Below are 144,179 nucleotides of genomic sequence, written 5' to 3' on the forward strand. Positions count from 1 at the left end.
TCTTGTGCTTAATTGAGTGGATTTATCGATTTTTCATACACTTATTCATACTAAATGCATGGGTTTACATTCTCCTTCCTGATTTTGTGCTATGATTGAAAACATGCTTCTTTGGCCTTATATTTGCTAATATTAATCCTCTCTTGTTACCATTAGATGCCATGATATGTGTTAAGTGATTTCAGGGATTACAGGGCATGAATGGCTCAGAGGATGGAAAGGAAGCATGCAAAAGTGGAAGGAATACAAGAAGTTGAAGGAACTGCAAAGCTGTCAGCCTGACCCTCCCGCACTAAAATGATCATAACTTGAGCTACAGAGGTGCAAACGATGTGGTTCTACTTGCGTTGGAAAGCTAACATCCGGGGCTTCGATTTGATACATAATTCGTCATAGTGACCATACAGAGAGGCGATGCTAACGCGCGCTCCACGCGGACGTATCGCATCTGCGAATCTCATTCTACGCAAATGCGTGGACGACGCTTTCGCGTCACTTTTCCGCGACCTGTACGTACCAGATTTCGAAATTAGTGATTTCTGGGTTGTTTTTGACCCAGTTTTCGGCCCCGAAAGCACATATTAGAGGCTATAAAGTGGGGGAATGCATCCATTCATAATGATTCATTCATAATAGACTTTTTATAGTTTTAGATGTAGTTTTTTCGAGAGAGAAGTTCTCTCCTCTTTCTTAGGATTTAGGATTAGGATTAGGATTAGGATTTCAACTTCTTCATCACAGGTTCAATGTTCCTTTAATTTATTTTCTACTTTTATTTATTACTTTAGTTGATTATTTGATGTTGCCAATTTGGCTTATGGATTTCTATGTTCAATCTAACTTTCTATTTAATATAATTCGAGGTATTTCAGATTTATGATTGCTTTCCTTTTTATAGAAAATTTAGATTTTCTACCTTTTGGCTCTGGTTGATTAATTGGTGACTCTTGAGTTATCAAACTCATTGTTGACTGAAAATTGGAATTCTTCAAGAATTAATTCGAGTTCCAATAACTCTAGCCTTTCCCAAGGAAAGACTAGGACCTGAGGAATCAAAATTAATTCATCCACTTAACTTACCTTCATAGTTAGAGATTAACAAGGTGGGAGAAAAATCCAATTCTCATCACAATTGATAAGGATAACTAGGATAGGACTTCCAGTTCTCATACCTTGCCAAGAGCTTTACTATTTATTATTTTAACGACTTGTTATTTTACATTACTTGTTCAACCCTTTTAAAAAACCCCAAAAAATACCTTTGCATAACCAATAATAAGAACACCTCCCTGCAATTCCTTGAGAAGACGACCCGAGGTTTAAATACTTCGGTTATCAATTCCAAAGGGGTTTGTTAATTGTGACAACCAAAACTTTTGTAAGAAAGGTTGATTGCTTGGTTTAGAAACTATACTTGCAACGAGAATTTATTATAACTTCTAAACCATCAATCTCCAGTTCTTCAAAATGGCGCCCTTGCCGGGGAATTGCAAACGTGTGCCTTATTATTGGTTATTGTAAATATTTTTCAAAAAAAAATTCAGATTTTAAAAATTTTTATCTTATCTTATCCTTTTTAAAAAAATCATATCTTTTTCAAAATCCTATCTTACTTTTTTTTCAAAAATTATATCTTTTTCAAAATATTTTCTTCTTGTTAGTTTTTGTTTTTATTTTATTCTACTACTATGAACTCTCACCCCTTTGGCTATGAGTCTGGTTACAACTATGTTGTAGGAAGAGGAAGTTATAACAGGAATATGCATCAAGGTCAAGGCAATCAAAGATGGACGGAGCCAAGAGGATCTGATCAACCCTTTAGGCAACAATACCCTCCTAGATATCACAGACAAAGACCATTCTACAATGCATACCAAGCTGATAGATATGGTGGACCACCTAGTAGCTACCAACAAGCCCCACCGTATGCTCAGAGACCATCCTCACAACATAACTTTGAACCACCACACTTACAAGCCCCTTTCCGCCACTCACCTCCATATGACCCTAACCCATATCCACCATACCAACCACCCTATGAACCGTATGAACCATATGTAGAACCACCCTAATCCCACCCCAATTACTCCCAAGAACCACCACTGCCAATTTTTGGATCGACCCAAGAATCACAGGCTCGCCTCAAGGAATCAGTAGATCAATTTCATACAATCCTTCATCAACTGGAGCAAGCAATAAATCAATTAGCTTCCAGATGTTCGGACACTCAAGGAACCCCCATGGCTTCATGTGGACAATCTAATGAAGAACGTAGCATGAAGGAGACATTAGAAACTCCGGTGGACAGTAAGGAGCATGAATTTGTACTGGAACAAGTGGAGGAAGCCGGAATTATTAAAGAGTAAGAGGAAGCAGTGGTTGAAGACTTAGGAGATGCTGAACCTCCATGGGAAAGTCAAGTTATACAACCTCCTTCAAAGACGTTTGAAACTGATGTTGAGGAGGGTGTACAACCTCCAAGGCATCTCATGATTGAAGACTTTGAAAGGGATGGTCAAGAGATGGATTCGATCATTGATGAATTCTTATCTACATTTGTGCCCTCTCCCATTGGACTTGACATGGAGATGAAAGAAGAAGAAGCACAACCTCCTATGCCCTTGGTGAACAATGAAGAAGAGATTGAATTGGAAGAAATCCACCAAGAGGAAGAGGTTGATATTGAAGAAGATTGCAAAGAGGTGGAAGATGTCGAAGAAGAGCACAAGGGAGTGGAACTTGCACGTTCATTAGAAACACCTCCCCCTAAGTTGCCGTCATCCTTCACAACATTCAAGTGGGTAAAATTCATATCCCTTAGCTTTCTAATTCCACTTGAATACGGGCTACTGGAGACGGATGGTTGGTGCACGAAATTGTGATCATCAATGGCGCCATCAACATGGTACGCTCAATTGCAATCTCAACTCTTTATCACAACTTCACACAACTAACCAGCAAGTGTACTGGGTCGTCCAAGTAATAAACCTTACGCGAGTAAGGGTCGATCCCACGGAGATTGTTGTATGAAGCAAGCTATGGTCATCTTGTAAATCTCAATCAGGCAGATTCAAATGGTTATGGATGATTTATGAATAAAGCATAAATATAAAATAAGGATAGAGATACTTATGTAATTCATTGGTGAGAATTTCAAATAAGCGTATGGAGATGCTTTGTCCCTTCCGTCTCTCTACTTTCCTACTGTCTTCATCCAATCCTTCTTACTCCTTTCCATGGCAAGCTGTATGTTGGGCATCACCGTTGTCAGTGGCTACAGTCCCATCCTCTCAGTGAAAATGTTCAACGTGCTCTGTCACAGCACGGCTAATCATCTGTCAGTTCTCAATCAGGTTGGAATAGAATCTAGTGATTCTTTTGCGTCTGTCACTAACGCCCAACCTTCAGGAGTTTGAAGCTCGTCACAGTTATTCAATCCTTGAATCCTACTCAGAATACCACAGACAAGGTTTAGACCTTCCGAATTCTCATGAATGCCGCCATCAATTCTAGCTTATACCACGAAGATTCTGATTAAGGAATCCAAGAGATAAACATTCAAGCCTTGTTTGCTTGTAGAACAGAAGTGGTTGTCAGGCACGCTTTCATAAGTGAGAATGATGATGAGCGTCACATAATCATCACATTCATCATGTTCTTGGGTGCAAATGAATATCTTAGAACAAGAATAAGCTGAATTGAATAGAAGAACAATAGTAATTGCATTAATACTTGAGGTACAGCAAAGCTCCACACCTTAATCTATGGTGTGTAGAAACTCCACCGTTGAAAATACATAAGAACAAGGTCTAGGCATGGCCGAATGGCCAGCCTTCCAATGATCTAAGAACTAAACATCCGAAGATGATCCTAAGATCTAAAGTGATCAAAAGATCTAAAGTGATCAAAAGATGAAAATACAATAGCAAAAGGTCCTATTTGTAGAGAACTAGTAGCCTAGGGTTTTCAGAGATGAGTAAATGACATAAAAATCCACTTCCTGGCCCACTTGGTGTGTGCTTGGGCTGAGCATTGAAGCTTCTATGTGTAGAGACTTTTCTTGGAGTTAAACGTCAGCTTTTGTGCCAGTTTGGGCGTTTAACTCCCATTCTTGTGCCAGTTCTGGCATTTAACGCCGGGCAGTTTTGAGCTGATTTGGAACGCCGGTTTGGGCCATCAAATCTCGGGAAAAGTATGGACTATTCATTGTTGGAAAGCCCAGGATGTCTACTTTCCAACGCAGTAGAGAGCGCGCCAATTGGGCTTCTGTAGCTCCAGAAAATCCACTTCGAGTGCAGGGAGGTCAGAATCCAACAGCATCTGCAGTCCTTTTCAGCCTTTGTATCAGATTTTTGCTCAGGTCCCTCAATTTCAGCCAGAAAATACCTGAAATCACAGAAAAACACACAAACTCATAGTAAAGTACAGAAAAGTGAATTTTAACTAAAAACTAATAAAAATATAATAAAAACTAACTGAAACATACTAAAAACATACTAAAAATAATGCCAAAAAGCGTATAAATTATCCGCTCATCAATGGTCAACTCAGAGCTCTTTGTGGCATTAAGAGTAAGATAAAGATGGTCAGTGGTAAGAATTGTCCAGTAAGGTTCATTATGGTTGGAAGCTCAAAGTTTAAACGCAAAGGTTGGTGTAAAGCTCAACTGAATGGGTCTAGGAAGTTGTTTGGCCGCTTTAGTGAGAATTCAGATTGCTTGCTACCCGGATGGAATCATAATGATCAACAAGAAGACGGGTGCAAAAGCAAGGTTTGGGACCCCGGAATTCAATCTAGAAATCAATACTCATGGGGCCTTGTCACTTGCTTTAACTTACTTGAAGGCTTTCTGCGCCTAGTTTGGGATCCCGGAGGCTATTGGAAGTACAAACATTGGTGGGGATTCCTGGATCAGTACAAGCATAAGCCACCATAACAGGGAGCTCACCAAATGTCCAACTTAAGGACTTTAACTAAAAGTGCTAGGTAGGAGACAACCCACCATGGTATGATCGTTCCCTTTTCAGTATTAATTCTAGTCTGTTTTGTTTGTTTTTGAGTTTTATTTTATTGTATTGAACCTAGAGTTTTGCATAACATTCATATTAGCATTGGATTCTGCATATAAAAAAAGGGGGGAAGCCGCGACGTGACAGCGTCGTAGGTGGCTCAGAGAGAATGAGAAATCGAACAGAGAGTCACGCAAGAGCGTGGCTGGAGGCATGCCCGTGGCACAAATCGCCCCACGTGAACGCGTCGCTGACGCGTCCGCGTCACATGCGAAACATGCCTCCCACGCGTCCGCGTCACCCACAAGGCCGCGTGACCTGGTAATCGACGTAAAAAGAGTGCATAGCCGAAAGTTATGCTGGAGTGGTGCTGGATTAGTGCTAGATGCACAATCCCTACCACGCGAACGTGTGCCCCACGCGTCCGCGTCATATCCCAATATTAGCCACTCACGCGATCGCATGACCCACGCGATCGCGTCACCCATATTTTGGCAAAATAAGATTTTTGAACAGAGAGTTGTGCAGGCGTGAGGCTGCCCTCGCGCCAGTCGCATAAAACGAGTCACGTGTCCGCGTGATCGACGCGACCGCGTCGATTAACTTAAAGGGCAAGTTGCTCGAACGCGTCCCCCACTCGTCCGCGTCGCTTGCGCCGCACAGCTTATCCTGATCCGTGCCAAAATTTTATCTTTTCTCCCCCAATCCTAATTTTTCCTTACCTCTTTCTTACTTACCTCTTCTTCCTTTCTTTCACTTCTCATTCTTCTTTTCTTTCATTTTATTTAATTTATTTGCATACTTTCATTCATTGCATTATTTTCATTGGTGTTAGAAATTTATTTGGGTCATTATTTTCTATATTTTTGTGAATTGTTTGACAATTATATATTACTTTTTAAAGGATTGCTTGCATGTTCAATTTAATGCATTCAATAACTTATTTACCATGCATGCTAAGTGTTTGTGAAAACACCCGTATGGCATTATACACTGTTTTTCAGTATCTTCTATCCTTCTACTCTAATGCCTGCTTTTCACAAAACCCTTTCCAATATTTTATTAATTGAATATAATTGTCAATACAAACGTTATTGTTAGTTTCTCACGACTAATAATACATTATGGCTTTTAATGCTTGATTTATGCTACTCATGCCTTTGCCAGCATGCCAATAAACATCTTGCATCTAAATGCCTTAATTTAACATGCCCTATATTTCCATTGATGAACTGATTACATGGAATCGCGACCATGTCTTTCATTCACTATTTTCCTTACTTGGCATGATTATCACTCGTACCACCCTGCTCTTTGCTCTATCCATTTGACTTCATGTCCCTTTCTCTTCTCCCTTTTCAGGATGGCCACCAGGACGGGTAAAGAGAAAGCTTCTACAACGAGCAACAGCTGAGGAACCACAACACCCGCCCACCTGCACATCTTTGCATGCACCGAGGACGGTGCAATCTTTAAGTGTGGGGAGGTCGATACCGATCTCCACGGGTCAGTTAGTCCCTTCTCAACACCAATTTTTATTTTTCATTGTTGCATTTGCATGTTTGATTGCATATCTATTTGATTTTATGCATATTTTACCACTTGGTTGAAGTAATATTTTCTTTTTCAAGAAAATTTTTATAACATTTCACTAATTTGAATTAAACTGTTTGAAAAACTTGTTTGGAAGTTTTATTTGGAACATAGGTAAAAGCTAGAACACACAACCTGTAAGATTTGAGCTTAATTGTATGGTTACATTATTTAACCATAATATTTTATTCTTATGTGTTTTTTTCTCTATGATTGCAATCTTTGCTTTGTTCCATTCTATATGTCCATTATTTAGTATATTTACATACTTGCATATGATTGAGGCCATTGTTTGATTCTAGCTCACCATTCCCAAATTAGCCTACCTTTTACATCACCCTTGTTAGCCCCCTTGAGCCTTTAAATCCCCTCTTGTTTTCTAACCACATTACTAGCCTTAAGCAGAAAAACAAAATAAAAATTTCAAGTTGAAATCTTGGTTAGCTTAAGATAAATATTGTGCAAAATTTAAGTGTAGGGAATTTTATGGGAACATGGGATGATAGAAAAAAAAAGTAGGAAATTAATTTGAATAAGTTATTTGAAAAGTTGGGAAGCATGCTCATATGATATCAAAATAATTAAATTACCATGTGCATTGAAAAAAAAATTATTAAGTAATTGAATAAGGGGATACAAAAAAAATAATAATAAAATAAAAAAATGTTACCCCAAATAAAAAAAAAGAATCAATGCACACGGGACAAAATTCAAAAATAAGTTTGATACATGAGCATGTAATACAAAAGTGGAAAAAATTTGGGTAGCTAGGTAAAGCATTTTAAATTGTATAAAGTATGTATATGTTAGGTGAGATCTTAGACTAATCAAGGATTCAATTATTTAGCTCACTTAGCCTTATATATATACCCTTACCCTTACCTTAACCCCATTACAACCTTGAAAAAAACCTCATGATGTTTGTATGTATACATTAAATATTTGTTGATTGATTATATGAAGAACAAAGTTTAGAAAGTATGACTAGGAAAGAGTAGAGTGGATTACTGGTGGACGAAATTGTGATCCATGTTCTAATTATTTTGAGATGAAGGCTTCTAAGGGGCAGCACCTGAATTCACAACTCCGTTCAACTAACCAGCAAGTGTACTGGGTCGTCCAAGTAATAACCTTACGTGAGTAAGGGTCGAATCCACAGAGATTGTTGGTATGAAGCAAGCTATGGTCACCTTGTAAATCTCAGTCAGGCAGATTAAATTGGTTTATGGGTTTCGAAAATTAATAATAAGAAAATAGATAATAAATAATAAAAAAGGATAGAGATACTTATGTAGATTCATTGGTAGGAATTTCAGATAAGTGTATGGAGGTGCTGTATGACTCACGTACGCCTGCCTTCCCACTGCTTCTACTCAATCCTTCTTACTCCTTTCCATGGCAAGCTGTGTATAGGGGTTCACCATCAGCGGTGGCTACTTTCAATCCTCTCGGGAAAATGATCCTATGCGGTTGTCAATCGCACGGCTAATCGTCTGGAGGCATCACCCATGGTTGATGGCTACATCCCATCCTCGCAGTGAAAACTAATGCTCACGCACTCTGTCACAGTACGGCTAATCACTGGTTGGTTCCCGCTCCTACTGGAATAGAATCCCTTGATTCTTTTGCGTCTGTCACTAACGCCCAGCACTTGCAAGTTTGAAGCACGTCACAGTCATTCATTACCGGAATCCTACTCGGAATACCACAGACAAGGTCAGACTTTCCGGATTCCCAGGATCCTACTCGGAACACCACAGACAAGGTTGGACTTTCCGGATCCTCATAAATGCCGCCATCTATCTAGCTTATACCACGAAGATTCTGTTGGGGAATCTAAGAGATACACATTCAAGCTCTGTTGCATGTAGAACGGAAGTGGTTGTCAATCACGCGCGTTCATAAGTGAGAATGATAAAGAGGGTTATCTAACTCATCACATTCATCATGTTCTTGGGTACGAATGAATATCTTGGAATAAGAATAAGATAGAGACCGAATAAAAGAAGATAGAATTGCATTGATACTTGAGGTACAGCAGAGCTCCACACCCTTAATCTATGGTGTGCAGAAACTCCACCGTTGAAAATACATAAGTGAAATAAGTTCAGGCATGGCCGAATGGCCAGCCCTCTCCATGATCAAGTGACCGAATGATTAAAGACTTAAAGTGGTCAAAAGATGTCTAATACAATAGATAAATGTTCTATTTATAATAAACTAGCTCCTAGGGTTTACATGAGTAAGTAATTGATGCATAAATTCACTTCCGGGGCCCACTTGGTGTATGCTTGGGCTGAGCTTGATTAATCCACGAGCTGAGGCTTCTCTTGGAGTTGAACTCCGAGTTATGACGTGTTTTGGGCGTTCAACTCCGGATCATGACGTTTTTCTGGCGTTTAACTCCAGACAGCAGCATGTACTTGGCGTTCAACGCCAAGTTACGTCGTCATTCTTCGAATAAAGTATGAACTATTATATATTGCTGGAAAGCCCTGGATGTCTACTTTCCAACGCCGTTGAGAGCGCGCCATTTAGAGTTCTGTAGCTCCAGAAAATCCATTTTGAGTGCAAGGAGGTCAGAATCCAATAGCATCAGCAGTCCTTTTGTCAGCCTTTTTCAGAGTTTTGCTCAAATCCCTCAATTTCAGTCAGAATTTACCTGAAATCACAGAAAAACACACAAACTCATAGTAAAGTCCAGAAATGTGAATTTAACATAAAAACTAATGAAAACATCCCTAAAAGTAGCTCAATCCTACTAAAAACTATCTAAAAGCAATGCCAAAAAGCGTATAAATTATCCGCTCATCACAACACCAAACTTAAACTGTTGCTTGTCCCCAAGCAACTGAAAATCAAATAGGATAAAAAGAAGAGAATATACTATAAATTCAGAAATATCAATGAATATTAATTATAATTAAATGAGCGGGACTTGTAGCTTTTTGCTTCTGAACAGTTTTGGCATCTCACTTTTTCCTTTGTAGTTTAGAGGGATTGGCGTCTCTGGAGAACTTAGAATTTGGGATAGTGTTATTGACTTTCTTAGTTAAGCATGTTGATTCTTGAACACAGCTACTTATGAGTCTTGGCCGTGGCCCTAAGCACTTTGTTTTCCAGTATTACCACCGGATACATAAATGCCACAGACACATAACTGGGTGAACCTTTTCAGATTGTGACTTAGCTTTGCTAAAGTCCCCAATTAGTGGTGTCCAGAGCTCTTAAGCACACTCTTTTGCCTTGGATCACGACTTTAACCACTTAGTCTCAAGCTTTTTGCTTGGACCTTCATGACACAAGCACATGGTTAGGGACAGCTTGATTTAGCCGCTTAGGCCTGGATTTTGTTTCCTTGGGCCCTCCTATCCATTGATGCTCAAAGCCTTGGATCCTTTTTACCCTTGCCTTTTGGTTTTAAGGGCTATTGGCTTTTTCTACTGCTCCTTCTTTTTCTATATACTCTTTTTAGCCATTTTTTTTTCACTGCTTTTTCTTGCTTCAAGAATCAATTTCATGAATTTTTCAGATCATCAATAACATTTCTCTTTGTTCATCATTCTTTCAAGAACCAACAATTTTAACACTCATAAACAACAATCTCAAAAGACATATGCACTGTTCAATCATTCATTCAGAAAACAAAAATTATTGTCACCACATCAAAATAATTAAACTAAATTCAAGAGCTATTTTCGAAATTTATGTACTTCTTGTTCTTTTGAATTAAAACATTTTTCTTTTAAGAGAAGTGAAGGATTAATGGAATTTATTCATAGCTTTAAGGCATGGTTACATACTAATGATCATGAAATAAAGACACAAAACATAGATAAACACAATACTAAAAACCGAAAACAGAAAGAAATAAAGAACAAGGAATGAATCCACCTGAGTGAGGGTGGCGCCTTCTTGAAGGTCCAATGGTGCTCTTTGAGCTCCTCTATATCTCTTCCTTGCTTTTGTTGAATGATTCCTAGTAATTTTTGTGTTCCTCCCCTTTAGTTGCTTCCAATATTTGTGTGGAGGACAACTTATCCCCTGAGGTATCTCAGGGATCTCTTGATTTGTAGCCACATGTTCTACCCAACTGAGCTATTCCAGCTTATATGAGTCTTTCCATCTCCCATGACTCAGAGGTGGAAGCTTTTGTCTTCCCTTTGAGGTTTCTCTGGCCTTAGGTGCCATTAATGGTAATGGAAAAGCAAAAGCTATGCTTTTACCACACCAAACTTAAAATATTGCTCGCCCTCGAGCAAGAGAAGAAAGAAGAGAAGAAGAAGAAGAAGAAGAAAAATGGAGGTGAGTGAGGGGAGATGGATTCGGCTATATGGGTGGGATTGGGTGGTAAAGAGAAGTTGAATTGTAAAGGTAGGTGGGGTGTATGGGGAAGAGTGGATAGATGTAGGTGGCGAACAATGTTGGGAATTGTGACATGGGGAATAGTCATCACAAAAACTAGGATTAGGAGGTAAGGTGGGAATATGGTAGGTGGGGATCCTGTGGGGTCCACAGATCCTGAGGTGGGGATCCTGTGGGGTCCACAGATCCTGAGGTGTCAAGGAATTCCATCCTTGCACCAAATAGGCATGTAAAATGCCTTCATGCATCATTCTGGCGTTCAAACGCCCATTGGTGCATGTTCTGGGCGTTCAACGCCCATGTAATGCATGTTTCTGGCGTTGAACGCCAGTTTCATGCTTGTTTCTGGCGTTCAGCGCCAGTTTGTCCTCTCTGTGCACGTTCCTGGCGTTTAACGCCAGGTTGTTGCTTGTTTCTGGCGTTCAGCGCCAGAATGGTGCTCTGTTCTGGCGTTGAACGCCAGCCAGATGCATCTTGTTGGCGTTGAACGCCAGCCCGTGCTTCCTCCAGGGTGAAAATTTTTTTCTTCTGTTTTTGACTCTGTTTTTAATTTTTTTTATTTTTTTCGTGACTCCTCATGATCATGTACCTAATTAAACACAAAAATAACAAAGAAACAAAATAAAATAAAATTAGATAAATAAAATTGGGTTGCCTCCCAACAAGCGCTTCTTTAATGTCAATAGCTTGACAGTGGCTCTCATGGAGCCGCAAGATGATCAGGTCAATTTAAGTGTGGTCCCAACACCAAACTTAGAGTTTGGATATGGAGTTTGAACACCAAACTTAGAGTTTGGTTGTGGCCTCACAACACCAAACTTAGAGTTTGACTGTGTGGGCTCTTCTTGACTCTGAACTGAGAGAAGCTCTTCATGCTTACTCTCTTTTGTCACAGAGGGATGGCCATGTGCCTTAAACACAAGGTAGTCCCCATTCAATTGAAGGACTAATTCTCCTCTGTTGACATCTATCACAGCTCCTGCTGTGGCTAGGAAAGGTCTTCCAAGGATGATGCAATCATCCTCTTCCTTCCTAGTGTCTAAGATTATGAAATCAGCAGGGATGTAAAGGCCTTCAACCTTTACTAGCACGTCCTCTACTAATCCATAGGCTTGTCTCAATGACTTGTCTGCCAGTTGTAATGAGAACAAGGCAGGTTGTACCTCAATGATCCCCAGCTTCTCCATTACAGAGAGTGGCATAAGATTTATCCCTGACCCCAGATCACACAGAGCTTTTTCAAAGATCATGGTGCCTATGGTACAAGGTATTAAGAACTTGCCAGGATCTTGTTTCTTTTGAGGTAGAATTTTCTAAATCCAAGTATCCAGTTCATTAATGAGCAAGGGAGGTTCACTTTCCAAGGTCTCATTACCAAACAACTTGGCATTCAGCTTCATAATAGCTCCTAAGTATTGAGCAACTTGCTCTCCAGTTACATCTTCATCCTCTTCAGAGGATGAATAGTCCTCAGAGCTCATGAATGGCAGAAGGAGGTTCAATGGAATCTCTATGATCTCTGTATGAGCCTCAGATTCCTTTTGATCCTTAACAGGAGATTCCTTCTTGCTTGAGGGACGTCCCAGGAGGTTTTTCTCACTAGGATTTTCGTCCTCCTCCTCCCTTGTGCATTCGGTCACATTGACTATGTCAATGGCCTTGCACTCTCCTTTTGGATTTTCTTCTGTATTACTTGGGAGAATACTGGAAGGAGTTTCAATAACTTTCTTACTCAGCTGGCCCACTTGTGCCTCCAAATTTCTAATGGAGGATCTTGTTTCATTCATGAAACTGAAAGTGGCCTTTGACAGATCAGAGACTATATTGGCTAAATTAGAAGTATTTTGTTCAGAATTCTCTGTCTGTTGCTGAGAAGATGATGGATATGGCTTGCTATTGCCCAGCCTAGTACGTCCACCATTGTTAAAACCTTGTTGAGGTTTTTGTTGATCCTTCCATGAGAAATTTGGATGATTTCTCCATGATGAGTTATAGGTGTTTCCATAAGGTTCACCCATGTAATTAACCTCTGCCATGGCAGGGTTCTCAGGATCATAAGCTTCTTTAGAAGCTGCCTCTCTAGTACTGTTGGATGCATGTTGCAATCCATTCAGATTTTGAGAGATCAGGTTGACCTGTTGAGTCAACACCTTGTTCTGAGCCAATATGGCATTCAGAGCATCAATTTCAAGAACTCCTTTCTTCTGAGGTACCCCATTATTCACGGAATTCCTCTCAGAAGTATACATGAACTGGTTGTTTGCAACCATGTCAATGAGTTCTTGAGCCTCTTCAGGTGTTTTCTTCAGGTGAATAGATCCACCTGCAGAATGGTCCAATGACATTTTCGAAAATTCAGAGAGACCATAATAGAATATATCTAATATGGTCCATTCTGAAAACATGTCAGATGGATATTTCTTGGTCAGCTGCTTATATCTTTCCCAAGCTTCATAGAGGGATTCACCATCTTTTTGTTTGAAGGTTTGAACATCTACTCTCAGCTTGCTCAGCTTTTGAGGAGGAAAGAATTTATCCAAGAATGCAGTGACAAGCTTATCCCATGAGTCCAGGCTATCCTTGGGTTGTGAATCCAACCATACTCTAGCTCTGTCTCTTACAGCAAAAGGGAAAAGCATGAGTCTGTAGACTTCAGGATCAACTCCATTCGTCTTTACAGTCTCACAGATCTGCAAGAACTCAGTTAAAAACTGATAAGGATCTTCAGATGGAAGTCCATAAAACTTGCAGTTTTGTTGCATTAAAGCAACTAGTTGAGGCTTAAGCTCAAAGTTATTGGCTCTAATGGCAGGAACGGAGATGCTTCTTCCATCAAACTTGGACGTTGGTTTTGTGAAGTCACCAAGCATTCTCCTTGCATTATTATCATTATTTTCGTCTGCCATTTCTTTCTCTTGTTCTAATGTTTCTGAAAGGTTACCTTTAGAATAATTTAATTTAGCTTCTCTTAATTTTCTCTTCAGAGTCCTTTCAGGTTCTGGATCAATTTCAACAAGAGTGCCTTTATCCTTGTTCCTGCTCATATGAAAGAGAAGAAAACAAGAAAAGAAAAGGAATCCTCTATGTCACAGTATAGAGATTCCTTTATGTTAGTAGAAAGAGAAAGGGGTAGAAGAATGAAGAGGGGGATTCGGATTCTTGGAGGAAGAGAGGTGGAGAGAAGTGTTAGTAATTAAATAATTAAATAGAAGAAGAAAAGAGAAGAGGGATTTCGAAAATAATTTTGAAAAGGGGTTAGTGATTTTCGAAAATTAGAGATAAAATGTAATTAAAATTAAACATGAAACAATTAATTAATTAAAAAGAATTTTTGAAAAAGGGATGAGATATTTTCGAAAATTAGAAGAGGGAAAAGTAGTTAGGTGGTTTTGAAAAAGATAATAAACAAACAAAAAGTTAGTTAGTTGATTGAAAAAGATTTGAAATCAAATTGAAAAAGATAAGAAGATAGCAAATTAGATAAGATATTTTGAAATCAAATTTTGAAAAATATAAAATTTTTTTGAAAAATATAAAATAAAAGATAAAAAGATTTAATTCAAAAATTTTGAAATTACTTACTTCACTAACAAGAAACTACAAGATAAGATTCTAGAACTTAAAGATTGAACCTTTCTTAACAAGAAAGTAACAAACTTCAAATTTTTGAACCAATCACATTAATTATTAGTGAATTTTCCAAAATTATATATAAAGATAAGAAAAAGATTTTTGAAAAATAATTTTTAAAATTTTCGAAAATAATAAAAAAAATGAAAAAGGTATGATTTTTGAAAAAGATTTTGAAAAAGATAAGATTTTTAAAATTGAAATTTTGACTTGACTTGTAAGAAACAACTAATTTTGAAAATTTTTGACCAAGTCAACCCAAAATTTCGAAAATTTGGAGGAAAATAAGGAAAAGATATTTTTTTTTATTTTTGAATTTTTAATTATGAGAGAGAAAAACAACAAAAATACTCAATGCATGAAATTTTTGGATCAAAACAATGAATGCATGCAAGAATGCTATGAATGTCAAGATGAACACCAAGAACACTTTGAAGATCATGATGAACATCAAGAACATAATTTTGAAAAATTTTTGATGCAAAGAAAACATGCAAGACACCAAACTTAGAAATCTTTAATGCATGGAAAATATGAATGCAAAAATGCACATGAAAAACAAGAAAAGACACAAAACAAGAATATGAAGATCAAACAAGAAAGTTCATCAAGAACAACTTGAAGATCATGATGAACACTATGAATGCATGAATTTTTCGAAAAAATGCAAGAAAAATTTTTAAAGCATGCAATTGACACCAAACTTAAAAATTGACTCAAGATTCAAACAAGAAACACAAAATATTTTTGATTTTTATGATTTTCTAATTTTTTTTTTATTTTTTTTTTATTTTATTTTATTTTTTTTCGAAAAACATGGTTGTAAAAACGAAAAAAAGAAAAGAAAAATTTTGAAAAATATTTTTTGAAAAGAAAATTACCTAATCTGAGCAACAATATGAACCGTCAGTTGTCCATACTCGAACAATCCCCGGCAACGGCGCCAAAAACTTGGTGGACGAAATTGTGATCCATGTTCTAATTATTTTGAGATGAAGGCTTCTAAGGGGCAGCACCTGAATTCACAACTCCGTTCAACTAACCAGCAAGTGTACTGGGTCGTCCAAGTAATAACCTTACGTGAGTAAGGGTCGAATCCACAGAGATTGTTGGTATGAAGCAAGCTATGGTCACCTTGTAAATCTCAGTCAGGCAGATTAAATTGGTTTATGGGTTTCAAAAATTAATAATAAGAAAATAGATAATAAATAATAAAAAAGGATAGAGATACTTATGTAGATTCATTGGTAGGAATTTCAGATAAGTGTATGGAGGTGCTGTATGACTCACGTACGCCTGCCTTCCCACTGCTTCTACTCAATCCTTCTTACTCCTTTCCATGGCAAGCTGTGTATAGGGGTTCACCATCAGCGGTGGCTACTTTCAATCCTCTCGGGAAAATGATCCTATGCGGTTGTCAATCGCACGGCTAATCGTCTGGAGGCATCACCATGGTTGATGGCTACATCCCATCCTCGCAGTGAAAACTAATGCTCACGCACTCTGTCACAGTACGGCTAATCACTGGTTGGTTCCCGCTCCTACTGGAATAGAATCCCTTGATTCTTTTGCGTCTGTCACTAACGCCCAGCACTTGCAAGTTTGAAGCACGTCACAGTCATTCATTACCGGAATCCTACTCGGAATACCACAGACAAGGTCAGACTTTCCGGATTCCCAGGATCCTACTCGGAACACCACAGACAAGGTTGGACTTTCCGGATCCTCATAAATGCCGCCATCTATCTAGCTTATACCACGAAGATTCTGTTGGGGAATCTAAGAGATACACATTCAAGCTCTGTTGCATGTAGAACGGAAGTGGTTGTCAATCACGCGCGTTCATAAGTGAGAATGATAAAGAGGGTTATCTAACTCATCACATTCATCATGTTCTTGGGTACGAATGAATATCTTGGAATAAGAATAAGATAGAGACCGAATAAAAGAAGATAGAATTGCATTGATACTTGAGGTACAGCAGAGCTCCACACCCTTAATCTATGGTGTGCAGAAACTCCACCGTTGAAAATACATAAGTGAAATAGGTTCAGGCATGGCCGAATGGCCAGCCCTCTCCATGATCAAGTGACCGAATGATTAAAGACTTAAAGTGGTCAAAAGATGTCTAATACAATAGATAAATGTTCTATTTATAATAAACTAGCTCCTAGGGTTTACATGAGTAAGTAATTGATGCATAAATTCACTTCCGGGGCCCACTTGGTGTATGCTTGGGCTGAGCTTGATTAATCCACGAGCTGAGGCTTCTCTTGGAGTTGAACTCCGAGTTATGACGTGTTTTGGGCGTTCAACTCCGGATCATGACGTTTTTCTGGCGTTTAACTCCAGACAGCAGCATGTACTTGGCGTTCAACGCCAAGTTACGTCGTCATTCTTCGAATAAAGTATGGACTATTATATATTGCTGGAAAGCCCTGGATGTCTACTTTCCAACGCCGTTGAGAGCGTGCCATTTAGAGTTCTGTAGCTCTAGAAAATCCATTTTGAGTGCAGGGAGGTCAGAATCCAACAGGATCAGCAGTCCTTTTGTCAGCCTTTTTCAGAGTTTTGCTCAAATCCCTCAATTTCAGTCAGAATTTACCGGAAATCACAGAAAAACACACAAACTCATAGTAAAGTCCAGAAATGTGAATTTAACATAAAAACTAATGAAAACATCCCTAAAAGTAGCTCAATCCTACTAAAAACTATCTAAAAACAATGCCAAAAAGCGTATAAATTATCCGCTCATCAATTACCCTATACACTTGAGAGACTAGAGTGATATACACTATCAGTGAGGGTTCAATGCTTGATTCTATGTTCCCTACTTTCATTAGCTATCTTCTTACAAGTTTACTTGCTTTTTATTGTATAATTTGAATTAATGGAATTTGATTCATATTTGTCTTGAAGAACTTATTCACTTTTAACCAAGTAGGTAGAAACATTTTGTATGTAGTTGCATTCACATAGATAGGTTGCATTGCATACTCTCTATCATTCCTCTTCACTCCTTTATAGCTTCTCATGAGCTTAGCATGAGGACATGCTAATGTTTAAGTGTGGGGAGGTTGATAAACCACTATTTTATGGTTTATCTTGTGCTTAATTGAGTGGATTTATCGATCTTTTATACACTTATTCATACTAAATGCATGGGTTTACATTCTCCTTCCTGATTTTGTGCTATGATTGAAAAATGCTTCTTTGGCCTTATATTTGCTAATATTAATCCTCTCTTGTTACCATTAGATGCCTAATATGTGTGTTAAGTGATTTCAGGGATTACAGGACATGAATGGCTCAGAGGATGGAAAGGAAGCATGCAAAAGTGGAAGGAATACAAGAAGTTGAAGGAACTGCAAAGCTGTCAGCCTGACCCTCTCGCACTAAAACGATCATAACTTGAGCTACAGAGGTCCAAACGATGCGGTTCTACTTGCGTTGGAAAGCTAACGTCCGAGGCTTCGATATGATATATAATTCGCCATAGTGGCCATACCGATAGGCGACGCGAATTCGCGCTCCACGCGGACACGTCGCATCTGCGAATCTCATTCCGCGTTACTTTTCCGCGACCTGTACGTACCAGATTTCGAAATTAGCGATTTTTGGGTTGTTTCTGACCCAGTTTTCAGTGCGGAAAGCACAGATTAGAGGTTATAAAGTGGGGGAATGTATCCATTCATAATGATTCATTCATAATACACTTTTTTTAGTTTTAGATGTAGTTTTTCGAGAGAGAGGTTCTCTCCTCTCTCTTAGGATTTAGGATTAGGATTAGGATTAGGATTTCAACTTCTTCATCACAGGTTCAATGTTCTTTTAATTTATTTTCTACTTTTATTTATTACTTTAGTTGATTATTTGATGTTGCCAATTTGGCTTATGGATTTCTATGTTCAATCTAACTTTCTATTTAATATAATTCGAGGTATTTCAGATTTATGATTGCTTTCCTTTATATAGATAATTTAGATTTTCTACCTTTTGGCTCTGGTTGATTAATTGGTGACTCTTGAGTTATCAAACTCATTGTTGACTGAAAATTGGAATTCTTCAAGAATTAATTCGAGTTCCAATAACTCTAGCCTTTCCCAAGGAAAGACTAGGACCTGAGGAATCAAAATTAATTCATCCAATTAACTTACCTTCATAGTTAGAGATTAACAAGGTGGGAGAAAAATCCAATTCTCATCACAATTGATAAGGATAACTAGGATAGGACTTCCAGTTCTCATACCTTGCCAAGAGCTTTACTATTTATTATTTTAACGACTTGTTATTTTACATTACTTGTTCAACCCTTTTAAAAACCCCAAAAAAATACCTTTGCATAACCAATAATAAGAACACCTCCCTGCAATTCCTTGAGAAGACGACCCGAGGTTTAAATACTTCGGTTATCAATTCCAAAGGGGTTTGTTAATTGTGACAACCAAAACTTTTGTAAGAAAGGTTGATTGCTTGGATTAGAAACTATACTTGCAATGAGAATTTATTATAACTTCTAAACCATCAATCTCCAGTTCTTCAATGCTTCTTTGGTCTTAATTTAGCTAATCTTAATCCTCTCTTATTACCGTTCGTTGTCTTGATCTGTGTGTTAAGTGTTTCAGGCTTCATAGGGTATGAATGGCTTAGAGAATGAAGAGGAAGTGTGCAAAAATGGAAGGAACACAAGGAATTGAGGAGATGACCAGCGAGAAGTCACACGGTCGCATGACTCATGCGACCACGCGAAATGGAAGAAATCAGAGTGACGCGTTCGCATGCCTGACGCGACCACACGGACTGGAAGCTGCACGAACGACGCAAATGCGTGGACGACGCGCACGCATGGTACAAAAAAACACTGAGTGACGCGATCGCGTGGACGACGCGGCCGCGTGACGTGCGCGATCTGCAGAATTACAAAAGTCACTGGCATAGATTCTGGGCCGCATTTCAACCCAGTTTTTGACCCAGAAACACAAATTAAAGTCAAGGAACATGCAGAGACTCAAGACATGACTTCATATCTCCAGTTATACACTTTTCATAATTTTAGATGTAGTTTTTAGAGAGAGAGGTTCTCTCCTCTCTCTTAGGATTAGGATTAGGATTTTTATTAGGATTAGGAATATTTCTTCTTCATCGTGATTGATAATTATTATTCTTGCTGATTTATTTAGATTCCTATAACTCTAGTCTTTCCTAAGGAGTTTACTAGGACTTTAGGTATTAAATTAATTTGTCCATTTAACTAACCTTCACAGTTAGAGGTTGACTTAGTAGGAGCAACAGTATAATTCTCATCACCATTGATAAGAATAACTAGGATAGGACTTCCAGTTATCATACCTTGCCAAGAGTTTTATTAGTTATTAATTTATTAATTCCTGCAATTTATTTCTCTTGTTCAAAACCTTTTCAAAATCCAAAAACACTGTTTTGCATAACCAATAATAATAATTCATACTTCCCTGCAATTCCTTGAGAAAATGACCCGAGGTTTGAATACTTCGGTTTATAAATTATATTGGGTTTGTTACTTGTGACAACCAAATGTTTGTAAGAAAGGTTGATTGCTTGGTTTAGAAACTATACTTGCAACAAGAATTTATTATAACTTCTCAACCAACAATCTTCCGTTCTTCAAATTGGCGCCGTTGCCGGGGAATTGCAAACGTGTAACTTATTATTGGTTATTGTAAATATTTTTCAAAAAAAAAATTCAGATTTTTATTTTAAAATTTTTTTTATCTTATCTTATCTTATTTTTCAAAATTCAAATCTTTATTTTTCAAAAATTATATCTTTTTCAAAATCTTATCTTATCCTTTTTCAAAAATCATATCTTTTTCAAAATCCTATCTTATCTTTTTCAAAATATTTTCTTTTTGTTAGTTTTAGTTTCTACTTTTTCCTACTACTATGAACTCTCACCCCTTTGGCTATGAGTCTGGTTACAACTATGTTGCAGGAAGAGGAGATTACAATGAGAACATGCATCAAGGTTGGGATGCTCAAAGATGGGAGGAGCCACAAGGATTTGATCAACCCTCATGGCAACAACCACCTCCAATGGACTATCAACAACTATTCTATGATGCATACCAAGATAACGGCTATGGTGAGCAATCTTTTGATTATCAACAACCACCACTATACGCCTATGAACCCCCTCATCAACATAGCCTTGGACCACCATACTCACAAGCCCCCTACAACCATTCACCTCCATATACACCATCTCCATATCCATCAATCCAAGAGCACTATGATCCTACTTATGACAGCCGAGTGCAACAAGAATAAAAGGATCGTCTCAAGGAAACAGTGGAAAAATTTCATACAACCCTTCGCCAACTGGATCAAGTGATAAATTGATTACCTTTCCGACGTTCGAACATTCAAGGAACCCCCATGGCTTCATGTGGATAATCTACTGAAGAACGTGGCATGAAGGAGAAGTTAGAAACTCCGGTGGACAGTGAGCAGCACGATTTTGTATTGGAACAGTTGGAAGAAGCTACGCCTGCCATTGAAGAGGAAAAAGTGGTTGAAGACTTAGGAGATGCAGAACCTCCATGGGAAACTCAAGTCACAAAGCCCCCTTCTAAGGAGTTTGAATTTGATGTTGAGGAGGGTATACAACCTCCAAGGCATCTCATGATTGAAGACTTTGAATGGGACGATCAAGAGATGGATTCAATCATTAATGAATTCTTATCTACATTTGAATCCTCTCCCATTGGACTTGACATGGAGATTAAAGAAGAAGAAGCACAGCCTCCCATGCCCTTGGTAAGCAATGAAGAAAAGATTGAATTGGAAGAAAGCTACCAAGAGGAAGAGGTTGAAATTGAAGAAGTTTGCAAAGAGGTGGAAGATGTCAAAGAAGAACATAAAGAAGTGGAGCTTGCATGTTCATTAGAAACACCTCCCCCTAAGTTGCCATCATCCTTCACAACATTCAAGCGGGTAAAATTCATATCCCTTAGCTTTCTAATTCCACTTGAATAAGGGCTACTGGAGACGGATGGTCAACTTAGAGCTCTTTGTGGTATTAAGAGTAAGAGGAAGATGGTCAGTGGTAAGAATTGTCCTGCAAGGTTCATTATGGTTGGAAGATTTAAGTTTAAACGTAAGGGTTGGTATAGAGCTCAATTGAATGGGTCTAGGAAGTTGTTTGGACGCTTCAGTAAGAATTCTACAGCTGAACCACTGATGTGCAGAAAACGATCCGACACAAAACTCACCGGCAAGTGTACCGGGTCGCATCAAGTAATAATAACTCACATGAGTGAGGTCGATCCCACAGGGATTGAAGGATTGAGCAACTTTAGTTTAATGGTTGAATTATTCAAGCAAACAAGTGTTGATTGTGTGAGATTGTGTTGACAGGAATTAAATTGTAGAAAATGTAAAGGGGAGTGGGTGAATTGCAGGAAATTAAAGGGAACAAAAAGAAAAAGAGCTGAATCTTAAAGTGCAAGTAATGTAAATTGCAGAAACTTAAAGTGCAAGAAATATAAATGACGTGAAAAATAAAAGGGAAGTGGGATGTGGGAATTGCAGAAATTAGATAAGGAAAGTAAAATTAAACAAGCAAAAGAGTAGATGATGGATTCAATTCAACCAGATTTCAGATTAAAAGGAAAAATAAGCTTGATGTAGCAATTAAACAAGGAAATTAAAATGGAAATCAATAGATCTCAGGACCCAAGAGACTAGATAGCCAAGTCTAGATCTCACTGCCTTCCTAGATCCAAGTTCTGAAAACAGTTGCAAGAGAATTAAAGATCAAGCAGTGGAATAAAGGAATTCAAATATCAATTTCTCAAATGTGCAGTAGCTCAAAACAGAGAGAGATCTCAAGGTGAGATTGAGACAGAATTTCCTCAATTCTCAACACCCAAGACTCAAGTAAAGCTTTGCAGAAACGAAAACAATAAAACCCAGAGGAAGAGAATTCAATTCTCCTCCCAGAAACTCTCTAAAATGCAAAGTAAGCTCTCAAAACTACTCAGCAAAACTAATAATTGAAAAAGCTCTCCTAAAACTTCAAATCCTAAGCTATTTATACACTTTCTTCAATTGATCATTAAGCCTTGATTTGGGCCTTGGCCTTGATGGAATTGGGTTGAATCAGGCCTCTGTTGCTTGCTCTTGGTGTTGGGAAGAAATCAATTCTTGAACCGGGCCATGTAGCTTTCACGTTTGAGCCAACGTTTGAGGCAAACGTTGACTCAAACGTGCCATGTGAACAATTATGCAGCTAGGCCCAAAATGCTGTCATCCACGTTTGGCTCAACATTTGAGGTCAAACGTGAGCTCAAACGTGGATCTTCCCAAGCTCTCTTTTTGGCCAACGTTTGGCCCAACGTTTGAGGCAAACGTTGGCGCAAACGTGGCTCATCTCAATCATCAATCAGGGGTGCTTTGCCATGCTCTTCCTTGCCAAAATGTAGCCAACATTTGACCTCACATTTGAGGCAAACGTTGGCTCAAATGTTGCCGTGCCCAGAGCTCCAATTTCCTTCAATTTGGCACCAACGTTTGACCTCACGTTTGAGGCAAACGTTGGCGCAAACGTTGCCTTCCCCTGCTTTTTTTCTTAGCCAACGTTTGCCTCAACGTTTGAGGCAAACGTTGGCGCAAATGTTGCTTCTCCCAGGGGCTTGTTCTCAGCCAACGTTTGCCTCAACGTTTGAGGTCAAACGTTGGCGCAAACGTTGGCTTCTTCCAGGGCATTCTTCATCTTCTTTTCACGTTTGAGTTAACATTTTCCTCAAACGTTGGCTCAAACGTAAATCTCTCTTTCCAAGCCCCTTCTTGCGACCTCCTTCCAAGCTTTGTTTCACCTATCATCAATCAATCAAAAACATCAAAGCTATGCTTCAAATCATGAGATTGTTTCTCTTCCATAATATATGACAATTATAGCATAAAATCTCATGAAAATGCATCATTTTATACATGATTGATTGAGTCAAAGATAACATGAATTTCAACCCAATTGGCTTACTTATGGCTTAAGAAAGTGCATAAACTAAATGAAAACAAAGAAAAAGACTAGTAAAACTAGGCTAAGATGACTTGTCATCACAACACCAAACTTAAAACTTGCTTGTCCCCAAGCAAGAAGAGAATTATTGAGAAGAAAGAGTTAAAGAAGAAGAGATGCTCATGTTAGTAGAGTATTATTGGTAGCTGATGAGCGGATATTTTATACGCTTTTTGGGGGTAATTTCATGTAGACTTTAGTATGTTTTAATTAGTTTTTAATAGAATTTTATTAGTTTTTAATCAAAAATCATATTTCTGGACTTTACTATGAGTGTGTGTATTTTTCTGTGATTTCAGGTATTTTCTGGCTGAAATTGAGGGAGCTGAGCAAAAATCTGACTTTGGCTGAAAAAGGACTGCTGATGCTGTTGGATCCTGACCTCCCTGCACTCGAAATGGATTTTCTGGAGCTACAGGAGTTTAATTGGCGCGCTCTCAACGGCGTTGGAAAGTAGACATCCAGGGCTTTCCAGAAATATATAATAGTCCATACTTTGCGCGAAGATAGACGACGTAACTTGGCATTGAACGCCAAGTACATGCTGCTGTCTGGAGTTAAACGCCAGAAAAACGTCATGATCCGGAGTTGAACGCCCAAAACACGTCATAACTTGGAGTTTAACTCCAAGAAAAGCCTCTACTCGTGGATAGCTTTAGTCTCAGCCCCAGCACACACCAAGTGGGCCCCAGAAGTGGATTTCTGCACCAATTATCTTAGTTTACTCATATTCTGTAAACCTAGGATACTAGTTTACTATTTAAACAACTTTTAGAGAATTATTCTGTACCTCATGACATTTTCAGATCTGAATTACATACTTTTTGACGGCATGAGTCTCTAAACTCCATTGTTGGGGGTGAGGAGCTCTGCAGCGTCTCGATGAACTAATACAATTCCGTTATTTTCCATTCAAACACGCTTGTTCTTATCTAAGATGTTCATTCGCGCTTAATTGTGGAGAAGGTGATGATCCGTGACACTCATCACCTTCCCCAAACCATGAACGTGTGCCTGACAACCACCTCCGTTCTACATCAGACTGAATGAGTATCTCTTAGATTCATTACGCAGAATCTTCGTGGTATAAGCCGGATTGATGGCGGCATTCATGAGAATCCGGAAGGTCTAAACCTTGTCTGTGGTATTCCGAGTAGGATTCTGGGATTGAATGACTGTGACGAGCTTCAAACTCCTGAAGCTGGGCGTTAGTGACAGACGCAAAAGAATCAATGGATTCTATTCCAACCCGATTGAGAACCGACAGATGATTAGCCGTGCTGTGACAGAGCATAGGAACGTTTTCACTGAGAGGATGGGGGGTAGCCATTGACAACGGTGACACCCTACATAGAGCTTGCCATGGAAGGGACTTTTCGTGTGTTGAAGGAATTCAAGGAAGAGTTGAAGTTCAAAGGACAAAGCATCTCCAAAACTCCAACATATTTCTCATTACTGCACAACAAGTAACACTGTTATTCTCTTTTATTTTTATAATCAAATCTAGTAATTTCACTTTTAATCCTATTGGCCTCCTGACTAAGAATAATAAAATAAATATAGCTTGCTTCAAACCAATAGTCTCCGTGGGATCGACCCTTACTCACGTAAGGTATTACTTGGACGACCCAGTGCACTTGCTGGTTAGTTGTGCGGATTACAAATTCGTGCACCAAGTTTTTGGCGCCGTTGCCGGGGATTATTCGAGTTTGAACAACTAAAAGTTTATTTTATTTCTTAGATTAGGAATAATTTATTTTTATTTTTATTGTTATAGAGTCATATCTTGATAGGATAGTTTCTTTTCAAAAATTTCTTTTCAAAATTTATTATTTTTCTTTTAATTAATTGCTAATTTTCGTGAGTTTAGTGTCTTGTTCCAAGTTTGGTGTCAATTGCATATCTCATATTTTTCTTTAAAATTTTCGACTTGTGTTCTTTGTTCTTCATTGATCTTCAAGTTGTTCTTGCTTAATTTTCTTGTTTGATCTTGAGTTTTTCTTGCTTTGTGTCTTTTCTTGTTTCACTTGTGTTCTTTTTAAAGCATTAATTGGAATATCTAGAACAAGTGTTACATTTATTCCCAATTGGCTAGAGTATTGGTTTATATTCTTGATAATTGGGTATACGCTTTGGAACCTTTTTCAAAAATAATTTTTCTTGATTTAATCTTGTGCCAAACTTTAAGTTTGGTGTTTTCTTGTTAATCTTTCATAATTTTCGAAAATTTTATTAAAGTTTTCTAAAAATTTTAAGTTTGGTGTTCTTCCTTTTGTTCTTGGTGTTCTTGTGAATCTTCAAGGTGTCTTGAGTTTTTCTTGTGTCTTGATCTTAAAATTTTTAAGTTTGGTGTTCCTTGGTGTTTTCCCTCCAAAAATTTTCGAAAATAAGGAGCATTGGATCTAAAATTTTAAGTCTTGTGTCTTTTGTGTGTTTTTCTCTTTCATCATAAAATTCAAATTCAAAAAAAAAAATTTATTTTCTAACTAATTTTGAACTACATTTTCGAAAATCTTATATAAAAATTCAATTTTCAATTTCAAAATATTTCCACTTTCTTTTATTTATTTCGTTTTATTTTATTTTATAAAAATTAATTTTTATAAAATAAATAATATCAACATATATACCATTTCTTTATTCCAACATGGAATTAAGTGGGAATGAACAGTCCAAGAGGACTCTGGGGTCATATGCTAACCCCACTACTGCTTCATATGGGAGTAGTATCTGTATACCCTCCATTGGAGTTAGTAGCTTTGAGTTGAATCCTCAGCTCATTATCATGGTACAGCAAAACTGTCAGTATTCTGGTCTTCCACATGAAGAACCTACAGAGTTTTTGGCACAATTTTTGCAAATTGCTGACACAGTACATGATAAGGAAGTGGATCAGGATGTCTACAGATTATTACTGTTTCCATTTGCTGTAAAAGATCAAGCTAAGAGGTGGTTAAATAACCAGCCTAAGACAGCATAAAACATGGAAGCAGCTGTCAGAAAAATTCCTGAATCACTATTTCCCTCCAAAATGGATGACACAGCTAAGGCTAAGCATCCAAGGCTTCAAACAAGGAGATAATGAATCCCTTTATGATGCCTGGGAAAGATACAGAGAGATGCTAAGAAAATGCCCCTCTGAAATGTTTTCAGAATGGGTGCAATTAGACATCTTCTACTATGGGTTTACAGAAAAAGCTCAGATTTCTCTAGACCACTCAGCTGGTGGATCTATACATATGAGAAAAACAATTGAAGAGGCTCAATAGCTTATTGATACAGTTGCTAGAAATCAACATCTGTACCTAAGCAGTGAATCTTCCATGAAAGAAGAAGTTAAAACAGTAACTGCAGCACTCAGTCCAGTGGATCAGGCTAATGAATTCAATCAGCAATTAGACTTTCTAACTCAGCAGCTAGCTGAATTCAAGGAAATATTACAAGAAACAAGAATGGCTAACAGGAACATGGAAGTACAATTAAAGCAGACAGAAAAGCAACTGTCAAAACAAATAACAGAAGAATGCCAAGCAGTTCAATTAAGAAGTGGGAAAACATTAAATACCTCACTTCAAAGCAGCAGGAAACCAAGAAATGAACAGGTGGCTACTCAAAATCCCTCTGAGGACAATCAGAGCCCAGAGAGGAATAAAGCTGGCGTTGAACGCCCAGACCATGCTCATTCCTGGCGTTCAACGCCAGAAACAAGCATGAATCCGGCATTGAACGCCCAAAGGGAGCATGGTTTTGGCGTTCAAACGCCAGTGACAAACAAGGAAGTGGCGTCTAACGCCACTCCAGCTCCCACCACTGGCATTCAAATGCCAGTGGGGAATCAGTCACATACAAGTGCTGATAACAACCTTTCTAAGAAGGCTTCCCAACCCACTTCTGTAGGTAATAAACCTGCAGCAACTAAGGTTGAGGAATACAAAGCCAAAATGCCTTATCCTCAAAAACTCCGCCAAGCGGAACAAGATAAGCAATTTGCCCGCTTTGCAGACTATCTCAGGACTCTTGAAATAAAGATTCCGTTTGCAGAAGCACTTGAGCAAATACCCTCTTATGCTAAGTTCATGAAAGAGATCTTAAGTCATAAGAAGGATTGGAGGGAAACTGAAAAAGTTTACCTCACTGAAGAATGCAGTGCAGTCATTCTGAAAAGCTTGCCTGAGAAGCTTAAAGATCCTGGGAGCTTTATGATACCATGCACATTAGAGGGCACTTGCACCAAGCAAGCTTTATGTGATCTTGGGGCAAGTATCAATCTAATACCTGCATCTACTATCAGAAAGCTTGGTTTAACTGAAGAAATCAAACCAACCAGGATATGTCTTCAACTTGCTGATGGCTCCATTAAATACCCATCAGGCGTGATTGAGGACATGATTGTTGGTGCACGAAATTGTGATCACTACAACTCAAATAATCCCCGGTAATGAATCCAAAAACTTGGTGCTCAATACCATGGCATAAACACAACTTCGCACAACTAACCAGCAAGTGCACTGGGTCGTCCAAGTAATACCTTACGTGAGTAAGGGTCGATCCCACGGAGATTGTTGGTATGAAGCAAGCTATGGTCACCTTGTAAATCTCAGTCAGGCAGACTCAAATGGGTATAGATGATGAATAAAGCATAAAGATAAAGATAGAGATACTTATGTAATTCATTGGTGAGAGCTTCAGATAAGCGTATGAAGATGCCTTCCCTTCCGTCTCTCTGCTTTCCTACTGTCTTCATCCAATCCTTCTTACTCCTTTCCATGGCAAGCTTATGCAAGGGTTTCACCGTTGTCAGTGGCTACCTCCCATCCTCTCAGTGAAAATGTTCCTATGCTCTGTCACAGCATATGGCTAATCAGCTGTCGGTTCTCGGTCAGGCCGGAATAGAATCCAGCGATTCTTTTGCGTCTGTCACTAACGCCCTGCCTGCTAGGAGTTTGAAGCACGTCACAGTCATTCAATCATTGAATCCTACTCAGAATACCACAGACAAGGTTAGACCTTCCGGATTCTCTTGAATGCCGCCATCAGTTCTCGCCTATACCACGAAGACTCTGATCTCACGGAATGGCTGGCTCGTTTGTCAGGCGAGCACTCGGTTGTCAGGCGATCAACCATGCATCGTGTATCAGGAATCCAAGAGATAAACACTAGAGCCTCATATGCTTGTAGAACAAGAGTGGTTGTCAGTCACCTTGTTCATGAGTGAGAATGATGATGAGTGTCACGGATCATCACATTCATCAAGTTGAAGAATAAGTGATATCTTGGACAAAGAACAAGCGGAATTGAATAGAAGAACAACAGTAATTGCATTAATACTCGAGGTACAGCAGAGCTCCACACCTTAATCTATGGTGTGTAGAAACTCCACCGTTGAAAATACATAAGAACAAGGTCTAGGCATGGTCGTGAGGCCAGCCTCCCAGTGATCAAAAGATTCAAAGATCTCAAGATTGCTAATACAATAGTAAAAGGTCCTACTTATAGAAAACTAGTAGCCTAAGGTGTACAAAGATGAGCAAATGACATAAAAATCCACTTCCGGGCCCACTGGTGTGTGCTTGGGCTGAGCAATGAAGCATTTTCGTGTAGAGACTCTTCTTGGAGTTAAACGCCAGCTTTTATGCCAGTTTGGGCGTTTAACTCCCATTTAGGTGCCCCGGCGTTTAACGCTGGAATTCCTGAGGGTGACTTTGAACGCCGGTTTGGGCCATCAAATCTTGGGCAAAGTATGGACTATCATATATTGCTGGAAAGCCCAGGATGTCTACTTTCCAACGCCGTTGAGAGCGCGCCAATTGGACTTCTGTAGCTCCAGAAAATCCACTTCGAGTGCAGGGAGGTCAGAATCCAACAGCATCTGCAGTCCTTTTCAGTCTCTGAATTAGATTTTTGCTCAGATCCCTCAATTTCAGCCAGAAAATACCTGAAATCACAGAAAAACACACAAACTCATAGTGAAGTCCAGAAAAGTGAATTTTAACTAAAAACTAATAAAAATATACTAAAAACTAACTAGATCATACTAAAAACATACTAAAAACAATGCCAAAAAGGGTACAAATTATCCGCTCATCAATTGTCAAGGTTGGGCCATTTGCCTTTCCTACTGACTTTGTGGTGCTGGAAATGGAGGAGCACAAGAGTGCAACTCTCATTCTAGGAAGACCTTTCTTAGCAACTAGCCGAACCCTCATTGACGTCCAAAAAGGGGAAGTAACCTTGAGAGTCAATGAGGAGGAGTTCAAGTTGAATGTTGTCAAAGCCATGCAACATCCAGACACCCCAAATGACTGCATGAGTGTTGATATTATTGACTCTCTGGTAAGAGAGGTCAATATGGCTGAGAGTCCCGAATCAGAGCTAGAGGACATCCTTAAAGACGTCCAGCCTGATCTGGAGGAGTCAGAGAAAATAGTAGAACCTCTGAAAATCCCTCAGGAAGAGGAGAAACCTCCTAAACCCGAGCTCAAACCATTACCACCTTCCCTAAAATATGCATTCTTGGGAGAAGGTGATACCTTTCCTGTAATCATAAGCTCTACCTTAGAGCCACAGGAAGAGGAAGCATTGATTCAAGTGCTAAGGACACACAAGACAGCTCTTGGGTGGTCCATCAGTGATCTTAAGGGCATTAGCCCAGCTAGATGCATGCACAAGATCCTACTGGAGGGTGACGCCAAGCCAGTGGTTCAACCACAAAGGCGGCTGAACCCAGCCATGAAGGAAGTAGTGCAGAAAGAGGTCACTAAATTACTAGAGGTTGGGATTATTTATCCTATTTCTGACAGCCCCTGGGTGAGCCCTGTCCAAGTCGTCCCTAAGAAAGGTGGCATGACAGTGGTTCATAATGAAAAAAATGAACTGGTTCCTACAAGAACAGTTACAGGGTGGCGTATGTGTATTGATTACAGAAGGCTCAATACAGCCACCAGAAAGGATCACTTTCCTTTACCATTCATAGACCAGATGCTAGAAAGACTAGCAGGTCATGAATACTATTGCTTCCTGGATGGATATTCAGGTTATAATCAAATTGCAGTAGATCCCCAAGATCAGGAGAAAACGGCATTCACATGCCCATCAGGAGTATTTGCATACAGAAGGATGCCATTTGGCCTGTGCAATGCACCTGCAACCTTTCAGAGGTGCATGCTCTCAATTTTCTCTGATATGGTGGAAAAATTTCTGGAAGTCTTCATGGATGACTTTTCAGTGTTTGGAGACTCATTCAGCTCCTGCCTTAACCATTTAGCACTTGTTCTAAAGAGATGCCAAGAGACTAACCTGGTTTTAAACTGAGAGAAGTGTCACTTTATGGTGACTGAAGGAATTGTCCTTGGGCACAAAATCTCGAACAAGGGGATAGAGGTGGATCAAGCTAAAGTAGAGGTAATTGAAAAATTACCACCACCTGCCAATGTTAAGGCAATCAGAAGTTTTCTGGGGCATGCAGGATTCTACAGGAGGTTTATAAAAGATTTTTCAAAAATTGCCAAACCTCTGAGCAACCTGTTAGCTGCTGACACTCCATTTATCTTTGATAAAGAGTGTCTGCAAGCATTTGAGACTCTGAAAGCTAAATTGGTTACAGCACCAATCATCTCTGCACCAGACTGGACATTACCATTTGAATTAATGTGTGATGCCAGTGACCATGCTATTGGTGCAGTGTTGGGACAAAGGCATGACAAGCTTCTGCACGTCATTTACTATGCCAAGCGTGTTTTAAATGACGCACAGAAGAATTACACAACCACAGAAAAAGAGCTACTTGTAGTGGTTTACGCCATTGACAAATTCAGATCCTATTTAGTAGGATCAAAAGTGATTGTGTACACTGATCATGCTGCTCTTAAATATCTACTCACAAAGCAGGATTCAAAACCCAGACTTATAAGGTGGGTGTTGCTTCTGCAAGAGTTTGATATAGAAATAAGAGACAGAAAAGGGACAGAGAATCAGGTAGCAGACCACCTGTCCCGAATAGAACCAGTAGAAGGGGCGTCCCTCCCTCTCACTGAGATATCTGAAACCTTTCCGGATGAGCAACTCTTTGCCATCCAGGAAGTGCCATGGTTTGCAGACATTGCAAACTACAAGGCAATGAGATTTATACCCAAGGAGTACAGTAGACAGTAAATAAAGAAGCTGATCACGGACGCAAAGTATTATCTTTGGGATGAGCCATATTTCTTTAAGAGATGTGCAGACGGAGTAATCCGTAGATGTGTGCCTAAGGAAGAAGCACAGAAGATCCTATGGCACTGCCATGGATCACAGTATGGAGGACATTTTGGAAGTGAGCGAACAGCCACAAGAGTCCTCCAAAGTGGCTTCTACTGGCCTACTCTCTATAAAGACTCCCGAGTGTATGTACTTAATTGTGACAATTGCCAAAGATCTGGCAATCTACCTCACAGTTACGCCATGCCTCAGCAAGGGATCTTAGAGATTGAGTTGTTTGATGTATGGGGCATTGACTTCATGGGACCCTTCCCACCATCATACTCAAACACTTATATTCTGGTGGCAGTGGATTATGTATCCAAATGGGTAGAGGCTATTGCAACACCCACCAATGACACTAAGACAGTGTTAAAATTCCTCCAGAAACACATCTTCAGCAGATTTGGTATCCCTAGAGTGCTAATTAGTGATGGGGGCACTCATTTCTGCAATAAATAGCTTTATGCTGCTCTGGTTCGTTATGGAGTTAGCCACAGGGTAGCTACTCCATATCATCCACAAACTAATGGGCAAGCTGAAGTCTCAAATAGAGAGCTCAAAAGAATCCTGGAATGGACTGTAATTAACCGTAGAAGGGATTGGGCAAGAAGCTTGGATGATGCTCTGTGGGCATACAGAACAGCATTCAAGACCACCATAGGGACCTCTCCATACCAGCTTGTGTATGGAAAGGCATGTCACTTGCCAGTAGAACTGGAACACAAGGCCTATTGGGCAACCAGATTCCTAAACCTTGATGCCAAGTTAGCCAGAGAAAAACGATTGCTCCAGTTAAATGAGCTAAAGGAATTTAGACTCAATGCTTTCGAAAATGCAAAATTTACAAAGAGAAAGCGAAAAGATGGCATGATAAGAAATTGTCATCCAGAGTCTTTGAGCCGGGGCAGAAAGTTCTGCTATTTAATTCTAGGCTCAAATTATTCCCCAGGAAATTAAAATCCCGGTGGAGAGGTCCATATGTAATTACCAATGTATCACCATATGGATACATAGAGCTTCAGGATAATGACTCTAACAAAAAGTTCATTGTTAATGGACAAAGAGTCAAACACTATCTTGAAGGAAATTTTGAGCAAGAATGCTCAAAACTGAGACTTAATTAAAACTCAGTAATAGTCCAGCTAATGACATTAAAGAAGCGCTTGCTGGGAGGCAACCCAGCCAATCACAAAATTTAATTTTATTCGTATTAATTAATTAATTGATTTCTTTTTCAGGTATATGTCAAAGTATCTTCAAGGTAAAATAGCAATTGGTTGGATTCACAGAGTTATAAAGGAAATTGGAAGCTCACTGGCGTGAAAAAGCCAGTAAGAAACATTTTGGGCGTTGAACGCCCAAAAGAAGCACCCACTGGGCGTTCAACGCCAATAAGGGTAGCCTTCTGGGCGTTAAACGCCAGAAAGGAGCATCTTCTGGGCGTTAAACGCCAGAAAGAAGCACCTTCTGGGCGTTTAACGCCAGATTGACAGCATCCTGGGCGTTTAGAAAAACGCCCAGTAACAAAGGACTTCCTGGCGTTCAACGCCAGAAAGATGCATCAGCTGGGCGTTGAACGCCCAGGAGAAGCAACATTTGGGCGTTAAACGCCCAAACCATGCAGCAGTTGGGCGTTTAACGCCAGGATGGTGGGGAGGAGGTAAATTTCGTTTCTCTTTACAAATTTTCTAATTTTTTATGTTCCAATTCATGGTTTCTTGCATAAACATATTTTAAATTATCATCCCTCAATTCAAATTAGTGTTCTAAAAATCCTAATTTCTAAAATCCCTTTTTCAATAATATCAAATGTATCTTAATCCATAAAGACAAATTATTTTCAATCCAATCAAACTCTTTTAAAATTTGTTTTCAAAACTCAATTATCTCTTTAAAAAAATATCTTTTTCAAAATTAAAAATTCAAATCTATTTTTTTAAATATGATTCATATCTTTCTCTTTTTAAACTATATCTTTTTCTTATCATATCTATCTTTTATAAATCATATCTTCTATCTTATCTTTTTCTTATTTTCGAAAATTTCCCACCCCCCCTCCCCATATATTGTGTTCGGCGTCCCACTCTTCATCACCTTGCCACACTTGCTCTCTTCCTATCCCTCTTCTTTCTTCTCTTTTGCTTGAGGACAAGCAAAGCTCTAAGTTTGGTGTGGTTATCCGTGATCACAAAAACATACTCATCAAATTCATGGCCCCTAGAGGAAAGCAACCCACCCAAAGGGGCAAGAAAGAAAGTGCTCCAAAGCCCCTTTGGAATCAAGGGAAGTTCTTAACTAAAGAACATTCAGATCATTATTACAAAATAATGAGTCACAGATCAGTGATCCCAGAAGTCAAATTTGATCTGAAAGAAGATGAATATCAAGAGATTCAAGAGCAAATTCGAATCAGGAATTGGGAAATTCTGACCAATCCTGAAACGAAAGTGGGAAGAAACATGGTTCAGGAGTTCTATGCCAATTTATGGCAGACAGACAGGCAGAGAATAATTGGAGCTGCTCTCTATGACCATCGGACCTTAGTCAGAGGAAAGATTGTTCATACTCATCCTGACAAGATCAGGAAAATTTTTAAGATTCCTCCACTGAAAGATGATCCAGACTCCTTTAACAGGAGAATGATGAGGGTAAACAAAGGTCTAGACAAGATTCTAGAGGACATATGCATCCCTGAAGCCAGGTGGACTACCAGCACCACTGGCACCCCAATTCAACTCAAAAGAGAAGATCTAAAACCAGTAGCCAGAGGCTGGCTGGATTTCATTGGGCGTTCCATATTGCCCACCAGCAACCGTTCTGAAGTAACAATCAAAAGAGCTATCATGATTCACTGCATCATGTTGGGAAAAGAGGTAGAAGTCCATCAACTGATCTCATGTGAGCTATATAAAATAGCAAACAGGAATTCCAAGGACGCCAAATTGGCCTATCCAAGCTTAATTTCTATGCTCTGCAAAGATGCCGGAGTGAAGATGGGAATAACAGAGTATATTTCAGTTGAGAGGCCAATCACTGGAATATCAATGGTCAGACAACAGCAACAAGATGATTCTACCAAGAGGAGAGCACAGGAAGCCCACCCAGAACAGCCTCAATTCGAATATTGGGAACATCTTGAGGCTTCTATTTCCAATTTGCAAGAAGCTATGGACCAAATAAAGGAAGAACAGAACAATCAAAGTAGCATGCTTTGCAAACTGCTTAAGGAACAGGAAGAGCAGGGGTGTGATCTAAGGGAGCTAAAGCACCAAAAATTAATCCTTGAAAAGCACCCCACAGATTAGAGGGACATCTATTCCTCAAAACAACAGGTTGCTGAGTTCCAATTTTTCTGCTTTAACTTAGTAATAGTAGTATTATAGAAATTTACCTTAGGAGATATTTAGTAGTAGTAATTAGTATGTCTATTTTGATTTTATTTCCAATTAAGCTATAATTTATTTTTCTCATCATCATCAGGCATAAATAAAGTAGTAGAATTTTTTTTTAGAATAAAGAAGTAATCTATATTTTTTGAGTTCTTAGTAATAAAAACTATAATTAATTATGTGTGGTGGCAATACTTTTTGTTCTCTGAATGAATGCTTGAACAGTGCATGACTTGTACTTTGAAATTGATGAATATTGGCTCCTGAAAGAATGAGGAACACGAAAAATATTATTGGTGATCTGAAAAATCATGAAATTGATTCTTGAAGCAAGAACAAGCATTAAAAAAAAAAAAAAGAGAGAAGGAGCAATAGAAAAAGTCACGAACCCTTAAAACCAAAAGGCAAGGGTAAAAAGGATCCAAGGCTTTGAGCATCAATGGATAGGAGGGCCCAAGGAAATAAAATCCAGGCCTAAGCGGCTAACCAAGCTGTCCCTAACCATGTGCTTGTGGCATGCAGGTCCAAGTTACAAACTTGAGACTGAGTGGTTAAAGTCGTGATCCAAGGCAAACAGAGTGTGCTTAAGAGCTCTGGACACCTCTGACTGGGGACTCTAGCAAAGCTGAGTCACAATCTGAACAAGGTTCACCTAGTCATGTGTCTGTGGCATTTATGTATCTGGTGGTAATACTGGAAAACAAAGTGCTTAGGGCCACGGCCAAGACTCATAAAATAACTGTGTTCAAGAATCAACATACTACACTAGGAGCATCAATAATACTATCTGAATTCTGAGTTCCTATGGATGCCAATCATTCTGAAATTCAAGGGATAAAGGGAGATGCCAAAACTGTTCAGAAACAAAAAGCTACAAGCCCCGCTCATCTAATAAGAATCTGAGCTTCATTTAAAACTCTGAGATATTATTACTTCTTAATTTCTATTAAAACCTATTTTATTTATCTAGTTGCTTGAGGACAAGCAACAGTTTAAGTTTGGTGTTGTGATGAGCGGATATTTTATACGCTTTTTGGGGGTAATTTCATGTAGACTTTAGTATGTTTTAATTAGTTTTTAATAGAATTTTATTAGTTTTTAATCAAAAATCATATTTCTGGACTTTACTATGAGTGTGTGTATTTTTCTGTGATTTCAGGTATTTTCTGGCTGAAATTGAGGGAGCTGAGCAAAAATCTGACTTAGGCTGAAAAAGGACTGCTGATGCTGTTGGATCCTGACCTCCCTGCACTCGAAATGGATTTTCTGGAGCTACAGGAATCCAATTGGCGCGCTCTCAACGGCGTTGGAAAGTAGACATCCAGGGCTTTCCAGCAATATATAATAGTGCATACTTTGCGCGAAGATAGACGACGTAACTTGGCGTTGAACGCCAAGTACATGCTGCTGTCTGGAGTTAAACGCCAGAAAAACGTCATGATCCGGAGTTGAACGCCCAAAACACGTCATAACTTGGAGTTTAACTCCAAGAAAAGCCTCTACTCGTGGATAGCTTTAGTCTCAGCCCCAGCACACACCAAGTGGGCCCCAGAAGTGGATTTCTGCACCAATTATCTTAGTTTACTCATATTCTGTAAACCTAGGATACTAGTTTACTATTTAAACAACTTTTAGAGAATTATTCTGTACCTCATGACATTTTCAAATCTGAATTACATACTTTTTGATGGCATGAGTCTCTAAACTCCATTGTTGGGGGTGAGGAGCTCTGCAGCGTCTCGATGAACAAATACAATTCCGTTATTTTCCATTCAAACACGCTTGTTCTTATCTAAGATGTTCATTCGCGCTTAATTGTGGAGAAGGTGATGATCCGTGACACTCATCACCTTCCCCAAACCATGAACGTGTGCCTGACAACCACCTCCGTTCTACATCAGACTGAATGAGTATCTCTTAGATTCATTACGCAGAATCTTCGTGGTATAAGCCGGATTGATGGCGGCATTCATGAGAATCCGGAAGGTCTAAACCTTGTCTGTGGTATTCCGAGTAGGATTCTGGGATTGAATGACTGTGACGAGCTTCAAACTCCTGAAGGCTGGGCGTTAGTGACAGACGCAAAAGAATCAATGGATTCTATTCCAACCCGATTGAGAACCCACAGATGATTAGCCGTGCTGTGACAGAGCATAGGAACGTTTTCACTGAGAGGATGGGAGGTAGCCATTGACAACGGTGACACCCTACATAGAGCTTGCCATGGAAGGGACTTTTCGTGTGTTGAAGGAATTCAAGGAAGAGTTGAAGTTCAAAGGACAAAGCATCTCCAAAACTCCAACATATTTCTCATTACTGCACAACAAGTAACACTGTTATTCTCTTTTATTTTTATAATCAAATCTAGTAATTTCACTTTTAATCCTATTGGCCTCCTGACTAAGAATAATAAAATAAATATAGCTTGCTTCAAACCAATAGTCTCCGTGGGATCGACCCTTACTCACGTAAGGTATTACTTGGACGACCCAGTGCACTTGCTGGTTAGTTGTGCGGATTACAAATTCGTGCACCAGTAGCTCATGGGGTTTTATGCAGATATGTAACTACTCACTTATTATTGACTTGTAGGTCTAGAAATTTTCCTCTAAGCATCAAGCAACACACTGCTATGACCTCTCATTATTCTTTTGTCCTTGTTTACTAAAAATTTTTCTTTATAAGCTTTAATTCAGTGTCATGTGTAACAAGCTTCTTTTCATTACTTGTGCTTGACACATTATTCACTTTAGACACTTGGCTTACATTCCTTCTTAGAGCATTGATGCCCAGCACCTCTTTGGGTCACTAAATGCCTTGTAGTTAGGTTGCTCTTGATGGTGGATTTTCAGTTGATAATCCCGGGTTAGTTAACCCAAGTTACCAAGTGTTAATGCACTCCAAAGAACTTAATAATCCAAGCAGATCCTAGTACAAAGACACCACAGGCATATACTCTAAGGTTCAAGCTATTGGTGTCTAGCTTTATTTCTTATTTCTTTTGTTCTTGTTGCTGCCATTTTTGGCTTTTCTCATTCCATTTTTCTTTTCTTTTCAGCCAACGACTTTTTATTTATTTAAGATTCATAGACAGTGAGCTACTTTCTACTTAAAAAGAAAACATTCTATTCCTTTTATTCACTAAAAGTGAGTCACCACACAATCACACATACATACCTCCACTTACTATTATTTGACTCCTAGCTAACAATGAACCATTCTACTTCATGTTTCAAACTTTTCTTTTATTGAATTGAAAAGGCTTAGGGAACAGAGCATGCATTAGTTAAGTGAAAGTAAACACACAAGCACACACTTAGACTAGCTTACTTATTGCAGAGACTAATTCCTCTTGTATTAAAAGAACACATTAGCAAGACATACCAGAACTCCTAAATTAAAGTATTTCTCAATGGCAAGAATCAAGTGTAAATATAACCTGTTGGTTTGCAGCTTTTTTGTTCTTCCTTCTGTTGTGCCCCTTTTGAGTCATAATGCACAATGTCTTCAAACGGTGGCTAATTTCCTGCATACTCATCAAAAGTTGCTTGCCTCTCAAGCCCTTAGGTAGCTAGTTAGTATGCAAAGATTGGTTATGGCCTCTTGAACTTACTTTGGTGTGTGAACACCAAACTTAGTCCCTTGCCACTATTTCCCATGCATCAGAAACCATATGTGGAATCCTTTTTGTCTTTGCTAAAAGTAATAAAACCAAAGACTATAAAACAGATAATGGCTGAATAGTTTATCTGATTGCTTGGAGCTAGCAAATCTTTATGCAGGGAGTTAGAATGTGCTTTTAAATGAGATTTTAGTGGGACACCAAACTTAAAATCTTTCATTCTCACTTAAATTGTTTTGGTGTGCAATACCAAACTTAGCTCCTTGCAATACATATAAAACTACTCAACCATTTTATTGAAATAGTTAGGAAAGAAAACTACCTCAGGTTGGGTTGCCTCCCAACAAGCGCTCTTTTAATGTCACTAGCTTGACATTGGTCCCCTTAGGGTGGTTGATGACTGAAATGGCACAGCTTATCTCCCCTCACTGTAAATCTTCTCTGTGTGCCATTATGCTCAATTTCAATATGCTCAAGGGAAAGCACTTTGTTCACTGTGTAGTAATCTTGTGCTTCTTGCTGTTGGTATACTAATTGTACCTTGTCATCCTTAAAGAACCCTTCAGTTGGGATCTTCTTATTCTTCCACCCTTTGTAAGCCTTCTTGTTTTTCTTTCTCTTTCTTGTTAGTCTTTCTTTCTTGACAGTGGCCTTTGTTGAAGAGTCTTCCTCTTTGGTTGTCACTTCAAGCTTTCTTTGATTTCCCTTTTTACTTTGCATATTATCAGTCTTTTGCTCTATTGTGATGTTGGTTTCTTGCTTCGGAATATAGTTACCAATTGCCTTGCTAGTTTCTTCCTTGCTATGCATGCTTCCCTTGTCAATTTCTAGACAATGGTTTCCCTCATCACATATTTGTGTTTCTGAAAACACTTTCAGGGTGATGCTTTCCTCATGCATTCTGAGAGTTAGCTCTCCCTGTTCTACATCAATGATGGCTCTAGCAGTGGCTAAAAATGGTCGCCCGAGTATTATGGAGTCACCCTCATTCTCGGTTGAGTCCAGGACCACAAAGTCTGCAGGGAAGATGAACTTGTCAACCTTAACTAACAGGTTTTTAATCACTCCCCTGGGATGTACCACTGATTGGTCCACCAATTCTAAGGACATCTGTATTGGTTTCACCTTCCCTATGCCAAGCTTTTTTACTAAGGATGATGGAATTAGATTTATGCTTGCTCCTAAGTCACACATCCCCTTGTTGATAAATAGACTTCCAATGGTGCAAGGTAGGAAGAAATTTCCAAGGTCTTCCAGCTTGGGAGGGAGTCCTTTTTTGATGAGTGCACTGCATTCTTCAGTGAGAAGCACAATCTCTTTTTCTTGCCAACTTCTCTTCTTGTTGATAAGCTCTTTCAAGAACTTTGCATACAGAGGTATTTGTTCCAATGCTTCAGCCAGTGGAATGTTTATCTCCAATTTCTTGAAGACTTCAAGAAATTTAGGGAAGTGTTGGTCCTTAGTCTCTTTGCTGAACCTTTGAGGATAAGGCAATGGAGGTGTGAAGTTCACTCCCTGCCTGTGATCCTTGGTTGATTCTTTCATTGCTTCCTTTGAGTTGTGTGGTTGCTTATCTTTCTCGTGAGTCTGATTGCGAGTTTGCTTGCTTGCTGTTACATCCTTATTATTGGTTTCCTCTTCTTCAGCTTGTGTCTTGTCACCTTCCTCCTCTATTGGCCTCTTGATGTTCTCCACTTGCTTCTTTGTAGTGTCATTGTTGCTTACCAATGTTCTCCCACTCCTTAACTGAATCGTCTTACACTCTTCCTTATGATTTGGAATTGTGTCACTTGGCAGGGAACTTGATGGCCTCTCTGTTGCAAAGTGTTTAGAGAGCTGGCCTATTTGTCTTTCCATGTTCTTGATGGAAGCTTCTTGATTTTTGGCCGTCATTTCTTGATGTTTAATTTCCACAACTTGTCTATCAGGGTTTCCAGGTTAGTGATTCTTTGAGATTCTGGAGGTGCTTGTGGTTGGTTGTGAGATGTGGGTGGTTGGTGATAGGTATTTTGGTTGATGGATTGGTTATGGGTTGGATAATGGTTAGAGTTGGGGTAAGTGTTTTGTGGTTTTCTGAATGAATTTTGGTTGTTGTTTTGCTGGTTGTTCCTTGGGTTATTTTGGGTTGTGTTTCTTTGCCATGACTGTTGGTTATGGTTATCTCCCCATCTAAGGTTGGGGTGGTTCTTCCAGGAAGGGTTGTAGGTCTCACCATAAACTTCATTCTGTCCAGAATTTTGGTTATGCATGTGTTGCACTTGCTCCTGTTGTTGCTCTTCTTGGCTTTCTTCATTCTGCATCCATACAGTTGATGGTTGGCTTGTGTTCACAGCTGCTACTTGAAGGCTGTCAATTCTTTTGGCCATTTGTTCAAACTGTTGTTGAATTTGTTGTTGCATCATCTTGTTTTGAGCCAAAATGGAGTCCACTCCTTCCAGTTCTAGTACCCCCTTTCTCTGTGATGGTTGGCGGGTTCTTTGATGAGCAAAGAAGTATTGATTGTTGGCCACCATGTCCACAAGATTCTGGGCTTCTTCAGCAGTTTTCATCAGTTGTAATGAACCTCCAGCAGAGTGATCTAATGCCTCTTGAGATTTCAACGTCAAGCCTTCATAGAAATTCTGCAGCACATCCCATTCATTGAACATTTCTGGGGGACACTTTCTGATTAGAGCTTTGTACCTCTCCCATGCTTCATACAAGGATTCAGCATCTAATTGGGTGAATGTTTGCACCTCAATTTTCAGCCTGACGATCCTTTGGGGTGGGTAAAATTTGGCTAAAAATTTAGTCACCAAATCGTCCCAACTAGTGATACTTCCTTTGGGAAAAGTTTCAAGCCACTGTGCAGCCTTATCCCTTAATGAGAATGGGAATAACAAAAGCTTGTATGTCTCAGGATTCACGCCATTGGATTTGACAGTGTCACAAATCCTTAAGAAGGTAGATAAATGCTGGTTAGGATCTTCCAATGGGCTTCCTCCATAGGAACAATTGTTCTGGACAAGTGTAATGAGTTGTGGTTTTAGCTCAAAGTTGTTTGCATTGACATTAGGAGTGAGGATGCTACTCCCACAGTGTCTTGGATTTGCAAATGTGTATGAGGCCAAAACTCTCCTCTGTGGTGGATTGTTGTTGTTGTTAGCTGCTCCCCCTGGTGGATTGGGATTAGATGAATCTCTTTCCATCTCGTGATATTCTTCCTCAGATTCTTCCTCTCCAACGATACCTTTCCCTCTTTCAGCTCTTCTTATTCTCCTGAGAGTCCTCTGGTCAGCTTCAGATAAAATAGGAATAGCTCTCCCTATACCTGACATACAAACAAAACAAGAGAAACACACAACCAGTGATACTTCACTCTATTGCTAGAATGAAGTTTTAGTTAGCTTAAGCAAAAATTCAAACAGTTAGTGGGTTAGTCAAAATTAAAGAAAAAGTGCTTGATCTAAACTACCACCTCACGTAATCATTGTCAATCTATTCAATCCCCGGCAATGGCGCCAAAAACTTGATGTGCGGAAAACGATCCGACACAAAACTCACCGGCAAGTGTACCGGGTCGCATCAAGTAATAATAACTCACATGAGTGAGGTCGATCCCACAGGGATTGAAGGATTGAGCAACTTTAGTTTAGTGGTTGAATTAGTCAAGCAAACAAGTGTTGATTGTGTGAGATTGTGTTGACAGGAATTAAACTGCAGAAAATGTAAAGGGGAGTGGGTGAATTACAGGAAATTAAAGGGAACAAAAAGAAAAAGAGCTGAATCTTAAAGTGCAAGTAATGTAAATTGCAGAAACTTAAAGTGCAAGAAATATAAATGACGTGAAAAATAAAAGGGAAGTGGGATGTGGGAATTGTAGAAATTAGATAAGGAAAGTAAAATTAAACAAGCAGAAGAGTAGATGATGGATTCAATTCAACCAGATTTCAGATTAGAAGGAAAAATAAGCTTGATGTAGCAATTAAACAAGGAAATTAAAATGGAAATCAATAGATCTCAGGACCCAAGAGACTAGATAGCCAAGTCTAGATCTCACTGCCTTCCTAGATGCAAGTTCTGAAAACAGTTGCAAGAGAATTAAAGATCAAGCAGTGGAATAAAGGAATTCAAATATCAATTTCTCAAATGTGCAGTAGTTCAAAACAGAGAGAGATCTCAAGGTGAGATTGAGACAGAATTTCCTCAATTCTCAACACCCAAGACTCAAGTAAAGCTTTGCAGAAAAGAAAACAATAAAACCCAGAGGAAGAGAATTCAATTCTCCTCCCAGAAACTCTCTAAAATGCAAAGTAAGCTCTCAAAACTACTCAGCAAAACTAATAATTGAAAAAGCTCTCCTAAAACTTCAAATCCTAAGCTATTTATACACTTTCTTCAATTGATCATTAAGCCTTGATTTGGGCCTTGGCCTTGATGGAATTGGGTTGAATCAGGCCTCTGTTGCTTGCTCTTGGTGTTGGGAAGAAATCAATTCTTGAACCGGGCCATGTAGCTTTCACGTTTAAGCCAACGTTTGAGGCAAACGTTGACTCAAACGTGCCATGTGAACAATTATGCAGCTAGGCCCAAAATGCTGTCATCCACGTTTGGCTCAACGTTTGAGGTCAAACGTGAGCTCAAACGTGGATCTTCCCAAGCTCTCTTTTTGGCCAACGTTTGGCCCAACGTTTGAGGCAAACGTTGGCAGAAACGTGGCTCATCTCAACCATCAATCAGGGGTGCTTTGCCATGCTCTTTCTTGCCAAAATGTAGCCAACGTTTGACCTCACGTTTGAGGCAAACGTTGGCTCAAACATTGCCGTGGCCAGAGCTCCAATTTCCTTCAATTTGGCACCAACGTTTGACCTCACGTTTGAGGCAAACGTTGGCACAAACATTGCCTTCCCCTGCTTCTATTCTTAGCCAACGTTTTCCTCAACGTTTGAGGCAAACGTTGGCGCAAACGTTGCTTCTCCCAGGGGCTTGTTCTCAGCCAACGTTTGCCTCAACGTTTGAGGTCAAACGTTGGCTCAAACGTAAATCTCTCTTTCCAAGCCCCTTCTTGCGACCTCCTTCCAAGCTTTGTTTCACCTATCATCAATCAATCAAAAACATCAAAGCTATGCTTCAAATCATGAGATTGTTTCTCTTCCATAATATATGACAATTATAGCATAAAATCTCATGAAAATGCATCATTTTATACATGATTGATTGAGTCAAAGATAACATGAATTTCAACCCAATTGGCTTACTTATGGCTTAAGAAAGTGCATAAAACTAAATGAAAACAAAGAAAAAGACTAGTAAAACTAGGCTAAGATGACTTGTCATCAACCACCCGGATGGAATCATGATAATCAACCTGAAGACGGGTGTAGAAATAAGATTTGGGATCCGGGAATATATGAGGATCAACTTTGGGAGCTCAAAACTTGTGAAGAACCCCATCAAAGCTTGAGAAATTTATTTGGTATTGATAGAGCTTATTGGAAGACCAAGCATTGGTGGAAATTTCAAGATGAGTTCAAGCACAAGCCGCCATGACAAGAAGCTCACCAGAATGTCCAACTTAAGGACTTTAACTAAAAGTGCTAGGTGGGAGACAACCCACCATGGTATGATCGTTCCATCTCCCTTTTACTCTGTTTTTTAGTTCTGATTGAACCTGGAATTTTGCATAAAATTCATTGCATTCTGCATAATGCATAATAAAACACGCACGCGACGCGTAAGCGTCGCTGACGCATCCGCGTCACAAGTGCGTTGGGAAGAAAATAAGATTGAACAGAGAGTCACGCGAGAGTGTGGCTGGAGGCGTGCCTTTGGCACAAATTGATCCACGCGACCGCATCGCTGACGCGTCCGCGTCATGTGGGCAAAAACGCCTCCCACGCGTCCGCGTCACCCACGCGAACGCCTGCCTCAAAGTCGACGTAAAAAGGGTGTATGGCCGAAAGTTGAGCTAGAATTGGGCTGGACTCGTGCTAGAAGCACAAGCCCTGCCACGCGTACGCGTGCCCTACGCATCCGCGCCGTTTTCAAATTTAGGCCATCCACGAGATCGCGTCAACCACGCGTTCGCGTCACCCAAAGTTTTGGCAAAATAAGTTTTGCACCGGAGAGTTGTGCGGCTGCGAGGCTGCACTCGCACTTAAGGCACGAATCAATTCATGCGAACGCGTGACCCACGTGTTCGCGTCACTTCATCGAAGCGCGTGCCCCATGCGCTCGCGTCGCCTGCGCCACACAGCTTATCCAAAACAGTCAAATATCTTATCTTTTCTTCCCCAATTCTAAATCTTTTCTTTCCCTTCTTATTTCTTTCTTCCCCCTTCCTCCTTCTTCCTACTTTCTTCTTTCTTCATTCTCCTTTCTTTTTTTATTTTCATGCATTTTTATGTTGGTGTTGGAGCTTTATTTGGATTTTACTTTATTATAACTGAGCTTGTGGATATTATAAGGATTGGTTTGACAATTGACATTTTAAATTTGGATCTCAAATATATTTGGATTTATTACTTTCATTCCTCTTTTAACTCACAATACTTGTAATCCACCTGTATTTGAGATTATCATTCACAATTGTCATCATACAAGTGCTCTCTAATCCAACTTACTTTCACAATTGATGCTTGACCTATGCTTCTCATGCCTTTGCTTGCATGCTTTTACACATCTTGCATCTGAATGATTTAATATGCCTTGCAATATTTTCATTGATGTCCTAATTGCAAGCAGTCGCGACCATGTATTTAAGACATTATCCCTTACCTTGGCATTGATTATCACTTGAACCTTCATCCTCCTGGTTCTAGCTATTTGAATTACATGTCCCTTTCCATTCTCCCTTTTTCAGGATGGCCACCAAAAAGGGTAACGAGAAAGCCTCTAACAAGCCACCGGCAAAGAGCGGAACAAAAAGAGCACTAGCCGAGGAACTACAACCCCCATCCACCTACACATCTTAGCATGCACCGAGGACGGTAAAATCTTTAAGTGTGGGGAGGTCGATACCGATCTCCATGGATTAGCTATTTCTATCTTAACACCAATGTTTAATTTTCTTTGTTTGATCGTTGTTGCATTTGTATATTTGATTGCATGTTTGTTTGATTTTATGCATTTAGTCACTACTTGGTTGAAGTAATATTTTCTTTTTCAAGAAACTTTTTATAGTATTTCACTAATTTAAATTAAAAACTTTTTGAAAAACTTGTTTGAAGAAATATTATTTTAGAACATGATTTAGAGCTCAAACACACAAAACCAGTGAGATCCAGTTAGTGATTTGAATTAGTGAAATCCAGTTCATATCTGTTCTTGAAAGATTTATTTACTTTTTCACCAAGTAGGTATAATCATTTTAGCATGTAGTTGCATTCACATTCATAGGTTGCATTGCATGAGTCCTGCTTTTCCCTACTCATTTATTTTGTCTCCTTGAGCTTAGCATGAGGACATGCTAATAATTGAGTGTGGGGAGGTTGATAAACCACTATTTTATGGTTTATATTGTATTTAATCAACTGGTTTTATCAAGCTTTTCACCCACTTATACATATGATTTGCATGATTTTACAATTCCTTCCTAGTTTAGTTCTATGATTGGAAACATGCTTCTTTGGTCTTAATTTAGCTAATCTTAATCCTTTCTTATTACCATTCGATGCCTTGATCTATGTGTTAAGTGTTTCAGGCTTCATAGGGCAGGAATGGCTTAGAGAATGAAGAGGAAGCGTGCAAAAATGGAAGGAACACAAGGAACTGAGGAGATGACCAGCGAGAAGTCACGTGGTCGCATGACTCACGCGACCGCGTAAAATGGAAGAAATCAGAGTGACGCGTTCGCGTTCCTGATGCGACCACGCAGACTGAAAGCTACACGAACGACGCGAATGCGTGGACGACGCGCACGTGTGGTATGAAAAAAAACACTGAGTGACGCAATCGCGTGGATGACGCGGCCACGTGACGTGCGCGATCTGCAGAATTACAAAAGTCGCTGGCAGAGATTCTAGGCCGCATTTCAACCCAGTTTTCAGCCCAGAAACACAGATTAAAGTCAAGGAACATGCAGAGACTCAAGACATGACTTCAAATCTCCAATTATTTATTTAATGACCATTCATGTTATGATTTTCTTAAATAATATAATTTGAGGTATTTCAGACTCATGATTGCTTTTCCTTATTTTTAATTTATATTATTTACTATTGGCTTTGGTTGATTAATTGGTAACTCTTGAGTTATCAAACTCATCGTGATTGATAATTATTATTCTTGCTGATTAATTTAGATTCCTATAACTCTAGTCTTTCCTTAAGGAGTTGACTAGGACTTTAGGTATTAAATTAATTTGTCCACTTAACTAACCTTCATAGTTAGAGGTTGACTTAGTGGGAGCAACATTATAATTCTCATCACCATTGATAAGAATAACTAGGATAGGACTTCTAGTTATCATACCTTGCCAAGAGTTTTATTAGTTATTAATTTATTAATTCCTGCAATTTATTTCTCTTGTTCAAAACCTTTTCAAAACCCAAAAACACTGTTTTGCATAACTAATAATAATTCATACTTCCCTGCAATTCCTTGAGAAGACGACTCGAGGTTTGAATACTTCGGTTTATAAATTATATTGGGTTTGTTACTTGTGACAACCAAACGTTTGTAAGAAAGGTTGATTGCTTGATTTAGAAACTATACTTGCAATGAGAATTTATTATAACTTCTCAACCAACAATCTTCCGTTCTTCAACTGTGCCTCGATGCCTTAATGCAATTACTACTGTTTCTATTCAATCACGCTTGTTTCTGTCATAAGATATTCACTCGTACTTCACCATGTTGAATGTGATGATTCGTGACACTCATCATCATTCTCAAAATTATGAACGCGTGCCTAACAACCACTTCTGTTCTATCTGAGCTCAACATAGTCATTAGGTGATAGCTTGAGTGTGTATCTCTTGGACTCCTGACTCACGAGTTTGATGACCTCTCCTGACAACAGAGCATTCGAATCCGGGAGACCAGAATCTTCGTGGTAGAGGCTAGAATCAATTGGCGACATTCTTGAGATCCGAAAAGTCTAAACCTTGTCTGTGGTATTCCGAGTAGGATCTATGAAGGGATGACTGTGACGAGCTTCAAAATCACGACTGTTGGGCGCAGTGACAGTGTGCAAAAAGATCAATGGATCTTATTCCAACACAAGTGAGAACCAACAGATGATTAGCCATGCGGGAAACCATAGCGGATATATTTTCACTGAGAGGACAGATGGTAGCCATTGACAACGGTGATCCACCAACATAAAGCTTGCCATAGAAGGAGCCAGGCATGTTTGAAAAAGAAGGCAGTAGGAAAGTAGAAACTCAGAGGGTAGAGCATCTCCAAAACCTCAACCTATTCTCCATTACTGCATAACAAGTATTATTTATTTCATGTTCTTTTACTTTTTACAAGTAAAACTAAGAATTATTATTGATATCCTGACTAAGAGTTAAGAGATAAACATAGCTTGCTTCAAGTCGACAATCTCAGTGGATTCGACCCTTACTCACGTAAGGTATTACTTTGACGACCCAGTGCACTTGCTGGTTAGTGGCACCAAAATTTTGAAAAGTGTAAATCACAATTCTGTGCACCAAGTTTTTGGCGCCGTTGCTGGGGATTGTTTGAGTTTGGACAACTGACGGTTCATCTTGTTGCTTAGATTAGGAATAATTTATTTTTGTTGGTTTAGAGTCACTAAGTTTGAGTCTTTTATTTTTCTTTTTAAAAATCTTTCAAAAATCTTATTTTTCTTTATTAATCTTTAAATTTTTCTTTGAGTTTAGTTTCATCTTTTAAGTCTAGTGTCCTTTGTGTTTTTCTTTTCTTAAAAATTTCCAAAATTTGTTCTTGGGGTTCATCTTGATCTTCAAAGTATTCTTGGTGTTCATCTTGACATTCAAAATTTTCTTATTTGTTTTCTTTGTTTTATCTAAAAATTCTAAGTTTGGGTCATTTTATTGTTTTTCTCTTTCCTCATTCAATTCAAAAATAAAAAAATATATTTTCCTTTAATTCCTCATAAAATTTCAAATCCCTTGGGTTGACTTGGTCAAAATTTTTAAAATCATATTGATAAACCACTATTTTATGGTTTATCTTGTGCTCAATTGAGTGGTTTTTCTCAACTCTTTACCCACTTATTCATACGATTTGCATGGTTTTACATTCTCCTTCCTGATTTTGTGCTAAGATTGAAAACATGCTTCTTTGGCTTTTATTTTCTTTTATTTGAATCCTCTCTTATTATCATTCGATGCCTTGATATGTGTGTTAAGTGATTTCAGGGATTACAGGACATGAATGGCTCAGAGGATGGAAAGGAAGCATGCAAAAGTGGAAGGAATACAAGAAGTTGAAGAAACTGCTAAGCTGTCCAGCCTGAGCTCTTCGGACTCAAATGGTTATAACTTAAGCTACAGAGGTCCAAATGACACGGTTTCAGTTGCGTTGGAAAGCTAACATCCAAGGCTTCGCAACGATATATAATTTTCTATAGTTTTCATGAAGTTAAGCGACGCGAATGAGTGAATGACGCGTCCACATGCATCTGCGAATCTCATTCCACGCAAACACATAGATGACGCCTCCACGTCACTTTCCCGCAACCTGTACATACCAGATTTTGAAATTAGTGATTTCTGGGTTGTTTCTGACCCAGTTTTCGGCCCAGAAAGCACATATTAGAGGCTATAAAGTGGGGGAATGCATCCATTCAAATTAATTCATTCATAATTCACACTTTTCACAATTTAAATGTAGGTTTTAGAGAGAGAGGTTCTCTCCTCTCTCTTAGGATTTAGGATTAGTATTTCTCTTAAAGGATTTAGGATTTCAACTCTTCATCAGGTTCAATATTCCTTTTTACTTTATATTCCTCTTTTACTTTCAGATACTTTAATGCTTGTATTAGTTATGTTGCCTATTTGGCTTATGAACTTTTCATGTTAGGATTTATCTCAATTAATATAATTTGAGGTATTTCAAACTTATGACTGTTTTCTCTAATTTATGTTATTGATGCTTGGGCTCTATCCAAATTATTTTCATTCAAGTAGATTTTATTCCCTTTTGGCTTTGGTTGATTAATTGGTAACTCTTGAGTTATTGATGAGCGGATAATTTGTACGCTTTTTGGCATTGTTTTTAGTATGCTTTTAGTAGTTTTAGTTGAGTTCTTAGTATATTTTTATTAGTTTTTAGTTAAAATTCACTTTTCTAGACTTTACTATGAGTTTGTGTGTTTTTCTGTGATTTCTGGTATTTTCTGGCTGAAATTGAGGGACCTGAGCAAAAATCTGATTCAGAGACTGAAAAGGACTGCAGATGCTGTTGGATTCTGACCTCCCTGCACTCGAAGTGGATTTTCTGGAGCTACAGAAGCCCAATTGGCGCGCTCTCAACGGCGTTGGAAAGTAGACATCCTGGGCTTTCCAGCAATATATGATAGTCCATACTTTGCCCAAGATTTGATGGCCCAAACCGGCGTTCAAAGTCACCTACAGAAATTCCAGCGTTAAACGCCGGAACTGGCACCTAATTGGGAGTTAAACGCCCAAACTGGCATAAAAGCTGGCGTTTAACTCCAAGACAAGTCTCTACACGAAAATGCTTCATTGCTCAGCCCAAGCACACACCAAGTGGGCCCGGAAGTGGATTTCTATGTCATTTACTCATCTTTGTACACCTTAGGCTACTAGTTTTCTATAAGTAGGACCTTTTACTATTGTATTTGACATCTTCGAATCTTTGGATTATTTTCAGATCCTTTGATCATCTTTGGACATCTAGTTCTTAGATCATTGAGAGGCTGGCCTCACGGCCATGCCTAGACCTTGTTCTTATGTATTTTCAACGGTGGAGTTTCTACACACCATAGATTAAGGTGTGGAGCTCTGCTGTACCTCGAGTATTAATGCAATTACTATTGTTCTTCTATTCAATTCCGCTTGTTCTTTGTCCAAGATATCACTTGTTCTTCAACTTGATGAATGTGATGATCTGTGACACTCATCATCATTCTCACCTATGAACAAGGTGATTGACAACCATTCTTGTTCTACAAGCATCCGAGGCTTAGTGACTATCTCTTGGATTCTTTAAAAGGAATCTTCGTGGTAAAGGCAGGACCTGATGGCGGCATTCAAGAGAATCCGGAAGGTCTAAACCTTGTCTGTGGTATTCTGAGTAGGATTCAATGATTGAATGACTGTGACGTGCTTCAAACTCCTAACCTGCTGGGCGTTAGTGACAGACGCAAAAGAGGGATTCTATTCCAGTAGGGGCGGGAACCAACCGGTGATTGGCCGTACTGTGACAGAGTGCGTGAGCATTAGCTTTCACTACGAGGATGGGAGGTAGCCACTGACAACGGTGAAACCCTACACGAGCTTGCCATGGACAGGAGTAAGAAGGATTGGATGAAGACTGTAGGAAAGCAGAGAGACGGAAGGGAAGGCATCTTCATACGCTTGTCTGAAGCTCTCACCAATGATATACATAAGTATCTCTATCTTTATCTTTATGTTATTTTCGTTCATCACCATTATACATTTGAGTCTGCCTGACTGAGATTTAAAAGATGACCATAGCTTGCTTCATACCACCAATCTCCGTGGGATCGACCCTTACTCGCGTAAGGTTTATTACTTGGACGACCCAGTGCACTTGCTGGTTAGTTGTGCGAAGTTGTGTTTATGCCATGGTAGTGAGCACCAAGTCTTTGGAGCCATTACTAGGGATTGTTTATGTTTTGAAAAGTATTGATCACAATTTCGTGCACCAAGTTTTTGGCGCCGTTGCCGGGGATTGTTCTTGTGTATGGACAACTGACGGTTCATCTTGTTGCTTAGATTAGGCATTTATTTTTTTCGAAATTCTTGAAGATGAATTCTAGAGTTTCATGATGATTTGCTGAAATCTGGCTGGCTGTAAAGCCATGTCTAATTTCATTGGACCGAGGTTTCAACTTATCATCACAAGAGCTTGTTGATCTTGCTTTTGGAGCAGTGATCTGCTAAGGCTTGGCTGGCCTTTGGCCATGTCTAGTGTTTTGGACCGAAGCTTTCTTTGAAAGCTTGGCTGGCTGTGAAGCCATGTCTAATTCCTGGACCGGAGTCTTAGACTAGCATTGCACTGATTCCTGGAATTCTCATTAAGAATTTTGATGTTTTCACTTAATTTTCGAAAAACACAAAAAAATTAGAAAATCATAAAAACCAAAAATATTTCTTGCTTGAGTCTAATGTCTCATCTTAAGTTTGGTGTCAATTGCATGCATTCAATCTTGTGTCTTAAGGATCTTCAAGTAATTCTTGATGATTTCTTACTCTGATCTTTGAATTCTCTTGACTTGAGTGTTTTTGTGTCTCATGTAGTGTCAGTAGTATACAAACTGCTAAGTTTGGTGTCTTGCATGCATTGTTATTTGATTCTTGTTGCATTTTGATTATTAAAAATCCAAAAATATTTTTTATTTGTGTCTTTTCAAGTCAATAATACAGAGAATTGAAGATTCAGAACATACTGCAGAGGAATTATACAGAAAAAGCTGGGCATTCAAAAATTCCCAGTGAAGAAGGCAGACTGGCGTTTAAACGCCAGCCAGGGTACCTGGTTGGGCGTTTAACGCCCAAAAAGGGTGCATTTTGGGCGTTAAACGCCAGAATGGATACCATTCTGGGCGTTTAACGCCAGGATGGTGCTAGGGGGAAGATTTTGTTTTCAAAATCAATTTTTTTTTAAGTTTTCAAAGTTTTTCAAAATCAAATCTTTTTCAAATCATATCTTTTCAATCAAATGTTTTCAAAATTAATTTCTTTCCTTTTTCAAAGATACTTACTAATAATTAATGATTTGATTGAACATTTTTTGCCTTTTCTGTTGAGGAAGGTTTCATGTTTGAATCATATCTTTTCTTGTTAGGCAAGTCATTAATTTTTAAAATCAAATCTTTTTTTTTTAATTGTTTTCAAATCATATCTTTTTAAATTTGTTTTCAAATCATATCTTTTCAATCACATCTTTTTAAAACCAATCATATCTTCTTAACCACATCTTTTTCAAAATAGTTTTCAATCAAATCTTTTTGATTTCTAATTTCAAAATCTTTTTCAAAAATCACTTGATTTCTTTTCCACTTTTATTTTTCGAAAATCAATTAGTGTTTTTCAAAAATGTTTTCAAAATATTTTAATTAATTTTCGAAAAATTACTTCCCTCCTTCTCACATCCTTCTATTTATGGAGTACCACTCCTTCTCAATGCACAATTCGAACCTTATCTAAGTAAAGTTCGAATTCTTCTTCTCCTTCTTCTTTCTATTTCTCTTTTCCTCTGACACCTCAAGGAATCTCTATACTGTGACATAGAGGATTCCACATTTTCTTGTTCTCTTCTCTTTCATATGAGCAGGAGCAGAGACAAAGGCATTCTTGTTGAAGCTGACCCTGAACCCGAAAGGACCTTGAAGAGAAAGCTAAGAGAAGCCAAAGCACAACTCTCTTTTGAGGACCTGACCGAATTCTTCAAAGAAGAAGAAGACATGGCAGCCGAAAACAACAATAATGCAAACAATGCAAGGAAGGTGCTGGGTGACTTTACTGCACCTACTCTTGATTTTTATGGGAGAAGCATCTCTATCCCTGCCATTGGAGCAAACAACTTTGAGCTTAAGCCTCAATTAGTTTCTCTAATGCAACAGAATTGCAAGTTCCATGGACTTCCAATGGAAGATCCTCATCAGTTTTTAGCTGAATTCTTGCAAATCTGTGACACAGTCAAGACTAATGGGGTTGACCCTGAGGTCTATAGACTGATGCTATTCCCTTTTGCTGTAAGAGACAGAGCTAGAATATGGTTGGACTCTCAACCTAAAGAAAGCCTGGACTCTTGGGAAAAGCTAGTGAATGCCTTCTTGGCAAAGTTCTTTCCACCACAAAGATGGAGTAAGCTTAGAGTGGAAGTCCAAACCTTCAGACAGAAGGATGGAGAATCCCTTTATGAAGCTTGGGAAAGGTACAAACAATTGATCAGAAAATGTCCTTCTGACATGCTTTCTGAATGAAGCATCATAGGTATTTTCTATGATGGTCTCTCTGAACTATCTAAGATGTCCTTGGATAGCTCTGCTGGAGGATCTCTTCATCTGAAGAAGACGCCTACAGAAGCTCAAGAGCTCATTGAAATGGTTGCAAATAACCAATTCATGTACACTTCTGAGAGAAATCCTGTGAACAATGGGACAAGTCAGAAGAAAGGAGTTCTTGAGATTGATGCTCTGAACGCCATTTTGGCTCAGAATAAAATATTGACTCAACAAGTCAATTTGATTTCTCAAAGTCTGTCTGGAATGCAAAATGCACCAAGCAGTACTAAGGAGGCTTCATCTGAGGAAGAAGCTTATGATCCTGAGAACCCTTCAATGGAAGAGGTGAATTACCTAGGAGAACCCTATGGTAACACCTATAATTCTTCATGGAGAAATCATCCAAATCTCTCATGGAAGAATCAAGAGAGACCTCAACAAGGTTTCAATAATAATGGTGGAAGAAACAGGTTTAACAATGGCAAACCTTTTCCATCATCTTCTCAGCAACAGACAGAGAATCCTAAGCAGAACCCCTCTGACTTAGCAACCATGGTCTCTGATCTAATTAAAACCACTCAAAGTTTCATGAATGAAACAAGGTCCTCCATTAGGAATTTGGAAGGACAAGTGGGACAGCTGAGCAAGAAAGTTACTGAACTCCCTCCAAGTACTCTTCCAAGCAACACAGAAGAAAATCCAAAAGGAGAGTGCAAAGCCATCAATATGGCCGAATCTGGAGAGGAAGGGGAGGAAGTGAATGCCACTGAGGAAGACCTCAATGGGCGTGCACTAGCCTCCAATGAGTTCCCCAATGAGGAACCATGGGAATCTGGGACTCACAATGAGACCATAGAGATTCCATTGGACTTACTTCTGCCTTTCATGAGCTCTGATGAGTATTCTTCCTCTGAAGAGGATAAGTATGTCACTGAAGAGCAAGTTGCTAAATACCTTGGAGCAATCATGAAGCTAAATGACAAGTTATTTGGAAATGAGACTTGGGAGGATGAACCTCCTTTGCTCACCAAAGAACTGGATGACTTGTCTAGGCAGAAATTACCTCAAAAGAGACAAGACCCTGGGAAGTTTTCCATACCTTGTACCATAGGCACCATGACCTTCAAGAAGGCTCTGTGTGACTTAGGGTCAAGTGTAAACCTCATGCCTCTCTCAGTAATGGAGAAGCTAGGGATCTTTGAGGTACAAGCTGCAAGAATCTCATTAGAGATGGCAGACAACTCAAGAAAACAAGCTCATGGACTTGTAGAGAATGTTTTGGTAGAGGTTGAAGACCATTACATTCTTGCTGATTTCATAGTCCTAGAGACTGGGAAGTGCATGGATGAAACCATCATCCTTGGCAGACCCTTCCTAGCCACAGCAAAGGCTGTGATTGATGTTGATAGAGGTGAACTGATCATTCAAGTGAATGGAGAATCCTTTGTGTTTAAGGCTCAAGGATATCCCTCTGTCACCATAGAGATGAAGCATAAAGAGCTTCTCTCAAATCAGAGTCAAGAAGAGCCCCCACAGTCAAACTCTAAGTTTGGTGTTGGGAGGCCACAACCAAACTCTAAGTTTGGTGTTGAACCCCCACATTCAAACTCTAAGTTTGGTGTTGGGAGGTTCCAACATTGCTCTGAGTATCTGTGAGGCTCCATGAGAGCTCTCTGTCAAGCTACTGACATTAAAGAAGCGCTTGTTGGGAGGCAACCCAATGATTATAATTTATATAGTTTCTTTTGTTATTTTATGTTTTTTGTAGGTTGATGATCATAAGAAGTCACAAAATCCATTGAAAAAGCAAAAACAAAATGAAAAACAGGAAGAAAAACAGCACACCCTGGAGGAAGATGCTGCTGGCGTTTAAACGCCAGTAAGCCTAGCAGTTGGGCGTTTAACGCCCAGTCTGGCACCATTCTGGGCGTTTAACGCCAGAAAGGGGCACCAGACTGGTGTTAAACGCCAGAAAAGGGCAAGAACCTGGCGTTAAACGCCAGGAATGGGCACCAGCCCGGCGTTTAACGCCAGAAATGGCTCAAAACGTGATTTTGAGCAACATTTGGTGCAGGGATGACTTTTCCTTGACACCACAGGATCTGTGGACCCCTCAGGACCCCCACCAACCCCACCACCACTCTCTCTCTTCTTCCCCCATTCACCAATCACCTCCACACCTCTTCCCCAAAAACCCTTTACCTATCAAATCCCATCTTTCTCTTCATCACTCACATCCATCCTTCATAAAACCCCACCAACCTCACCCTTCAAATTCAAACCACTTTCCCTCCCAAACCCACCCAATATGGCCGAACCCCATCTCCCCTCTCTCCTATAAATACCCTTCTTCACTCCTTCATTTTCACACAACCAAAACACCACTTCTCCCCCCCTTGGCCGAATACACCACCATCTCCCTCTTCCTCATTTCTTCTTCATCTACTCTCTTCTTTCTTCTTTTGCTCGAGGACGAGCAAACCTTTTAAGTTTGGTGTGGTAAAAGCGTTGCTTTTTCGTTTTTCCATAACCATTATGGCATCCAAGGCCGGAGAAACCTCTAGAAAGAGGAAAGGGAAGGCAAAAGCTTCCACCTCCGAGTCATGGGAGAAGGATAGGTTCATCTCAAGGGTGCATCAAGACCACTTCTATGAAGTTGTGGCCTTGAAGAAGGTGATCCCCGAGGTCCCCTTTTCACTCAAAAAGGGTGAATATCCGGAGATCTGCCATGAGATCCAAAGAAGAGGTTGGGAAGTACTTACCAACCCCATTCAACAAGTTGGAATCTTGATGGTTCAAGAGTTCTATGCCAATGCATGGATCACCAAGAGCCATGATCAAAGTATGAACCCGGATCCAAAGAATTATCTTACTATGGTTCGGGGGAAATACTTGGATTTTAGTCCGGAAAGTGTGAGGGTGGCGTTCAACTTGCCTATGATGCAAGGAGATGAACATCCTTACACAAGAAGGGTCAACTTTGATCAAAGGTTGGACCAAGTCCTCACAGTCATATGTGAAGAGGGCGCACAATGGAAGAGAGATTCAAGAGGCAAGCCGGTTCAATTGAGAAGGCATGACCTCAAACCCGTGGCTAGAGGATGGTTGGAGTTTATCCAACGCTCAATCATTCCCACTAGCAACCGGTCCGAAGTTACTTTAGACCGGGCCATCATGATCCATAGCATCATGATTGGAGAAGAAGTGGAAGTTCATGAGGTTATAGCCCAAGAACTCTACAAGGTGGCGGATAAGTCCTCTACCTTAGCAAGGTTAGCCTTCCCTCACCTCATTTGTCACCTCTGTTATTCAGTTGGAGTTGACATAGAGGGAGACATCACCATTGATGAGGATAAGCCCATTACCAAGAAAAGGATGGAGCACACAAGAGACCCCTCTCATCATGAGATCCCTGAGATGCCTCAAGGGATGCACTTTCCTCCACAAAACTATTGGGAGCAACTAAACACCTCCCTAGGAGAATTGAGTTCCAACATGGGACAACTAAGGGTGGAGCACCAAGAACACTCCATTCTCCCCCATGAAATAAGAGAAGATCAAAGAATCATGAGAGAGGAGCAACAAAGGCAAGGAAGAGACATTGAGGAGCTCAAGCACTCCATAGGACCTTCAAGAGGAAGGAAGAGCCGCCATCACTAAGGTAGACCCGTTCCTTGATTTCCTTGTTCTTTATTCTTCTATTTTTCGAATTTTAGTGCTTATGTTTATCCATGTTTGTGTCTTATGATCATTAGTGTCTTAGTGTTTATGCCTTAAAGCTATGAATGTCCTATGAATCCATCACCTTTCTTAAAATAAAAACGTGCTTAATTGAAAAGGAAAAGAATTGCATGAATTTTGAATTTTATAACAGTTTAATCATTTTGATGTGGTGGCAACACTTTTGTTCTCTGAATGTATGCTTGAATAGTGCATATGTCTTTTGAATTTGTGGTTCATGAATATTGGCTCTTGAAAGAATGATGAAAAAGGAGACATGTTACTGAGGATCTGAAAAATCATAAAAAATGATTCTTGAAGCAAGAAAAAGCAGTGAATACAAAAAAAAAAAGCAAGCAAAAAGCAAACGAAAAAAAAAAAGAAAAGAGAAAGAAAAAGAAAGGAATAAAGTTGTGATCCAAGGAAATAAGACTGTGCTTAAGAACCCTGGACACCTCTAATTGGGGACTTTAGCAAAGCTGAGTCACAATCTAAAAAGGTTCACCCAATTATGTGTCTGTGGCATGTATGTATCCGGTGGTAATACTGGAAGACAGAGTGCTTTGGGCCACGGCCAAGACTCAATAAGTAGCTGTGTTCAAGAATCATCATACTTAACTAAGAGAATCAATAACACTATCTGGATTCTGAGTTCCTAAAGAAGCCAATCATTCTGAGTTCCAAGGGATAAAGTGAGATGCCAAAACTATTCAGGGGCAAAAAGCTAAAAGACCCGCTCATCTAATTAATACTGATCTTCATAGATGTTTTTGGAGTTCATTGCATATTCTCTTCCTTTTATCTTATTTGATCTTTAGTTGCTTGGGGACAAGCAACAATTTAAGTTTGGTGTTGTGATGAGCGGATAATTTGTACGCTTTTTGGCATTGTTTTTAGTATGCTTTTAGTAGTTTTAGTTGAGTTCTTAGTATATTTTTATTAGTTTTTAGTTAAAATTCACTTTTCTGGACTTTACTATGAGTTTGTGTGTTTTTCTATGATTTCAGGTATTTTCTGGCTGAAATTGAGGGACCTGAGCAAAAATCTGATTCAGAGACTGAAAAGGACTGCAGATGCTGTTGGATTCTGACCTCCCTGCACTCGAAGTGGATTTTCTGGAGCTACAGAAGCCTAATTGGCGCGCTCTCAACGGCGTTGGAAAGTAGACATCCTGGGCTTTCCAGCAATATATGATAGTCCATACTTTGCCCAAGATTTGATGGCCCAAACCGGCGTTCAAAGTCACCTACAGAAATTCCAGCGTTAAACGCCGGAACTGGCACCTAATTGGGAGTTAAACGCCCAAACTGGCATAAAAGCTGGCGTTTAACTCCAAGACAAGTCTCTACACGAAAATGCTTCATTGCTCAGCCCAAGCACACACCAAGTGGGCCCGGAAGTGGATTTCTATGTCATTTACTCATCTTTGTACACCTTAGGCTACTAGTTTTCTATAAGTAGGACCTTTTACTATTGTATTTGACATCTTCGAATCTTTGGATTATTTTCAGATCCTTTGATCATCTTTGGACATCTAGTTCTTAGATCATTGAGAGGCTGGCCTCACGGCCATGCCTAGACCTTGTTCTTATGTATTTTCAACGGTGGAGTTTCTACACACCATAGATTAAGGTGTGGAGCTCTGCTGTACCTCGAGTATTAATGCAATTACTATTGTTCTTCTATTCAATTCCGCTTGTTCTTTGTCCAAGATATCACTTGTTCTTCAACTTGATGAATGTGATGATCTGTGACACTCATCATCATTCTCACCTATGAACAAGGTGACTGACAACCATTCTTGTTCTACAAGCATCCGAGGCTTAGTGACTATCTCTTGGATTCTTTAAAAGGAATCTTCGTGGTAAAGGCAGGACCTGATGGTGGCATTCAAGAGAATCCGGAAGGTCTAAACCTTGTCTGTGGTATTCTGAGTAGGATTCAATGATTGAATGACTGTGACGTGCTTCAAACTCCTAACCTGCTGGGCGTTAGTGACAGACGCAAAAGAGGGATTCTATTCCAGTAGGGGCGGGAACCAACCGGTGATTGGCCGTACTGTGACAGAGTGCGTGAGCATTAGCTTTCACTGCGAGGATGGGAGGTAGCCACTGACAACGGTGAAACCCTACACGAGCTTGCCATGGATAGGAGTAAGAAGGATTGGATGAAGACTGTAGAAAAGCAGAGAGACGGAAGAGAAGGCATCTTCATACGCTTGTCTGAAGCTCTCACCAATGATATACATAAGTATCTCTATCTTTATCTTTATGTTATTTTCGTTCATCACCATTATACATTTGAGTCTGCCTGACTGAGATTTACAAGATGACCATAGCTTGCTTCATACCACCAATCTTCGTGGGATCGACCGTTACTCGCGTAAGGTTTATTACTTGGACGACCCAGTGCACTTGCTGGTTAGTTGTGCGAAGTTGTGTTTATGCCATGGTAGTGAGCACCAAGTCTTTGGAGCCATTACTAGGGATTGTTTATGTTTTGAAAAGTATTGATCACAATTTCGTGCACCAGTTATCAAACTCATTGTTGACTGAAAGTTGGAATTCTTCAAGAATTAATTCGAATTCCAATAACTCTAGTCTTTCCCAAGGAAAGACTAGGACCTGAGGAATCATAATTAATTTATCCACTTAACTTACCTTCATAGTTAGAAGTTGACTTAGTGGGAGAAAAATCCAATTCTCATCACAATTGATAAGGATAACCGGATAGGACCTCCAGTTCTCATACCTTGCCAAAAGCTTTACTTGTTATTATTTTGACGACTTGTTATTTTATATTACTTGTTCAACCCTTTGAAAACCCCAAAATATACCTTTGCATAACCAATAATAAGAACATACTTCCCTGCAATTCCTTGAGAAGACGATCCGAGGTTTGAATACTTCGGTTTATAAATTTATTGGGTTTTGTTACTTGTGACAACCAAAACGTTTGTACGAAGGGATTTTCTGTTGGTTTAGAATCTATACTCACAACGCGACTATATTTTTACAAAATTCTTTATTAGCAAAAATCCTAACGTCAAGTGGTTTATCTATACTTGCGTGGAATGAGATTCTTTACTAGCAAAACGTTTGTGTTAAGTGGTTTATCTTGTTCTTAATTGAGTGGATTTTATCAATCTTTCATACACTTATTCATACTAAATGCATGGGTTTACATTATCCTTCCTGATTTTGAGCTATGATTGAAAACATGCTTCTTTGGCCTTATATTTGCTAATATTAATCCTCTTTTATTACCATTAGATGTCGTGATATGTGTGTTAAGTGATTTCAGAGATTACAGGGCAGGAATGGCTTAGAGGATGGAAAGGAAGCATGCAAAAGTGGAATGAATACAAGAAGTTGAAGAAATTGCTAAGCTGTCCAACCTAACCTCTTCACACTCAAACGATCATAACTTATGCTACAGAGGTCCAAATGATGTGGTTCGACTTGCGTTGGAAAGCTAACGTCAGGGGCTTCGATTTGATATATAATTCGCCATAGTGGCCGTACAGATAGGCAATGTAAACGCGCGCTACACGCGGACGCATTGCATCTGCGAATCTCACTCCACGCAAACGCGTGGATGACGCCTCCGCGTCACTTTGCCGCGACCTGTACGGACCAGATTTCACAATCAGCAATTTCTGGGCTGTTTCTGACCCAGTTTTCAGCCCAGAGAACACAGATTAGAGGCTATAAAGTGGGGGAATGCATCCATTCATATTCATTCATTCATAAAAGCACTTTTCATAGTTTAGATGTAGTTTTTAGTGAGGGAGGTTCTCTCCTCTCTCTTAAGATTTAGGATTAGGATTTTTAGAAATTAGGGTTTATTTCTTCTTCAGCCACAGGTTCAATATTCTTTTTACTTTATATTTCTCTTCTATTTTTAGATACTCTAATACTTTTATTTGTATTTGATTTATGTTGCCCAATTGGCTTATGAACTTTTTCATGTTAGATTTTACTGCTTCCATTAATGCAATTGAGGTATTTCAGATTTATGCTTGCTTTATTCTATTTATGATGTCTTCAATTTAATTTAGAATTTTCCCTTTTGGTCTTGGTTAAGAAATCAGTAACTCAGGAGTTATTAGACTCAACGTGATCGACAATTGTTATCTTTGCTAATTAGTTTGAATTTCAATAATCCCAATCTTTTTCTAGGAATTAACTAGGATTCGAAGATCAAACTAATTAGTCACTTGACCTTCCTTTGCATTAGCAAGGGTTAACTAAGTAGAATTAAGATTCAATTTTCATCATCATTGATAAGGATAACTAGGATAGGACTTCCAATTTCTCATACCTTGCCAAAAGTGTGTCTTACAGTTATTTATTTATTTTACAGGCTCTTACTTATTTTAATAGCAATTTAAATTACTTGTTCCTCATCTTTAAAACCCCAATTTACAAAACTCATAACCAATAATAAGAACACACCTCCCTGCAATTCCTTGAGAAGATGACCCGAGGTTTAAATACTTCGGTTATCAATTTATTTAGGGGTTTGTTACTTGTGACAACCAAAACATTTGTACGAAGGGATTTCTGTTGGTTCAGAATCTATACTTACAATGCGACTTTATAAAATTCTTTACTAGCAAAAATCCCGACTAAAACACCTGGATCAAATGATGAATCGATTACCTTTTCGATGTTCGGACACTCAAGGAACCCCCACGGCTTCATATGGACAATCTAATGAAGAACGTAGCATGAAGAAGATACTAGAAACTCCAGTGGACAGTAAGGAGCATGAATTTGTACTGGAACAAGTGGAGCAAGCCGAAATTATTGAAGAGGAAGAAGTGGTTGAAGACTTAGAAGATGCAGAACCTCCATGGGAAATTCAAGTCATAAAGCCTCCTTCCAAGGTATTTGAAATTGATGTTGAGGAGGGTGTACAACCTCCAAGGCATGTCATAATAGAAGACTTGGAAGAGGTTAATCAAGAGATGGAGATTCAAGAAGAAGAAGCACAACCTCCCATGCCATTGGTAATTATGAAAAAGAGTTTGAATTAGAAGAAAGCTACCAAGAGGAAGAGGTTGAAATCAAAGAAGTTTGCAAAGAGGTGGAAGTTGTCAAAGAGCAGAAAGGAGTGGAGCTTGAAATCACCTTGCCAAGGTTATTGGAGACCCCTTCCCCTAAGTTGCCATCATCCTTCACAACATTCAAGTGGGTAAAATTCATATCCCTTAGCTTTCTAATCCCACTTGAATATGGGCTACTGGAGACGGATGGTCAACTTAGAGCTCTTTGTGGCATTAAGAGTAAGAGGAAGGTGGTCAGTGGTAAGAATTATCCTGCAAGCTTCATTATGGTTGGAAGCTCAAAGTTTAAACGCAAGCGTTGGTATAGAGCTCAGATGAATGGGTTTAGGAAGTTATTTGGCTACTTCAGTGAGAATTCAGACTGCTTGCCACCCAGATGGAACAATATTGCTCAACAAGAAGACGGGTGCAAAAGCAAGGTTTGGGACCCCGGAATTCAGTCTAGCTATCAATACTCTTGGGGCCTTGTCACTTGCTTTAGCTTGCTTGAAGGCTTTTCGCGCCTAGTTTGGGATCCCGGAGGCTGTCGGAATTCCAAACATTGGTGGAGATTTCTAGATCAGTACAAGCATAAGCCACCATGACAGGAAGCTCATCAAATGTCCAACTTAAGGACTTTAACTAAAAGTGCTAGGTGGAAGACAACCCACTGGTGCACGAAATTGTGATCATCAATGGTGCCATCAACATGGTACGCTCAATTGCAATCTCAACTCTTTATCACAACTTCGCACAACTAACCAGCAAGTGCACTGGGTCGTCCAAGTAATAAACCTTACGCGAGTAAAGGTCGATCCCACGGAGATTGTTGGTATGAAGCAAGCTATGGTCATCTTATAAATCTCAGTCATGCGGATTCAAATGGTTAGGGAGGATTGATAATTAAAAGATGAATAAAACATAAAATAAAGATAGAGATACTTTTGTAATTCATTGGTGAGAATTTCAGATAAGCGTATGGAGATGCTTTGTCCCTTCCGTCTCTCTGCTTTCCCACTGTCTTCATCCAATCCTTCTTACTCCTTTCCATGACAAGCTGTATGTTGGGCATCACCATTGTCAATGGCTACAGTCCCGTTCTCTCAGTGAAAATGTTCAATGCGCTCTGTCACAGCACGGCTATTCATCTGTCGGTTCTCGATCATGTCGGAATAGAATCCAATGATTCTTTTGCGTCTGTCACTAACGCCCCACAATCGCGAGTTTGAAGCTCGTCACAGTTATTCAATCCCTGAATCCTACTCAGAATACCATAGACAAGGTTTAGACCTTCCGGATTCTCAAGAATGCCACCATCAATTCTAGCTTATACCACGAAGATTCTGATTAAGGAATCCAAGAGATATCCACTCAAGCCTTGTTTGCATGTAGAACGGGAGTGGTTGTCAGGCACGCGTTCATGAGTGAGAATGATGATGAGCGTCACATAATCATCACATTCATCAGGTTCTTGGGTGCGAATGAATATCTTAGAACAAGAATAAGCTGAATTGAATAGAAGAACAATAGTAATTGCATTAATACTCGAGGTACAGCAGAGCTCCACACCTTAATCTATGGTGTGTAGAAACTCCACCGTTGAAAATACATAAGAACAAGGTCTAGGTATGGCCGTGAGGCTAGCCCCATGATCTTAGATAGCATAAGACTACTCAAAGATAGCTACCCAGATGAAAATACAATAGCAAAAGGTCCTATTTATAGAGAACTAGTAGCTTAAGGTTTACAAAAATGAGTAAATGACATAAAAATCCACTTCCGAGCCCACTTGGTGTGTGCTTGGACTGAGCGTTGTAGCTTTCATGTGTAGAGACTTTTCTTGGAGTTAAACGCCATCTTTTGTGCCAATTTGGGCGTTTAACTCCTACTTCTGTGCCAGTTCCGGCGTTTAACGCCGGGCAGTCTTGAGCTGATTTGGAACGCCGGTTTGGGCCATCAAATCTCGAACAAAGTATGGACTATTATATATTTCTGGAAAGCCCAGGATGTCTACTTTCCAACGCAGTTGAGAGCGCGCCAATTAGACTTCTGTAGCTCCAGAAAATCGACTTCGAGTGCAGGGAGATCAAAATCCAACAGCATCTGCAGTCCTTTTCAGCCTCTGAATCAGATTTTTGCTCAGGTCCCTCAATTTCAGCCAGAAAATACCTAAAATCACAGAAAAATACACAAACTCATAGTAAAGTCCAGAAAAGTAAATTTTAAATAAAAACTAATAAAAATATAATAAAAACTAACTAAAACATACTAAAAACAATGCCAAAAAGCGTATAAATTATCCGCTCATCACAACACCAAACTTAAATTGTTGCTTGTCCCCAAGCAATTGAAAATCAAATAGGATAAAAAGAAGAGAATATACAATGAATTCCAAAAACATCTATGAAGATCAGTATTAATTAGATGAGCGGGGCTTTTAGCTTTTTGCCTCTGAACAGTTTTGGCATCTCACTTTATGCTTTGAAATTTAGAATGATTGGCTTCTATAGGAACTCAGAATCCAGATAGTTTTATTGATTCTCTTAGTTAAGTATGATGATTCTTGAACACAGCTACTTTATGAGTCTTGGCCGTGGCCCAAAGCACTCTGTTTTCCAGTATTACTACCGGATACATCCATGCCACAGACACATAACTGGGTGAACCTTTTCAGATTGTGACTCAGCTTTGCTAGAGTTCCCAATTAGAGGTTTCCAGGATTCTTAAGCACACTCTTTTTGCTTCGGATCACGACTTTAACCGCTCAGTTTCAAGTTTTCACTTGACACCTTCACGCCACAAGCACATGGTTAGGGACAACTTGGTTTAGCCGCTTAGGCCAGAATACTATTCCTGTGGGCCCTCCTATCCACTGATGCTCAAAGCCTTGGATCCTTTTTATTTTTACCCTTGCCTTTTGGTTTAAAGGGCTATTGGCTTTTTCTGCTTGCTTTTTTTTTTGAATTCACTACTTTTTCTTGCTTCAAGAATCATTTTTATGATTTTTCAGATCCTCAGTAACATGTCTCCTTTTTCATCATTCTTTCAAGAGCCAACAATTTTAACATTCATGAACAACAAATTCAAAAGACATATGCACTGTTCAAGCATACATTCAGAAATCAAAAGTATTGCCACCACATCAAAATAATTAATTTATTATAAAATTCGAAATTCATGCAATTCTTCTCTTTTTCAATTAAGAACATTTTTCATTTAAGAAAGGTGATGGATTCATAGGACATTCATAACTTTAAGGCATAGACACTAAGACACTAATGATCATGTAATAAGACACAAACATAGATAAACATAAGCATAAAAATTCAAAAAACAGAAAAATAAAGAACAAGGAAATTAAAGAACGGGTCCACCTTAGTGATGGCGGCTTGTTCTTCCTCTTGACGATCTTATGGAGTGCTTGAGCTCCTCAATGTCTCTTCCTTGCCTTTGTTGTTCCTCTCTCATAACTCTTTAGTCTTCTCTAATTTCATGGAGGAGAATGGAATGTTCTTGGTGCTCCACCCTTAGTTGTCCCATGTTGGAACTCAATTCTCCTAGGGAGGTGTTGATTTGCTCCCAATAATTTTGTGGAGGAAAGTTCATCCCTTGAGGCATCTCAAGGATTTCATGATGAGGAATCTCCTCATGTCCATGAGTGGGATCTCTTGTTTGCTCCATCCTCTTCTTAGTGATGGGCTTGTCCTCATCAATGAGGATGTCTCCCTCTATGTTAATTCCAACTGAATTACAGAGGTGACAAATGAGATGAGGGAAGGCTAACCTTGCCAAGGTAGAGGACTTGTCCGCCACCTTATAAAGTTCTTGGGATATAACCTCATGAACTTCTACTTCCTCTCCAATCATGATGCTATGGATCATGATAGCCTGGTCTATAGTAACTTCGGACCGGTTGCTAGTAGGAATGATTGAACGTTGGATAAACTCCAACCATCCCCTAGCCACGGGCTTGAGGTCATGCCTTCTCAGTTGAACCGGCTTCCCTCTTGAATCTCTCTTCCATTGAGCGCCCTCTTCACAAATGTCTATGAGGACTTGGTCCAACCTTTGATCAAAGTTGACCCTTCTAGTGTAGGGGTGTTCATCTCCTTGCATCATGGGCAAGTTGAATGCCAACTTTACATTTTTCGGACTAAAATCTAAGCATTTCCCCCGAACCATTGTAAGCCAATTCTTTGGGTCCGGGTTCACACTTTGATCATGGTTCTTGGTGATCCATGCATTGGCATAGAACTCTTGAACCATTAAGATTCCGACTTGTTGAATGGGGTTGGTAAGAACTTCCCAACGTCTTCTTTGGATCTCATGTCGGATCTCCGGATATTCACTCTTTTTGAGTTTGAAAGGGACCTCGGGGATCACCTTCTTCATGGCCACAACTTCATAGAAGTGGTCTTGATGTACCCTTGAGATGAATCTCTCCATCTCCCATGACTCGGAGGTAGAAGGTTTTGCCTTCCCTTTCCTCTTTCTAGAGGTTTCTCTGGCCTTAGGTGCCATAAATGGTTATGGAAAAACAAAAAGCAACGCTTTTACCACACCAAACTTAGAAGGTTTTCTAGTCCTCGAGCTAAAGAAGAAAGAAGAGAGTAGAAGAAGAAGAAATAGAGGAGATGGATGGGGGCTTTGTGTTTCGGCCAGGGGGAGAAGTAGTGTTTAGGTTATGTGAAAATGAAGGAGTGAAGATGGGTTTATATAGGAGTGGAGAGGGGGGTATGTTTCGGCAATCTAGGGTGGGTTTGGGAGGTAAGGTGGTTTGAATTTGAATGGTGAGGTAGGTGGGGTTTTATGAAGGATGGATGTGAGTGGTGAAGAGAATGGTGGGATTTGATAGGTGAGGGGTTTTTGGAGAAGAGGTGTTGAGGTGATTGGTGAATGGTTGAAGAAAAGAGAGAGTGGTAGGGTAGGTGGGGATCCTGTGGGGTCCACAGATCCTGAGGTGTTAAGGATATCTCATCCCTACACCAAGTGGCGTGCAAAAATGCCCTTTTCTGCCAATCCTGGTGTTAAACGCCAGGCTGCTGCCCATTTCTGGCGTTTAACGCCAGCTTCTTGCCCATTCTTGGCGTTAAACGCTAGTCTGGTGCCCCTTTCTTGGCGTTAAACGCCAGTCTGGTGCCCCTTTCTGGCGTTAAACGCCCATTTGCTGCCCTTACTGGCGTTTAAACGCCAGCAAGCTTTTCCTCCAGGGTGTGCTATTTTTCTTTCTCTTTTTCATTCTGTTTTTGCTTTTTCAATTATTTTTGTGACTTCACATGATCATCAACCTACAGAAAACATAAAATAACAAAGGAAAATAGATAAATATAACATTGGGTTGCCTCCCAACAAGTGCTTCTTTAATGTCAGTAGCTTGACATTGGGCTCTCATGGAGCCTCACAGATGTTCAGAGCAATGTTGGAACCTCCCAACACCAAACTTAGAGTTTGAATGTGGGGGTTCAATACCAAACTTAGAATTTGGTTGTGGCCTCCCAACATTAAACTTAGAGTTTGACTGTGGGGGCTTTGTTTGACTCTGTTTTGAGAGAAGCTCTTCATGCTTCCTCTCTATGGTTACAGAGGGATATCCTTGAGCCTTAAACACAAGGGATTCTTCATTCACTTGAATGATCAATTCTCCTCTATCAACATCAATCACAGCCTTTGCTGTGGCTAGGAAGGGTCTGCCAAGGATGATGGATTCATCCATGCACTTCCCAGTCTCTAGGACTATGAAATCAGCAGGGATGTAATGGTCTTCAATCTTTATCAGAACATCCTCTACAAGTCCATAAGCTTGTTTTCTTGAATTGTCTGCCATCTCTAGTGAGATTCTTGCAGCTTGTACCTCAAAGATCCCTAGCTTCTCCATTACAGAGAGAGGCATGAGGTTTATGCTTGACCCTAGGTCACACAGAGCCTTCTCGAAGGTCATGGTGCCTAATGTACAAGGTATTGAAAACTTCCCAGGGTCCTGTCTCTTTTGAGGTAATCTCTGCCTAGTCAAGTCATCCAGTTCTTTGGTAAGCAAAGGGTGTTCATACTCCCAAGTCTCATTACCAAATAACTTGTCATTTAGCTTCATGATTGCTCTAAGGTACTTAGCAACTTGCTCTTCAGTGACATCTTCATCCTCTTCAGAGGAAGAATACTCATCAGAGCTCATGAATGGCAGAAGTAATTCCAATGGAATCTCTATGGTCTTAGTGTGAGCCTCAGATTCCCATGGTTCCTCATTAAGGAACTCATTGGAGGCCAGTGGACGTCCATTGAGGTCTTCCTCGGTGGCGATCACTGCCTCTTCCTCCTCTCCAAATTCGGCCATGTTGATGGCCTTACACTCTCCTTTTGGATTCTCTTCTGTATTGCTTGGAAGAGTACTAGGAGGGAGTTCAGTAACTTTCTTACTCAGCTGACCCACTTGTGCCTCCAAGTTTCTAATGGAGGACCTTATTTCAGTCATGAAACTTTGAGTGGTTTTGATTAGATCAGAGACCATGGTTGCTAAGTCAGAGTGGCTCTGCTTAGAATTCTCTGTCTGTTGCTGAGAAGATGATGGAAAAGGTTTGCCATTGCTAAACCTGTTTCTTCCACCATTATTGTTGTTGAAACCTTGTTGAGGTCTCTGTTGATCCTTCCATGAGAGATTTGGATGATTTTTCCATGAAGGATTATAGGTGTTTCCATAGGGTTCTCCTATGTAATTCACCTCTTCCATTGATGGGTTCTCAGGATCATAAGCTTCTTCTTCAGATGAAGTGTCCTTAGTACTGCCTGGTGCAGCTTGCATTCCAGACAGACTTTGAGAAATCATATTGACTTGCTGAGTCAATCTTTTGTTCTGAGCCAATATGGCATTTAGAGTATCAAACTCAAGAACTCCTTTCTTCTTATTCGTCCCATTGTTAACAGGATTCCTTTCAGAAGTGTACATGAATTGGTTATTTGCAACCATTTCAATGAGTTCTTGAGCTTCTGCAGGCATCTTCTTCAGATGAAGAGATCCTCCAGCAGAGCTGTCTAATGACATCTTGGACAGTTCAGACAGACCATCATAGAAGATACCTATGATGCTCCATTCAGAAAGCATGTTAGAAGGACACTTTTTGATCAATTGTTTGTATCTTTCCCAAGCTTCATAGGGGATTCACCTTCCTTCTGTCTGAAGGTTTGGAATTCCACTCTAAGCTTACTCAATTTTTGAGGTGGAAAGAACTTTGCCAAGAAGGCATTGACTAGCTTTTCCCAAGAGTTCAGGCTTTCTTTAGGTTGTGAGACCAACTATATCCTAGCTTTGTCTCTTACAGCAAAAGGGAATAGCATAAGTCTGTAGACCTCAGGGTCAACCCCATTGGTCTTGATAGTGTCACAGATTTGCAAGAATTCAGCTAAAAACTGATGAGGATCTTCCAATGGAAGTCCATGAAACTTGCAGTTCTATTGCATTAGAGAAACTAATTGAGGCTTAAGCTCAAAGTTGTTTGCTCCAATGGCAGGTGGTGCACGAAATTGCAATCACACTTTGCAATCCCGCACAACTAACCAGCAAGTGCACTAGGTCGTCCAAGTAATAAACCTTATGCGAGTAAGGGCCGATCCCACGGAGATTGTTGGTATGAAGCAAGCTATGGTCACCTTGTAAATCTTAGTCAGGCAGACTCAAATGGGTATGGGTGATATATGAATAAAACATAAAGATAAAGATAGAGATACTTATGTAATTCATTGGTGAGAACTTCAGATAAGCGAATGGAGATGCTTTGTCCCTTCCGTCTCTCTGCCTTCCTACTGTCTTCATCCAATCCTTCTTACTCCTTTCCATGGCAAGCTGTATGTTGGGCATCACCGTTGTCAATGGCTACAGTCCCGTCCTCTCAGTGGAAATGTTCAACACACCCTGTCACGGCACGGCTATCCAGCTGTCGGTTCTCGATCATGTCGGAATATAATCCAGTGATTCTTTTGTGTCTGTCACTAACGCCCCACAATCGCGAGTTTGAAGCTCGTCATAGTCATTCAATCATTGAATCCTACTCAGAATACCACAGACAAGGTTTAGACCTTCCGATTCTCTTGAATGCCGCCATCAATTCTAGCTTATACCACGAAGATTCCGGTTAAGGAAATCCAAGAGATATCTACCCAATCTAAGGTAGAACGGAGGTGATTGATGGTCACACGTTCATAGGTGAGAATGATGATGAGTGTCACGGATCATCACATTCATCAAGTTGAAGAACAAGTGATATCTTGGAATAAGAACAAGCTGAATTGAATAGAAAAACAATAGTAATTGCATTAATACTCGAGGTACAGCAGAGCTCCACACCTTAATCTATGGTGTGTAGAAACTCCACCGTTGAAAACACATAAGAACAAGGTCTAGGCATGGCCGTGAGGCCAGCCTCCCAATGATCTAAGATAGCATAAAACTACTCAAAGATAGCTACCCTTTTGGGCGTTAAACGCCAAGCCAGGCACCCTGGCTGGCATTTAAACACCAGTTTTTCCTTCTTCACTGGGCATTTTGAACGCCCAGCTTTTTCTGTATAATTCCTCTACTGCATGTACTGAATCTTTAGTTCCCTGTATTATTGACTTGAAAATAGAACCAAGATCAAATAAACAATGCATGCAAGACACCAAACTTAAAATTAGACACTAGACTCAAACAAGAAACATAAAATATTTTTGGTTTTTATGATTTTGTAATTTTTTTGTGCTTTTTTTTCGAAAATTAAGTGGAAGAAGAAAATAAAGATATCAAAATTCTTAATGAAAATTCCAGGAATCATGCAATGTTAGTCTAAAGCTTTAGTCTAAAGGAATTAGACATGGCTAGCCAAGCTTTAGCAGGACATTGCATTCAAGAGCTAAATTGATGAGAATCAATCAGCTTTGGTGATGATAAAAACATCACCTTGAAACACTAGAATTCATTCTTAAGAACTCTGAAGAAAAATACCTAATCTAAGCAACAAGATGAACCGTCAGTTGTCCAAACTCGAAACAATCCCCGGCAACGGCGCCAAAAACTTGGTATGCGAAATTGTGATCACTACTTTTCACAACTCAAATAATTCCCGGTAATGAGTCCAAAAACTTGGTGCTCAATACCATGGCATAAAGACAACTTCGCACAACTAACCAGCAAGTGCACTGGGTCGTCCAAGTAATAAACCTTACGCGAGTAAGGGTCGATCCCACGGAGATTGTTGGTATGAAGCAAGCTATGGTCATCTTGTAAATCTTAGTCAGGCAAACTCAAATGGTTATGGATGATATATGAATAAAACATAAAGATAAAGATAGAGATACTTATGTAATTCATTGGTGAGAACTTCAGATAAGCGAATGGAGATGCTTTGTCCCTTCCGTCTCTCTGCTTTCCTACTGTCTTCATCCAATCCTTCTTACTCCTTTCCATGGCAAGCTGTATGTTGGGCATCACCGTTGTCAATGGCTACAGTCCCGTCCTCTCAGTGGAAATGTTCAACGCACCCTGTCACGGCACGGCTATCCAGCTGTCGGTTCTCGATCATGTCGGAATAGAATCCAGTGATTCTTTTGCGTCTATCACTAACGCCCCACAATCGCGAGTTTGAAGCTCGTCACAGTCATTCAATCATTGAATCCTACTCAGAATACCACAGACAAGGTTTAGACCTTTCGGATTCTCTTGAATGCCGCCATCAATTCTAGCTTATACCACGAAGATTCCGGTTAAAGAACCCAAAAGATAAACATTAGAGCCTTGTTTGCTTGTAGAACAGAAGTGGTTGTCAGTCACTTGTTCATAAGTGAGAATGATGATGAGCGTCACATAATTATCACATTCATCAAGTTCTTGAGTGCGAATGAATATCTTGGAATAAGAACAAGCTGAATTGAATAGAAGAACAATAGTAATTGCATTAATACTCGAGGTACAGCAGAGCTCCACACCTTAATCTATGGTGTGTAGAAACTCCACCGTTGAAAATACATAAGAACAAGGTCTAGGCATGGCCGTGAGGCCAGCCCCATGATCTAAGATAGCATAAGACTAAAGATAGCTACCAAGATGTAAAATACAATAGTAAAAGGTCCTACTTATAGGGAACTAGTAGCTTAAGAATTACAAAGATGAGTAAATGACATAAAAATCCACTTCTGGGCCCACTTGGTGTGTGCTTGGGCTGAGCATTGAAGCATTTTCGTGTAGAGACTTCTCTTGGAGTTAAACGCCAGCTTTTGTGCCAGTTTGGGCGTTTAACTCCCACTTTGGTGCCAGTTCCGACGTTTAACGCCGGGCATTCTTGAGCTGATTTGGAACGCCGGTTTGGGCCATCAAATCTCGGGCAAAGTATACATTGCTGAAAAGCCCAGGATGTCTACTTTCCAACGCCGTTGAGAGCGTGCCAATTGGGCTTCTGTAGCTCCAGAAAATCCACTTCGAGTGCAGGGAGGTCAGAATCCAACAGCATCTGCAGTCCTTTTCAGTCTCTGAATCAGATTTTTGCTCAGGTCCCTCAATTTCAGCCAGAAAATACCTGAAATCACAGAAAAACACACAAACTCATAGTAAAGTCCAGAAAAGTGAATTTTAACTAAAAACTAATAAAAATATACTAAAAACTAACTAAAACATACTAAAAACATACTAAAAACAATGCCAAAAAGTGTACAAATTATCCGCTCATCAGCAGGGATAGAGATGCTTCTCCCATAGAAGTCGAGAGTAGGTGCAATAAAGTCACCCAGCACCTTCCTTGCATTGTTGGCATTGTTGTTGTTTTCGGCTGCCATGTCTTTTTCTTGTTTGAAGATTTCTGTTAGGTCCTCTACAGAGAGTAGTGCTTTAGCTTCTCTTAGCTTTCGCTTCAAGGTCCTTTCAGGTTCAAGGTCAGTCTCAACAAGAATGCTTTTGTCTTTGCTCCTGCTCATATGAAAGAAAAGAGAACAAAAAAGTATGGAATCCTCTATATCACAGGATAGAGATTCCTTGAGGTGTCAGAGGAAAAGAAGAATAGAAGAAGGAGGTAGAAGAATTCGAACTTATCAAGAGGGATAGAGTTCGAATTGTGCATTGAGGATGAGTGTTAGTCCATAAATAGAAGGATGTGAGAAGAGGGGACGAATATTTGAAATTAAAGTAAAAGATTTTAAAATAATTAAAAGAAATTTTGAAAATTTGATTGATGATTTTCGAAAATTAAAGTTGGGAAAGAAATAAAGTGATTTTGAAAAAGATTTTGAAATTAGAAATCAAAAGGATATTATTGAAAACTATTTTGAAAAAGATGTGATTAAGAAGATATGATTGAAAAGTTATGGTTTTAAAAAGATATGATTGAAAAATAATTTAAAAAAAGATTTGATTTTTAAAATTAATGACTTGGCTAACAAGAAATTTAAAAGATATGATTCAGATATTAAACCTTTCTCAACAGAAAAGGCAACATACTTGAAATGTTGAATCAAATCTTTAATTATTAGCAAGTATTTTTGAAAAATGGAAAGAAATTGATTTTGAAAATATATGATTGAAAAGATATGATTTAAAAAAGATTTGATTTTGAAAAATTATGGAAACTTGAAAAAAATCTTAATTAAAAGCAAAATCTTCCCTCTTGTGCCATCCTGGCGTTAAACGCCCAGAATGGTATCCATTCTGGCGTTTAACGCCCAAAACTCTACCCTTTTGGGCGTTAAACGCCCAGCCAGGCACCCTGGCTGGCGTTTAAACGCCAGTTTTCCTTTCTCACTGGGTGTTTTGAACACCCAGCCTTTTTCTGTGTAATTCCTCTGCTGCATGTTCTGAATCTTCAATTCTCTGTATTATTGACTTGAAAAGACACAAATTAAAAATTTGTTTTTGAATTTTTAATGATGAGGAATAATCAAAATGCAACTAAAATCAAATAAACAATGCATGCAAGACACCAAACTTAAAATTAGACACTAGACTCAAACAAGAAACATAAAATATTTTTGATTTTATGATTTTAAAATTTTTTTGTGCTTTTTCGAAAATTATATGTAAAAGAAAATAAAGAGATTCAAAATTTTTAATAAGAATTCCAGGAATCATGCAATGTTAGTCTAAAGCTTTAGTCTAAAGAAATTAGACATGGCTAGCCAAGCTTCAGCAGGACATTACATTCAAGAGCTAAATTGATGAGAATCAATCAGCTTTGGTGATGATGAAAACATCACCTTAAAATTCTAGAATTCATTCTTAAAAATTCTGAAGAAAAATACCTAATCTAAGCAACAAGATGAACCGTCAGTTGTCCAAACTCAAACAATCCCCGGCAACGGAGCCAAAAGCTTGGTGCACAAAATTGTGATCATCAATGGCGCCATTAACATGGTACGCTCAATTGCAATCTCAACTCTTTATCACAACTTCGCACAACTAACCAGCAAGTGCACTGGGTCGTCCACGTAATAAACCTTACGCGAGTAAGGGTCGATCCCACGGAGATTGTTGGTATGAAGCAAGCTATGGTCATCTTGTAAATCTCAGTCAGGCAGATTCAAATGGTTATGGAGGATTGATAATTAAAAGATGAATAAAACATAAAATAAAGATAGAGATACTTATGTAATTCATTGGTGAGAATTTCAGATAAGCGTATGGAGATGCTTTGTCCCTTCCATCTCTCTGCTTTCCTACTGTCTTCATCCAATCCTTCTTACTCCTTTCCATGGCAAGCTGTATGTTGGGCATCACCGTTGTCAATGGCTTCAATCTCGTCCTCTTAGTGAAAATGTTCAACGCGCTCTGTCACAGCACGGCTATTCATCTGTCGGTTCTCGATCATGTCGGAATAGAATCCAATGATTCTTTTGCGTCTGTCACTAATGCCCCACAATCGCGAGTTTGAAGCTCGTCACAGTCATTCAATCCCTGAATCCTACTCAGAATACCACAGACAAGGTTTAGACCTTCCGGATTCTTAACAATGCCGCCATCAATTCTAGCTTATACCACGAAGATTCTGATTAAGGAATCCAAGAGATATCCACTCAAGTCTTGTTTGCATGTAGAACGTGAGTGGTTGTCAGGCACGCGTTCATGAGTGAGAATGATGATGAGCGTCACATAATCATCACATTCATCAAGTTCTTGGGTGCGAATGAATATCTTAGAACAAGAATAAGCTGAATTGAATAGAAGAACAATAGTAATTACATTAATACTCGAGGTACAGCAGAGCTCCACACCTTAATCTATGGTGTGTAGAAACTCCACCGTTGAAAATACATAAGAACAAGGTCTAGGCATGACCGTGAGGCCAGCCCCATGATCTAAGATAGCATAAGACTACTCAAAGATAGCTACCCAAATGAAAATACAATAGCAAAAGGTCTTATTTATAGAGAACTAGTAGCTTAAGGTTTACAAAAATGAGTAAATGACATAAAAATCCACTTCTGGGCCCACTTGGTGTGTGCTTGGGCTGAGCATTGAAGCTTTCATGTGTAGAGACTTTTCTTGGAGTTAAACGCCAGCTTTTGTGCCAGTTTGGGCGTTTAACTCCCACTTCTGTGCCAGTTCCGGCGTTTAACGCCGGGCAGTCTTGAGCTGATTTGGAACGCCGGTTTGGGCCATCAAATCTCAGGCAAAGTATGAACTATTATATATTGCTGGAAAGCCCAGGATGTCTAATTTCCAACGCAGTTGAGAGCGCGCCAATTGGGTTTCTATAGCTCCAGAAAATCCACTTCGAGTGTAGGGAGATCAGAATCCAACAGCATCTGCAGTCCTTTTCAGTCTCTGAATCAGATTTTTGCTTAGGTCCCTCAATTTCAGCCAGAAAATACCTGAAATCATAGAAAAACACACAAACTCATAGTAAAGTCCAGAAAAGTGAATTTTAAATAAAAACTAATAAAAATATAATAAAACTATCTAAAACATACTAAAAACATACTAAAAACAATGCCAAAAAGCGTATAAATTATACGCTCATCACCCACCATGGTATGATCGTCCTCTTTTTAGTTTTAATTTTAGTCTATTTTTTAATTTTTATTGAACCTGCAATTTTTGCATGACATTCATTGCATTTTGCATTCTGCATACTGCATTAAAAAAAAGCACGCACGCGACGCGGCAGAGTCGCTGACGCGTCCGCGTCACTAGTGCGTTTCGAAGAAAAAAGAATTGAACAGAGAGTCACGCGAGAGCGTGGCTGGAGGCGTGCCTTTGGCACAACTTGATCCACACGAACGCGTCGCTGACGCGTCCGCGTCATGTGGAAAAAATGCCTCCCACGCGTCCGCGTCACCCACGCGAACGCGTCACCCACGCGAACGCGTCACCCACGCGAACGCGTACCTCAAATTCGACGTAAAAAAGGGTGTATAGCCGAAAGTTGCGCTAGAATTGGGCTGGACTCGTGCTAGCAGCACAAGCCCTGCCACGCGAACGCGTGCCCCACGTGTCCCGTCAATCCCCATAATATGGCCTATCATGCGATCGCGTCACCCACGCGGCCGCGTCACCCAAACTCTTGGCACAATGAATTTCAAATAGAAAGTTGCGCGTCCGCGAGGCTGCCCTCGCGCTAATGGCACAAATCGATCCACGCGACCGCGTGGATGACCCGTCCGCGTCATCTCATAGAAGCGCTATCCGCGCGAACGCGCCACTCACGCGTCCGCGTCATAAGCGGCGCACAGCTTATCCAAAGCAGCCAAATATCTTATCTTTTCTTCCCCAAATCTAAATCTTTTCTTTCACTTCTTATTTCTTTCTTCCTTCCTTTCTTTTTCTTTCTCTTTTCTTTTAATTGGTGTTGGAAATTTATTTGGGTCATTATTTCCCATTTTTTACTTATGGATTATTTGGGATTTGTTTAAACAATTATATATTATTATAAGGGTGCTTGCATGTTCTAATTAATATTTTCCATACCTTATTTAATAAGAATGCTTTGTGTTTGTGAAAACGCCCATATGACATTTTGCACTATTCTTGGATTTCTTTCAAATCTACTACTCTAAATGCCTACTTTTCACATAACCCCTTCTCTATTTTATTATTTAAATATAATTATTTTTACAAACATATTATTAATTTGAGAGACTTGGTAATCTAATTTGGACATTGAATGCTTGACCTATGCTACTCATGCCCTTTGCCGGCATGCCAATAAACACCTTGCATTCAATTTTCCTCACATGCACTTGCTATATTTCCACTATTGATTTACCACATGTAGTCATGACCATGTGTTCACATCATTATCCATACCTGTGCATTGATTACCACCTTTCCTATTCTTTTCCTTGCTATAACCCTTGAATGCTAATGTCTTTTCCCTTTTCAGGCTGGCCACCAAAAAGGCTATAGAGAAGTTACTCCCAAACTACCGGCAAGAAAAGGAACAAAGAAAGCACCAGCTGAGGAACAACAACCCCCGTCCACTTATACATCTTAGCATGCACCGAGGACAGTGCAATCTTTAAGTGTGGGGAGGTCGATACCAATCTCCACGGGTTAGTTATTCTCTTCTCAACACCAATATTCTATTTTCTTTGTTTGTTCATTGTTGCATTTGCATATTTGATTGCATATTTATTTGATTTTGTGCATTTAGTTACTACTTGGTTGAAGTAATATTTTCTTTTTCAAGAAATTTTTATAGTATTTCACTAATTTAAATTGAAAATTTTTTGTTAAATTTGTTTGAAGTTGTATTTGGAACATGATTTTTGAGCCAAAGAACACACAACCCGTGAGATTTTGAGCTTATTTATATGGTTACATTATTTAACCATAAAATTTTATTCTTGTGTATTTTTCTTCTCTATGATTGCAATCTGTATTTTGTTCCAGTCTATATGTCCAATATTTAGTGTATTTACATACTTGCATATGATTGAGGCCATTATTTGATTTTAGCTCACTTATCCCAAATAAGCCCACCTTTTACATCACCTTTGTTAGCCCCTTGAGCTTTTAATCCCCTCTTGTTCTATAACTACATTACTAGCCTTAAGCAGAAAAATAAAATAAAAAAATCCCAAGTTGAATCCTTGGTTAGATTAAGATAGAAATTGTGTAATTGTTTAAGTGTGGGGAAACTTTATGGGAACATGGATGATAGAAACAAGGTAGAAAGTTGAAAAGAATAAAGATATTTCAAAATAAAAATTTTTAGGAAGCATGCTCATATGAAATCAAAGTAATTAAATTACCATGTGCATATAAAAAAAATTTCAGTATTTAAATAAAGGGGATACAAAAGAATTTTCCAAATGCAAAATAAAGCAATGCACATGGGACAAAATTCAAAAATAAGTTTGATACATGAGCATGTAATACAAAAGTGGGAAAAATTTGGATAGCTAGGTAAAGAATTTTAAATTTTATAAAGTATGTATATGTTAGGTGAGATCTTAGACTAATCAAGGATTCACTCTGTTAGCTCACTTAGCCTTATATGTACAACCCTGAAAAGACCTCATGATGTTTGTATGTATACATTAAATATTTGTTGATTGGTTAGATGAAGAACAAAGTTTAGAAAGCATGACTAGGGAAGAGTAGAGTGATTGACCCTAGACACTTGAGAGATTAGAGTGATATACACTACCAGTGAGGGTTCAATGCTTGATTCTATGTTTCCTGCTTTCATGAGCTATCTTCTTACAAGTCTACTTGTCTTTATTTTATATGATTTGAATTAGCAAAATCTAATTTATGTTTGTCTTGGAAAACTTATTTTTAACTAAGTAGGTAGAAACATCTTAGCATGTAGTTGCTGATGTGTGGAAAACGATCCAACACAAAACTCACCGGCAAGTGTACCGGGTCGCATCAAGTAATAATAACTCACATGAGTGAGGTCGATCCCACAGGGATTGAAGGATTGAGCAATTTTAGTTTAGTGGGTGGTTTAGTCAAGCGGATCAAGTGTTGGTTGAGTGATTTGTGTTTAACAGAAAGTAAATGACAGTAAATGTAAAGGGGGAAGGGAAAAGTGCAGTAAATTAAAGAACAGGAAGGTAAAATGAACTGAATCTTAAAGAACAAGAAACTAAATAACTGAAACTTAAAATGCAAGAAATGTAAATTGCAGTAACTTAAATTGCAAGAAATATAAATTGCTTGAAAGTAAAAGGGAATTGAGGAATGGGATTGCAGGATCTAAACGAAGAAGAAGTAAATTGCAGCAATCAATTAAGTAGAAGATGAATTTAGATCAAACAGAAATTCAAACAGAATAGGAAATTAAAGTGCAGCAAAGTTCACAGAAGAACCAAAAGCAAAATTGGGTCTCAGGTCTCAAGAGACTAGGTAGCAGAGCCTAGATCTCTATTTGCCTTCCTAGATCCAAGTAACAAAGCAATTGACAAGAATTAGAAGAGGAAGCAGTAAAGGAAATGTAAATGGATTCAATTATGCAGAAAAGAGTTAAAGAGAGTTTGAATGGGAATTGAGACAGAATTTCCTCAATTTCTCACACCCAAAACTTAGAAATAGAAGATTAGAAATGCTCAGGCTAGAATGAGGAAGAAGAGAGATCAATTCTCCTCCCCAATTCTCAGAAATCTCAGTGAAGTCACCAAGAACCAGTGCCAAAGCTCAAAAGAAAGGTAAAAGTAAAATTCAAAAGTGAAGGTAAAAGTGTGTGTCCAAAAGTCCTAATTACATCAAACTAATTCCTATTTATACACTTTCTATTCTTGGATATTGGGATTTGGATGGGCTTTTGAATTGGTGAAGAAATGAATTCAAATGGATTTTAATTTGAATTTTTGGCCCATGAAAAGTGCTCCCAGGAGGCTGCCCTGCCCTTGTGGAGGGCAGGGCAGAAAATTGGTGCTTGGTGCATGAGATTAGTGCGGCGTTGTGCGAGCTTGGCGCGGCAATGTGCGCAGAATTTGCTTCTTGGTGCGCAAGATGCTGCCCTGCCCGCGCCAAGGGCAGGGCAGGAAAAGTTGCTGCTGCCAGGGACGAGCGTTGCGCACGCTGATGCTGCCAGGAACAAGACTTGGTGCGCCAGGATTGTGCGTGATGCGCCACACACAAGATGCTGCCCTGCCTGCGCAGAGGGCAGGGCAATATTCCCTCTTTCACGTCCCGTGTTCGAATCACGGAGGAAGCACACGCTACAATGATTTCCTTGGTTTCTTGGCACGGTAGTGGACCTTAGTGCCTAGCTTCCTCATGGTCCCTTGTTCGATCCTTGTAGCATGCATCATAGGCATTTTTCCTTTGATTTCTTTCCTTGGAGCCCGATTCTGCCCTTGTGGAGGGCAGGGCAAGGTTCTCTTCTTCTTGGTTCCAAGGCACATAATTGTGCTCTGCCCTTGGAGTGGGCAGGGTAGAGTTGCCTTCTCTTCTTGGTTCTCTTATGTTGCCCTCCTAGAGGGCAGTGTGCCCTTGTGGAGGGCAATGTTGCCTCCCCCTTTGCATGCGGCACGCTTCTTCTCTCTTTTGCCACACTTTCCTTTCCTTGGGCTACACTTCTTAGGCCACGCTTTTCCTTTTCTTTTCTTTTCTTCACCTATAATAAACCAAAACAACCACTCCAAGTATCACTAAATTCAAGAGGCTCATAAATCAATTAAAATTCAATTAAAATTAGCTTAAACCTCATGATTTAACATTAATTTCATGGTGGTTGTTTGATTTAAAGAAGTTATGCATTTTCACTCCAAATCACTTACTTAGGATACAAGAAAGTGCATAAATGCTAACAAAACAAGTGAAATTAGCTTGAAAAATGGGTATATGATGACTTGTCATCACAACACCAAACTTAAATCTTGCTTGTCCCCAAGCAAGCATCAAAACTAAGAGTAAATGGAATGAATAAGAAAAGGATACTTATCCTTATTATGCAGATAGCAGAACTTGATCTATGGGGCATTTATGCAGTCAATGACAACTCAGGTTATTATTCCTGTTACATAATATATATCTTTCCTCAAAAGCTTGCTAACCTTGCTGTTATAAGACTCACTTTTTAATCACTCCCTTGCTAACTTTTCTTGGCTTATAATGCTTAACAAGCTTATTATTCTTTTAGAGGTTGGGTGTCAAATGCTGCAGCATAGCCTTTGGCTTTATTTTCTTTTCTTTTGCTCAACATCTTTCCACCACAGACACATGGCTCATTAATTCTTCCTAGGATCATTGATGCCCAGCATCTCTTTGGATAACTAAATGTTTTGTATCTAAGTTGCTCTTTATTGTGGATTTTCAATTGGCCATCCCAAATCAGTTGATCTAAGTGACCGGGTTTTAAAATACCCCTTAGAATTTACTCATCCAAGCAGATCTTAGTACAAGAACACCACAGGCATATGTCCTAGGGTCCAAGCTATTGGTGTCCAACCTTTATTCTTTGTTTTTCTTGCCATTTTGGCTTTTTCTTTCCCTTTTCTTTCTGTTTTCGTTACCAAGGGCTTTTTCATTATTGACGAGAGTCTTTGTAACAGCAAGCTAACTCACAATTGAATGAGAATGACATTATGCAGCAATTATTTCATGAGTTATGCATTTAATCAAACACATATACCACCACCAACTTCCATTCATACTTATGCAACATTGGATATTTCACTTTTCAATTCAATCCAAACTCTTTTATTCAAGCATATGGGAAACAAGATAAAATTTAAACTAAGTGATGGATAACAAGCATTATGCAGGTTTAGCATTTTTCTAGCTATTTATTAACTAACTAAAATGAAAAACAAAGAACAAGAATTGCATGAAGTAGAAGAAATAAATGATGGAGGCATATCATGTTTCAAACATGCATCTCCTTATTAGAGACATGAAAGAGGAAGTATGAAAGAACTTTGCCACCTTCTAATGGTCATGGCTGCTGCTTGATTCTCCCTTCTTCTTTGTCTTTCAGATATTGCTCCCTAAATTCTGGATGGGGCTCTCGATATGTCTCTTGGCCCCCTTGATTTTGGCCTTGTTGAGCCTGCATGAGTTGTTGAGATAGTTCTTCAATTGCCCTGTGTAACTGGCTCATGTCTATGGCATCATGAGCTTGATTTCGTCCTTCCTCTCTTTGTGATCTCCTTTGCTTGGGAGTTGCCACTCCCTCGGGATCATCTTCTTCATTCGTTCCCTCCATGCTCTTCTTGGTAATCCATTTCCCTTTCTTCACTTTTATTGTATCCTCATCTTCAAAAATCACTCCTGCTTTGTTACATAACTTGAGGATGGTACTTGGATGTCCAAGACTCTTTGATTTGCTTGTGCTATCGGCCATTTCTTGAATACTGTCAGCTATGAGTTGTGCGAGGTTGATCTCACCTCCATGCAAGATGCAGTATGTCAAGAGTGCTCGTTTGATTGTGACCCAAGAGGCATTTCCAGTAGGAAGGATAGATCTCCTCACTATTTCATACCATCCCTTAGCCACAGGAGTGAGATTTATCCTCCTTATGTGACTTGGAACTCCCTTTGAATCTCTTTCCCAATCAGTATTCTCCACACATAACCCCTGCAGGATCTCATCAGGATTATTTTCCATTTGCAGTCTAGCCTCATAACTAGGCTCTGCATAGGTTATGGTTCTCAACTTGAGGGCTCTTGTGATGGCTGCAGGACTGAAGTTCACTTCAACTCCTCTGACATAACTTGTGTAAGGAGCACTATCTTTGTTTTCCTTCACAGCATTTGCATAGAACTCCCTAATCATAACTGCACTGATGTCAGTTAGAGGAGCACACAAGAGTTCCCACCTTCTTTCTCTAGTAATTTGCCTCATGATGGGGTATTCTCCTTCCCTTAAATCAAGACCTTTCTCATAGATGACATTCTTTGCCTCCATGAACCTATGATATCTCCCTTCATGGAATTGGGATCTAAATTTGGTTGCATCAAAGGATGGAGGTTCGGCTACCATAGATTCCTTTCCCGGCCTTCTTTTTGAACTTGAAGAGGCCATCAGATTTGAGGTAAGAAGAAAGAAAAAGTGAGAGTAGAAGAAATGTGTGTTGTGTTTGGGCAGAGTTTTGGTTCGGTTTTAATGTGTGAAGCAAGGAAATTATGTTGGCTTTGGAAGTGGAAGAGAGTATGGTTTTCATATGAAAATGGCTTGACTGAGAATGTGTATGCCGTGTTGGTGCCAACGGCTACTTATAGGCCAAGTCTTCAAGCTTCACAATGAAACCACAATAAATGAATGAATGAAGAATTCGTTAGTGCTTATGAAGGGCTGAGATTGAATTGTTCATCTATAGGATTCATGGAATGGACGGTCTGCATGCATTGTTAAGGCTTGACGAGGATCCTTCTTCCATTGGTTGCATGCATTTAGGTGTCCAAGGATGCATGCATGCAGATTTTGTTCCCCATGAGTGCGTTCTCCTAGGCACATGTGACCTCCCTCATATAACTTTTCCTAGCCGTGACCTTTCCTGCAAGAATCAAGATAGCTAGCCTTAGATCATTAATATGGCCGTTGGCAATTAATTTGTATTTAAAGAATTGTTTTGTTTTGTTTATTATTATTTAAAAAATATTTTTATGGTCAATTGTGTCCCTTAATTAAAGAGGCTAAAAGTTGGTGAACACCAAACTTATCTTTTATTGAGGGGATGGCTTAGCAATTGCAAACCAATCTTCACAATTGATGCATTTTAAAAGATTGATGCATGATCCCTTTGTGCATGGTTTTGAATCCATGATTGGGAAATGATCTTCTGAATATTGTTACACATGCAGACACCAAACTTAGTGTTTGGTCATATGCTTCATCAAAAGACTTATGCATATGTTCTAAGAATGACTCACTTTGTTGAACAATGATCTTGGGTGTGCCTTAAGGTACACCAAACTTAGAAGTTTGCCATGTGCTTCAAAACGTGCATTTATCAAATATGAAAGTTCAAAATCATACTCAGGAAATCATAGCTTATTAAATGAAAGAGAAAACAGAAATCTTAAACCATGGGTTGCCTCCCATGAAGCGCTCTTTTATTGTCATTAGCTTGACATTGAACTCCCTTTAGGGTGGTTGATGTTGGTGATGTCTCAACTTGTCACCTCTCACTGTAAACTTTCTCTGTGTGCCTTGATGCTCAATCTCAATGTGCTCAAGAGAAAGTATTTGGTTGACAGTGTAATAATCTTTTGTTCCAAGCTGTTGATACACTAGTTGCACCTGATCACCTTTGGCAAATCCTTCAGTTGGGATTTTCTTATTCTTCCATCCCTTGTAGGCCTTTTTCTTGTTTTTCTTCTTTTTCTTCCTTGTTGGTATGCTTCCTTTGACAGATACTTGGGTTGTGATACCTTCCTTTTTGTTTATCACCCCTGCTTCCTTTTGAATTCCTTTTTCTTTTTGCATCTGCTTGTTTTCCTGTTCTACTGCCTTGTCAGTTGTTTGCTTTGGAGGGATATCACCACTTGTTTTGCTTGTTTCTTCATCCCTTTGTAATTCTGGAAAGACTTTCAGGATGATGCTCTCCTCATGCATCCTGAGGGTTAGCTCTCCCTGTTCTATATCCACAATGGCTCTAGCAGTGGCCAGAAATGGCCGACCAAGTATGATGGATTCACTTCCATTTTCTGAAGAATCCAAGATCACAAAATCTGCCGGATAGATAAACTTGCCAACCTTAACTAAAAGGTTCTCAATCAGCCCCTTAGGATATACTATTGATTGGTCTACCAATTCCAAGGACATTTGTGTTGGTTTCACCTCCTCTATGCCAAGCTTTTTCACTAAAGAGTATGGGATTAGATTTATGCTTGCTCCTAAATCACACATCCCCTTGCTGATGAATAGGCTTCCAATAGTGCATGGTAAGAAGAAACCTCCAGGGTCTTCAAGCTTGGGAGGGAGTCCCTTTTTAATGAGTGCACTGCATTCTTCACTGAGCATTACAGTCTCCTTTTCATTCCACTGTCTCTTCTTGTTAATGAGCTCCTTTAGGAACTTGGCATACAAAGGCATTTGCTCCAAAGCCTCGGCCAAAGGTATGTTGATTTCCAACTTCTTGAAAGTCTCAAGAAATTTGTGGAAATGCTGATCCTTGGTTTCCTTGTGAAATCTCTGTGGATAAGGCACTGGTGGTGTTGAGCTCTTCTCCACTTGATGTTGTTTTGGAATTGGTTCTTCCAGGATCTTCTTTCCTTTCTTCAAATTCTGTGGTTTGTTGTCTTCCTCTGTGAGTTTTTCTGGGACATTCTTGGTCATCATGTCCTTGTTGATGGCTTCATCATTCTTTGTTGGCTCAGTGTCATTATGCTTGGTTGCACCTTGGTTACCATCTGTTAACACTTTTCCACTTCTTAGTTGCACGACCTTGCATTCTTCCTTTGGGTTGGGAATGGTGTCACTAGGTAGTGAACTTGATGGTTTTTCAACAGAAATCTTCTTGGAGATTTGTCCAATCTGCCTCTCTAGGTTCTTCATGGTGGCTTCTTGGTTCTTTGTTGTCAATTCTTGGTTCTTCATCAGTTTCTCCATGAGCAGCTCTAGATTGGTGATTCTCTGTGAGTCTTGTGAGATGGGTTGATTTTGGGGTGTTGATGGATGAAGATAAGTGTTTTGGTTGGTTGGGTGGTTATTGGGTGGGTATTGGTTAGAATTTGGGTAGTTGTTTTGTGGTTTTCTGTATGAGTTTTGGTTAGTGTTTGGCTGGGGGTTGTGGTTTGTGTTTTTCCAATTGTTCTGACTTGTGTTTCGTTGCCATGGTTGTTGGTTTTGATTGTGGTTGTCTCCCCATCTGAGGTTGGGATGGTTCTTCCAAGATGGATTGTAAGTGTCACCATAGATTTCATTTGTTCCAGGATTTTGGTTGTGCATGTATTGGACTTGCTCTTGCTGTTGCTCTTCTTGAGTTTCTTCACTTTGCACCCAAGTGGTTGGAGGTTGGCTTGTGGTGCTCACTGCTGCCACTTGCAAGCCATCAATCCTTTTGGCCATTTGCTCAAATTGTTGTTGAATCTGCTGCTGCATCATCTTGTTCTGAGCCAGGATAGAATCAACTCCTTCCAACTCCATTACTCCTCTTCTCTGTGATGGTTGGCGTTGTCTTTGATGAGCAAAGAAATATTGGTTGTTGGCCACCATATCAATGAGGTTTCGAGCTTCCTCTGTGGTCTTCATGAGTTGTAGTGAGCCTCCGGCAGAGTGATCAAGAGCTTCTTGAGCTTTAAGAGTGAGTCCCTCATAGAAGTTCTGCAACTTGTCCCACTCAGTGAACATTTCTGGTGGACACTTTCTCAATAGTGCCTTATATCTTTCCCATGCTTCATATAAGTTTTCAGCCTCCAATTGAGTGAACGTTTGAACCTCAGTCTTCAACCTTAGGATTCTTTGAGGGGGATAGAATTTGGCAAGAAACTTGCTCACCAAGTCATCCCAAGTGTTGATGCTTTCTTTTGGGAAGGTCTCTAGCCATTGAGTGGCTTTGTCTCTGAGAGAAAATGGAAAGAGCAGCAACTTGTAGCTATCAGGGGGTACACCATTTGTTTTCACTGTGTCACAGATTCTCAAGAAAGTAGACAAATGTTGATTTGGATCCTCCAAAGGCCCTCCTCCAAAAGAACAATTGTTTTGAACCAGAGTGATGAGTTGTGGCTTGAGTTCAAAATTGTTTGCATTGACATTGGGAAGAAGAATGCTACTTCCACAGTGCCTAGCATTTGCAAATGTGTATGAAGCCAAGACTCTTCGTTGATGTTGGTTATTGTTGGCTCCTCCTTCTGGTTGATTGGGATCTCCTTCCATCTCTTGGAATTCCTCCTCAGATTCTTCTTCTCCAACAACGTTCTTCCCTCTTTCGGCTCTTCTTATTCTCCGAAGAGTTCTTTGATCAATTTCAGAGAGGATAGGGGTAGATCTTCCTGTACCTGACATACAAACACACAACAATAAACACACAGACCCAGAAAGCTAATGAAACTTCAATCTATAGCTCGAATGAAGTTTTAGTTAGTTTAAGCAAAAACTCAAACAATTAGTGTGTTAGTAAGAATTAAAATAACAGAAAAGAAAAAATGCTTAATCTAGACCTCCACTTCACTTAATCATTGTCAATCTATTTCAATCCCCGGCAACGGCGCCAAAAACTTGATGTGTGGAAAACGATCCAACACAAAACTCACCGGCAAGTGTACCGGGTCGCATCAAGTAATAATAACTCACATGAGTGAGGTCGATCCCACAGGGATTGAAGGATTGAGCAATTTTAGTTTAGTGGGTGGTTTAGTCAAGCGGATCAAGTGTTGGTTGAGTGATTTGTGTTTAACAGAAAGTAAATGACAGTAAATGTAAAGAGGGAAGGGAAAAGTGCAGTAAATTAAAGAACAGGAAGGTAAAATGAACTGAATCTTAAAGAACAAGAAACTAAATAACTGAAACTTAAAATGCAAGAAATGTAAATTGCAGTAACTTAAATTGCAAGAAATATAAATTGCTTGAAAGTAAAAGGGAATTGAGGAATAGGATTGCAGGATCTAAACGAAGAAGAAGTAAATTGCAGCAATCAATTAAGTAGAAGATGAATTTAGATCAAACAGAAATTCAAACAGAATAGGAAATTAAAGTGCAGCAAGGTTCACAGAAGAACCAAAAGCAAAATTGGGTCTCAGGTCTCAAGAGACTAGGTAGCAGAGCCTAGATCTCTATTTGCCTTCCTAGATCCATGTAACAAAGCAATTGACAAGAATTAGAAGAGGAAGCAGTAAAGGAAATGTAAATGGATTCAATTATGCAGAAAAGAGTTAAAGAGAGTTTGAATGGGAATTGAGACAGAATTTCCTCAATTTCTCACACCCAAAACTCAGAAACAGAAGATTAGAAATGCTCAGGCTAGAATGAGGAAGAAGAGAGATCAATTCTCCTCCCCAATTCTCAGAAATCTCAGTGAAGTCACCAAGAACCAGTGCCAAAGCTCAAAAGAAAGGTAAAAGTAAAATTCAAAAGTGAAGGTAAAAGTGTGTGTCCAAAAGTCCTAATTACATCAAACTAATTCCTATTTATACACTTTCTATTCTTGGATATTGGGATTTGGATGGGATTTTGAATTGGTGAAGAAATGAATTCAAATGGATTTTAATTTGAATTTCGGCCCATGAAAAGTGCTCCCAGGAGGCTGCCCTGCCCTTGTGGAGGGCAGGGCAGAAAATTGGTGCTTGGTGCATGAGATTGGTGCGGCGTTGTGCGAGCTTGGCGCGGCAATGTGCGCAGAATTTGCTTCTTGGTGCGCAAGATGCTGCCCTGCCCGCGCCAAGGGCAGGGCAGGAAAAGTTGCTGCTGCCAGGGACGAGCGTTGCGCGCGTTGATGCTGCCAGGAACAAGACTTGGTGTGCCAGGATTGTGCGTGATGCGCCACACACAAGATGCTGCCCTGCCCGCGCAGAGGGCAGAGCAATATTCCCTCTTTCACGTCTCGTGTTCGAATCACGGAGGAAGCACACGCTACAATGATTTCCTTGGTTTCTTGGCACGGTAGTGGACCTTAGTGCCTAGCTTCCTCATGGTCCCTTGTTCGATCCTTGTAGCATGCATCATAGGCATTTTTCCTTTGATTTCTTTCCTTGGAGAGCCCGATTCTGCCCTTGTGGAGGGCAGGGCAAGGTTCTCTTCTTCTTGGTTCCAAGGCACATAATTGTGCTCTGCCCTTGGAGTGGGCAGGGCAGAGTTGCCTTCTCTTCTTGGTTCTCTTATGTTGCCCTCCTAGAGGGCAGTGTGCCCTTGTGGAGGGCAATGTTGCCTCCCCCTTTGCATGCGGCACGCTTCTTCTCTCTTTTGCCACACTTTCCTTTCCTTGGGCTACACTTCTTAGGCCACGCTTTTCCTTTTCTTTTCCTTTCTTCACCTATAATAAACCAAAACAACCACTCCAAGTATTACTAAATTCAAGAGGCTCATAAATCAATTAAAATTCAATTAAAATTAGCTTAAACCTCATGATTTAACATTAATTTCATGGTGGTTGTTTGATTTAAAGAAGTTATGCATTTTCACTCCAAATCACTTACTTAGGATACAAGAAAGTGCATAAATGCTAACAAAACAAGTGAAATTAGCTTGAAAAATGGGTATATGATGACTTGTCATCAGTTGCATTTATAGGTTGCATTTCATATAGTCTTACCATTCTCCTTCACTCTTTTAGTTCTCTTGAGCTTAGCATGAGGACATGCTAATGTTTAAGTGTGGGGAGGTTGATAAACCACTATTTTATGTTTTATCTTGTGCTCAATTGAGTGGTTTTTATCAAGCCTTTGCCTACTTATTCATATGATTTGCATGGTTTTACATTCTCCTTCCCGATTTTGTGCTATGATTGAAAACATGCTTCTTTGGCTTTTATTTCCTTTTATTTAATCCTCTCTTATTACCATTAGATGCCTTGATATGTGTGTTAAGTGATTTCAGGAATTACAGGGGAGGAATGGCTTAGAGGATGGAAAGGAAGCATGCAAAAGTGGAAGGAATACAAGAAGTTGAAGGAACTGCAAAGCTGTCAGCCTGACCCTCTCGCACTAAAACGATCATAACTTGAGCTACAGAGGTCCAAATGATGCGGTTTCACTTGCATTGGAAAGCTAATGTCCTGGGCTTCAATTTGATATATAGTTCGCCATAGTGGTCGTACATATAGGCAATGCGAACGCGAGCTCCACGCGGATGCATCGCATCTGCGAACTTCAATCCGCGCGGACACGTGGATGACGCCTCCGCGTCACTTTGTCGCGATCTGTACGGACCAGATTTCACAATCAGCGATTATGAATGGATGCATTCCTCCACTTTATAGCCTCTAATCTGTGTTCTCCGGGCCAAAAACTGGGTCAGAAATAGCCCAGTAGCACAAAATTCGTCACGCGTCCGCATAATTAATTTATTTGCATATTTCATTCATTGCATTTTAATTTAGTGCATATTTTTCTTTTCTTTTCTAAATTCATTATTTTTCCTTTGGTGTTGATTATCTTATTTAATTGTTGCATCTTCTCTTAAATCATTTCGGGTGCTTAGTGACTTATTTTATTCTAGTTAGGTAATATTATTTAAATCAATGCCAATCTTTTATACCTGTACTACTTTTGCATTGACATGAATTTATATTATCTCTCCTTACCCATACCCTCTTCCCTATTGTTGCAAATTTTTGCACTCTTGATTTGCCATGTGCTTCTACTGTTTTTTCACTTGCATGTTGTAGCTACCATGTAATTGAGACCCTTTTTATCTGGCATTAACACCCATATTTTATTTGTTTTCTATCTTTATTTTTGGGTTACTTTTCTTCTTTTCCTTCTTTTTTCAGGATGGCCACCACGAAGGGAGAGGAAAAGCTTCTTACTGGAGAGACAAACAAGTTCATCTACTCAATCTTTGAAGAAAAGCATCAGTTGGAACATCCCGTCCACCTGCACATCTTAGCATGCACAGAGGATGGTGCAATCTTTAAGTCTGGGGAGGTCGATACCGATCTCCATGGGTTAGTTATTCTCTTCTCAACACCGATATTTTATTTTCTTTGTTTGTTCATTGTTGCATTGCATAATAGATTGCATGTGTAGTTGATTGCTTGCATTTAAGTACTACTTGGTTGAAAAATAATAAGTTTCTTTTAAAGACCATATTTTTGAAAAATTTCACTAATTTAAATTAAAAAAAATAAAAATTTAAAATTTTCTATATGTTAAATTTGTTTGAAGTTGTATTTGGAACATAGTTTTTGAGCCAAAGAACACACAACCTATGAGGTTTGAGCTTATTTATATGGTTACATTATTTAACCATAAATTTTTATTCTTATGTGTTTTCTTCTCTATGATTGTAATCTTTATTTTGTTCCAATCTATATGTCCAATATTTAGTGTATTTACATACTTGCATATGATTGAGGCCATTACTTGTTTTTGCTCACTTATTCCAAATAAAGCCTACCCTTTTATGTCACCCTTGTTAGCCACTTTGAGTTTTTTAATTCCCTTCTGTTCTATAACCACATCACTAGCCTTAAACAAAAAAAATAAATTAAATATCCCAATTGAATCTTTGGTTAGCTTAAGATAGAGCTTGTGCATCAACTAAGTGTGGGGAAACTGTGGGAACATGGGTTAATAAGGGAATGTATCATGTTTCTAATTCTGAATATTGGGAAATTTGGGTATCTACTCATGTAAAATAGAAAATTAAAAAATTCCATATGCATTGACATGTTATTTTAGTTTTTATGTCTCTATAAAAAAAAGAGAAAAAAAAGAAAAGAAAAAAAAAGAGAAAAGAAAAAAAATATATAATATAAATAAATAAATAAGGGGACAAAATTACCCCAATGTTAAGTTAATAAAAGATCAATCCATATGTGACACAAATCAAAAGAAAAGTTGACACATGAGTATGTGATATAAAAGTGGGAATTATGGGTAGCTAGTAATGATTTTAGAAATTATATAGAATGTATGTATGTTAGGTGATAGCTCAGGTTACTCAAAGATTCAATTTATAGCTCACTTAGCCATACATGTATCCTCACCCTTGCCTTGGCCCCATTACAACCTTGAAAAGATCTCATGATGTGTGCATGGGTATACTAAATATTTGTTGATTGGTTAGATGAAGGACAAAGTTTAGAAAGTATGATTAGGGAAGAATAGAGTGATTGACCCTAGACACTTGAGAGATTAGTGAGACATACACTATCAGTAAGGGTTCAATGCTTGATTCTATGTTCCCTGCTTTCATGAGCTATCTTCTTACAATTTTACTTGTTTTCATGGTATGATTTGAATTAGTGGAATTTGAATTATTTTTGTCTTGGAGAACTCATTTACTTTTAACCAAGTAGGTAGAAACATCTTTGCATGTAGTTGCATTCATATAGATAGGTTGCATTTCATACATTCTATCATTCCTCTTCACTCTTTTAGTTCTCTTGAGCTTAGCATGAGGACATGCTAATGTTTAAGTGTGGAGAGGTTGATAAACCATTATTTTATGGTTTGTCTTGTGCTTAATTGAGTGGATTTTATCAATCTTTCATACACTTATTCATACTAAATGCATGGGTTTACATTCTCCTTCCTAATTTTGTGCTATGATTGAAAACATGCTTCTTTGGCCTTATATTTGCTAATATTAATCCTCTCTTATTACCATTAGATGCCATGATATGTGTGTTAAGTGATTTCAGATATTACAGGGCAGGAATGGCTTAGAGGATGGAAAGGAAGCATGCAAAAGTGGAAGGAATACAAGAAGTTGAAGAAATTGCTAAGTTGTCGAGCCTGACCTCTTCGCACTCAAATGGTCATAACTTGAGCTACAGAGGTCCAAATGATGCGGTTCTACTTGCGTTGGAAAGCTAATGTTCGGGGCTTCGATTTGATATATAATTCGTCATAGTGGCCGTACAGATAGGTGACACGAACGCGCACTCCACGCGGACGCATCGCATCTGCGAATCTCACTCCACGCAAACGCGTGATGACGCCTCCGCGTCACTTTACCGTGACCTGTATGGACCAAATTTCACAATCAGCGATTTCTGTGCTGTTTCTGACTCAGTTTTCAGCTCAAAGAACACAGATTAGAGGCTATAAAGTGGGAGAATGCATCCATTCATATTCATTCATTCATAAAAGCACTTTTCATAGTTTAGATGTAGTTTTTAGTGAGGGAGGTTCTCTCCTCTCTCTTAGGATTTAGGATTAGGATTTTTAGAAATTAGGGTTTATTTCTTCTTCAACCACAGGTTTAATATTTTTTTTTTTACTTTATATTTCTCTTCTATTTTTAGATACTCTAATACTTTTATTTGTATTTGATTTATGTTGCCCAATTGGCTTGTGAACTTTTCCAAGTTAGATTTTACTGCTTCCATTAATGCAATTGAGGTATTTCAGATTTATGCTTGCTTTATTCTATTTATGATGTCTTCAATTTAATTTAGAATTTTCCCTTTTGGTCTTGGTTAAGAAATCAGTAACTCAGGAGTTATTAGACTCAAGTGATCGACAATTGTTATCTTTGCTAATTAGTTTGAATTTCAATAATCCCAATCTTTTTCTAGGAATTAACTAGGATTCGAAGATCAAACTAATTAGTCACTTGACCTTCCTTTGCATTAGCAAGGGTTAACTAAGTAGAATTAAGATTCAATTTTCATCATCATTGATAAGGATAACTAGGATAGGACTTCCAATTTCTCATACCTTGCCAAAAATGTGTCTTACAGTTATTTATTTATTTTACAGGCTCTTACTTATTTTAATAGCAATTTAAATTACTTGTTCCTCATCTTTAAAACCCCAATTTACAAAACTCATAACCAATAATAAGAACACACCTCCCTGCAATTCCTTGAGAAGACGACCCGAGGTTTAAATACTTCGGTTATCAATTTATTTAGGGGTTTGTTACTTGTGACAACCAAAATGTTTCTACGAAGGGATTTCTGTTGGTTCAGAATCTATACTTACAACGCGACTTTATAAAATTCTTTACTGGCAATAATCCCGACGTCAAACACAATTTTGGGATAAATTTTTACAATCTTCTCATAAAATTTTTGCTAGTAAAGAATTTTATAAAGTCGCGTTGTAAGTATAGATTCTGAACCAACAGAAATCCCTTCGTATAAACGTTTTGGTTGTCACAAGTAACAAACCCTAAATAAATTGATAACCGAAGTATTTAAACCTCGGGTCGTCTTCTCAAGGAATTGCAGGGAGGTGTGTTCTTATTATTGGTTATGAGTTTTGTAAATTGGGGGTTTTGAGAATGAGGAACAAGTATGATAAATGACAAATAAAATAAATAAATGACTGTAAAATAAACTTTTGGCAAGGTATGAGAAATTGGAAGTCCTATCCTAGTTATCCTTATCAATGATGATGAAAATTGAATCTTAATTCCACTTAGTTAACCTCTGCTGGTGCGAAGGAAGGTCAAGTGGCTAATTAGTTTGATTTTCAAATCCTAGTTAATTTCTAGAAAAAGATTGGAATTATAGAAGTTCAAGCTAATTAGCAAAGATAGCGATTATCGATCACGTTGAGTTTGATAACTCAAGAGTTACTGATTTCTTAACCAAAGCCAGGAATGTAGAAAGCTAAATTAAAATCATAAATATCTGGAATACCTCAAATAACATTCATTCAAAGTAGTCAAATCTAACATGGAAAATATTCATAAGCCAATTGGGCAACATAAATCAAACATAAATAAAAGAATTAAAGTATCTTAAAGTAGAAGAGAGGTCAAAATAAAGGAATATTGAACCTGATATGAAGAGTTGAATTAAATCCTTAATTTCTAAAAAATCCTAATTTCTAAATCCTAAAAGAGAGGAGAGAACCTCTCTCTCTAAAAACTACATCTAAACTCTGAAAAGTGAATTATGATCGCCTCCTGAGTCTCTGCATGTTTCCTGACTTTAATCTGTGTTTCTGGGCCAAAAACTGGGTTGAAATGCGGCCCAGAATCTCTGCCAGCGACTTTTGTAATTCTATAGATCGCGCACGTCACGCATCCGCGTCGTCCACGCGATCGCGTCACTCAGCGTTTTTCGTATCACGCGTGCGCGTCGTCCACGCATTTGCATCATTCGTGCAGCTTCCAATCCGCGCGGTCGCGCAGGCACGCGATCGCGTCACTCTGATTTCTTCCATTTCGCGCGGTCGCGTGAGCCATGCGACCGCGTGACTTCTCGCTGGTCATCTCCTCAATTCATTGCGTTCCTTCCATTTTTGCACACTTCCTCTTTATTCTCTGAGCCATTCTTGCCCTGTAATCCCTGAAATCACTTAACACACATATCAAGGCATCAAATGATAATAAGAGAGGATTTAAATAAAAGAAAATAAAACCCAAAGAAGCATATTTTCAGTCATAGCACAAAATCAGGAAGGAGAATTCAAAACCATGCAAATCATATGAATAAGTGGGTAAAGATTTGATAAAAACCACTCAATTGAGCACAAGATAAACCATAAAATAGTGGTTTATCAACCTCCCCACCCTTAAATATTAGCATGTCCTCATGCTAAGCTCAAGAGAAGCTATAAAGGAGTGAAGAGAAATGATAGAGAGTATGCAATGCAACCTATCTATGCGGATGCAACTACATGCAAAATGTTTCTACCTACTTGGTTAAAAGTAAACAAGTTTTTCAAGACAAATATGAATCAAATTCCACTAATTCAAATTACACAATAAAAGACAAGTAAACTTGTAAGAAGATAGCTCATGAAAGTAGGGAACATAGAATCAAGCACTGAACCCTCACTGGTAGTGTATATCACTCTAATCTCTCAAGTGTCTAGGGTCAATCACTCTATTATTCCCTAATCATGCTTTCTAAACTTTGTCCTTCATCTAACCAATCAACAAATATTTAGTATATCCATGCACACATCATGAGGTCTTTTCAAGGTTGTAACGGGGACAAGGCAAGGGTGAGGATATATGTATGGCTAAGTAAGCTATAAATTGAATCTTTAAGTAACCTGAGCTATCACCTAACATACATACATTCTATATAATTTCTAAAATCATGCCTAGCTACTCATTATTCCCACTTTTATATCACATACTCATATGTCAACTTTTCTTTTGATTTGTGTCACATATGCATTGATCTTTTATTAACTTAACATTGGGGTAATTTTGTCCCCTTATTTATTTATTTATATTATATATTTTTTTCTTTTCTTTTCTTTTCTTTTTTTTCTTTTTTTTTTCTTTTCTTTTTTTTCTCTTTTTTTTATAGAGACATAAAAACTAAAATAACATATCAATGCATATGGACTTATTTAATTTTCTATTTTACATGAGTAGATACCCAAATTTTCCAATATTCAGAATTAGAAACATGATGCATTCCCTTATTAACCCATGTTCCCACAGTTTTCCCACACTTAGTTGATGCACAACCTCTATCTTAAGCTAACCAAAGATTCAATTGGGATATTTAATTTATTTTTTCTGCTTAAGGCTAGTGATGTGGTTATAGACTAGAAGGGAATTAAAAAGCTCAAAGTGGCTAACAAGGGTGACATAAAAGGGTGGGCTTTATTTGGGATAAGTGAGTAAAAACAAGTAATGGCCTCAATCATATGCAAGTATGTAAATACACTAAATATTGGACATATAGATTGGAACAAAATAAAGATTACAATCATAGAGAAGAAAACACACAAGAATAAAAATTTATGGTTAAATAATGTAACCATATAAATAAGCTCAAACCTCACAGGTTGTGTGTTTTTTGGCTCAAAAACCATGTTCCAAATACAACTTCAAACAAATTTAACACATAGAAAATTTTAAATTTTTTAATTTAAATTAGTGAAATTTTCAAAAATAGGGTCTTTAAAAGAAACTTATTATTTTTCAACCAAGTAGTACTTAAATGCAAACAATCAACTACACATGCAATCTATTATGCAATGCAACAATGAACAAACAAAGAAAATAGAATATTGGTGTTGAGAAGAGAATAACTAACCCATGGAGATCGGAATCGACCTCCCCACACTTAAAGATTGCACCGTCCACGGTGCATGCTAAGATGTGCAGGTGGACGGGCTGTTCCAACTGGTGCTTTTTTTCAAAGATTGAGCAGATGAACTTGTTTGTCTCCCCAGTAAGAAGCTTTTTCTCTCCCTTCGTGGTGGCCATCCTGAAAGAAGAGAGAAAAGAAGAAAAGTAACCCAAAAATAAAGATAGAAAACAAATAAAATATGAGTGTTAATGCCCGATAAAAAGGGTCTCAATTACATGGTAGCTACAACATGCAAGCGAGAAAACAGTAGAAACACCTGGCAAATCAAGAGTGCAAAAATTTGCAACAATAGGGAAGAGGGTGTCAGTAAGGAGAGATAATATAAATTCATGTCAATGCAAAAGTAGTACAGGTATAAAAGATTGGCATTGATTTAAATAATATTACCTAACCAGAATAAAATAAGTCAATATGCACCCAAAATGATTCAAGAGAAGATGCAACAGTTAAATAAGAAAATCAACACCAAAGGAAAAATAATGAATTTAGAAAAGAAAAGAAAAATATGCACTAAATTAAAATGCAATGAATGAAATATGCAAATAAATTAAGTAAAATAGAATGAAAGATAAGAAGAATGAGAAGGGAAAGAAGGGAAGAGAGAAGTAAGGAAGAAGGGAGGGAGGAAAAATTAGGATTGGGGAAGAAAATATAAGATATTTTAGCAATTTAGGATCAGCTGTGCGGTGCAAACTACGCGGACGCGTCGGGCACGTGGTCGCATGACTTGCGCTGAAATTAATCGACGCGGTCGCGTCGGTCATGCAGACGCGTGACGCATGTTGTGCTACTGGCACGAGGACAGCCTCGCACTCGCACAACTCTCTGTTCAAAAATTCATTATTGCCAAATTCCAGGGTGACGCGATCACGTGGTCGACGCGATCGCGTGAATGGCCATTATAGGGATGTGACGCGGACGCGTCAGCAATCCGTCCGCGTGGTAAGGCTTGCGCGTTCAGCACCAATCCAGCACCACTACAGCACAACTTTCTGTCGTGCACCCTTTATTACGTCGAATTTCAGGTCACACGTGGGAGGCATTTTTCCCACATGACGCGGATACGTCAGCGACGCGGTCGCGTGGATCAATTTGTGCCAAAGGCACGCCTCCAGCCGCGCTTTCGCGTGACTCTTTGTTCACTTTTCTTTTCTCCCTAATGCACCTGCGACGCGGACGCGTCAGCGACGCTGTCGCGTCGCGTGCGAATTTTTTTTTTTATAATGCAGTATGCAGAATGCAATGCTTAATATGAATTCTATGCAAGTATGCATGATTCCAAGTTCAATCAAAACTCAAAAATAAACAAAACAGACTAGAATTAAAACTGAAAGAGGAATGATAATACCATGGTAGGTTGTCTCCCACCTAGCACTTTTAGTTAAAGTCCTTAAGTTGGACATTTGATGAGCTTCCTGCTAGGGTGGCTTGTGCTTGAATTCGTCCAGGAATCTCCACCAGTGTTTGGAATGCCAGCATCCTCCGGGGTCCCAAACTAGGCATGTAAAGCTTCTGAGCAGCTTCAAACATATTCTCAGGCTCCTGGGGTGACGACTGTCGGAATAGATTCCAGGATCCCAAATTCTACTTTTACACCTGTTTTTGTCTTGATCTGCATCTTTTCAGCCGGGTGATGAGTGATCTGAATCCTCACTACAGTGACCAAACAACCTTCGATATCCTTCCAATTGAGCTTGACACCAATTCTTGCACCTCAAATTGAAGTGTGAAACCTTATTGAGTCTTGTGCACCAGCTCTGAGTGCGGGTCATTTCCCGTTTGCTTTTAAAGCCGCAAAGAGCTCTAAGCTGGCCATTTGTCTCAAGTAAACCATATTCAAGTGAAAAAATAAAAGTGAAAGTTAAGGATTTTTCCCACTTGAAATCTGTGTTGAGCGGTAATGGCCTTGGGATAGGTGTTTCTAGTGGTTTTGCAAGCTCTACTCCTTTGTGGTCTTCAGTGAATTCCTCCACTTCTGGGCAATCTTCTTCCAATTCAACCATGTCTTGATCAATGTCACCGATATCTTCTTCATCACTTGAGTCATAATTGGGAGGTTGAGAAAAGTCGACCTCTGCATCATCTTCATATTCACTTGGGGAAGATTCTTCTGTCTCAAAGAATTCAATTGCGGATGCAAGTGCATTACCAGGAGAACTCGAGTGGTGACTATCATCATCAAGAAAACTTGAGTCTTGGATCACTCCGTCCAGTTCCTCATAAGATACTTGCCTTGGGGGTTGTGCACTATCCTCCTTAGCATTAATTGCAACGTCTTCGATGGAATTCTCTACAACTCTGTATTCCTGCGGAGGTTCAGCATCTCCTAAATCTTCAACCAACTCTTCTTCTTCTACAATGACAGCTTCCTCTACTTGTTCCAATATGAAGTTATGCTCTATACTGTCCACTGGAGCTTCTCGTGTCTTCTTCACAATACATTCTTCATTAGATTCTCCACATGAAGCCATGGGAGTCTGTTGAGTGTCCGAACGTCTGGAAGATAATTGATTTATTGCTTGCTCCAGTTGATGAAGGGTTGCATTAAATTGGTTGACTGATTCTTCAAAGCGAACCTGTGATTCTTGGCTTGATGCATATGGACATAGTGTGTAGGAGAGTGGTGGTTCTTGGGAGTAATTGGATTGGTGTTGGGGCGGATAAGGATCATATGGTGGCGGATGGTGAGAAGAAGCTTGTGAGTATGGTGGGTTGAGGTTGTGTTGAAAGGATGGTCTCTGAGCATAGGGTGGGGCTTGTTGGTAGCTACAAGGGGGTCCACCAAATCTATCAGTTGGGTATGCATTGTAGAATGGTCTTTGTCCATGATATCTAGGAGGGTGTTGTTGCCTAAAGAGGTGATCAGATCCTTTTGGCTCCATCCATCTTTGATTGCTTTGACTGTAATGCATAGTCCTGTTATAGCTTCCATTCCTTGCAAAAAAATTAGAACCAAACTCAAAGCAAGAGGGGTGAGAATTCATAGTAGATATCAGAAATAAAAAGGGAAAACAAAAACAAATAAACAAACAAAAGAAAAATATTTACAATAACCAATAATAAGGCACACGTTTGCAATTCCCCGGCATGGTAGGGCTTGTGCTTCTAGCACGAGTCCAGCCCAATTCTAGCTCAACTTTCGGCCATACACCCTTTTTACGTCGATTTTAGGGCACGCGTTCGCGTGGGTGACGCGTCCACGTCATTTCAAAGAAGCGCTATCCGCGCGAATGCGGACGCATCCGCGTTACAAGCGGCGCACAGCTTATCCAGATCAGCCAAATATCTTATCTTTTCTTCCCCAAATCTAAATCTTTTCTTTCTCTTCTTTTTCTTTTTCTTTTTTTTTCTTTCTTTTTCTTTTTATTGGTGTTGAAAATTAATTTGGGTCATTATTTCTTATATTTTGCTTGTGGATTGTTAAGGAATTGTTTGACAATTATATATTATTTTTTTAAGGGTGCTTACATGTTCAATTTAATACTTTCCATAACTTATTTAACATGCTTGCTATGTATTTGTGAAAAAGCCCGTATGACATCATGCACTACTTTTATGTTATATCCTACTACTTTAATGCATGTTTTTCACAAAACCCTTTTTTTATATTTTATTAATTAAATATAATTGTTATTACAAACATGTTGTTAGTTTGAAAGACTTGGTAATCTAACTTGGATATTGAATGCTTGATCTATGCTACTCATGCCTTTGCCAGCTTGCCAATAAACATCTTGCATTTAATTGTCATTACATGCACTTCCTATATTTCCATTGATGACTTTTCACATGTAGTCATGACCATGTGTTAACGTCATTCTTCTTTACTGTGCATTGATTACCACCTTTTCCGTTCTCTTCCTTGCTCTAACCCTTAGCTTTAAAAGTTACTTTCTTTTTCCCTTTTCAGGATGGCCACCAAGAAGGGTACAGAGAAAGCTACTCCCAAACCACCGGCAAGGAAAGGAACAAAAAGAGCACTAGCTTCGGAGCCACCCATCCACCTGACAGCTTAGCATGCACCGAGGATGGTGCAATCTTTAAGTGTGGGGAGGTCGATACCGATCTCCACGGGTTAGTTATTCTCTTCTCAACACCAATATTCTATTTTCTTTGTTTGTTCATTGTTTCATTGCATAATAGATTGCAGTGTAGTTGATTGTTTGCATTTAAATACTACTTGGTTGAAACATAATAAGTTTCTTTTTAAGACCCTATTTTTGAATAATTTCACTAATTTAAATTAAAAACTAAAATTTTTCATGTGTTAAATTTGTTTGAAGTTGTATTTGGAACATGGTTTTTGAGCTAAAAAACACATAACCTGCAAGATTTTGAGCTTATTTATATGATTACATTATTTAACCATAAATTTTTATTTTTGTGTGTTTTCTTCTCTATGATTGTAATCTTTATTTTATTCTAATCTATATGTCCAATATTTAGTGTATTTACATGCTTGCATATGATTGAGGCCATCATTTGAAATTTTCCTCACTTACCCCAAATTAGCCTACCTTTTGCATCACCCTTGTTAGCCCCCTTGAGCTTTTTAATCCCCTCTTGTTCTATAAACCACATTACTAGCCTTAAGCAGAAAAACAAAATAAAAATTCCAAGTTGAATCCTTGGTTAGCTTAAGATAGATATTGTGTATAATTTAAGTGTGGAGAATTTTATGGGAACATGGGATGATAGAAAAAAAGTAGGGAATTAAATTGAATGAGTTATTTGAAAATTTGGGAAGCATGCTAATGTGAAATCAAAATAATTAAATTACCATGTGCATTGATAAAAAAAAAGAAAAAAATAATAATAAAAAAATGAAGTAATTAAATAAGGGGATACAAAAAAATATATATTACCCCAAATGCAAAATAAAAAGAATCAATGCACATGGGACAAAAATTCAAAAATAAGTTTGATACATGAGCATGTAATACAAAAGTGAAAAAAATTTGGGTAGCTAGATAGAGCATTTTAAATTATATAAAGTATGTATATGTTAGATGAGATCTTAGACTAATCAAGGATTCACTTTGTTAGCTCACTTAGCCTTATTATATATATCCTTACTTTTACCTCAGCTTCATTACAACCCTGAAAAGACCTCATGATGTTTGCATTGGTATGCTAAATATTTGTTGATTGGTTAGAAGAAGAACAAGGTTTAGAAAGCATGACTAGGAAAGATTAGAGTGATTGACCCTAGACACTTGAGCGATTAGAGTGATATACACTATCAGTGAGGGTTCAATGCTTGATCCTATGTTCCCTGCTTTCATGAGCTATCTTCTTACAAGTTTACTTGCTTTTTATTGTACGATTTGAATTAGTGGAATTTGAATTATTTTTGTCTTGGAAAACTTATTTACTTTTATCCAAGTAGGTAGAAACATTTTGCATGTAGTTGCATTCATATAGATAGGTTGCGTTTCATACATCCTACCATTCTGTCTTCACTCCTTTATAGCTTCTCTTGAGCTTAGCATGAGGACATGCTAATGTTTAAGTGTGGGGAGGTTGATAAACCACTATTTTGTGGTTTATCTTATGCTCAATTGAGTGGTTTTTCTCAACTCTTTATCCACTTATTCATACGATTTACATGGTTTTACATTCTCCTTCCTGATTTTGTGCTATGATTGAAAACATGCTTCTTTGGCTTTTATTTTCTTTTATTTGAATCCTCTCTTATTATCATTCGATGCCTTGATATGTTTGTTAAGTGATTTCAGGGATTACAGGGCATAAATGGCTCAGAGGATGGAAAGGAAGCATGCAAAAGTGGAAGGAATACAAGAAGTTGAAGAAACTGCTAAGCTGTCTAGCCTGACCTCTTTGCACTCAAATGCTCATAACTTGAGCTACAAAGATCTAAATGACATGGTTCTAGTTGCGTTGGAAAGCTAACATCCAGAGCTTCACAACGATATATAATTTGTTATAGCTACCCCAAAGTTAAGTGACGCAAATGCGTGGATGACGCGTCTGCATCGCATCTGCGAATCTCATTCCACGCAAACACGTAGATGACGCTTCCGCGTCACTTTCCCGCAACCTGTACGTACCAGATTTCGAAATTAGTAATTTCTGGGTTGCTTCTGACCTAATTTTTGGCCCAGAAATCACAGATTAGAGGCTATAAAGTGGGAGAATGCATCCGTTCAAATTAATTCATTCATAATTCACACTTTTCACAATTTAGATGTAGCTTTTTGAGAGAGAGGTTCTCTCCTCTCTCTTAGGATTTAGGATTAGGATTCCTCTTAAAGGATTTAGGATTTCAACTCTTCATCAGGTTCAATATTCCTTTTTACTTTATATTCCTCTTTTACTTTCAGATACTTTAATGCTTGTATTAGTTATGTTGCCTATTTGGCTTATGAACTTTTCATGTTAGGATTTTCTTAATTAATATAATTTGAGGTATTTCAGACTTATGACTATTTTCTCTAATTTATGTTATTGATGCTTGGGCTCTATCCAAATTATTTTCATTCAAGTAGATTTTATTCCCTTTTGGCTTTGGTTGATTAATTGGTAACTCTTGAGTTATCAAACTCATTGTTGACTGAAAATTGGAATTCTTCAAGAATTAATTCGAATTCCAATAACTCTAGTCTTTCCCAAGGAAAAACTAGGACCTGAGGAATCATAATTAATTTATCCACTTAACTTACCTTCATAGTTAGAAGTTGACTTAGTGGGAGAAAAATCCAATTCTCATCACAATTGATAAGGATAACCGGATAGGACCTCCAGTTCTCATACCTTGCCAAAAGCTTTACTAGTTATTATTTTGACGACTTGTTATTTTATATTACTTGTTCAACCCTTTGAAAACCCCAAAATATACCTTTGCATAACCAATAATAAGAACATACTTCCCTGCAATTCCTTGAGAAGACGATCCGAGGTTTGAATACTTCGGTTTATAAATTTATTGGGTTTTGTTACTTGTGACAACCAAAACGTTTGTACGAAGGGATTTTCTGTTAGTTTAGAATATATACTCACAATGCGACTATATTTTTACAAAATTCTTTACTAGCAAAAATCCTAACGTCACATATCTTTTTAAAATTTTTAAAATCATATCTTTTTCAAAACTTCCTAACCACCTTCTCTCTCTTCAATATTTTTTTCAAAAATCCTCATAAAAAATTTTCAAATCTTTTTAAATTATTAATTATTTTAGTTTCCAAATTTTTTTAGTTATTTATTATTATTATTTATTTCGTTCCAAAAAATAAAATGAAAATATATTAAAATAAAATAAAATAAAATTTTATTCACAATTCACATCACCTCCCTTTCTCCATCATGGACCTAAGTGGAATTGAACAGTCCAGAAGGGCTATGGGGTCATATGCTAACCCCACTGCTGCTTTATATCGGGGTAGTATCTGTATACCCCCATTAAAGCTAGCAACTTTGAGCTAAACCCTCAGCTCATTATCATGGTGCAACAAAATTGCCAGTATTCCGATCTTCCACAGGAAAAAGCTACTGAGTTTCTGGCACAGTTCTTACAAATTACTAACACAGTACGTGATAAGGAAGTAGATTAGGATATCTACAGATTACTACTGTTTCCATTTGCTGTAAAAGATCAAGATAAGAGGTGGTTAAATAACCAACCCAAAGCAAGCATTCGAACATGGAAGCAATTATCAGACAAATTCCTGAATCAATATTTCCCTCCTAAAAGGATGACACAGCTAAGGCTGGACATCTAAAGCTTTAAACAAGGGCATAATGAATCTCTTTATGACGCCTGGGAGAGGTACAAAGAGATGCTAAGGAAATGCCCATCTGAAATGTTCTCAGAATGGGTGCAATTAGACATCTTCTACTATGGGCTTGCAGAAAAAGCTCAGATATCTCTAGACCACTCAGCTGGTGGATCTATACACATGAGAAAAATAATTGAAGAGGCTCAAGAACTCATTGATACAGTTGCCAAAAATTAGCATCTGTATTTAAATAGTGAATTCTCCATGAAAGAAGAAGCTAAAGCAGTATCTACTGAACTTAATCCTCCAGAACAGGTTGCTGAACTCAACCAGCAAATATTCCTTCTAACAAAACAGTTAGCAGAATTCAAAGAAATGTTACAATATACTAAAAATACTAACAAAAACATGGAGGCACAATTGGATCAGACAAGACAGTAGTTATCTAAACAAATAACAAAAGAGTGCCAAGCTGTTCAACTAAGGAGTGGAAAGACATTGAATATCTCAACTCAAAGCAGCAGAAAGCCAAGAAAGGAACACCTAACAGAGGATGACCAATTCACTGCCCAAAATCCCTCTGAGGACAATAAAAGCCCAGAGAGGAATGATTCTGGCGTTCAAACGCCAGAAAAGGGCAGTAATCTGGCGTTAAACGCCCATTCGACTGCCAGTTCTGGCGTTCAAACACTAGAAAAGGTAACAATCTGGCGAAAAGGGTAGCAATCTGGCGTTAAACACCCATTCGGCTGCCAATTCTGGCGTTCAAATGCCAGAAAAGGGCAGCAACCTGGAGTTAAACGCCCATTCAGTTGCCAATCCTAGCATTCAAACACCAGCAAGGGGTTAGACACCTACAAGTGCTGATAACAACTCCCTTAAGCAAGCTTCTCCAACCACTTCTATAGGACATAAACCTACAGCAACTAAGGTTGAAGAATACAAAGCTAAGAGGCCTTATCCTCAGAAGCTCCGCCAAGCGGAACAGGATAAACAATTTGCCCGCTTTGCAGACTATCTCAGGACTCTTGAAATAAAGATTCTGTTTGCAGAGGCACTTGAACAAATACCCTCTTATGCTAAGTTCATGAAAGAGATCTTAAGTCATAAGAAGGATTGGAGAGAAACTGAAAAAGCTTTTCTCACTGAAGAATGCAGTAGAGTCATTCTGAAAAGTTTACCAGAGAAACTTAAAGATCCCGGAAGCTTTATGAAACCAGGCATATTAGAGGGTGCTTGTACCAAGACAACTCTATGTAATCTAGGGGCGAGTATCAACCTGATACCTGCATCCACTATCAGAAAGCTTGGTTTGACTGAAGAATTCAAACCAACCCAGATATGTCTCCAACTTGCTGATGACTCTATTAAAATGCCATCAGGTGTGATTGAGGACATGATTGTTAAGGTTGGGCCATTCGCCTTTCCCACTGACTTTGTAGTGCTGGAAATGGAGGAGCACAAGAGTGCAACTCTCATTCTCGAAAGACCTTTCTTAGCAACTGGACGAACTCTCATTGACATCCAAAAATGGGAAGTCACCCTGAGAGTCAATGATGATGAGTTTAAGTTGAATGCTGTCAAAGCTATGCAGCATCCAGACACTTCAAGAGACTGCATGAGCATTGATATTATTGACTCCCTGGTGGAGGAGATCAATATGACTAAGAGTCTCGAATCAGAGCTAGAGGATATCTTTAAAGATGTTCAGTCTGATTTAGAGGAATCAGAGAAATAGAAGAACTCTGATAACTACTCATGAGGAGGAGAAGCCTTGACGAGCGGATTTTCTATCGGTAAAGAATTCACAAATAAGTTTGCGTTGTAAGTATAGTTTCTAAACCAACAGAGAATCCTTTCGTGCAAAAGTTTTGGTTGTCACAAGTAACAAACCCAGAAAAACTTATAAACAGAAGTATTCAAACCTCGGGTCGTCTTCTCAAGGAATTTCAGGGAGGTGTGTTTTATTATTGGTTATGGAATTTTTGGGTTTTCAAAAGGTTTGAACAAGAGAAATAAATTGCAGGAATTAATAAATCAATAGCTAAGAAAACTCTGGCAAGGTATGAAAATTAGAAGTCCTATCCTAGTGATCCTTATCAATTGTGATGAGAATTGCTCGTTGCTCCCACTTAGTCAACCTCTAACTATGAAGGTAAGTCAAGTGGATAAATCAATATGAATCCTCAAGTCCTAGTCAATTCCCAAAGAAAGACTAGAGTTAGTGGAGTTCAAGTCAATTAGCAACTTCCAATTATCGATCAACAAAAGAGTTTGATAACTCAAGAGTTTCTAATTACTCAACCAAAGCCAAGAATATAGAAAGCTAAATAAAAATCATATATCTGAAATACCTCAAATTGCATTAATAAAAGAAATCAAATCTAACATGGAAAAGTTCATAAGCAAAATTGAAAAGATAAATAACAATTAAAGTAATAGAATATATAAAGTAGAAAATAAATTAAAGGAATATTGAACCTGGTATAAAGAAATAATCCTAATGACTAAAAAAAATCCTAATCCTAAAACCTAAGAGAGAGGAGAGAACCTCTCTCTCTAGAAGCTACATCTAATCCTAAAATTGTGAATTATCCGCTTGTTTTATGAATGGATGCATTCCTCCGCTTTATAGCCTCTAATCTGTGTTTTCTGGGCCAAAAACTGGGTCAAAACAGCCCAGAAATCGCTCCCAGCGATTTTTGGTTCGTACAGGTCGCTGCAAAGTCACGCGGAAGCGTCATCCACGCGTTCGCGCGGATTGCATTTTTTCCAGGTCACGCATTCGCGTGATTCACGCTTGCGCGTCGCCTATCTTCGGGGCAGCTATGGAAAATTATATATTGTTATGAAGCCCCGGATGTTAGCTTTGCAACACAACTAGAACCACCTCATTTGGACCTTTGTAGCTCAAGTTATGACCATTTGAGCGCGAAGAGGTCAGGCTGACAGTTTTGGCAATTCCTTCAATTTCTTGTATTCCTTCCACTTTTGCATGCTTCCTTTCCATCCTCTGAGCCATTCCTGCCCTGTAATCTCTGAAATCACTTAACACACATATTACAGCATCGAATGGTAATAAAAGGGGATTAATATTAGCAAATATAAGGCCAAAAAAGCATGTTTTCGATCATAGCACAAAATCAGGAAGAAAAACGTAAAACCTGCGATTTCTATGAATAAGCGTGAGAATAATGGATGAAAAATCACTCAATTTAGCACAATATAAACCATAAAATTGTGGTTTATCAACCTCCCCACATTTAAACATTAGCATGTCCTCATGCTAAGCTCAAGAGAACTAAAAGAGTGAAGGAGAATGGTAGAATGTATGAAATGCAACCTATCTATATAAATGCAACTACATGCAAAAAATGATTCCACCTACTTGGTAAAAAGTAAATAAATCTTTTAAGAAAAATTAGAACTGGATTTCACTAATTCAAATCACAAAATAAAGTACAAGTAAACTTGCAGAAGAAAATAGCTCATGAAAGCTGGGAACAAAGAATTGAGCATCGAACCCTCACCGGAAGTGTATACACTCTAATCACTCAAGTGTTTAAGGTTTGATTCTCTCAATTCTCTACTAATCTTGCTTTCTAAGGCTTTCTCTTCATCTAACAATCAACAAAAATTTAATGCACCAATACACAAATCAAGAGGTCTTTTAAGGGTTGTAATGGGGTTAAAGTCAAGGTAGGATTGTATTTGGTTAAGTGGACTAAAATCTGAATCCTTAATTAACTTTAAACTTCTCACTTAACTTAGGACAATCCATGTAATCATAATATAAAGCCTAACTACCCATTAATTATGTTTTCCACATATTCATGCATCCTGATTTCGAGTACAGTACATATGCATTGCTTTTACCATTTACTTTGGGGCATTTTGTCCCCTTTTTATTATTTATTTATTTATTTATTTATTTATTGCTTTTTTCTCTCTTTTTTTTTTCTTTTTCTATTTTTCTTTTCTTAATTTATTTTTTATCTTTCCTTTTTCAATGCATATGATTAAAGTATTGAATGCATAAACATGTTCTCAACATTTTTCACATTTTCATAGAAAGTCTAACATACTCAATTCCTAAACCAAACGTTTCCAAATCCATTTTCCCCACACTTAATTCATGAGCACTTTCACTAGTCTAAGCTAATCAAGGATTCAAATTAAGGACATTATTGTTTTTCACTTAGAGTTAGTGATGAGCTAAAGTAAAGAACAAAGGGGTAAAATAGGCTCAACTTTGGTTTGCAAAGGATAATGAAAGGTTAAGGCCATATGGGTATGTAAGCTTAGTGAAACAAGGCCTCAATCACATAAGTGCATGCATACATCAAATAATGGAAATATAGAATTAAGCAAGACAAAGTTCACAATTATAGAGAGAAAAATACACATCAAAAAAATAAAATATTGGTTGATAAAATACAACCAATCAAATAGGCTCAAAATCTCACTGGTTTTGTATGTTTGAGCTCTAAAACTATATTCCAAAATAAAATTTCTTCAAACAAGTTTAACAAAAAGTTTAATTCAAATTAGTGAAATGCTATAAAAAGTTTTTTGAAAAAAAAAATATTACTTCAACCAAGTGGTAAAATATGCACAAAATCAAACAAACATGCAAATGCAACAACTAATTTAACAAAGAAAATTTAAACATTGGTGTTGAGACAGGAAGGTACTAACCCACGGAGATCGGTATCGACCTCCACACACTTAAAGATTGCACCGTCCTCGGTGCATGCTGAGATGTGCAAGTGGATGGGTGGCTCCAACTGATGCTTTTCTCCAAAGAATGTGCAGATTGACTTGTCGGTCGCCCCATATAGAAGTTCTTCCTTTTCTTTCTCGGTGGCCAACCTGAAAGAAGAGGAAAAGAAGAAAAGTAACCCAGAAACAAAGATAGAAAACAAATAAAATATGGTTGTTAATGCCAAATAATAAGGGTCTCAATTACATGGTAGCTACAATATGCAAGTGAGAAAACAGTAGAAGCAAATGGCATATCAATAGTGTGTAAATTACAACAATGGGGAAGGGATAGTAGATAATGAAAGACAATATAAATTTATATCAATGCAAAAGGATTAGTGATCATAAAAGATTGACATTGACAGAAAAATAATATCATCCAACAGTGTAATACAAGTCACTAAGCACCAAAATAGTACTAGAAAAGATACAACAGTGGAATAAGAACATTTAACACCAATGGTAAAATAACAACTTAGAGAAGAAAATAAGAATATGCACAAAATTAAAATGCAATGAATGAAAGTATGCAAATAAATTAAGTAAAATAGAATGAGAGTGAAGAAGGATGAGAAGTCAAATAGATAAAGAAGTAGAAAGTAAGAAAGGATAAGGAAGAAAGAATGAATAAGAGAGAATTGAAAAGGGAGAAGAGAAAAATAGGATTGGGGAAAAGAGAAGATATCTGGCGCTGATGTAGTAAAACCGTGCGTCGCATGTGACACGGACGCGTGGAGCACACATTCGCGTGAGTGGCGATATTTTCAAGTGACGCGGACGCGTCGGTCATGCAAACGCATGATTTGATTTGCACTAGTGGCGCGAGAGCAGCCTTGCGTACGCACGACTTTCTGTTTAATTCGGATATTTGCCAAAATTTAGGGTGACACGTGCGCGTGGATGACGCGCACACGTGGATGGCCTTACTTCCAAATTGACGCGGACGCGTGAGGTACGCATTCACGCGATGGGGCTTTGTGCTTCTAGCACCATTCCAGCCCCACTCCATCCTAACTCTCTGCCATGCATCCCTTTACGTTGATTTCGCGGGGTCACGTGTGCGCGTGGGTGACGCGCACGCGTGGAGGGCTGGATTTGCAAACGACGCGGACGCGTCAGGAACGCGTTTGCGTGCATGTGTTGGTGCCAAAGGCGCGCTTCCAGCCACGCTCCCACGTGACTTTCTGTTCAAATCCCCTTTTTTGCTAATTCTCCTTTAACGCAGACGCGTCAGCGACGCTGACGTGTCATGTGTGAAATTTTTTGTGTGCAGTATGCAGAATGCAATGCTGATATGGATGTTATGAATAATTCCAAGTTCAATAAAATAGAATAAAATAAAATAAAACTTAAAAACAAACAAAATGAAATAAAAATTGAAATTGAAAAAAGAACGATCATACCATGGTGGGTTGTCTCCCACCTAGCACTTTTAGTTAAAGTCCTTAAGTTAGACATTTGGTGAGCTCCCTGTTATGGTGGTTTGTGCTTGAATTCATCCAAAATTCTCCACCAATGTTTGGAATTCCAGTAACCTCCGGGATCCCAAACTAGGCGCAGAAAACCTTCAACAAGTTAAAGCAAGTGACAAGGCCCCAAAAGTATTGATTGCTAGACTGAATTCCAGGGTCCCAAATTTTGCTTTTGCACCCGTCTTCTTGTTGAGCAATATTGTTCCATCTGGGTGGAAAGCAGTCTTAATTCTCACCGAAGCGGCCAAACAACATCCTAGACCCATTCAATTGAGCTCTACACCAACCTTTGCGTTTAAACTTTGAGCACACAACCATGTTGAACCTTGCTTGATAACTCCAACCACTAACCATCTTCCTCTTACTCTTAATGCCATAAAGAGCTCTAAGTTGACCATCCGTCTCTAGTAGCCCATATTCAAGTGGAAAAGTAAAAGTTAAGGATAAGAATTTTACCCACTTGAATGTTGTATTGGACGGTAATGGCTTTGGGAGAAGTGCTTCCAATGGTCTTGAAAGCTCCACTCCCTTGTGCTCTTCTTTGAATTCTTCCACCTCTCTGCAAGCTTCTTCAATACCAACCTCTTCCTCTTGGTAGCTTTTTTCCACTTCAATTTCTTCTTCATTGCTCACCAAGGACATGGGAGGTTGTGCTTCTTCTTCTTAGTTGCCATCTCTTGATTAACCTCTTCCAAGTCTTCAACCATGACATGCATTGGAGGTTGTATACCCTCCTCAACATCAAATGCAACCATCTTGGAAGGAGGCTCCATGACTTGAGGTTCAATTGGAGGTTCCGCATCTCCTAAGTCTTCAACCACTTCCTCTTTAACTATTGCGGCTTTGTCTAGATATTTTAGCATAAAATCGTACTCCTCCTTGATGATTACCTTTCCATGACAACTCCCTTCATCTACTCTTTCATCTTTAAGGGTCTTTACTATCTCTACCTTTTGGGTCTCCTCTTGTTCCCCTGGAAATAAGGTTGCGTGCAACCGATCCATTGCGTCCCTAAGACGATCCCTTTTCTCTTGTTCCATGTCAACAGCATCATTGGGATCATGTTGCTCTTGGATTGATGGGTGTGGGTGCTCTTCCATGGAGGTGATGATGCACAAAAGCTTGAGGGTTGAATATTGGAGGTAGACGGTTGGTCTTTGTGGTATATAAGATTTTGGAGTTTAGAGGTGAGACTAATGAGAGAGGTAAGTGTATTCTCCATGGAGGTTTGGGGTGGATAGGAGGGTTCATTTGTTGGGAGAAAGGGCTCATGATAGGAAGGTGGTTCATCTTGATAAGGATATGGAGATGGTGCATATTGAGTTGGTGGTTCTTGGGGAGGTAGTTCGAAGTGTGGTTCGTATGGTTCATACGGGGGTTGGTTAGGTGGATATGGACTGGGGTCATATGGAGGTGAATGGTGAAAAGGGTCTTGTGAGTATGGTGGTCCAAAGCTATGTTGAGGAGGGGGTTCATAGGCGTATGGTGGTGGTTGTTGATAATCAAAAGACCGCTTACCATAGCCATTATCTTGATATGCATCTTGGAATGGCTCTTGGTCATAGTATGTTGGCGAAGGCTGTTGCCAAGAGGGTTGATCAAATCCCTATGGCTCCTCTCATCTTTGATTGTTCCAACCTTGATACCTGTTCCTATTATAGCTTCCATTCCCTACAACAACATTGGAACCAAACTCATATGACAAGGGTGAGAATTCATAGTAGCTAATAAAAATTAAAAAAAACAAATAAACAACCAAAAACAAATATTTACAATAACCAAAAATAAGACACACGTTTGCGATTCCCCGGCAACGGCGTCATTTTGACGAGCAGATCTTCTATGGGTAAAGAATTCACAAATAAGTTCGCGTTGTAAGTATAGTTTCTAAACCAACGGAGAATCCTTTCGTGCAAAAGGTTTGGTTGTCACAAGTGACAAACCCAGTAAAATTTATAAACCGAAGTATTCAAACCTCGGGTCATCTTCTCAAGGAATTTCAGGGAGGTGTGTTTTATTATTGGTTATGGAAAACAGTATTTTTGGGTTTTTGAAAGGTTTGAACAAGAGAAATAAATTGCAGGAATTAATAAATTAATAGCTAAGAAAACTCTGGCATGGTATGAAAATTAGAAGTCCTATCCTAGTTATCCTTATCAATTGTGATGAGAATTGCTCGTTGCTCCCACTTAATCAACCTCTAACTATGAAGGTAAGTCAATTGGATAAATCAATATGAATCCTCAAGTCCTAGTCAATTCCCAAAGAAAGACTAGAGTTAGTAGAATTCAAGTCAATTAGAAACTTCTAATTATCAATCAACAAAAGAGGTTGATAACTCAAGAGTCTTTAATTACTCAACTAAAGCCAAGAATATAAAATGCTAAATAAAAATCATATATCTGAAATACCTCAAATTGCATTAATAAAAGAAATCAAATCTAACATGGAAAAGGTCATAAGCCAAATTGAAAAGATAAACAACAATTAAAGTAATAGAATAAATAAAGTAGAAAATAAATTAAAGGAACATTGAACCTGGTATGAAGAAACAATCCTAATGACTAAAATAAATCTTAATCCTAAAACTTAAGAGAGAGGAGAGAACCTCTCTCTCTAGAAACTACATCTAATCCTAAAATTGAAAATTATCCGCTTATTTTATGAATGGATGAATTCCCCCACTTTATAGCCTCTAATCTGTGTTTTCCGGGCCAAAAACTGGGTTAAAAACAGCCCAGAAATTGCTTTGGTTCGTACAGGTCGATGCAAAATCACGCGGAAGCGTCGCACACGCGTTCGCGCGGATTGCATTTTTTCCAGGTCACGCGTTCGCTTGATTCACGCGTGCGCGTCGCCTATCTTTGGGGCAGTGGTGCACGAAATTGCAATCACACTTTTGCAATCCCATACAACTAACCAGCAAGTGCACTGGGTCGTCCAAGTAATACCTTACGTGAGTAAGGGTCGATCCCACGGAGATTGTTGGCTTGAAGCAAGCTATGGTTATCTTGTAAATCTTAGTCAGGATATCAGAAATTATCAGGGTTGATTGTGAAAAGCAAAAGAACATGAAATCAGTACTTGTTATGCAGTAATGGAGAATAGGTTGAGGTTTTGGAGATGCTCCATCTTCTGAATCTCTGCTTTCCTACTGTCTCCTTCATCAAACACGCAAGGCTCCCTCCATGGCAAGCTGTATGTAGGGTTTCACCGTTGTCAGTGGCTACCTCCCATCCTCTCAGTGGAAATGTTCAACGCACCCTGTCACGGCACGGCTATCCATCTGTCGGTTCTCGGTCAGGCCGGAATAGAATCCATTGATTCTTTTGCGTCTGTCACTAACGCCCCGCCTGCTAGGAGTTTGAAGCTCGTCACAGTCATCCAATCATTGAATCCTACTCAGAATACCACAGACAAGGTTTAGACCTTCCGGATTCTCTTGAATGCCGCCATCAGTTCTAGCTTATACCACGAAGATTCCGGTTAGAGAATCCAAGAGATATCTACTTAATCTAAGGTAGAACGGAGGTGGTTGTCAGGCACACGTTCATAGTTGAGAATGATGATGAGTGTCACGGATCATCACATTCATCCGGGTTGAGAACAAGTGATATCTTAGAATGGAAACAAGCATGATTGAATAAGAAACAGTAGTAATTGCATTAATCCATCAAGACACAGCAGAGCTCCTCACCCCCAACCATGGGGTTTAGAGACTCATGCCGTGGAAGGTACACAAAGAAACGTGTAAAGTGTCATGAGGTACAGATACAATGTCAAAAGATCCTATTAATAGTAAACTAGTAACCTAGGGTGTATAGAAATGGGTAAATGACGTAAAAATCCACTTCTGGGTCCACTTAGTGTGTGCTTGGGCTGAGCAATGAAGCATTTTCGTGTAGGGACCTTTTCTGGAGTTAAACACCAGCTTTTATGCCAGTTTGGGCATTTAACTCCAAGTTTTATGCCAGTTCCAGCGTTAAACGCTGGAAATTCTGAGGCTGATTAACGCTGGAAATTCTGAGGCTGATTTGCCACGCCGGTTTGGGCCATAAAATCTTGGGCAAAGTATGGACTATCATATATTGCTGGAAAGCCCAGGATGTCTACTTTCCAACGCCGTTAAGAGCGCGCCAATTGGGCTTCTGTAGCTCCAGAAAATCCACTTCGAGTGCAGGGAGGTCAGAATCCAACAGCATCTGCAGTCCTTTTCGGTCTCTGAATCAGATTTTTGCTCAAGACCCTCAATTTCAGCCAGAAAATACCTGAAATCACAGAAAAACACACAAACTCATAGTAAAGTCCAGAAAAGTGAATTTTAACTAAAAACTAACAAAAATATACTAAAAACTAACTAAATCAAACTAAAAACATACTAAAAACAATGCCAAAAAGCGTATAAATTATCCGCTCATCACAACACCAAACTTAAATTGTTGCTTGTCCCCAAGCAACTGAAAATCAAAATAGAATAAAAAGAAGAGAATATACTATAGACTCCAAAATATCAAAGAAACATAGTTCCAATTAGATGAGCGGGACTAGTAGCTTTTTGCCTCCGAACAGTTTTGGCATCTCACTCTATCCTTTGAAGTTCAGAATGATTGGCATCTTTAGGAACTCAGAACTCAGATAGTGTTATTGATTCTCCTAGTTAAGTATAATGATTCTTGAACATAGCTAGTGTATGAGTCTTGGCTGTGGCCCAAAGCACTCTGTCTTCCAGTATTACCACCGGATACACACATGCCACAGACACATAATTGGGTGAACCTTTTCAGATTGTGACTCAGCTTTGCTAGAGTCCCCAATTAGAGGTGTGCAGGGTTCTTAAGCACACTCTTTTTGCCTTGGTTCACAACTTTATTTCTTTCTTTTTCTTTTTCTTCTCTTGTTTCTTCTCTTCTTTTTTTTTCGAAATTTTTTTTTTGTATTCACTGCTTTTTCTTGCTTCAAGAATCAATTTGATGATTTTTCAGATCCTCAATAACAGTTCCCTTTTTCCTCATTCTTTCAAGAGCCAACAATTTTAACATTCTCAAAACAACAAATTCAAAAGACATATGCACTGTTCAAGCATTCATTCAGAAAACAAAAAGTATTGTCACCACATCAAACTAATTCAACTAGTTTCAAGGATAAATTTCGAAATCCTGTACTTCTTGTTCTTTTGTGATTAAAGCATTTTTCATTTAAGAGAGGTGATGGATTCATAGGACATTCATAACTTTAAGGCATAATCTTTAAATTTTATTAATTATGAATTAAGAACAAGACTCAAAAATAGATATAAAATGAAACTAAAAGAAAAGATTAGAAAACAAAAATTTAAACTAGGCTCCTAATGATAGAGGTTTTCACAGAGTTAGGACTCAACAACCTTGATTTTGAGAAGTGGATGCTCCCTTAGCTTGAGAGGAGAGCTTTTGGCGTTTCAACTCTTGGAGTTCACGCCCCTGCTTCTCTTGTTCCTTCAGCAATTTGCAGAGCATGCAGTTCTGATTCTGCTGTTCTTCCTTAAGTTGCTCCATAGTCTCTTGCAACTTGTTGACAGATGCTTCTAGGTTGGCCCAGTAGCCAATTTCAGGGAGTTCAGGGAGGAACTCCTGCGCCCTCCTTTTGATAGAGTTGTCTTGCATTTGTCCTTCCATTGACTTCTTGGTGATTAGATGTTCAATGGGTATGAATTCATCTACTCCCATCTTCACCCCAGCCTCTTTACAGAGCAAGGAGATCAAGCTTGGGTAAGCTAGTTTGGCTTCAGTGGAATTCTTATTTGCAATTGTGTAGATCTCACAAGCAATCACATGATGAACCTCCACTTCTTTTCCAAGCATAATGCAATGAATCATCACTGCTCTCTTGATAGTGACCTCAGAACGGTTGCTAGTGGGCAATATGGAACGCCCAATAAAGTCTAGCCAACCTCTTGCAATTGGTTTGAGGTCTCCCCTCTTGAGTTGGTTTGGGACACCCTTTGAATTGGTTATCCACTTAGTTCCAGGGAGGCATATGTCCTCTAGAACTTGATCCAACCCTTTATCTGCTCTCACCATTCTCCTATTAAAGGAGTCAGGATCATCTTGCAGTTAAGGCAATTTGAAGATTTCTCTTATTTTGTCCAGATGGAAGTACATAACTTTCCCTCTGACCATGGTTCTGTAGGTATGGTAAGCAGTTCCAGTCATTCTCTGCTTATCTGCTAGCCACAGATTTGAGTAGAATTCCTGAACCATATTCCTTCCAACCTTTATTTCAGGATTGGTTAGAACTTTCCATCCTCTGTTTCGAATTTGCTCTTGGATCCCCGGATATTCATCTTCTTTCAGATCAAATTTTACTTCCGGGATCACTGACCTCAGACCCATTATTTTGTGATAATGGTCTTCATGTTCTTTGGTTAAGAACTTCTCTTGATTCCAAAGATTCTTTGGATTATTCTCTTTTTTTCCTCTTAAATTGGTTTGTTTTCCCTTAGGAGCCATGATCTTGATGAATCTTGGCTTTAGTGATCACGGAAAAGCACACCAAACTTAGAGGTTTGCTTGTCCTCAAGCAAAAGAAAGGAAGGAGAAGAGAGAGGAGAAGAGCAAATTCGAATGGTGTGGGGGAATGGTGAGGCCGAACATGTTCTTATAAGGGGGGGAAGAGATTTCGAAAAAAAGAAAAATTTGAAAGAAGATTTGAGAAGATATGGAAAGAATTTGAGAGAAGGGTGAGTTTTTGAACAAGATTTGGAATTGATTTGAGAGATTTGAAGAATGATTTTAGATTTTTGAAAATTTGAGATTGAATGATGAAGGGTTGAGATGTATTTTTGTAGAAAAGTATGGGTAAGAAAAGGAAAGTTTGAAAAAATTTGATTTGAAAACAAAATTGTGGTCCCCCCACCTTTCTGGCGTTAAACGCCCAGAATGGCACCCATTCTGGCATTTAACGCCCATTTATTGCCCCTTTTGGGCGTTTAACGCCCAGCCAGGTGCCCTGGCTGGGGTTAAACGCCAGAATTCCTTTATCACTGGGCGTTTTTCTAAACGCCCAGGATGCTGCACACCTGGCGTTAAACGCCCAGAATGGTGCCCATTCTGGCGTTTAACGCCCAAAATGACACCTTTACTGGCGTTAAACGCCCAGAATGGTGCCCATTCTGGCGTTTAACGCCCAAAATGCCCCTTACTGGCATTTTTTTGCCAGTAAGTTCTTTTTCTCTGCTTTTTGAGCTGAATCCTTCTGTAACTCTGTGAATTCCTTCATTTTTGATACTTGCCTCTGTAAAAACAAATCATATAACCTTCTAATGACTGGGTTGCCTCCCAGCAAGCGCTTCTTTACTGTCTTTAGCTGGACCTTTACTGAGACTTACTCAAGTCTCAGTTTTGAGCATTCCTGCTCAAAATTGCTTTCAAGATAATGCTTGATTCTCTGTCCATTAACAATGAACTTTTTGTCAGAATCAATATCCTGAAGTTCAACATATCCATATGGTGACACTCCTGTAATCACATACGGACCCCTCCACCGGGATTTAAGTTTTCCTGGAAACAATTTGAGCCTAGAGTTGAAGAGCAGAACTTTTTGTCCTGGCTCAAAGACTCTAGTTGACAACTTCTTGTCATGCCATTTCTTTGCCTTTTCCTTATAAATTTTTGCATTTTCAAAGGCATTGAGTCTGAACTCCTCTAGCTCATTTAACTGGAGCAATCTTTTTTCACCAGCTAACTGAGCATCCATGTTTAGGAATCTGGTTGCCCAGTAGGCTTTATGTTCCAGTTCCACGGGCAGATGACAGGCCTTCCCATACACCAGTTGGTATGGAGAGGTTCCTATAGGAGTCTTGAATGTTGTTCTGTATGCCCACAGAGCATCATCCAAGCTCTTTGCCCAATCCTTTCTTCGAGCTATCACAGTCCGTTCTAGGATTCTTTTTAGCTCTCTGTTAGAGACTTCAGCTTGCCCATTTGTCTGTGGATGATATAGAGTTGCCACTTTGTGGCTAATTCCATATCTAACCATAGCAGAGTATAGCTGTCTATTGTAGAAATGAGTGCCCCCGTCCCTGATTAGTACTTTGGGAACACCAAACCTGCTGAAGATGTGTTTCTGGAGGAATTTCAGCACGGTCTTGGTATCATTAGTGGGTGTAGCAATTGCTTCTACCCACTTAGATACATAGTCCACTGCCACCAGAATGTAAGTGTTTGAGTATGATGGTGGGAATGGCCCCATGAAGTCAATTCCCCATACATCAAACAATTCTATCTCTAATATCCCTTGTTGAGGCATGGCATATCCGTGAGGTAAGTTACCAGCTCTTTGGCAACTGTCACAGTTACGCACAAACTCTCGGGAATCTTTATAGAGAGTAGGCCAGTAGAAGCCACATTAGAGGACTTTAGTGGCTGTTCGCTCACTTCCAAAATGTCCTCCATACTGCGATCCATGGCAATGCCATAGGATCCTTTGTGCTTCTTCTCTGGGTACACATCTGCGGATCATTCCGTCTGCACATCTCTTAAAGAGATATGGTTCATCCCATAGGTAGTACTTGGCATCTGAGATTAATTTCTTTCTTTGCACTCTGCTGTACTCCTGGGGTATGAACCTCACAGCTTTATAGTTTGCAATATCTGCAAACCATGGAGCTTCCTGAATGGCAAAGAGTTGCTCATCTGGGAAAGTCTCAGAGATCTCAGTAGAAGGGAGGGACGCCCCAGCTACTGGTTCTATTCGGGACAGATGATCAGCTACCTGGTTCTCTGTCCCTTTTCTGTCTCTTATTTCTATATCAAACTCTTGCAGAAGCAACACCCATCTTATAAGCCTGGGTTTTGAATCCTGCTTGGTGAGTAAGTATTTAAGAGCAGCATGGTCAGTGTACACAATCACCTTTGATCCTACTAGATAAGATCTAAACTTGTCAATGGCATAAACCACTGCAAGTAATTCTTTTTCTGTGGTTGTGTAATTCTTCTGTGCATCATTTAGAACACGGCTAGCATAATAAATGACGTGCAGAAGTTTGTTATGCCTCTGTCCCAACACTGCACCAATGGCATGGTCACTGGCATCACACATTAATTCAAATGGCAATGTCCAATCTGATGCAGAGATGACTGGTGCTGGGACCAGCTTAGCTTTCAGGGTCTCAAACGCCTACAGACACTGTGTGTCAAACACAAATGGTGTGTCAGCAGCTAGCAGATTACTCAGAGGTTTTGCAATTTTCGAAAAATCCTTTATGAACCTTCTGTAGAATCCTGCATGCCCCAGAAAGCTTCTGATTGCCTTAACATTGGCAGGTGGTGGTAATTTTTCAATTACCTCTACCTTTGCCTTATCCACCTCTATTCCCCTGCTTGAAATTTTGTGCCCAAGGACAATTCCCTCAGTCACCATAAAGTGACATTTCTCCCAGTTTAAAACCAGGTTAGTCTCTTGGCACCTTTTCAGGACAAGTGCTAGGTGATTAAGACAGGAGCTGAATGAGTCTCCATATACTGAGAAGTCATCCATGAAGACTTCCAGAAATTTCTCTACCATATCTGAGAAGATAGAGAGCATGCACCTCTGAAAGGTTGCAGGTGCATTGCACAGGCCAAAAGGCATCCTTCTGTAGGCAAACACGCCAGAAGGGCAAGTAAATGCTGTTTTCTCTTGGTCCTAAGGATCTACTGCAATTTGGTTGTAGCCTGAATAGCCATCCAAAAAGCAGTAATAATCATGACCAGCTAGTCTTTCTAGCATTTGGTCTATGAATGGTAAAGGAAAATGATCCTTTCTGGTGGCTGTATTGAGCCTTCTGTAGTCAATACACATACGCCACCCTGTGACTGTTCTTGTAGGAACCAGTTCATTTTTTTCATTATGAACCACTGTCATGCCTCCCTTTTTAGGGATAACTTGGACAGGGCTCACCCAGGGGCTATCAGAAATAGGATAAATAATCCCAGCCTCCAGTAATTTAGTGACCTCTTTCTGCACCACCTCCTTCATGGCTGGATTTAGCCTCCTCTGTGGTTGGACCACTGGTTTGGCATTATCCTCCAACAGGATCTTGTGCATGCATCTAGCTGGGCTAATACCCTTAAGATCACTTATGGACCACCCAAGAGCTGTCTTGTGTGTCCTGAGCACTTGAATCAGTGCTTCCTCTTCCTGTGGATTCAAAGCAGAGCTTATAATCACTGGAAAAGTGTCACCCTCTCCCAGAAATGCGTACTTCAGGGATGGTGGTAGTGGTTTGAGTTCAGGTTTGGGAGGCTTATTCTCCTCCTGAGGAATTTTCGAAAATTCCTTTGTTTCCTGTGGTTCTTCTTGATCAGGTTGAGCATCCTTGAAGATGTCTTCAAGCTCTGATTCTAGGTTTTCAGTCATATTGATCTCTTCTACCAAAGAGTCAATAATGTCAGCGCCCATGCAGTCATTTGGTGTGTCTGGATGCTGCATAGCTTTCACAGCATTCAACTTGAACTCATCCTCATTGACTCTCAGGGTTACTTCGCCTTTTTGTACATCAATGAGAGTTCGTCCAGTTGCTAGGAAAGGTCTTCCTAGAATGAGAGTTGCACTTTTATGCTCCTCCATTTCCAGCACCACAAAGTCAGTTGGAAAGGCAAATGGCCCAACCTTGACAATCATGTCCTCTATTATGCCTGATGGATGTTTAATGGAGCCATCAGCAAGTTGGAGGCATATCCTGGTTGGTTTGACTTCTCCAGTCAACCCAAGCTTTCTGATAGTGGATGCAGGTATTAGATTGATGCTTGCTCCAAGATCACATAGGGCTGTCTTGGTGCAAGCACCTTCTAATGTGCATGGTATCATAAAGCTTCCTAGATCTTGAAGCTTTTCTGGTAAGCTTTTCAGAATGACTGCACTGCATTCTTCAGTGAGAAATACTTTTTTAGTTTCTCTCCAATCCTTCTTATGACTTAAGATCTCTTTCATGAACTTAGCATAGGAAGGTATTTGCTCAAGTGCCTATGCAAATGGAATCTTTATTTCAAGAGTCCTTAAATAATCTGCAAAGCGGGCAAATTGCTTATCCTGCTCCGCTTGGCGGAGTTTCTGAGGATAAGGCATCTTGGCTTTATATTCTTCAACCTTAGATGCTGCAGGTTTATTCCTTACAGAAGTGGTTGAAGAAGCCTTGTTAGAGTGATTACTGTCAGCACTCTCAGGTGTCTGATCTCCCCTTGGCGTCTGAACGCCAGGATTGGGTGGAAAATGGGCGTTTAACGCCAACTTTTCCCCCTTTTCTGGCGTTTGAACGCCAGAACTGGGCAGGGAATGGGCGTTTAACGCCAGCTTTCCTTCCCCTTCTGGCGTTTGAACGCCACTAGCATTCCTCTCTGGGCTCTTACTGTCCTCAGAGGGATTTTGAACAGGGTTTGGTTATCCTCTGTCAATTGTTCCTTATTTGACTTTTTGCTCTTTTGAGTGGTGTTGTTTAGTGTCTTCCCACTCCTCAGTTGAACTGCTTGACACTCTCCTGTTATCTGTTTAGATATCTGCTGTTTTGCTTGATTCAACTGCAGTTCTATGTTCTTGTTAGCAACTTTAGTTTCATGAAGCATCTCTTTAAATTTTGCTAACTGTTCTGTCATCAGGAGTAACTGTTGATTGAGCTCAATCATCTGTTCTTGAGGATTAGGATCAGTGACTACTGCCATGACTTCCTCTTTTGGAGAGAACTCATTGCTAGAGTATAAGTATTGGTTTCTAGCAACAGTGTCTATAAGCTCTTGAGCTTCTTCAATTGTCTTCCTCATGTGTATAGATCCACCAGCTGAGTGGTCTAAAGACATCTGAGCTTTTTCTGTAAGCCCATAGTAGAAGATGTCTAACTGTACCCACTCTGAAAACATCTCAGAGGGGCATTTTCTAAGCATACCTCTATACCTCTCCCAGGCATTATAAAGGGGTTCATTATCCTCTTGTTTAAAGCCTTGGATGTTGGTGCACGAAATTGCAATAACACTTTTGCAATCCCGCACAACTAACCAGCAAGTGCACTGGGTCGTCCAAGTAATACCTTGCGTGAGCAAGGGTCGATCCCACGGAGATTGTCGGCTTGAAGCAAGCTATGGTTATCTTGTAAATCTTAGTCAGGATATCAGAAATTATCAGGATTGATTGTCAAAAGCAAAAGAACATGAGATGGTTACTTGTACTGCAGTAATAGAGAATAGGCTGAGGCTTTGGAGATGCTCCATCTTCTGAATCTCTGCTTTCCTACTGTCTTCTTCTTCAAACACGCAAGTCTCCTTCCATGGCAAGCTGTGTGTAGGGTTTCACCATTGTCAGTGGCTACCTCCCATCCTCTCAGTGAAAGCGATTGCATATGCTCTGTCACAGCATAGCGGAATTCATCTGTCGGTTCTCAATCAGGCCGGAATAGAATCCAGTGATTCTTTTGCGTCTGTCACTAACGCCCCGCCCTCAGGAGTTTGAAGCACGTCACAGTCATCCAGTCATTGAATCCTACTCAGAATACCACAGACAAGGTTTAGACCTTCCGGATTCTCCTGAATGCCGCCATCAGTTCTAGCTTATACCACGAAGATTCCGATTAAAGAACCTAAGAGATAATTACTCAATCTAAGATAGAACAGAGGTGGTTGTCAGGCACATGTTCATGGTTGAGAATGATGATGATTGTCACGGATCATCACATTCATCCGGATTAAGAACAAGTATTATCTTAGAATGGAAGCAAGCATGATTGAATAAGAAACATTAGTAATTGCATTAATCCATCAGGACACAGCAGAGCTCCTCACCCCCAACCATGGGGTTTAGAGACTCATACTGTGGAAAGAAACGTGTAAGAAATGTTATGAGGTCATAAGGTATGGATACAATGTCAAAAGATCCTATAAGTAGTAAAAGCTAGTATCCTAAGGTTTACAGGAATGAGTAAATGACAGAAAAATCCACTTCCGGGCCCACTTGGTGTGTGCTTGGGCTGAGCAATGAAGGAATTTCGTGTAGAGACCTTTTCTGGAGTTAAACGCCAGCTTTCATGCCAGTTTGGGCGTTTAACTCCAAATTTTATGCCAGTTCCGGCGTTTAACGCTGGAATTTCTGTAGGTGACTTTGAGCGCCGGTTTGGGCCATCAAATCTTGGGCAAAGTATGGACTATTATATATTGCTGGAAAGCCCAAGATGTCTACTTTCCAATGCCGTTGAGAGCGCGCCAATTGGGCTTCTGTAGCTCCAGAAAATCTACTTTGAGTGCAGGGAGGTCAGAATCCAACAGCATCTGCAGTCCTTTTCAGTCTCTGGATCAGATTTTTGCTCAGGGCCCTCAATTTCAGTCAGAAAATACCTGAAATCACAGAAAAACACACAAACTCATAGTAAAGTCCAGAAAAGTGAATTTTAATTAAAAACTAATAAAAATATACTAAAAACTAACTAAAAGATACTAAAACATACTAAAACAATGCCAAAAAGCATACAAATTATCCGCTCATCACAACACCAAACTTAAATTGTTGCTTGTCCCCAAGCAACTGAAAATCAAAATAGGATAAAAAGAAGAGAACATACTATAGATTCCAAAATATCAAAGAAACATAGCTCCAATTAGATGAGCGGGACTAGTAGCTTTTTGCCTCCGAACAGTTTTGGCATCTCACTCTATCCTTTGAAGTTCAGAATGATTAGCATCTATAAGAACTCAGAACTCAGATAGTGTTATTGATTCTCCTAGTTAAGTATATTGATTCTTGAACATGGCCAGTGTATGAGTCTTGGCTGTGGCCCAAAGCACTCTGTCTTTCAGTATTACCACCGGATACATACATGCCACAGACACATAATTGGGTGAACCTCTTTAGATTGTGACTCAGCTTTGCTAAAGTCCCCAATTAGAGGTGTCCAGGGTTCTTAAGCACACTCTTTTGCCTTGGATCACAACTTTATTCCTTTCTTTTTCTCTTTTTTTTTTCTTTTTTTTTTCGAAAAAATTTTTTTTTTCACTGCTTTTCTTGCTTCAAGAATCAATTTGATGATTTTTCAGATCCTCAATAACAGTTCTCTTTCTCCTCATTCTTTCAAGAGCCAACAATTTTAACATTCTCAAAGCAACAAATTCAAAAGACATATGCACTGTTCAAGCATTCATTCAGAAAACAAAAAGTATTGTCACCACATCAAACTAATTCAGCTAGTTTCAGAGATAAATTTCGAAACCCTGTACTTCTTGTTCTTTTGTGATTAAAGCATTTTTCTTTTAAGAGAGGTGATGGATTCATAGGACATTCATAACTTTAAGGCATAAATTTTATTAATTATGAACTAAGAACAAGACTCAAATATAGATATAAGATGAAATTAACTAAAAAAAATTATAAATAGAAAATAAAACAAAAAAAACGCAAACATAGGCTTCTAATGATAGAGGTTTTCACAGAGTTAGGACTCAACAACCTTGATTTTGAGAAGTGGATGCTCCCTCAGCTTGAGAGGAGAACTTTTGGCGTTTCATCTCTTGAATTTCACGCCCTGCTTCTCTTGTTCCTTCAACAATTTGCAGAGCATGCAGTTCTGATTCTGCTGTTCTTCCTTCAGTTGCTCCATAGTCTCTTGCAACTTGTTAATAGATGCTTCTAGGTTGGACCAGTAGTCAATTCTTGGAAATTCAGGGAGGAATTCCTGCGCCCTCCTCTTGATGGAGTTGTCTTGCACTTGTCCTTCCATTGACTTCTTGGTGATTGGGTGTTCAATGGGTATGAACTCATCTACTCCCATCTTCACCCCAGCCTCTTTACAGAGCAAGGAAATCAAGCTTGGATAAGCCAATTTGGCTTCAGTGGAATTCTTATTTGCAATTGTGTAGATCTCACAAGCAATCACATGATGCACCTCCACTTCTTTTCCAAGCATAATGCAATGAATCATCACTGCTCTCTTGATGGTGACCTCAGAACGGTTGCTAGTGGGCAATATGGAACGCCCAATGAAGTCTAGCCAACCTCTTGCAATTGGTTTGAGGTCTCCCCTCTTGAGTTGGTTTGGGACACCCTTAGAATTGGTTATCCACTTAGTTCCAGGGAGGCATATGTCCTCTAGAACTTGATCCAACCCCTTATCAACTCTCACCATCCTCCTATTAAAGGAATCAGGATCATCTTGCAGTTGAGGCAACTTGAAGATTTCTCTTATTTTGTCCAGATGGAAGTATATAACTTTCCCTCTGACCATGGTTCTGTAGGTATGGTAAGCAGTTCCAGTCATTCTCTGCTTATCTGTTAGCCACAGATTTGAGTAGAATTCCTGAACCATGTTCCTTCCAACCTTTGTTTCAGGGTTGGTTAGAACTTCCCATCCTCTGTTTCGAATTTGCTCTTGGATCCCCGGATATTCATCTTCTTTCAGATCAAATTTAACTTCCGGGATCACTGACCTCAGACCCATTATTTTATGATAATGGTCTTCATGTTCTTTGGTTAAGAACTTCTCTTCATTCCAAAGATTCTTTGGATTATTCTCTTTCTTGCCTCTTAAATTGGTTTGTTTTCCCTTAGGAGCCATGATATTGATGAATCTTGGCTTAGTGATCACGGAAAAGCACACCAAACTTAGAGGTTTGCTTGTCCCCAAGCAAAATAAAAGAGAGAAGAGAGGGGGAGGAAGAGGAAATTCGAATGGTGTGGTGGAATGAGGGAGCCAAACGTGTATTTATAAGGTGGGGAGGGAGTTTTCGAAAAAAAAGAGAGAGGGATTTGAAAAGATATGGAAGGAAATTGAGAAAAGGGTGAGTTTTGAAGAAGATTTGGGATTAATTTGAATAGATTTGAAGAATGGTTTTGATTTGTGAAGATTTGAAAGTGAATGATGAAGGGTTGAAGTGCATTTATGTAGAGGAGTATGGTTAAAAAGAGGAAAGTTTGAAAAAAAATTGAGTTGAAAACAAAAATGTGGTCCCCCCACCTTTCTGGCGTTAAACGCCCAGAATGGCACCCATTCTGGCGTTTAACGCCCATTTGCTACCCTTTTTGGGCGTTTAACGCCCAGCCAGGTGCCCTGGCTGGCGTTAAACGCCAGAAATCCTTTATCACTGGGCGTTTTTCCAAAACGCCCAGGATGCTGCACACCTGGCGTTAAACGCCCAGAATGGTGCCCATTCTGGCGTTTAACACCCAAAATGGCACCATTCCTGGCGTTAAACGCCCAGAATGGTACCCATTCTGGCGTTTAACGCCCAAAATGCCCCTTACTGGCGTTTTTTCGCCAGTAAGCTCATTTTCTCTGCTTTTTGAGCTGAATCCTTCTGTAACTCTGTGAATTCCTTCATTTTTGATACTTGCCTCTGTAAGAACAATTCATAAAACTTTCCTAATAACTGGGTTGCCTCCCAGCAAGCGCTTCTTTACTGTCTTTAGCTGGACTTTCACTGAGAATCACTCAAGTCTCAGTTTTGAGCATTCCTGCTCAAAATTTCCTTCAAGATAGTGCTTGATTCTCTGTCCATTAACAATGAACTTCTTGTCAGAATCAATATCCTGAAGCTCAACATATCCATATGGTGATACTCCTGTAATCACATACGGACCCCTCCACCGGGATTTGAGTTTTCCTGGAAACAGTTTGAGCCTGGAGTTGAAGAGCAGAACTTTTTGTCCTGGCTCAAAGACTCTGGTTGACAATCTCTTGTCATGCCACTTCTTTGCCTTTTCCTTATAAATTTTTGCATTTTCAAAGGCATTGAGTCTGAACTCCTCTAGCTCATTTAGCTGGAGCAGTCTTTTCTCACCAGCTAACTGTGCATCCATGTTTAGGAATCTGGTTGCCCAGTAGGCTTTATGTTCCAGTTCCACAGGCAAATGACAGGCCTTCCCATACACCAATTGGTATGGAGAGGTTCCTATAGGAGTCTTGAATGCTGTTCTGTATGCCCACAGAGCATCATCCAAGCTCTTTGCCCAATCCTTTCTTCGGGCCATTACAGTCCGTTCCAGGATTCTTTTTAGCTCTCTGTTAGAGACTTCAGCTTGCCCATTAGTCTATGGATGATATGCAGTTGCCACTTTATGGCTAATTCCATATCTAACCATAGCAGAGTATAGCTGTTTGTTGCAGAAATGAGAGCCCCCATCACTGATTAGTACTCTGGGAACACCAAATCTGCTGAAAATGTTCTTCTGGAGGAATTTCAGTACAGTCTTGGTATCATTAGTGGGTGTAGCAATTGCTTCTACCCACTTAGATACATAGTCCACTGCCACCAGAATGTAAGTGTTTGAGTATGATGGTGGGAATGGTCCCATGAAATCAATTCCCCATACATCAAACAATTCTATCTCTAATATTCCTTGTTGAGGCATGGCATATCCGTGAGGCAGGTTACCAGCTCTTTGGCAACTGTCACAGTTACGCACAAACTCTCGGGAATCTTTATAGAGAGTAGGCCAGTAGAAGCCGCACTGGAGAACTTTAGTGGCTGTTCGCTCACTTCCAAAATGCCCTCCATACTGTGATCCATGGCAGTGCCATAGGATCCTTCGTGCTTCCTCTCTGGGTACACACCTGCGGATCACTCCGTCAGCACATCTCTTAAAGAGATATGGTTCATCCCAAAGGTAGTACTTGGCATCTGAAATTAGTTTCTTTCTCTGCACATAACTGTACTCTTTGGGTATGAACCTCACAGCTTTATAGTTTGCAATATCTGCAAACCATGGAGCTTCCTGAATGGCAAAGAGTTGCTCATCTGGGAAAGTCTCAGAGATCTCAGTAGAAGGGAGGGACGCCCCAGCTACTGGTTCTATTCTGGACAGATGATCAGCTACTTGGTTCTCTGTCCCTTTTCTGTCTCTTATTTCTATATCAAACTCTTGCAGAAGCAACACCCATCTTATAAGCCTGGGTTTTGAATCCTGCTTTGTGAGTAAGTATTTAAGAGCAGCATGGTCAGTGTACACAATCACCTTTGATCCCACTAAGTAGGATCTAAACTTGTCAATGGCATAGACCACTGCAAGCAACTCTTTTTCTGTGGTTGTGTAATTCTTCTGTGCATCATTTAGAACACGGCTAGCATAATAAATGACATGCAGAAGTTTGTTATGCCTCTGTCCCAACACTGCACCAATGGCATGATCACTGGCATCACACATTAATTCAAATGGTAATGCCCAATCTGGTGCAGAGATGACTGGTGCTGTGACCAGCTTAGCTTTCAGGGTCTCAAATGCCTGCAGACACTGTGTGTCAAACACAAATGGCATGTCAGCAGCTAGCAGGTTACTTAAAGGTTTTGCAATTTTCGAAAAATCCTTGATAAACCTTCTATAGAATCCTGCATGCCCCAGAAAGCTTCTGATTGCCTTAACATTGGCAGGTGGTGGTAATTTTTCAATTACCTCTACCTTTGCCTTATCCACCTCTATTCCCCTGCTTGAAATTTTGTGCCCAAGGACAATTCCTTCAGTCACCATAAAGTGACATTTCTCCCAGTTTAAAACTAGGTTAGTCTCTTGGCATCTTTTCAGGACAAGTGATAGGTGGTTAAGACAGGAGCTGAATGAGTCTCCATACACTGAGAAGTCATCCATGAAGACTTCCAGAAATTTTTCTACCATATCTGAGAAGATAGAGAGCATGCACCTCTGAAAGGTTGCAGGTGCATTGCACAGACCAAAAGGCATCCTCCTGTAGGCAAACACGCGAGAAGGGCAGGTGAATGCTGTTTTCTCTTGGTCCTGGGGATCTACTGCAATTTGGTTATAGCCTGAATAGCCATCCAAAAAGCAGTAGTAATCATGACCAGCTAATCTTTCTAGCATTTGGTCCATGAATGGTAAAGGAAAATGATCCTTTCTGGTGGCTGTATTGAGCCTTCTGTAGTCAATACACATGCGCCACCCTGTGACTGTCCTTGTAGGAACCAGTTCATTTTTTTCATTATGAACCACTGTCATGCCTCCCTTTTTGGGAACAACTTGGACAGGGCTCACCCAGGGGCTATCAGAAATAGGATAAATAATCCCAGCCTCTAGTAATTTAGTGACCTCTTTCTACACCACCTCCTTCATGGCTGGATTTAGCCTCCTCTGTGGTTGAACCACTGGTTTGGCATTATCCTCCAACAGGATCTTGTGCATGCATCTAGCTGGACTAATGCCCTTGAGATCACTTATGGACCACCCAAGAGCTGTCTTGTGTGTCCTTAGCACTTTAATCAGTGCTTCCTCTTCCTGTGGATTTAAAGCAGAGCTTATAATCACTGGAAAAGTGTCACCCTCTCCCAGAAATGCGTATTTCAGGGATGATGGTAGTGGTTTGAGTTCAGGCTTAGGAGGCTTATCCTCCTCCTGAGGAATTTTCGAAAATTCCTTTGCCTCCTCTGGCTCTTCCTGATCAGTTTGAGCATCTTTGAAGATGTCCTCAAGCTCTGATTCTAGGCTTTCAGCCATATTGATCTCTTCTACCAGAGAGTCAATAATGTCAGCGCCCATGCAGTCCTCTGGTGTGTCTGGATGCTGCATTGCTTTTACAACATTCAACTTGAACTCATCCTCATTGACTCTCAAGGTTACTTCCCCTTTTTGTACATCAATGAGAGTTCGTCCAGTTGCTAGGAATGGTCTTCCTAGAATGAGGGTTGCACTCTTGTGCTCCTCCATTTCCAGTACCACAAAGTCAGTTGGGAAGGCAAATGGCCCAACCTTGACAATCATGTCCTCTATTATGCCTGATGGGTGTTTAATGGAGCCATCAGCAAGTTGGAGGCATATCCTGGTTGGTTTGACTTCTCCAATCAACCCAAGCTTTCTGATAGTGGATGCAGGTATTAAATTGATACTTGCTCCAAGATCACATAAGGCTGTCTTGGTGTAAGTGCCTTCCAATGTGCATGGTATCAGAAAGCTTCCAGGATCTTGAAGCTTTTCTGGTAAGCTTTTTAGAATGACTGCACTGCATTCTTCAGTGAGAAACACTTTTTCAGTTTCTCTCCAATCCTTCTTATGACTTAAGATCTCTTTCATGAACTTAGCATAAGAAGGTATTTGCTCAAGTGCCTCTGCAAAAGGAATCTTTATTTCAAGAGTCCTTAAATAGTCTGCAAAGCGAGCAAATTGCTTATCCTGTTCCGCTTTGCGGAGTTTCTGAGGATAAGGCATCTTGGCTTGATATTCTTCAACCTTAGATGCTGCAGGTTTATTCCGTACAAAAGTGGTTGAAGAAGCCTTGTTAGAGGGATTACTGTCAGCACTCTCAGGTGTCTGATCCTCCCTTGGCGTTTGGACGCCAGAATTGGGTGGAGAATGGGCGTTTAACGCCAACTTTTCCCCCTTTTCTGGCGTTTGAACGCCAGAACTGGGCAAGGAATGGGCGTTTAACGCTAGCTTTCCTTCCCTTTCTGGCGTTTGAACGCCAATATTCCTCTCTGGGCTCTCACTGTCCTCAGAGGGATTTTGAACAGTGGTTTGGTTATCCTCTGTCAATTGTTCCTTGTTTGACTTTTTGCTCTTTTGAGCAGTGTTATTCAAGGTCTTCCCACTCCTCAATTGAACTGCTTGACACTCCTCTGTTATCTGTTTAGATATTTGCTGTTTTGCTTGATTCAACTGTAGTTCTATGCTTTTATTAGCAACTTTAGTTTCATGGAGCATCTCTTTAAATTCTGCTAACTGTTCTGTCATCAGGAGTAATTGTTGATTAAGCTCCATTATCTGTTCTTGAGGATTAGAGTCAGTGACTATTGTCATGACTTCCTCTTCTGGAGAGAACTCATTGCTAGAGTACAGATATTGGTTTCTAGCAACAGTGCCTATAAGCTCTTGAGCTTCTTCAATTGTCTTCCTCATGTGTATAGATCCACCAGCTGAGTGGTCTAAAGACATCTGAGCTTTTTTTGTAAGCCCATAGTAGAAAATGTCTAACTGTACCCACTCTGAAAATATTTCAGAGGGACATTTTCTTAGCATACCTCTATACCTCTCCCAGGCATTATAAAGGGATTCATGATCCTCTTGTTTAAAGCCTTGGATGTCCAGCCTTAGCTGTGTCATCCTCTTTGGAGGGTAAAAATGATTCAGGAATTTGTCTGATAACTGTTCCCATGTCTTTATGCTTGCTGTAGGTTGGTTATTTAACCACCTTTTAGCTTGATCTTTTATAGCAAATGGAAACAGTAATAGTCTGTAGACATCCTGATCTACCTCTTTATCATGTACTGTGTCAGCAATTTGTAAGAACTGTGCCAGAAACTCAGTAGGTTCTTCCTGTGGAAGACCGGAATACTGGCAATTTTGCTGCACTATGATAATGAGTTGAGGATTTAGCTCAAAGCTGCTTGCTTTGATGGGAGGTATACAGATGCTACTCCCATATGCAGCTGTAATGGGGTTAGCATAAGACCCCAGAGTCCTCTTGGACTGATTAATTCCACTTAAGTCCATAATGGACAAAAGGGAAATGATAATGATTGCAAAGAGATAAATTTTGTTTTTTTTTTTTTTGGATTAAACGAAAAAATTAAAATAAATAAAAGAAAATTAAAAGACAAATTCGAAAATCAAAAATTAAAATAAAATCAAAGCAAATTGAGAACTGAATCAATTAGTTAATTAAAAAGATTTTGAAAACAGCAATTAGAAAGATATGATTGAAAAGTTTTTATGAAAAGATTTTATTTTTAAAAAGAGGAAAGAGAAAAACACAAAAAGACACCAAACTTAAAATTTTTAGAAATCAAACACTAATTTTTTTCGAAAATTTTAAGAGAAAACACAAAGAGGACACCAAACTTAGAATTTTTATGAATCAAAAAGGGACTAAGACTATGCAAAAACGAAAATTTTAAAAGAAAATAAAAGCATGCAATTGACACCAAACTTAGAATATGAAACTAGACTCAACTAAAAGACTCTAAACCAACAAAAATAAAACAGTCCTAATCTAAGCAACAAGATAAGCCGTCAGTTGTCCAAACTCGAACAATCCCCGGCAACGGCGCCAAAAACTTGGTGCACGAAATTGCAATAACACTTTTGCAATCCCGCACAACTAACCAGCAAGTGCACTGGGTCGTCCAAGTAATACCTTGCGTGAGCAAGGGTCGATCCCACGGAGATTGTCGGCTTGAAGCAAGCTATGGTTATCTTGTAAATCTTAGTCAGGATATCAGAAATTATCAGGATTGATTGTCAAAAGCAAAAGAACATGAGATGGTTACTTGTACTGCAGTAATAGAGAATAGGCTGAGGCTTTGGAGATGCTCCATCTTCCGAATCTCTGCTTTCCTACTGTCTTCTTCTTCAAACACGCAAGTCTCCTTCCATGGCAAGCTGTGTGTAGGGTTTCACCATTGTCAGTGGCTACCTCCCATCCTCTCAGTGAAAGCGATTGCATATGCTCTGTCACAGCATAGCGGAATTCATCTGTCGGTTCTCAATCAGGCCGGAATAGAATCCAGTGATTCTTTTGCGTCTGTCACTAACGCCCCGCCCTCAGGAGTTTGAAGCACGTCACAGTCATCCAGTCATTGAATCCTACTCAGAATACCACAGACAAGGTTTAGACCTTCCGGATTCTCCTGAATGCCGCCATCAGTTCTAGCTTATACCACGAAGATTCCGATTAAAGAACCTAAGAGATAATTACTCAATCTAAGATAGAACAGAGGTGGTTGTCAGGCACATGTTCATGGTTGAGAATGATGATGATTGTCACGGATCATCACACTCATCCGGATTAAGAACAAGTATTATCTTAGAATGGAAGCAAGCATGATTGAATAAGAAACATTAGTAATTGCATTAATCCATCAGGACACAGCAGAGCTCCTCACCCCCAACCATGGGGTTTAGAGACTCATACTGTGGAAAGAAACGTGTAAGAAATGTTATGAGGTCATAAGGTACGGATACAATGTCAAAAGATCCTATAAGTAGTAAAAGCTAGTATCCTAAGGTTTACAGGAATGAGTAAATGACAGAAAAATCCACTTCCGGGCCCACTTGGTGTGTGCTTGGGCTGAGCAATGAAGGAATTTCGTGTAGAGACCTTTTCTGGAGTTAAACGCCAGCTTTCATGCCAGTTTGGGCGTTTAACTCCAAATTTTATGCCAGTTCCGGCGTTTAACGCTGGAATTTCTGTAGGTGACTTTGAGCGCCGGTTTGGGCCATCAAATCTTGGGCAAAGTATGGACTATTATATATTGCTGGAAAGCCCAGGATGTCTACTTTCCAATGCCGTTGAGAGCGCGCCAATTGGGCTTCTGTAGCTCCAGAAAATTTACTTTTGAGTGCAGGGAGGTCAGAATCCAACAGCATCTGCAGTCCTTTTCAGTCTCTGGATCAGATTTTTGCTCAGGACCCTCAATTTCAGTCAGAAAATACCTGAAATCACAGAAAAACACACAAACTCATAGTAAAGTCCAGAAAAGTGAATTTTAATTAAAAACTAATAAAAATATACTAAAAACTAACTAAAAGATACTAAAAACATACTAAAAACAATGCCAAAAAGCATACAAATTATCCGCTCATCAGATGTCCAGCCTTAGCTGTGTCATCCTCTTTGGAGGGTAAAAATGATTCAGGAATTTGTCTGATAACTGTTTCCATGTCTTTATGCTTGCTGTAGGTTGGTTATTGAACCACCTTTTAGCTTGATCTTTTACAGCAAATGGAAACAGTAATAGTCTGTAGACATCCTGATCCACCTCTTTATCATGTACTGTGTCAGCAATTTGCAAGAACTGTGCCAGAAACTCAGTAGGTTCTTCTTGTGGAAGACCGGAATACTGGCAATTTTGATGCACTATGATAATGAGTTGAGGATTTAGCTCAAAGCTGCTTGCTTTGATGGGAGGTGTACAGATGCTACTCCCATATGCAGCTGTAATGGGGTTAGCATATGACCCCAGAGTCCTTCTGGACTGATCAATCCCACTTAGGTCCATAATGGATAAAGGGAAATGATATGGATTGCAAATAGATAAACTTTGTTTTTTTTTTTGAATTATCCGAAAAAGATAAAATAAATCAAAAGAAAAATAAAATAACAATTCGAAAATTAAAAGAAAATAAGATCAAAGCAAATTGAAAACTGAATCAATTAGTTAATTAAAAAGATTTTGAGATTAGCAATTAGAAAGATATGATTGAAAAATTTTTATGAAAAAGATTTGATTTTTGAAATGAGGAAAGAGAAAAATAACAAAATGACACCAAACTTAAAATTTTTAGAAGATCAAACACTAAATTTCGAAAATTTTAAGGGAAAAACACAAAGAGGACACCAAACTTAGAATTTTTACGGATCAAAAAGGGACTGAAGACATGCAAATTCGAAAATTAAAAGAAAAACAAAAGCATGCAATTGACACCAAACTTAAAATATAAAACTAGACTCAACTAAAAGACTCTAAACCAACAAAAATAAAACAGTCCTAATCTAAGCAACAAGATAAGCCGTCAGTTGTCCAAACTCGAACAATCCCCGGCAACGGCGCCAAAAACTTGGTGCATGAAATTGCAATCACACTTTTGCAATCCCACACAACTAACCAGCAAGTGCACTGGGTCGTCCAAGTAATACCTTACGTGAGTAAGGGTCGATCCCACGGAGATTGTCGGCTTGAAGCAAGCTATGGTTATCTTGTAAATCTTAGTCAGGATATCAGAAATTATCAGGGTTGATTGTGAAAAGCAAAAGAACATGAAATAAGTACTTATTATGCAGTAATGGAGAATAGGTTGAGGTTTTGGAGATGCTCCATCTTCTGAATCTCTGCTTTCCTACTATCTCCTTCATCAAACATGCAAGGCTCCCTCCATGGCAAGCTGTATGTAGGGTTTCACCGTTGTCAGTGGCTACCTCCCATCCTCTCAGTGGAAATGTTCAACGCACCCTGTCACGGCACGGCTATCCATCTGTCGGTTCTCGGTCAGGCCGGAATAGAATCCATTGATTCTTTTGCGTCTGTCACTAACGCCCCGCCTGCTAGGAGTTTGAAGCTCGTCACAGTCATCCAATCATTGAATCCTACTCAGAATACCACAGACAAGGTTTAGACCTTCCGGATTCTCTTGAATGCCGCCATCAGTTCTAGCTTATACCACGAAGATTTCGGTTAGAGAATCCAAGAGATATCTACTTAATCTAAGGTAGAACGGAGGTGGTTGTCAAGCACACGTTCATAGTTGAGAATGATGATGAGTGTCACGGATCATCACATTCATCCGGGTTGAGAACAAGTGATATCTTAGAATGGAAACAAGCATGATTGAATAAGAAACAGTAGTAATTGCATTAATCCATCAAGACACAGCAGAGCTCCTCACCCCCAACCATGGGGTTTAGAGACTCATGCCGTGGAAGGTACACAAAGAAACGTGTAAAGTGTCATGAGGTACAGATACAATGTCAAAAGATCCTATTAATAGTAAACTAGTAACCTAGGGTGTACAGAAATAGGTAAATGACGTAAAAATCCACTTCTGGGTCCACTTAGTGTGTGCTTGGGCTGAGCAATGAAGCATTTTCGTGTAGGGACCTTTTCTGGAGTTAAACGCCAGCTTTTATGCCAGTTTGGGCGTTTAACTCCAAGTTTTATGCCAGTTCCAGCGTTAAACGCTGGAAATTCTGAGGCTGATTTGCCACGCCGGTTTGGGCCATCAAATCTTGGGCAAAGTATGGACTATCATATATTGCTGGAAAGCCCAGGATGTCTACTTTCCAACGCCTTGAGAGCGCGCCAATTGGGCTTCTGTAGCTCCAGAAAATCCACTTCGAGTGCAGGGAGGTCAGAATCCAACAGCATCTGCAGTCCTTTTCGGTCTCTGAATCAGATTTTTGCTCAAGACCCTCAATTTCAGCCAGAAAATACCTGAAATCACAGAAAAACACACAAACTCATAGTAAAGTCCAGAAAAGTGAATTTTAACTAAAAACTAACAAAAATATACTAAAAACTAACTAAATCAAACTAAAAACATACTAAAAACAATGCCAAAAAGCGTATAAATTATCCGCTCATCAGGCAGCTATGGCAAATTATATATCGTTGCGAAGCCAAGGATGTTATCTTTCCAACGTAACTAAAACCGCCTCATTCGAACCCTTGTAGCTCAAGTTATGACTGTTTAAGTGCGAAGAGGTCAGGCTGACAGCTTTGGCAATTCCTTCAATTTATTGTATTCCTTCCACTTTTGGATGCTTCCTTTCCATCCTCTGAGCCATTCCTGCCCTGTAATCTCTGAAATCACTTAACACACATATCACAGCATCGAATGGTAATAAAAGGGGATTAATATTAGCAAATATAAGGCCAAAGAAGCATGTTTTTTATCATAGCACAAAATCAGGAAGAAAAACGTAAAACATGCGATTTCTATGAATAAGCGTGAGAATAATGGATGAAAAATCACTCAATTTAGCACAATATAAACCATAAAATAGTGGTTTATCAAGCCTCCTAAACCCGAGCTCAAACCACTCCCACCATCCCTGAAATATGCATTTCTGGGAGAAGATAACACTTTTCCAATGATCATAAGCTCTGCTTTAGATCCACAGGAAGAGGAAGCACTAATTCAAGTGATAAGGACACACAAGACAGCTCTTATGTGGTCTATAAGTGACCTTAAGGGCATTAGACCAGCTAGATGCATGCACAAGATCCTATTGGAGGATGATGCTAAGCCAGTGGTTCAACCACAGAGGTGGCTGAATCCAGCCATGAATGAGGTGGTGCAGAAAGAAGTCACTAAGTTACTGGATGCTAGGATTATTTATCCTATTTCTGATAGCCCTTGGGTGAGCCCTGTCCAAGTCGTCCCAAAGAAGGGAGCCATGACAGTGATTCATAATGAAAAGAACGAACTGGTTCCTACAAGAACAGTTACAGGGTGGCGTATGTGTATTGACTACAGAAGGCTCAATACAGCTACTAGAAAGGATCATTTTCCTTTACCATTCATAGACCAAATGCTAGAGAGACTAGCAGGTCATGAATACTACTGCTTTTTGGACGGCTATTCAGGTTACAACCAAATTGCCGTAGATCCTCAGGATCAAGAGAAAACAGCATTCACATGTCCATCTGGGGTATTCGCCTACAGAAGGATGCCATTTGGTCTGTGCAATGCACCTGCCACCTTTCAGAGATGCATGCTTTCTATCTTCTCTGATATGGTAGAGAAATTCTTGGAAGTCTTCATGGATGACTTCTCAGTATTTGGAGACTCATTCAGCTCCTGTCTTGACCATCTAGCACTTGTTCTAAAATGATGCCAAGAGACTAACCTGGTTTTAAATTAGGAAAAATGTCACTTTATGGTGACTGAAGGAATTGTCCTTGGGCACAAAATTTCGAACAAGGGGATAGAAGTGGACCAAGCTAAAGTGGAGGTAATTGAAAAATTAACACCACCTGCCAATGTTAAGGCAATCAGAAGCTTTCTGGGGCATGTAGGATTCTATAGGAGGTTTATAAAGGATTTTTCAAAAATTGCCAAGCTTCTGAGCAATCTGCTAGCTGCTGATGCACCGTTGGTCTTTGATACAGAGTGTTTGCAGGCCTTTGAGACTCTGAAAGCTAAGCTGGTCATAGCACCAGTCATTTCTGCACCAGACTGGACATTACCATTTGAACTAATATGTGATGCCAGTGACCATGCCATTAGCGCAGTATTAGGACAAAGGCATGACAAGCTTCTACATGTCATTTATTATGCTAGCCGTGTTTTAAATGACACCCAAAAGAATTACACAACCACAAAAAATGTGTTGCTTGCAGTGATTTATGCCATTGACAAGTTCAGATCTTATTTAGTAGGATCAAAAGTGATTGTGTACACTGACCATGCTGCTCTTAAATATCTCCTCACAAAGCAGGATTCAAAACCCAGACTCATAAGGTGGGTGTTGCTTCTGCAAGAGTTTGATATAGAAATAAGAGACAGAAAAGGGACAGAGAACCAAGTAGCTGATCACCTGTCCCGAATAGAACCAGTAGCAGGAGCATCCCTCCCTCCTACTGAAATCTCAAAAACCTTTTCAGATGAGCAACTTTTTGCCATTCAGGAAGTACCATGGTTTGTAGACATTGCAAACTATAAAGCTGTGAGATTCATACCTAAGGAGTACAATAAGTTGCAAACGAAAAGATTGATATTCGATGCAAAGTACTACTTGTGGGATGAACCATATCTCTTTAAGAGATGTGCAGACGGAATAATCCGTAGATGCGTGCCTAGAGAGGAGGCGCAGAAAATCCTATGGCATTGCCATGGATCACAATATGAAGGACATTTTGGAGGTGAGCAAATAGCCACAAAGGTTCTCCAGTCTGGCTTCTACTGGCCTACTCTCTACAGAGATTCCCAAGAGTTTGTGCGTAAAGGTGACAGTTGCCAGAGAGCTGGTAACCTACCTCACAGTTATGCCATGCCTCAACAAAGGATCTTAGAGATTGAGTTGTTTGATGTATGGGGTATTGACTTCATGGGGCTTTTTCCACCATCATACTCAAACACTTATATTCTGGTGGCAGTAGACTATGTATCTAAATGGGTAGAAGCAATTGCAATGCCCACTAATGATACTAGGACCGTGTTGAAGTTCCTCCAGAAGCATATCTTTAGCAGGTTTAGTGTCCCTAGAATATTAATCAGTGATGGAGGCACTCACTTCTGTAATAAACAGCTTGACTCTGCTCTGGTCCGATATGGAATTAACCACAAGGTGGTAACTCCGTACCATCCACAAACAAATGGGTAGGCTGAAGTCTCAAATAGAGAACTAAAACGAATCCTGGAATGGACTGTCAGTACCCGTAGAAGGGATTAGGCAAGAAGCTTGGATGATGCTCTGTGGGCATACAGAACAGCATTCAAGACTCCTATAGGGACCTTTCCATACTAGCTTGTGTATGGCAAGGCCTATCATCTGCCAGTGGAACTGGAACACAAGGCCTACTGGGTAACTAGGTTCTTAAATCTTGATGCTAAGTTAGTTAGAGAGAAGAGATTACTCCAGCTGAATGAGCTAGAGGAGTTCAGACTCAATGCCTTCAAAAATGCCAAAATTTACAAGGAGAAAGCAAAAAGGTGGCATGACAAAAAGCTGTCATCTAGAGTCTTTGAGCCAGGACAGAAGGTTCTATTGTTCAACTCTAGGCTCAAATTGTTTCCTAGGAAATTGAAATCCCGGTGGAAGGGACTGATGACGGGTCATCATATACCCATTTTTCAAGCTAATTTCACTTGTTTTATTAGCCTTTATGCACTTTCTTGTATCTTAAGTAAGCAATTTGGAATGAAAATGCACAACTTCTTTAAATCAAGCAACTACCATTAAATTGATGCTAAATCATGAGGTTTAAGCAAGAATTAAGTGATTTTTAATGAATTATAAACCTTATGAGTTTAGAGATACTTTGAGTGGTTGTTTTGGTTTCTTGTAGATGAAGAAAGGAAGAAAAGAGGAAAAGCGTGGCTTAAAGAAAGCATGGCCCAAGGGAAGAAGAAGTGTGGCGCATGGAAGGGAGGAAGCAAAACATTGCCCTCCACAAGGGCACACTGCCCTCCAGGAGAGCAACATAATGAGCCAAGCTTTGAGAGGCAACACTGCCCTGCCCACAACAAGGGCGGAGCACAAATTGATGCTAAGGATTAAGGAGAACAAAAACTCTGCCCTGCCTTCCTCAAGAGCAATATCGGGCTTTCATGGAAAATAAATCAAAGGAAATTGCTTCCTAGTGCTTCCTATGGGTTTCGAACCCAAGAGCAAGGAGGAAAAAAGTAGCGCTCCACCACAAAGAAATAAGCAAAAATTGGCTTGCTTTCAATCTCCCAGGATCGAATACGGCACCATGAAGAAGCAAGGAACTAAGCATGACTTTGGTACCAAGAAAACCAAAGAAAAGAAGAAGCGTGTGCCTCCACCAAGTTTCAAACTTGGAACCTCACCATAGGCAACATTGCCCTGCCCTCCACAAGGGCAGGGCAGCATTTTTGTGATGCACACACGCGCACAAGATTGGCGCACCAAGGGAGCTTTGGCACAGCAAGCACGCACGGGCAGCAGAATCTGGCGCACCAAAAAACTCTGCCCTGCCCTCCACAAGGGCAGGGCAGCATCCTGCAAGCACCACACGCACCAAACACACACACACAAGGCCGCACGCACCAATTCCTGCCCTGCCCTCCACAAGGGCAGGGCAGCCTCCTGGGAGCTGCTTTCTTCATGGGCTGAAATTGGATTAAAAATCCAATTAAATTCATTTTCTTCACCAAATCAAAAGCCCATCCAAATTCCAAAATCCAAGAATAGAAAGTGTATAAATAGGAGATAGTTTGATGTAATTAGGACCTTTCTTTTCACTTTTGAATTGAGAGCTTTTGATTTTAAATTTTGAGACTTCATTGAGAGCTAGGAACTGAGATTTCAGGGAATTGGGGAGGAGAATTGATCTCTTTTCTTCCTCGTTCTTGCTTGAGCATTTTTACTTTTCTTGTTTGAGTCTTGGGTGTGAAGAATTGAGGAATTTCTGTCTCAATCTCCATTCAAGATCTCTTTAATTCCTTTTTTGCATAATTAAGTTCAATTACATTTCCTTTACTGCTTCTTCTTTAATTTCTTGTTAATTGCTTTGAGAATTTGGATCTGGGAAGGCAATTGAGATCTAGACTTTGCTATCTAGTCTCTGGAGTCCTGAGATCACATTTTCCTTCTGGTTCTTCTGTGAACCTCTGCTGAAATTTAATTTCCTTTTCTGTTTGAGATTAAATAGAATTCAAATCATCTCTTGCTTTGATAATTGTTGCAATTTACTTTCCCTTGATTGAACTCTGACATCCCAGTCCTCAAATCCCTTTTTCATTACTGCAATTTATATTTCTTGCACTTTAAGTTACTGCAATTTACATTTCTTGCACTTTAAGTTTCAGTCATTTAATTTCTTGTTCTTTAAGATTCAGCTCTTTTACTTTCAGTTTTCTTTAATTTCTGCAATTCTTCCCTTCCCCTTTACATTTCATGCTATTTACTTACTGTTGGATACAAAATCACTCAACCAAAACTTGATTCGCTTGACTAAATCAACCACTAAACTAAAATTGCTCAATCCTTCAATCCCTGTGGGATCGACCTCACTCCCGTGAGTTTTATTACTTGATGCGACCCGGTACACTTGCCGGTGAGTTTTGTGTTGAATCGTTTTCCACACATCAGGGACCATATGTGATTACAAGTGTGTCACCATATGGATATGTAGAGCTTCAGGATGCTGACTCTAACAAAAAGTTCATTGTTAATGGACAGAGAGTCAAGCACTACCTTGAAGGCAATGTTGAGCAAGAATGCTCAAGACTGAGACTTGATTAAAGCTCAATAAAGTCCAGCTAAAGATAGTAAAGAAGCGCTTGCTGGGAGGCAACCCAGCCATTAGCAGACATTAGATGTTTGCAACAGTTATATAAGTTTATTCATGTTAGTTAAATAATACAGAAAAATGATGGTTCAGAACATAAAGCAGAGGAATCACAGAGAAAAAGAGCTCATAGGCATAAAAATGCCAGTAAGGAAGCATTTTGGGCGTTAAACGCCAAAATGGGTACCATTCTGGGCGTTTAACGCCAGAATGAGCAGCATCCTGGGCGTTCAGAAAAATGCCCAGTGACAAAGGAATTCTGGCGTTTAATGCCAGCCCGGATACCTGGCTGGGCATTAAACACCCAGATTGGCCAGAAGGTGGGCGTTAAATGCCAGAATGGATACCATTCTGGGCGTTTAACGCCAGAATAGCATGGGGAGGGAAATTTCGTTCCCAATTCAAATTTTTTCAAATTTTCTTGTTTTAATTCATAATTTTCTGCATAAAAACATTACAAATATTCATCTTTCAATCCCCATTTCAAAAATTATTAATCTTATAAATTCCTTTTAATTCTTTTCAACTCTTTTTCAAAATATCTTTAAAACTCATTTTTCTTTGTAATCTTTGTCAAAACCTTTTACTTCATCCATATTATCTTTTAATTCTTAGATGCATTGACAAAAAATTCAAATTTAATTTTCCCATATCTTTTCCATATCTTTCAAAATTTGAAATCCTATCTTTTTCATATCATGTTTATCTTTTACCAATCATATCTTTCTATCATATCTTTTTCAAAAAAAATTTCGAAACCCACCCTCCCCCCGCCCCTTTTAAATCTCATTCAGCCATCCCCATTCATTCACCATTCGAATCCTTCTCTCCTTCTATCCCTCTTCTTTCCTTTCTTTTGCTTGAGGACAAGCAAACCACTAAGTTTGGTGTGTTTTTTCGTGATCACTGAGCTAAAACACACCAAGATCATGGCCCCCAAAGAAAAACAAACCACTCCAAGAGGCAAGAAAGAGAACAATCCAAAGCCTTGGATGCATGAGAGGTTCTGCACCAAAAAGCATGCAGACCACTACTTCAAAATCACATGCAGAAGAACAGTGATCCCAGAAGTTAAATTCGATCTGAAAGAAGACGAATATCCGTAGATCCAAGAGTAGATTCGAAATAGAGGCTGAGAAATCCTAGCTAATCCTGAGATGAATATGGGAAGAAACATGGTCCAGGAATTCTATGCAAATATGTGGCTAACAGATAAGCAAAGAACGGAGGGAGCTGCCTTCCACGCCTTTCGGACTATGGTCAGGGGGAAGATTATTTACTTTTACCTGGACAAAATAAGAGAAGTCCTCAAACTTTCTCAACTTCAAGATGATCCAGAATCCTTTAATAGGAGATTGGCTAAAGATAAAAAGCTAGATCAAGTTCTAGAGGACATATGCCTCCCTGGAACCAAGTGGATAACCAACACAAAAGGTGTCCCAAACCAACTAAAGAGGGGAGATCTCAAACCAGTTGCTAAGGGCT

General features: G+C 39.3%; 1 non-coding gene across 1 annotated transcript; it reads right to left on the minus strand.

Moving 5' to 3' along the window:
- Window positions 1-53,896: 53,896 nt before the first annotated feature.
- LOC130978880 (small nucleolar RNA R71) lies at window positions 53,897-54,004 on the minus strand. The gene has a single exon (XR_009086488.1). It is a non-coding gene; the product is annotated as a small nucleolar RNA R71 (small nucleolar RNA).
- Window positions 54,005-144,179: the final 90,175 nt, after the last annotated feature.

This window comes from Arachis stenosperma, chromosome 4, assembly GCF_014773155.1.
Source record: "Arachis stenosperma cultivar V10309 chromosome 4, arast.V10309.gnm1.PFL2, whole genome shotgun sequence".
NCBI lineage: Eukaryota > Viridiplantae > Streptophyta > Magnoliopsida > Fabales > Fabaceae > Arachis > Arachis stenosperma.